Here is a 144179-nt window from a genome sequence, read left to right as displayed (position 1 = left end):
GAAGCGAGGGGGATGAGCTTTCCTAACTAAAGTTTTTGCATGGAACAGCCTGTGGTCAATTTTTGTTAAATTTTTTCAGTATTTTTTCCTGATATATTATAGCTAAAGCAAGAGTGCTGACCCCAGGCGGAGGGGGGGGGGGGATGCTTCAGGGAAGAGACCACACTATTGAAATTTTTATAGCAGGTGTTTCAAAATGATTTTCGTCTCATAATCGAGAAACTACTGGGCATTACTGGGGGGGGGGATGCCGAGTAAAATGGGGGGGGGGGAGTACTTTTACTTTCACTCTTAGGAAACGTCCATAGATTAACTATCAGCGTATTTATTTCTGTTATGTAGAAAATCAGTCTGCCATCTCGGTAAGTAAATATTTCTGCAATTTAATTCTAATTATTTCACTAAAGCGGGACGGGGGGGGGGAGTAATGCTCTGTTTATGCCATTCAAATTTTTACAAAGGGTGCTATAAAAAGATAAAAGTCTCATTTTGGGGGATAGCATTTCTGAAGGGTGGTGTGCTTCGTAAAATTTGGGGATGTGGATGGGTTGCGCGTTCGCTCTTGAGAGGGGGAGGGGCATCCACAAATAAACCATTTGCATTTTTCAAAACCCATCGGCCATCTCGAAAAGTAAATTTTCCAGCAAATAATTTTAATAATTCAAGTAAAGCTAAGACAGGGATGACAGGGGGGGCGTGGTCAGGGTGCAGATTAAACCATCAAAACTTTTAGAGGTGTTTAAAAAATATTAAAATGTCATTGGGGAATTTTTTTGGGTGCGGTGGGGCTTCATAAAATTTGAGGAAGGGGGGAGTGCTCTGTCGTTCTTGGGGGGGGGGAGGACACCCAGAACTAAATCTGCATTTGAAGATCTGCAATAAATGCTATCGGTCATCTCGATAAACCAGCGATTCGGGCAATTTACCCTCAGCTGCGCAGGGATGCCGAAGGGGGGGGGGCATCCCTGCGCAGCTGCACCGGCGCAGTTATGGCGCAGACAGCACCATTGAAATATTTAGAGAAAATCAAAGAGTTCCATTCCTTAGGTCAGTGGCGTCACTAGAGAGAGGGGGCGGTCCTGCTCGGGTGTCACCTGTCTGGGGGGTGACACCCAAAGTGGAATCGCAAGTTTCTGAAAAATATGAAGCAAAAATGCATTTTTAAGAATACAAATTTCAAATTTTTCCGGAGCTAAACCCCCGGAACCACCCTCTTTCACCCGTTTATCATGGGGTGAATACTAATACTCAGGATTAGGTACATATTGTCAGTACTTGGACTGAAAATTGTATGAATTTCATGCTTGCAAAGAATACTAAAACCGAATGCGGAATGCCGAAAAACAACATTAACGCATAACCGAATTATAACTAAATCCCGCATCAACTAATTTGAACTCCGTCAAAAGTAACGTTCTCTCAGGGCCGCGCCGTTCCAACGTGCGAGGTCGTGCGACACACGACGGCGCCACAGTCAAAAAGGCGCATTGTTCTACTCATCAAAAATGCTCTAAATGGGGGAAATCTCTCCAACCAGAAAAAAAAAAAAAAGAACTTAGCATTATATCCAGAGTTCCATAGAGCCAAAGTGATGCACATACCCTGGAAAAATTTGGTTGGGTGACCCTGAAACTGTGGTGTCTCCTCCTCCCTTTTCTTTAATTATTTGTTTGTCAAAAAAAGAGCTTTCTATAATGTATTTGTTTTAGATATCACATGCAGTGCCTTTTATATTTTATAATTATTGTTTTTACCGGAAGGAATTTCAGTTTCAGATTCTAAGGTGGGATATCGTCTATACTTCAATTTATAAATATAATGAGTACCCTGTTGTCATGTTTTAAGAGGCATGAAAGTTTGATTAGTTATTCAACAATTAAAGATTGGAGAGAGATTTAAAGCGGCGTTAACTTTGATATTTAAATATTTTCTTTTTCCAAAACGCAGTAGCGTATCAAAGGAGCTACGTAACTCGAAATAACTACGAGATATGAAGTAAAAACAAACGCACACTGTAATCCTGAGTAAAAGAAACGTTTTTACATTGTTTTTTTTTTTTTTTTTTTTCTTAATTAAATGCCAAACTTATTTGTTCCTGCGTCGTATTTGTCTACAAAACCTAATTCCAGGTGTTAAACACCTTTTCGCTAAACGCCACTGCATAAAGGCGCTCAAAAGGCATTTGCAGGACGGCGCCGATCAAGCTTGAAAGAGTCGGCACACTACTCTTTCAAGGCACTATAGTACAGGATTGGAACAGAGCGATCTATGAATTGTAACTTTAGACCGAAGCGGTTCAGCGGTGCATATCAAGAAAAATATGAGGTGGTCTAGAGTTGTCACCACCATATGCAAACTTTATACCACTATACAAAAAATTCCCCCTCCCTTTGTGTGTAATTTCGACTTTTTTTCGAAGCATCACTCTACAGCTGAAATGTATGGTAGTGTATGGTTAAATTCTCAACCTTTTTTAGCAAAGAATAATGAAAATATGAAGAAAAATACACATATAAGTGGTCTAAAGTTGTAAGTTTCTATGGTATATGTTCTAGATTTGAAGGTATCTTCCCCAATCTCCACCCCTCGAAGCTAGTGCCAGGGGTGTGCACGGGGAGGAGGGCAGAAGTTGCACCTGTTAGCCAGGGCCCGAGCCTAAAGGGGGCCCGAGATTTTAAAAATGAGGGGTGAATTATGTGTCGGGACGTAGGGGTAAACAATATGGAGGGGGCCGGGGGCCCGTAAAAGTCATTTGTGACGGGCCCAGAGCTACCAACTGCTACGAAAAAGTCGTAGCTTCTGCGAACTACAGCATTGAACTACGACGCTACATAAACGTGTCAAAAACCTACGATTTTCTTTTTTTTCTCTTTGTAACACAGGAAATGTTTCAATCATTACAAATAATATAATATTTTAGATAATATTACTTTTAAATGTTCGCTTAGAAACAAGCAAAATAATCTTACTATAAAGTAAGACAAAACAACGTAAGTAGAAGCACAAATTTGTAAATTACAGCAGACACGTGTTTCGGCGTTACAGGGAACGCCTTTTTCAATGCAAAAAATAATGAGCTTATGGATGAAAAGACATCCTCGGCGTTACAGGGAACGCCTTTTTCAATGCAAAAAATAATGAGCTTATGGATGAAAAGACATCCTTTTGTCGGATGTCTTTTCATCCATAAGCTCATTATTTTTTGCATTGAAAAAGGCGTTCCCTGTAACGCCGAAACACGTGTCTGCTGTAATTTACAAATTTGTGCTTCTACTTACGTTGTTTTGTCTTACTTTACTGTTCAGCACAAAGGTATTTATTTATCTTAATCTTACTATAGTTAGAAGTAAGATTATTTTGTGTGTTAAGAAAATAAAAGAAAGAAAACGTAACATCGATTGCTGATATTTTTTCCCCGAGTAAAGTGTTACTTGTCCTATTGTAAATTTTGTACCTCAGAGCCAGAAGGACGTACGTAAAATTATGGTAATTTTACAGGAGAGAAAAAAAAAGAAAATCTGACGCGCATGCAAAGGATGGAAAGCGCGCTCTTTTAACCCTGGTAAAAAATTGAAAAGGATTTCTTTTTTTGCGAATTACGTTCACATGACTTGGTGCGGAATAGACTTCTACATACAATATGCACTAATAAACGGAAAATCGCAGTTTTTGGACGTCACTCCGGCTTTGGGGGACAGAACTTAAACGTAAATTATTCATTTCGTCTGTTGCATTCGTAATTAAATGTGTCGTTTTGTCCCCCCCCCCCACATAAAGCTCTGCTACTAATTTAGTTTTTCAAAAGTCGGCAGCTCTGGACGGGCCCCAAAATTTCTGCGCACGTCCCTGAGCTAGTGAAGAAAACTGGAGAGCTTTCGTAAAGAAAGGCAAGAACAAATTTTTTTTTAAGTGCTCACTTGGAATTTCAATTGCAGCGCGAAGAAAAAGGAGGGTTGTGTCTGATAACGTTTTTCGCGGAATGAGAAATATAATAGTCTGACTAGACCAGAGGAAAGTGCTTATTATATTTATTATTTCCAGACGGTCGGTTTTATGATTCGTTCAAAACGTGATTTTCTCCCCCAACTTCTCAAACTAGTAAAGAGTATTCATAGAAGAAAATAAAAAACAATATTAGAAAGAACTTCCACTTGGAGTTTAACTTATTGTGCGAAAATAATAGGTCGAGTAGGGTAACATTTTTTGTTGTCTGCGAAGCATAAGAGACTGTCTCGAGAGAAAAATTGTGCGCTCATTATATTTATTATTTCTAGTTTGGTTATAAGTTGTGAGAAGGAATCTATCTGAATACGTAAGAAAAATATACAAATGGGATAGATGGACTATTTTGTTATGTCTTCTAAAAGTTATTTCAGACAGTTTTCTCAGAAGACAAAAAAAAAAAAATAATCTTAGAAATCGCTCTTCTGGAACTTTAATTGCGGTGCGAAAAAAAAAAAAAAAGAAAGAAAGAAAACGCATAAAATGGATTACATTTTTGAGAGGAATGAGTAAAATGTAAAATAATAGCCTGGATGGAAAATAGTGCTTTCTAACTGATGGTCTCAATAATCTTTAAGCTGTTTACAAATTCTGTTGAAAAAACAATTATTGTTCTATAAAAAAAAAACATAGAAATCTTATTTTGATCTTCAAATCTTCAAGAAATTCCTTCACCTAGGAGGTGAATGGTACGAAAAGAAAAAAAAAAGAGAAAGTAAAAAAAAACAGCAGATATGTTTTTTCCCCCGATGATTTGTATTACTGGATTGTCATTTATCGGCAAAAAAATTACAATATGTTTAGCAAAATCTTAGGTCTTTATATCTAGGCTTGCCAGAAGTCTCGGTTTGACCGGGAGACTCCCGGTTTTCAGACTAGATCCCGGTGTCCCAACCGGTTTGTTTCACGTTCCGATAAAAGATAAATTTGATTACAGGTGACGAAAAAAAAGTCTAACAAAAATTAACTGTGAAGGATTATTTAAAACAATAACTTTGTCATTTCTGTACCTCACAGCTAGCATGACGTAAGTCCAAAAATTGCGATTTTCTGTTTATTGCTGCATTGTATGTAGAATCCCTAGTCCGCATCGATCCATGCAAGCGTAATTCTGAATTAAAAAAAAAAAAGAAAGAAAGAAAGAAAAATTCTTTGTAATGAAGAACCAGTGTTAAAGCCACCTTTGCATGCGCCAGACAAATGTTTTTCCTATCTCCTGTAGTAGTAGTAAGTAGCGATTATGTCACTTACGTTAGTCTGGCTCTGAGGTACACATTTGTAACACTGACTTGTGAAATTAATATCGGATTAGCTTGTGAGGACTTTTGCTGTGAGGCTTTGTTTTGATATTAAAAACAAAAAAGACTTTCTAAAAAAGCCCTAGCTGAAGAAAGAACACGTAAATATTGTTCAACTTTTTATTCCTCATTCGAAGTTTTTCTTCTTACTAAAGTAACTTTAAAATATTAACATGAAAGAAATAAAATGTTTAGGTGTATCTGCTTGCGTCATGTATTATTTATTACCCCTGGGTTAGGCTTATAACTAGTTACCATTTATTCGCAGCATTGAGAATAAAATACCTTCTAAAAATACTCTAGAAACCAAATAATACAAAAATACCCTTTTGAATACTCGTTACACTTGCGGGAGGGGGGGGGGTTCTGGTTTCCCGGTTGAACATTTCAGAAGTCTAGCAAGCCTGCCTATGTGCGAAAAGTTGAGTAAGATGGTGCTTACGTCTCGATTTTGAAATGAAAGGGGCATAATACCATTTACCTCCCAGGTACCGTTTTACATCTCCAAAATAAAATGATTACCATGGACAAAATTTATCGATATATGGGTGAATGTATGGTAAATGGGTTTTTTGCGTCTCAAAAGAAAAGGTTTTCTGTTGAGTATAATTATTTTACTAGTTGCCGTTATTTTTGTATTTGTAAATATGAAGGCCAGATGATGTTTCAAATTTTTTTGAGTTTTTTAGTCATCAGGGGAAAATGTGCTCTCTGGAGATGAAACTATTGGCACAAAAATTGCCTGCAGTGACTCCACAGAAGTGACCAAATCACATAACCTAAGAAACAACATCAAGCGAAATTTCTATCAGAACTTAAACGTAATCCGTGATGTCTATACACAATAAACACTGCATTGTACACCCCTAAAAAAGGTAACAACAAAATTTAAATTCATATATTTACCAGGGGAAATACTGCAGCAACTGACACAATCACGCTTTGTATGGCACTCAAAGAGAATTGATACAATTATTATTTGAATTTTGTACACGCCGCGGCGCCGTTAGCTTGTATTAAGGGTAGTTCACTTATTGGCTGACCGTCCCGTCCATCGCGTTTTTTGACGTGACGAACTACCGACGAAAACAGAGTAGCACTCACCTTGAAGTCCTCTTCCTGTATGCACCAAATATCCTAAATAAACAAACAAACCACTGACGTAGACCGGAAGTAGCGAGTCTTATTTCCGGTTAAGCGCCAATCTCCATTGCTAGAGATAGGTGTTCATAGCGAAAGCGATTTTGTTGTGCTTCTTTAAAAAGCAGAATAATGTCTTCTGCGTATTTCAATGCATTAAATAAGAAAGACAAACTTAGTTATTGTTAAAAATTATCTTTCAATGGCTGTGACCTTACCGATCCTTTAGTAGATGGATGGCGAATCTATTGCTAACGATTGATGTTTACAGTGTTCAGGCAATTTTGTTTTCTTTCAGTTCTAGGTAGAATCATGTCTTTTGCGTATTTTAATGCATGAAATGAGTATAATAGGCTTTGCTATTCTCAAAAATTGTCGATCAACGGATCTGATTTTCCTGATCCTTTAAATACAGAAATAAGGAAAAAAAAAAAAGTCTTCGTTTGTCGATCATTACCGCGATTTCAATGATAAGCATTTATGAATACCTCCTAAACAGAAATAAAGTTGATACAAAGTCTGCTTTCAAGAATCACAAATCTACTGGATTGCAAGTACGTTGTGAATTGTACTTCCTATTCTTAAGTTGAAGCTATTTTTTCAAAGATGGAAGCTTTTCTGCACTGTGTTCACACAGAATGGCTATGACAGGGAGTTTTGGTGTCATATTCAATCAATTCTCCTGTTGCAGCTTTTCAGTTCACACACACTTATTACAGTTGCTACCTAATTTTCAGGTTTGATATTTAATATATTTTATTACATATTTGTTCATCACTTTTTTTTTTTTTTTGTTTAATCAACTTGCTTCTGTAGCAAGATTGATAGGCATAAAAAAAATTGAAAGATAACAAAATTTAAATTTAATCTCCGAGTGCTTTCTTCTGCGTTAAAATTGCTTTGAATGTAATACCCCAATAGCTGTACTATGATACTCTACTATAACTTTAATTAATGTGTTTGTTTACCGATTGTCGAATATCTAAATTTGTTTACAATTAGAGCGCCTAATATTAAAGTACCGTCAATAACTCGAAGTCCCGAGAGACGGGCTAAATGGTTCGAGTTATTGATAGTTCGAGCTATGGGAAGTTTTTTTCTCATGAGGTAATCAATAGTGGTTCTTTATTTTAATCACACAAATCAAATTGTTTGAAACCCGTCAAAACACTGGAAACTTTCAGCTTTGCAGGAAGCAAATAAAAAATTGTTCAGGTTGAGTTTTTCTAATAAATCAATTTAATATAGATCAATATAGATCTTCACACATTACAGTAAAAATACAAAGCTGATGAAATTAAGGTGAATGTTTCCAGCTCGTAAATACCTCGCACAAAGTGTGTTTACTACATAATATTCATTAAGATTCAATCCTTTCAGGGGCGTAGCTAAGGGGGGGGGGGGGGGTTTGGGGACAAACCCCCCCCCCCCCTCCGAAAAGTTAGTCTCAAAAAAAAAGAGAAAAAGAAGAGAGAAGAGAAAGAAAAAGAAGAGAGAAGAGAAAGAAAAAAAAAAGAAGAAAAGGAAAAAATTCCAAGCGATTATACATATATATATATATATATATATATATATATATATATATATATATATATATATATATATATATATATAAAAGAAGTAACCCCCCCCCCCCGAAAGTCGGGTCTAGCTACGCCACTGAATCCTTTCGCTTTAAAGCATTGGCTTTTATTCGACTATCAGGACCTTTAGAAATTTGAACATCTTTATTTCTGACATCTTATTTGCTCCTGTCCTCATGCTGTACCCGAAAGCAGAACAACATCCCCTCTTTTTACGAAAATTTTGTGCCTTTGAAATTCATGATTAATTTAAAAAATTCAATCAAATTACAGATACGTAAACAGAGCAATTCGTCGTAAGAAGCAATACAAATAAGACTTCCGCCGGAAGTTTTGAGTGACCCCGTGCAGCCCTGCCACCTAGTGTTCAAAAGAGTAAGCGTGGCTTGGAATTCGGTGAATAAAAAGAAACTCCTTCTACGCATCGTTTTGCGCAATCTAAAACAGTTTTAGTCTTTCTCTGTTGTTTAGCAGAGCAGTATTAAACTGTAAGAAAAAACAGTATATTACTATAAAAACAACAATTATTTTTTACAGTGTACTTGGAATTGGAATCGCTTCAGAATCTTAGCAAACTGAAAACTAGTACCAGGACATAAAGGCAAAACCACCAATTCTTAGTGTTAAAAGCTCTATTATTTTGAGATACTTTGCAACGGGAGTGGGGGGGGGGGGTCATGGGGATCATGACAATCCCCCCCCCCCCCCAAACCGTGAGGATATTTTTGAATATTTTCTTGAAAAAATATTAAAAAAATGTCGAAACCATGAGTAAAAATAAATATATTTTTGAATTCAATTTTTTTGGGCGTTTCATGAAGTGGTGGACACAAAGAAGGGGGAGGGGGGTCATGGGAGTAGTGAAATTCCCCCCCCCCCCTAATCTGTGACAACACTTTTTAATCTGTTATAAGGTTCATTGCATTTGAGTAGTGAAAATGACTGCTTGGAAAAGAAAGAAAAGAAAACCTGACCGAAACCGCAAGAGAGAGTGAATAATTTTTGAATTCCTTTTTTTTTTGGGGGGGGGGGGGTTACATATCACTTTTCTATCTATATGTTGGCAGTAAATTAGCTCTGCTTGAGACAGTCTCTTTTCTTCGCGGCAGCTGTCTTCAGGCGCCAATATAATGAAAACAAGTGTCTGCCGCCCGATCACTTTTTATGGAAGAAATTTAATTGCCAACATTTATTGTAATGTATCAATATTTTTTATGTAAAGTCTTTGTATATTATTCTTTTTTGTAGTGATTTTGTAGATAGTTTCGTTTTTGTTCGCGCTGGGTTCATTGTTAAATGAACTGTAAATAGTTAGTTTAAATCAGTGTTTTGGACTTTAGTGTCGGGCACGAAATGTGAAATTTTAGTATCGTGTTTGCCCGAAATTCGTCACACGAGGGTTTCCGTAATTAACCCTCGTAAATTATATTAGACGGAAACTGTGCTGAAAAAAGCATTAGAAAAAAAGACTACCAGTAACCAAAATAATGAAGCTTTCGGGTGACAAAACATTGCTCTCTTTTTTGGAAAGTTAAAAAAAATTGATGAACCCAAAACCGATGGAAACATATACAGAGTTCTTGTATCAGATTCTGAGACTGCGACGTCTTCACTCGCCTCTGATTTTTCGACAATTGAAAAGAATCGGTGAGTATTCATCAATGTCCGAATTATATTCATAAAATACATAATTTTAAAGAAGATTTTCGTCGCATTTTTTACTACAGTCGACGCTCATTATAACGACCACACATTATAAAGACCGTCCCATTATAACGACCAGTGGTAGAAGTCCCAACTTTGTTCCTATAAACCCTATGTTAATTTGCTTTCGTTATAACGACCGTTCTGTATCGTCTAATTCAATACAGCGACCGAATCAGCGGACGCTATTTCTTGTGTTCTTTCCAATAAAACAAATTTGTAGCTTAAAATGACATTGATTATTGTTTACGTACATCTGCCTGAAGTTTTCAATGTCAAATCCAACTTTAAGAGGGGGTGGGGGGAGATTACCATTCACCACAGCTAGCACAGAAAAAATAATGGGAGGAAAAATCGAGAAAATTCCAGATTCCTAAGAAAAGGGAGTTGACAGATGTATTGGTAGTTTGGTGTTTGAGTCTAGTATTTTTAAAGGTTTGGGGTTCTCGAGGGACTTTTAAATGTTTCTTTGGAAAGCAAGAGAAACACAATTTATCACCTATATCTGAAACAGAAAGTAATGTTTTGCAAAAATCACGTCCGCTAAAAAGGCAGACCTCTGTTTCTGGTTTTATGTTCAGAAATTGTTGTGGTAATAGTAGTAGTAGCAGATCTGAAAGTGTGTAACATTTTCCTCCCTATATTTTCTACTTTAAAACTTGTTTAATATTCTGTCATAATATTTTGCACACTACTTTTCTAAAAATTCCTATGATAAAAAGCATTTGGGCATTTACTTGGGCATGCATGATGACGGTGTACATTTTTTAAATTTATACCTCTTATAACGACCACTCGTTATGAAGACCTTTTTCCTTGGGACGGAGATGGTCGTTATATCGAGCGTCGACTGTATTATTTTGTGAAGTTTTTGTATTTTTCTGAATACAAGATGGATGTGTGTCTTGTGCCGAGTATGATGCTAATGTTTAACCAATATCTAAATGTATCATGTTCATAAAGCATTTAATTTTTATTATATTTTCGTATTGTATTGTGTTGACTGGTGTTAATACTGGTCTAAACAGGTTACAATACAACTTAACAAGGTCATTTTAATGTATTGAATTATTATTAATTAAGCTTAATTAGTAATAATTTAAGTACCTTTAATTATAATAATTGAAATTAATTAAGTTTTCAACCAACTAATGGCCGATTTTATGCTTTTGTTGACACCTATAAAGAAACCTAAGTTCTTGAAAATTGCCGTACGTAAGACTACATTCTTGAGCATGACCCCCCCCCCCTAAAATGAAATAATGTATCCGCCCCTGTAGGAGGGTGAGACGACAGACGATAATAGTATGTGGGGGTAAGGGGGATAGCAAAAGGTTAGCGATAAACCGTAGTTTCAAAACCGGATTTTCGAGAAACGAGAACATCCAGAAAGGAAAGGCAATTGTTCTAATAAGACCAAAACAGTCATCAACATAGCGAACATAGAATTGAAACTATAGTTTCTGAAACAACTTGACCTCAAAGTAATGCATGTAAATATCACTTAGGATGGGGCCACATGACATACATATAGTATAAAAATTTACCATTAAAAAAAGAAACATTTCTTTAGACAAGTACGGGTAAGGAAAATCAAATCCTCAATTTCTTTAGAAGTAAAATAAAATTCAGAAAATCTACTCTTGAAGGCATGACAAGGAGCCTCGACCGGATGTTCGTAAATAATGAGTTCACATCAAAAGAAGTCATAAAAGAATTATTTTTAACGAAATTGTGAATTTCTATTGACGAAATCGATAGAATTTTTTACAGTGAATCACGGGACGCGGGAGCGTCCTGGCCGCCAAGGAAACCAAACGTCAGCAGCCAACAAAAGCAAATCCACCGCCAAAGACGAAAGAAATTAAAAGCGACCAAGAACAGATTACACGACAGAACAAGTTGGGGTTTTCTGGGTTTTTCACCACTCTGTATCTCAGCCCTATGAAGACCCCCGGAGTTGATTTTTGGTACACTCAATATCTCTAGTGGCCCTTGACGACGTAAACCAAAACTACAATCCCCTGGACCATCAGGGGGAGGAAGAATTTAAGTTATAAAATCGCTGTTCAAAAACGTTTTCGCTTTCTTTGACAGGGCTACAGCCCAGATGAAAAAAGAAATCAAGCTGAAATTTTGCACACACATTCCTTGTGCCCTACTGATGTGCCTTTTGTGCCATTTGACCCCCTCCCCTCTCGTTTTTACCCCCCAAATTGTACATTCCCGGGGTTCTATCACAGCCCCCCGGGGGGGCCATGGTAATGATTTTTTGTATACTTACTCTTGGGGGTCATTGAGGATATATACGAAAATTCAAACCCCAGGGACATCATGGGCCGGAGTAATTAAAGTTTGAAAATCACTAATTTCCCCTAAATTCTTATGTACTTTCAGCTTATAGGGTTTGTTAATCTCTGACTGCAATTGCAAGATTAGAACAGAACTAAGATCTAACGACTATTCAAAAGTTGTCTTTGGAAATGAAATTTAATCAAGACTAATAAAACAGATCCAACAGTTGCAACTAGACGTTAAATCGCGGATATCACAACTTTGCCACAGCGACTACGCATGCGCTTTGGACTGGGGGGGGGGGGGGGCTCATTGGGCTTTCTGTTTTAAGATTCAACGTAGTTTGTTTATATTTAAGCAGAGAAAAATTAATGAATAAGATTAAAATACAGTCCCCCCCCCCCCCCAGTTTCACCGATACGAAATTTGTTTTCTTCCTGTTTTTCAGTTTTGATATATATTTAAGGGGGAAGAAATTTTAAAGGTCAGTGAAACTGGGGTTAAACCATGAAAATATTTTGCGTGTCATATTATATGTAACTGTACGCATATGTATATGATGACTTCAAACTCAATTAATTTAAGCAAGACTTTTGAAATGAGCTAAGTCCACGCGCATACGCAGTCGCTGTGGCACATTTGTAATATCCGCGATTTGACGTAGGGTACAGTTGCATACATCTTCTGACTCATTCAAATTTAAAATATTTGAAGACTATGTTTTTTTTTTTGCTTGGTCATAACATACGTTATTTTGTCTTTTTAGTAAACTTATAAACAAAACTAGGTATTAAACAAAACAAAGAGTTCCATCAAAAGAAAGATAAAACACCCACCAATTATAATTATCCCATAAAACGTAAAATAATCCGCGATTTCAGAAAAGAAGTCATTAAATAAAAGCTAGATTGATATAGCCTACAAGTTGTAAAACATTAAAAAAAAACTTCATGAAAATGTTGAATAATTAATCCATCAAATAAAGAAACTGTAATAGAATCTATTGCGAACTTGTAAAATACTTGAAAACAATATAATTTAAAACATAGTATTTTATTATCCAAGCAGTTTTCTTTGCAACAGAGAGAATACAAGAATTGCAATAAAATTTAAACGGCCCAATTCTCACCAAACGAACAGAGTCTTACTGGTCAGAAAATAACATGACATAAAATTAAGCTTGCCATTATTGTTCCTTAAAAACACAAAACAACGTTGTATCAATTGAATATTTATAACTTGAAATTCTCAGTTCTAAAAATACAGCCAAAGTAATAATATTGATGCAAAAAGATGTGATATCTTAGCAAAAACAACCCTGTTGAAAAAATTTCTCTGCCAAGAAAACCTTTAACTCTTCCCCACAAAAAAGAAAGCCTTCATCCTAAACCAAAAAACCTCAGCCTTAAAAAGTCATGATATCTAGTTTGCCCGCCAAGTATCTGCCAAACCATCATCCTCCCTGTTCTTCTCTTTTCATCACACCTACTTCCGTTAGATCCTCCTCCCACCTTCAACTCCTCAGAAATATGGATAGATCCTTTAAATTGTTTATCTTGTTTGACGGGGAGTTTTTTGCTCACAGAGCAATCACCTTAACTAGAAAAGCTTCCCGCCAAACAAGATAAACAATTTAAAGGATCTATACATATTTCTGAGGAGTTGAAAGTGGGAGGAGGATCTAACGGAAGTAGGTGTGATGAAAGAGGAGAACAGGGAGGATGATAGTTTGGCAGATACTTGGCTGGCAAACTAGATATCATGATTTTTTAAGGCTGAGGTTTTTTTGGTTTAGGATGAAGGCTTTTTTTTTTTTTTTTTTTTTGTGGGGAAGAGTTAAAGGTTTTCTTGGCGGGGAAATTTTTACAACAGGGTTGTTTTTGCTGAGATGCATTATGACTCATAAGACGAGAAAGCACAGAGACTAAATATTTTGCAAGTTTATAAGGAGCCGTACCAATATTGGAAACATTTGGCCTGAAAGGAATGCCAGCTGTATGTACCTTGGGTAAAGTATAAAATCCAGCACAATTAGCAATAGAAGGAATAACAGAGCGTTTAACCTTTAAAGGAATAGACTGAACAGAAGGGTCTTTCTGCATCAAAAACGTTGGTTAATTGATTCATTTTTATTTTCAAAAACAAAGGTATTTATTTATTTGTTAATTAGAAGACTAATTGCTTTTGCAACGACTCAAAAGAATTGTGAGTTTTTTTTTTTTCTTTAACCGCAGTAGAGCAAAACCATTTTATAATGGGAACTAATAACGCTGTTTTCATTCTTAAGCTAGACATACATTTTTCTTGAAATTTATTTTTCTTTTCCCCTAATTTCAGCACCAATGATTTTATTTTTCAATTTGTGGTTGGATTGAATTGCTCGTATTTCCTCTGTTTAGTCTTCTTTCTGCTTCTGCTGCCGAGATTAGGGTGTGTTATACAACCCTGTTATTACAACTGGGCTATCATTACCGGCGGCGCACAGTGGAGTATTTGACTGAAAATCCTGGCCAAAAGTCCAAAATTAAAAATTTACCCGATTTTTATGAATATTTATTCTATGATAGTTGACTAACTGGTGCATCGATCGGCACCTGTTTTGGAAACTTGAGTCACATACAATTGCTCATAGCCTCGTTGAAAGATGAGATTTCTATAATAATTTTCGCTTTTTTGTTACGTTTCAGCTTAATTATTACGTTTCAATGTAGATTTTTTTGTGGCTTTCTAAATGAATGGAATTGAACCAAACCAATTTTACGATATAAAGAAATGTCAGGGCTTAGTGCTAATTACAAATCAAAGTAAATATTTTTATTTTATTTTTGTGAAAAAAAATAAAGAAAACTTGGTACATGAGGTTTTTAAAGGCTTTTCGCCTTAATTTATAAGTAGAGAAAGCTTTTTAAATGGGTGTCGGGCTCGGTCGGGCTGTTTTGAAAGTTGCATCGTATTTGGCAAAGTCTCTAGTGCTAACTTCAGCAAAAAAATCTTCCGCCTACAACTGCCCTTTTTTTTAATGATTTTTTTTTTTAAAAAGTGCATAATCCGATCTTTTTGTGACAAGTCATGATTTTAAACTGAATTTACCAACAAAGATTTAATAAATTTGTAAAAAAGTTATCATAAGCTCTACTGAATGAAAAGATCGACATATTTGAGCGCACAAACAACAATAAAATTTCAGACACGAGTTTCATGGTTACGAGAAACCGCTTCATCAATGGGTAAAGATGTAAGTTATGGAATGAGAATCCTCCAATTAATTTCGAAACGCTTACCTTTATGCATCGCTAAAGAGATTCATTGCACCCCTAAAACATATGTTTGCGTTCAGTTATGTTAATTTTCTCATGTACGTTAATGAGTTAATAAATTAAATTATTTTGTGATCTCGCTAAGAAAATTTGCTCTTCCTTAAAATTGAGATTTTAGATGAAATAAATAAATATTTATATTTTTTCAGATCATTGCTGCAAATAATGTGCCGGGGGAGGGGGTCTTTTCCCCCTTATACGTAGCAAAAGGGGGGAATCCCCCCCCCCCACTTGCTAGCGTTAGGAGACAATTGTAATTGTCTCCTAACGTTCCTACGCTAGCGAGCTATCCATATTTAAGACATTTTACCTACTCATTGTGAAATTAAAGTTATATAAAATTTAAGTTCCAAGTTTGTTCGTACAATTTTTAGCGGACACATCACGCGATGTCAAACTAAGAATCGACCCAAGGTACGAGTACAATATATACAATTCAAAAACAAAGAGCTTTTGAATATCCATTTTCGAGTGTTTTTACAGTTATAATATCCTAGTTTATTTATTTATTTTTTTTTAAATAGAAAAAAGGTTCTTTGTAACCCCGAAACCCTTGTCTTTAATTCTTTTTGTGCATGATTAACTCAGGGTTTTAATGATTGAAACCAAACGAAAAGAATAAAATTGATTATTTTTTTGGTTTCAAATTAGTGTTTTGTACAGAATACTAGGATTTTTTAACTGCTTTTTGCTTCCCCCCCCCCGAACAGTGCATTTAATTACATATCTTCAAAGGAAAACAGCCATTCGCATCGAACATGTTTACTTATCACTTGTCTAAGCATTTTGGCAAAGAGCCAACAGTGGCATCCATTTCGGATCGAGTGAAAATTATTGAAAATTTTTATTTCAACTCATTGAAAAAAAATTCATTATAAATCAGTGAAAGAACATAACTTCACCGTTTTCGCTGTAAATGAAGGTAAGATGTTTATATTATTTCCTTAAAAAGTTTCAGAGCCATAACATTATTAGAATATTGGATGCAAGAATTTTAGTTTACATTGATTGAATAATTGAAAAAAGTCGAAAAAGTGAGCTCCCTTTGTAAATTCTTAGAAATTCGGTTAATTACGTTAGAACATCAAACAAACCATAATCTTGAAGAAAATTATTTTTCCTATCTAGTGATGCATTGGGTTTTTTTCTACGTTTACTAGGATCGTTTTTACGGTCGTAAACATGCAAAAGTCTAAAACGTGGATAAAATATTAAATATTTCATTTTCTAATTCAAATTTTAAAAATCGAGTTTCAAATTGTAACATCAGACATTTCAGACAACTTGTATACTAAGTTTTGTGTCTATAAGTGGGATAGCTTTGCCGTACAACGCACAAACGCACACAAGGGTGTCGCCTTCAGAAGAGTGAAAATTTCAAACTAGTTTTGGCCAGGATTTTCAGTCAAATACTCCACTGTGCGGCGGCGGGACCTCTCTTCATGGTCATATCTGAATAACCAGAATATCACTAGAGCCTTGACGATGAATCCTGTTGCCATGTATGTGGACAAATACGAAGAAGACAGATTTTTTTTTCTTTTTTTTCTTGTGATCGAAGCAGTATTCTAAATATGGAACAACAAACATATCTGTCCCCAATAGGGTGTATAGGAAAAAAAATATTCTTTCGAAATTCAATTTGTCAAGTTGATAAAAAGTTACCCCTACCGACCCACATCTTGCATAAAAAATTTTATCTGAATCAAAAAATATTTAGGTATCCCGCACAAGGGCTAAAACTTATAATTTTCTTTAAAAAATCAATTTTTTCTGAAAAAAACTTTTTTTAATAGCAGAAAAAAAAAATGTTAAAATTTTTTCAAGTTGAAAATTGTGAGTAATATAGCCGGAAATTATCGTCAAATAAAAGGCTCTCATGTGGCATTAAGGTTCCCGCATAGTACACAAAAATAAGGATCTTTTAAAAGTTCAAGTTAGAATTTTCAATATAAATGTATTAGCTTTTATTTATTTATTTATTTGAGAATGTTGGTTTAAAACGTTTTTTGCTAATAAAGAATTTTGACGCATTTATTTATGCTTTATAAATAAAAATTATTTGAATTTATTTTCTGATTATATTGTAAGATTAGCTTTAGTGAAGTTTAAAAAAAATAAAGGTTATAAAACAATGTTGCAAACATCGTTCTCATTTTATTACATAGAAGTATGTTATTGCAAGATTTGAGTATGAAACCTTAAACACCAAAACCCATATAGAATATTATATGTATTATCATATAATATCAAGCTCTTTCCATACTACTTTTTTTTCAACTGCTCTAAAAGGATACGTGATTTTTGCTGGAGTCTTTTCAGTAACCATTTGTAGAGTACTGCAAAGTCACATAATAATAAGCAACTAATATCGGTTGGTACATAAAAGTGTGCCCTTCGCTTCGTATGGGATGGGAAGGGAATTTTGTCTAAAAAAATAATGCGATTGATGAAAACGCAGGCTATGGCTCTACAGCAGTTACTTTTACAGACTTAAAATACTTGTGGACATTCAGCAAAAGATCTCCACAAACCTCATGACCTTCTCTAATAATATTTCTAATATTTTTCTTTTCTTATGGGAGTCGTGTTTGTCTTTTGCTCAAGAACTGCAAATTTCGGACAAATACGATGTCTTTGATTTGTGAACTGCTGTAACCAATTTAACTACGTTAACGTTGGTCATTGTATCAATGTATTTCATTAATTACAGCAGGGAGTGAACGTTAATTGTTTTCACTAAATCACAGTATCAGCAAAAGTTTTTATATAACTTCGCTAATTGTACCTGTTACTTAAAAGAGACATTCAAAAACTTGAGTCGCTAAACGTCATCCTTTGTTTCATCCAAGTTTCTGTCGCCTCTTTGCCGAATATTGCGGATTAGTCAGCTAATTTATCCAACATGATTTTTTTTTTTTCAAGATACCACCCACATTTATAATATCAACTTCACGGCGACAAAGACAATCGGCAAGCACTTTCTACAGGTTAGAGTGCATAAATAATGATAGGTTTTTCATTGCTCTGTTCTTCGGACAAAAAATATTGGGCACTTTTATTTAAAGGTCTTGAGTGTTTTTCTTACGCTTCCTGAAGCGTTGCAACATTTGTATTCTGGCTACTACAGCGGGTTTTACAATCTGTACTGCACTTCCTCAATTTTTTCTAAAGCGCTGGGTTTAAAATTTTAGTGATGGTTTTTGAAAACGTTTATAATTTTTACGCATTTTCTCAATTGCTGATCGTATGAAACTGAAACCTCTTTTGAGAACACAAATTCATTTTCATCGTTCATCATATGAGACACAAAGTTTTTCTTGCTCTTCTTTCAAAAATACGAGGAAAGTAATTCAAACTTCAAATGACGCTTGAGAAAATATTCGTTTTACGACATAGACTATAAATAAGAGTAGACCGAGCTTTCCCAGACCTGCTGATGAAAAAATTGGTTCATGGATACATCATGTGACTGGTGGGAGGTTTGGCGAAAACTTTGGCAGCATGGTTGCTAGATGGCAACATTATCTATAGTTCTGGCGGGCGTTGATCGTCTGCTACGATAAACACCCGCTGTTGCTAGGATATCTACCAGTCACATGGTTTGGTTTATGAGCAGCAAAAGGGTTGCCATAGCTCGGTCTATTTGACGAGCCGCAAAAGTTGGAAAACGTTTACGTAGGAAATTTTTGCAGGATTGGAAATCTTGCGGAATTTTGCTCTCAATTCCACGGGGTTTATCTCGCAAAATATCATGCGGGATCCCGCAGGATTCGGGATCGGGATCGGAAACTTTATTTCTAACCAAGACCCATAGCTTTGTAAAATACAAGCTTTTTTTTTCTCCTTTCTTTCTTCTTTTTTTTTTTTTTTTGTGAAAATCAGGGAAGTTTAGAATAAATGCGGGATACCTATAAATTGTTTATGATAGTTTTTTTCCCCTCATTTTTTTCTCCAACTTTACTGTGTACTTTTTTGACCGACTTCAAAAAAGGAGGTTTGATTTCGTCTTGCGGCTTTTTATGAATATTTTCGTAGTACTCCAAGAATACGGAACCGATTTGAAAAAATCTTTTTTTGTTGGGAAGGGTATTCGAACGATGGAAAGAGCAGCATGGGTTTTGAACATCTTTATTGGAAAGAAAAAACATCTACACTGAGGGTTACATCAATGTTGCTAGTTACGCGCGCGCAATGTTGCGTAGTTGCGCACTCTGGTGGTGGGTTGAATGAATTTAGGGCTGAACATGCCGCCCACCTTGAAATATTATTTCAACATATGCAAACAATAACAATTGGATATTTGAAACATTGATTACAGCAAATGAATTACTTACATTGAATAAATTGTTTACAGTAAATACTAGATGATGATACATATAACTTGACAACAAACATTGACAAAGATACATAAATAGAACGAATATACATGCATACAATATGGATTAAAAGTATGCTTAAATTAGTGTTTAGATAGGTAAGAGACATAATTTTGTGATGTTTCTCTTGAATACACCATCTGATGTTTTCACAGTGACTACCCTAACCATATTGTCACTGCCAGGGTGTAACTGAGTCACTCGGCACATTTTCCATTTAGTAGGAGGCAAATTGTCTTCTTTCAAAAGACACAGATCATTTATTTGAAGATTTTTTGTTGGTAATAACCATTTTGGCCTCTGTTGTAATCTACATAAATATTCCTTATGCCACCGTTTCCAAAATTGTTGAACCATTTTCTGAATAATTTGCCACCTGGTTAAATGCGAAATGTTGGGATCAATATAACTTGGTTCAGGAATACTTACTAATGGTCTACCAATAATGAAATGACCAGGCGTTAATGCTGATTGCTGACAGGTCATTGGGATCGCTAGACAAAGCTGTTAATGGTCTAGAATTAAGACAAGCTTCAATTTGGGCTAAAAGTGTTTCAAATTCTTCATAAGTTAGTTTTATATCCCCAACAACACGTTTTAAATGAAATTTTGTAGATTTTATGCCTGCCTCCCAGAGACCACCCATGTGTGGAGCCCCTGGAACATTTAAATGCCAATTAATACCCTTTTCAGACAAAAAAATTATTAACATTTTCATTGTAACTCTTAGTCTTAGCGAGCTTTTCAAATTCCATGAGTTTACGTTTTGCACCAACAAAGTTAGAACCACAATCACTATATATGTCACTGCATTTCCCTCTGCGATAAATAAAACGTTTCAGAGCTGCAATGAACGCGTCTGCTGAAAGATCAGTAACTAACTCTAAATGAATAGCTCTAGTGATGAAACAAACAAAAAGAGCAATGTATGTCTTGAATGTTTTAGAGCCTCGTCCTTTAGCTGCTTTGATTTGGAACGGGCCTGTATAATCTACTCCACAACGAGAAAATGTAGGAGCAGGAGATATGCGTGTGGGTGGCAAATCACTCATCATTTGATTGGTTACAGTTGCTCGAATTCTGCAACATTTAACACACTTTCTTATAAAATGCCTAATGATATTCTTAGCACCAATAATCCAGAACTGTTCTTGAATACATGATAGTAAAAGTTGTGTACCAGCATGCAATAGATTTAGATGATAGTGTTTAATAATGAGATTAGTTAAAATATGTTTCTTTGGAAGTAAGATGGGATGTTTTTGGCTGTATGCGACGTCAGGGCCGATCCTAGGGTGTCGGCCGCCCGTGTGCAAAGACCTAATGGGCCGCCCCTCAAGTATAATTTGCATATTTTGACTAATCTTTAACGTCTGTATAAATCTTTCTTTAAATTTCTATGCCAAGTTCGAATTTAAAAAGGGGAGGGGGGAGCAGAAGAATGATCTTATAAAAAAGAAGAAATTTTTTATAATAAGAAACTTCTTAGGTACAATTTATATCTTTGAAGAAAGTAATAGATACTAAAATTTACTAGTCGTAAAAACGCATTTTATGGTCTTTCTTCGGTGACATCAGAGAAGAAACGGAGGAAGGGGAAGCGGGGGGGGGGAGGTGTCCGGGGTTCAGGGGAGGAGGATTGCTCCAAGAAAATTGTCGAAATTGGCGTATGAAAAATATTTTTAGTTAATCTTTAGTTGTGTTTGGTTGCAGGGACAAAAGAGTCAATTATGTTCAAGGTACATGGAGAAATTTTCGAAATTGACGTCAAATATCGCAGTTTTAGGAATTTTTTCGAGACTTTAGGGGAAAGTAATGTTGCAGTTCTTTCCTATAATTCTTTCAAAATTGAAATCAATTTGAAGCTATTTTTTAAGACCGTGGCTTAGGAAGGATTGGCGTTCTTCCCGAAAAATCTCCTAAACAGAAATTTTAAACCCGAAATTTTGGGTTACCTTTGTTGACGTTGCAAGAGGGAGGGAGATTCAATCGTCTCCCATCGAAAGATTTTGAAATATAAGTTTAAAACGCAAATCTAGGCCGTCTTTGGTGACGGCAGGGGATCTGACGGCTATCCTCCGGTAATTTCTCGGCACTATTTTTTCAAGCACCCGTTTTTGACTAGATTTGAAAACAATAGGGGAAACGTGAAAATATTCCGAACCAAGATATTCTTCGGAACTGAAATCCATTATAGGCTATTTTTGGGAAGGAAGGGTTTTGGAGCTCTTAAGCGGATATTTCCAAAATCGCAATTTTATATTATCTTTGGTGACGTTAACAAAACTGGGAAGCTTCTACGGCTCGGATATTTTTCAACATTAATATCTGAAAAATATAACTATAGACTTTTGTCCACCTCACCTCGACGATTGATGGATATGCCCTAGCACCGTAAAAAGTAATTTAAGCCTGGCAGTTCTCCTCCTGAATTCTTTAGAAAAATAAGTCCCAAAATCGGATTTTAAGCATTGTTTGATAACGATGGGACGAAGAGCGGGCGGAGGTTCAGTGTGCCCTCACGAACTGTGTTTTTGAAACTGAAGTCAATTTCAGGTTAGTTTAGGCGGGAAGCTGTAGCTTCACGGAACCGTCTAAAAACGAAATTTTCAGGTATAGTTATTGCGTTGGAGAAAAGGGGGATCCGGGGTCTTTCCCCAAAAGTTTTTGAAACTAATGTTTGAAAAACGCAATTTAGTTTGTTTTTCAATACGTTAAGTGAGAGGGGGTGGAATTAGGGGCTTCTCTAAAGATGCTAATTGAGACTGTCTTTGGTAGTAATGTTTGGGAATGGATTTTGGGGTCCTCCACCGCAAAAATTTCGAAAAAGGCCAAGGCAATTTTATATGACTTTTGATGATAGGAAGGGCTGTCGTCTGAAAACACGTTTTGGATTTCGGAGCCAACATTTTTAGGCTATGTTTGATTAAGTTAAGGTGGAAGAGATCAATCAGAGATTTAATTGGGTTTTTAAGATCGATGGTTCAACCAGCGAAATTTTCTGAAAGTAAAATCCTAGAAACGCCATTTTAAGCCTTCTTTAGTTTCGTCAAGGAGGTCATGGCATTCTTTTGGATCTTCGTTTAGGAGCTACATTTAAATTTGCTTCCCGGGGCAAGGGCCCTGTCCTCTTTCCTGATCTGAAACCGGGCAGTTCATTCAAGATTTTAATCAGAAAAATTGTCGTAAAGGGGGAAAAGTACAACATTTTTGTTCGTCATTCATATATGTTACTCTCATGGGAGTCGCAATTTTCCACTTTCTCTCCACGCACCTCGATTGTTAAACACAGAGTTTGATACATAGTTTGTTGTTTGAAATGCTTGCGAGAGTATCTAATCAGTATAGCTTTTTTTTAAATAATTTAAATAAAATATGTCTTCATTGTTTAGGTCTATAAAAGCTTGGGGGGTAAACATTAGTGACCGCCCTCGGTGCTCCTTTTAGACGGCACCATTTCATGCTTCAGAAGAGGGCCTTTCCTCTCCCCTGTATCCATGCCTGATTACCGGTTCTGTCACAAAATTTGCTACCAAATGAAGCATGTTGTTAAGAGTAGACATTAATGGACAATGAACCAACACAATGTTCCCTAATATTCTATTTTTCTTAAACTATGTTATGCTGTCGGGAAATCGAAACATTCTTTGACAATTGAACATTTAAAAATCAGCATATTTATTCTACTTATTATAAGTTATCTTGTGAGAAATTCTTGAGGAACTTTGCTTGATTATAAAAACTATATGAAGCGGCCTGCGGCCGCCCCTTGTTTTTGCCGCCCTTCTGCGGCGCACACTCTGCACACCTGCTAGGATCGGCCCTGTGCGACGTTTGCATGTCGCAAGCGGCCGCTCACCCTCAAAATTCATGAATCGTCGAAATAAGGGTTGAGAGCTAAAATTTTGCTTCTACAAGATAAAGTTTGATTTTTGTTAACTGCATTGATCTCATTAATAAACTCTGAATTTTGTACAAGTTTAATTAAAACACACATAGCATTATTAATTTCTATTGTCTTTAAAAATCCAGAAATCTTATTACGTGAATTTTTACAGTTGTGGATGAATCTGAAGCAAAGAGCTACAACACGTTTAAGGGTAGGGATGAATAACGGTTAAACAAAGTATTAACTTCTGATGTATTATTGGTTGCTGTTGTTGATTGTATCGTATGCAAACGTTCCTCTGGCACAGGCTCTGGGATTGGAGGTGTTGGTGTACTTACCTGTAGAGGCATAGGTTCATGTAAAAAACTTGGTCCTGTAAACCATGATGAACTCAGTAGCGCTGATGATGACATGCCACGGCTGGCGTGATCAGCTGGGTTTGATTCACTACTTACGCAGAACCACTGGGTCGGTGATGAGAGATTTTGGATTTTAGCCACCCTGTTGGCTACAAAGGTTTTCCACTTGCTTGGATGAGATGCTAACCAAGAAAGAACAATAGTAGAGTCTGTATAGAACTGCGTGTGTGCTATGTTGGTATTCAATGCTTTGCAGGTAAAATCCATTAATTTTGTGAGTAATAGAGCACCGCAAATTACGAGCAGCACATTTGTTTTTTCATTCTCTTCAGTAGAACAGGAGTAAATAACTGCTGCGTACGCTTTTTCCGATGCATCACTGAAGCCAAATAATTTGAGTTCATTGCTATCAGCAGTCGACAGAAATCTTAAAATTTTGATGTCTTTTACAGACATTATGTCTTCTGCAAGTTCTGTCCATTCGCGTGCGATGTCTGGGGGAACGTTTTCATCCCATTGCACTTGATATTTCCACATTTTTTGCATTATGATTTTAGATTTGATTGTGATGGGTGACAACCATCCAAGAGGGTCAAATGTTCTGGCGATGGTTGAAAGAAGTGTTCGTTTTGTCAAAGTACTTTCTAGAGTTGTGGTGTTTACTATGAACCGGAATGTGTCTGATGCTGAATGCCACAGGACACCTAATGTTTTGACAGTCTCATCACTGTCTATGTTCAACGCGGTCTTTGAAGAACGTAAATCTGAATCAATCGAATTTATGAGCTCTTCACTGTTGGATGCCCATTTTCGTAGAATGAAGCCTGCACTTGATAGCACGTGCATCAATAGCTTCTGAGATTGACTTGGCTCCAGACATTAAATCGTCAACGTAGAAGTCCATGATGGCTGCTTTGGAGGCCATTGGAAATTTATCTGCTTCTTCCACTGCCAATTGTTGTAGACATTTAACAGCAAGGTACGTTGCTGAAGCTGTGCCGTATGCTATTCTTGTTAGACGAAAATCTTGAATTGGCTCCGACCCCCCCCCCCCCCCCCCCCCCCCCCCCCCACCCGATGAATTGCGCCAGACTATTCTCTGAAAGTCTGCGTCTTGTAGGATAATTTGTCTGTACATTTTTTCTATGTCTGCAGTCATCGCTATTTTGTAAGTTCGAAAGCGAAGAAGTAATGCAGTGAGATCACTTTGTAGCTGTGGTCCCACCATTAAATTGTCATTAAGAGATACACCGCTGGATGATTTTGCAGAACCATCAAAAACAACACGAAATTTATCTCCGGTTTTATTGGGAACTGCGTGGTGAGGGAGATAAAAGCTGGAAGTTGCCGGAACATCAATTTCGTTGTCTGGAATTAGTTCCATATGCTTTAAGTCCTGATAATCTTGCATGAATTTGTGGTAATGTTTTGAGAGGGGTTGATTTTTAACAAACCTACGTTCTATTTGTTGTAGCCTATGGACGGCTATGTCTCGAGATGATCCGAGTTCATCGATTGTTTCACGGAACGGTAGTTTCACCACAAATCTGCCAGTAGAATCACGGGAGAATGTTTGTTTAAAATGCTTTTCACATGCGGCTTCCTCTTCTGTATAAGGATTTGTTTCTGAAATTTCTTCCAATTTCCAAAACTTGTTTAGCTCATACTCAATGGCATTATACTCGAAACTTGCATGATTGGAAATTACAGTTTGTGATTTGGAATTTGACTTGCTTTCAGTTTTTCCTAGAATCACCCATTCGATAATGAATTCTAAGAGCGACTAATGATTGTCCTGGGACTTTTGTCTGTCCGCTAAGCATTATTTCATTAAATACATCTGCACCCAGCAGTATGTCTATAGGGCCCGGTTGATGGCAATTTTTGTCTGCCAGTTGTAAGTGTTTGAAATTACTTAAGACGGATGCATCCACTTGATACTGGGGAAGGTCACAAGTTATTTTAGGAATAATGAACGCTTCTGCTGTGATAGTAGCATTTTTGTAAAATAGTGATGTGATTTGTACTTGAACTGAACCTGTAACTTTGCCCACTTTCTGTGAACTCAAGCCATCTACGCTTATGTTTATTCGATTTAATCCCAGAAAATTTACACAACTTTCCCGGATAAATGTGCCTTGACTAGCAGAATCGATCAGCAGCCTGAAAGTGTGTGAAATGCCATTAATGTCTTTGACATAAACAACTGCAGTAGGTAATAGCACACATTGTGTGTTTGGAACAACTGTGCTATTGCTACTAATAGTTGAAAGCATTTCATTTTCTGTTTGTGTTTGAGATTTTGTTTCATTTGTGTTTTTCGCGCATAATAATGTGTTATGTGGCTGAGAACAATTTTTGCAATTTCCCGCTCGACATTTTTCAATTCGATGAGTTTTATTTGATTTCAGATAATTAGCGCATAAGTTATTTCTTTTCACTACGTTCCATTTTTCCTTCAAGGGCAGCTCCAAAAAAGTATTGCACTTAAATAATCCGAAATGAGACTCACTTTTACAGAAAACGCATATGTTAGCAACCACTTGAGCTGAATGAACTGATTTATGGGTTTTCTGACTTCGAAAGGATCCCCCGCTCTCAAAGTTTACATTGGATTTCTCCTTTCTGGCCTCCCTTAACGCTAAAGACGCTAAGGGAGAACTCATCGAATGAAGGAAATTTTTCCGCATGTTCTAGCGTCCAAACGCGAAGTGTTTCTGAATCTAGTTTTCCTTTTAATAGGAAAATAATAATTGTATCCCAATGCTCTACAGGCTGTTTTAGGATTTTTAATGTATCTATGCATTGTGATGTAGTGTCAATTAATTTCCGTAACCCTGAGGCTGATTCCTGTTTTAATATTGGTTGAGAAATTAATTTGTTTAAAGCTGCATTTATGATTTCTGATTCGTTTTCATAACGATCAGTAAGCGCCTTCCACGCCCTTTCATAATTTTCATTTGAAATTTGAATCGATTGTAACAAGGTAGCTGCTTCACCCTTAACAGAAAGTTTAAGATACTGTAATTTTTGACAGTTACTTAATGATTGATTGTTTCCTACATTTGCTAAAAATAAATCACGAAATGAAATCCAATCAAGATAATTAGAAGTAAACACTGGTAACTCTACACGCGGAAGTTTTAAGCTATTGACATCTGAATTTACTGTGTTTTGAGATGTATTTAAATTAATGTCGTTAACAATGTTATCGTTTACACATTTCTTTTGTTCATTTTTTAAAGTGACTTTTAACTCATCTAATTTTGAAAGCAATTCATGCATTTCTTGTTCATATTTATCAAATTCTGTGTCTAAACAAGTTAGATAAATAAATACCTTTGTGCTGAACAGTAAAGTAAGACAAAACAACGTTAGATGAAGCACAAATTTGCAAATTACAGCAGACGCGTGTTTCGGCGTTACAGGGAACGCCTTTTTCATTCTTTTCTCTTAAGATCCTATTCACCCTCTTAATTGTTGTGGAATTTAGAATTAATTGTAGTTGTAAACTTGCCTATATTGGACAGACTCGGCGTGCTTTAAAAATTCGCTTGAAAGAGCAGCAAAATTATGTGAAAAAACAACAATTAAATAAGTCTAGTATTAAGATAAATAAATACCTTTGTGCTGAATAGTAAAGTCAGAACAAACAACGTAAGTAGAATTTACAAATTTGTGCTTCTACTTACGTTGTTTGTTCTGACTTTACTAAGTCTAGTATTACTCAACATTGTTGGGATTCGAATCACTCTTTTGATTTTAACTCTTATCAGATTATCCAAAAGTGCCCCAATTCATCAGATCTTGACTTTTGGGAATCCTTTCATATTTTGAGGAACAGTTCTGACTTAGTTAACGAATCTTAGTGCAGTTCCATATTTTTCCAATATTTGGCTCTCATATCTTTAATACTGTCCTTTCCCCATCCCCCCCCTTTTTTCCCATTCATTTTTATCTATCTTCCTTTGTTTATTTTTACCTTTTTGTCTTGATTGACCCCCCCCCCCCAATTTTCTTCTATTTATCTTTATTATTTTTCCTTTTTTCGAATATTTTTTGTTTCTGTTTATTTTATTTCATGGTTTTCCATTCAGCTTTTCCTTTCTTGCGGTTCACGGTTATTGACAATTTCTTTTCTTTTTGTTTAAGCTTCGGCTTAACCTTTATCCAATTGAATTCTTTCTTTCTGGGTTCGTACCTAAGAGAAAGTTCTTGGCCTTTGCTTGCATTCCTATTGGTTCCTGATCGGTTTTATAACTTTGTCATTGGTGTTTGGCTAATCCGCTGTTTTTATCTTTTAAGCTGCATGCTTATCTGCTCTTGGCTTTTGTCGGATGTCTTTTCATCCATAAGCTCATTATTTTTTGCATTGACAAAGGCGTTCCCTGTAACGCCGAAACACGTGTCTGCTGTAATTTGCAAATTTGTGCTTCATCTAACGTTGTTTTGTCTTACTTTACTGTTCAGCACAAAGGTATTTATTTATCTTTTTTATGGCTTAAACGGGCCTTACGTTTACATTTTCCGCCTTTTATGCAATTTGTGTTTTTGTTTTCGGAATTTTTGTTTATTGTTGTATTTTGATCGTGACTTTTCACTTCTTGTTTCTTATTCATTCTGTTATTGTTTGATTTTGTTTATTCTCATCTGGTTTTGTTTTTGCTTTTGATTATGTCACAAATCAATAGGTTTGCCAATCTTCGGATTAAGAAATTTCGTTTTTTGAACCATTTAAAATTTCTTCAAGAGTGTAGGCGCAAGAAAATTATTCCGAAGTTTATCTCTTTGAAATGTAATTTACCACGTTCTGTCAAAATTGACAAAGTAATCTTTCGGTCGAAATTGGCTTTACTCAGAGCTTCGATCCAGGAAACTAGGAAACAATTATCGTTTATTGAACGTGAACTTTATGATTTACATCTTTCGGTTTCTAATTCCATTCCCGACTTTAACATTATTGACAGAAATTCTTGGTCTAGAACCCTTCGTTCCTCTGATAAACATCAAATTGTTTTGAAAAAGAAATTAGCTATATGCTTTGTAAATCATTTCATGTCGTTCCTCTTGATAATTTACCTGTTGTTAATAAGAATGTTGTTGTTAATCTTTCTAGCGTTCCATTAAGTAATTCTCAAATTGAGGCTCTAAAATGTAATGATAATTTTGCTGTGAGTGTTAAACCTTGTTTTTCAAAGCTTATTGCTCCTGTTGAGAAAACTCTTAAATTTAGTGCCTTAACTTCCTCTCAAAAAGATTCGATTCGGCATCTTACGGCTTCTAATATTGACTTTAACCTGAAAATTTCTAAACCTGTATTTGCTAATACTGTTAGCCGTTCTGTTAAAGACTTAGTTTCGAATTCTGATCTGATTGTTACCAAAGCTGACAAGGGTAGCCAAATTGTTGTTCTTGACAAATCATCTTATGTTGATAAAACTAATGATTTGATTTCTTCTGGGCCATATGCTGAAAACTTAGTATGAAGTCCTCGACATAAATACAGTTGCAGTCAGTTATGACTATGAATAGGAATAGGAAGTATTGAAAGCGCGACTGCGGATCATATTTGGTAACGTTAGGGGTTTGACCATTTTTCAAAACTGCAGCTCCATAAAAGCATTTTTAAACGATTTTCGACGTTTTCAGAAGGCAAGGCGTCTCGTGATTGTCCCCCGAAGAGTTTTTCGACATTGAAGCTCTGAAAACGAGGTTTGAGAAGCTCTTCAATAGTTTAAGTGGGTGGAGGGGGCTTGCAAAGTGTAGCTTGAAGACTTTCTTATTTTTAGACCGAGTAAGAAAAAGGAAAAAATAGATTTTTTTTTATTTTAAAGTTTTTTTCAAAAGCAATTCAGATTTTTTCCCCCAACATTAGGCAATCTTTGGAAAGGAAGAGTTCGAGAATCCTCCCCTGAAAGGTAAAATGCAATTTCAGGTTATCTTTGGAGATGTTTAAAGGTAAGGAGTGGTTTTAGGGATCTTCCTCCTCCGAAATTTTTCAAATTGAAAACTTAAAGGTACAGTTTCAGACAATTTTTGGTAGTAACCTTAATGAGAGTACCCAACGAGACTCCCCGTCCTGCTCCACCCGAAGGCTTTTCAGGGACTAGCGAAAGCTAGGGAGCCTCTCGTTGTCTAACCACAAGTATGATGCCAGCCAGCGACCCGGCTGTGTTCCTCTGCTTTATTGAGTGTTACAGAGCTACCATTCAGAACGGTAGTGTAGTATTATAGAAAAAATCTTGGTTAAATATAATATTTACAGAACATTGCCAGTCGCTATGCTGACGGGTGCTGGGAAAACACTGTCTACAAGTAGGAGTTACAGTGCCGATCCCAGCTCCGGGTAACTAGGAACAGTCTTCATCTCTGTGACTATCCTCAGCATCCTCAGTGTTGTCTTCTTCGGTCTTCATCTGTCACGTTCGGGAACTGTCATGGTCGGGAATTGTATTGGTTCGGGGACCCTCCTTCAGAAATATTTCGAAATTGATGTCCGTTAAACGCCTAGATAAATGCGTGTTTAGGACTTCGATTTCCATTATTACTCCATCCGAATAACTAACACTTATTTTAAATTTCTTGCAGAGGACGAGAGTTAACATTTTGAAGACTTCTTTTCAGACTGACCCCCCTTCCATTTTCTCCTTTTCACCCCCTCTATTGTTCGTATTATCCTTAATTGATTCTTCAGTTCCTTGTGAAACTTAATACATATTTATCAGAAAGAAAATTATTTCATTACACTTTGGCAATTATTATAATATTTCATATATGCAGTATTATAATCGATGTATCATGATCTGAATGTTCCAAATACTTTTGAGCTACAGAAAAAGTAACAGCAATAAATGCTTTTCATAAAGGTTCAGCCAAAATTTTGCCCCAAAAAACAACTTAGATTGGAGAAATAGGTTTAGAGTTTTACAATGACTTCCATTGGCACTATAATAAAAGCAAAAATTTTTTAAATTTCTTTTTCAAAATGATGATGACACAGAATATATACAGTACGATTTTTTTTACAAGTATATTTAAAGTATAATTTTATTCTGATGATACTTTCAAATGTACGGTTTAGGGCAAAAATATTCGTTTTATTTTTCTATTCTTCTCTTTTTTAGAGCATTGACTTTCTTGTTTTTGAGCTTCAGAAGTTAGCAGGTTGGTCTAGGAAGATTGGGTATCGTCAGTTGGGCGCCAGGAACATTGGGCATCGAGCATGTTGGGCGCCGAGCACATTGAGCCGCTCAATATGCTCGGCGCCCAATGTTCCCAGCGCCAAAAATGCACGGCACCCAATGTTCATGGCGCCCAAAATGCTCAGCGCCCAATGTTCCCGGCGCCCAATCTTTCCATTTCGTTAGCAGGTATGCTATCGCGGGATCACTAAATCTGTTAACCGAAATAAAATGGAACTTAGTTATTTCGAAACAAACAGGGTCTTTAAGATAAAATTCTGATGCAGATGACGAAAAAGAAAAAAAAGAGAGAATAGTATATATGATGACAGTCTGTTCTTATAGACCATGACATGCAGTTTTTGGCAAATGATGAAAGAAGAAATATGGGGAAAAAAAATGTAAGATTATTAAAATTGTTTTCAAAAAGCAAAAAAAGAAAAAAAAATTATGCTATTTGAGTTCTAAGAAGACAAGTACAAAAATCTAATGTCATTGTACTGGTACCTCTATTACAGATGCTCTGTTGCAGATGCACGTAGCATTGTGTCATTTGATTTAAAAAAAATTTAATTTAATATTTTTACAATACGTCAAATGCGAAAGTATTTATGGGGAGTAGGAGCATGGTTGCCCGATCGGTTAGCACTGGGCTCCTTGATTTGATACTGTTACGTAGAAGGTACCTCCGAGACCGGGGGACTCCGTTTCTGTCTTAGGAACAAACAGGACCGGATTACTAAATGGACAACTTAGACCTATGAACCTCGAGGCTCTGAGGGGCCCCGAGAAATCCTGAAATTCAATTTTCTTATTTCCTTTTCTCTTTTTTTATTGATGCCGAAAGGCTTAAAAAAAAAAAAAAAAAACAGAGTCACCCATGCATCCGGCAGAAGTAGGTAGTCTTTCTGATCCAGATAGCCAAGTTTATTTGCATTGAAACGATTAGAATAGCTGGGCTTCAGTATCATTCACTTTCGCCATCCCATTCACTTCCTTCCCGCTTCCCCAACCTTAGAGTCCCTATATGAAAACGTAGCTTTAAGGACTCTACCCAACTCCACCTGTGCTATCGATTAACGTTAATGCCATTAATCAATATTATAAACCTTCGTTTAAACGGACAATTTTTATATATTAGTAGCTTTTACTTTGTTGATTAGTTACTTTAAAAAGTGGCGACTAGGAGGAAAAAAAAAAAAAAGGAGTCAGGACCAAAAATTTGCATCTATTCACCACTGGCGACCAGAAAACTTTGTTAACCTTTAGTTTAGTTCTACTGTAATGAGTTTAATTTTGATTTGAAAAGGAAATTGAAAATTGAATTTCAGCGAAAACGCATTAAGGAAACTAATTTATTGCTCCATTAAATTTAATTATAATATCTTCATGAAGAAGAAGTACTATGTAAAAACTGGATTTCATTGTTTCATTTCATTTCGTTTCAAGAAACGGCGCCGGCGACTGGGCGACATTCATCGTTCATCCACCAGGCCTGATTGGCGGTTTGTTCAAAGCTTTGGGTACTTAATTGCTTCATTTGGCAGTGTTGATTAATTTTTTAGCATCAATCTCTGTTGCCTTTTCTTTGATCGAAAGGTATGTTTTTTGATTTTGCGATAGAATTGTTTGATCAACTTTTTGTAATCGTTTTTCGCTTCTGCAACGTTGGTTTAACATAGATCTGATGCAGATTCGTAACAATGTCAAATATTATATCGAAATGAAGGCATAAGACATAATCAATTACAAACAGTAGATTATAAAAATTAACAGAATGAATGTAAAGCAATTAATAGTATTACTATGATGGATTTTAAAATTGATTATTATAACTTTCGTTAACTACTGATTCCGACAATATTGACGCATAAGACTGTTTAAAGAATTAAATAATGTACTGTATTTAAATTTACAGTATTGTTTTTTCGCAGGAATAGTGTAAAAATAGTGATCTTCAAGAAAATAACAATGAAACACCATTTTAATGTTTTGTTTCTGTTTCTTCCAACTAATCATTTTAAATAGAATCATAAGTTTTATGATAAATTTATTCTTATCACAGAAAAAAAATCTATGATAAATTAAAAATAAAGCATCATAAATTTATTTTTGTTTCGATTTTTTTTCTAACAGCCATTTTCAATTGGATGATAAGTTTTACAACTTCTCAAATAAGTACATGTTAAAAAAACATGTTCTTAGTGTCTTAGTCAGGGTTGCCAGACGTCCCAGATTTCAAGGGACAGTCCCGTATTTTGAAAAATTGTCCCGCGTCCCAGGGAACATCCAAACGGGACGGCTAAAATCCCGTATTCTAGCTGATAACAATGTTTTACAGAACGAGACATTTTGAAGAGAAAAAATAAAAGATGCGAACAAAAAAGTGAAATAATGAGCAATAAAAAGATCATGTGTGGCAGTGAACGCAAAAGTTATTCTCCTCTTGATTTGGTTTGTATGTTTTTGTTTTGGCGGCAGACCATGAGGACCGAATGGTTGCTTGTTCTTTGCTCATTGATTAACGTTGGAAATATATCTCTACGCATGCGTCGTCAATCGCAATAAAAACGATTTTTTTTTCACATTTATCATGAATAGACGTCTCAAAAATACCCCCCACCCTTTTCACTCCAAGGAGCCTGTCCCGTATTTACTGTTCTTAGTTCTGGCAACCCTGGTCTTAGTGCCTAGTAAGAGTAGATGTGTCACCTATTCCAAATATTTCCCTTCATATATAAAAGTGCTAAATCTAAATCAGTTCATATTGTATTGATTGGGAGGGAGATTTATGTATTTGCATACTGTTTAATTTTTTTCTATATGTTTTGTAGCAAGTGCAATTTTCATTACCTCGAAAAATATTTGTGAGGGACAAACTGAAAATCTGCAACGTTGGTTTAATATAGATCTGATGTAGATTCGTTACGATGTCAAAATTATATCGAAATGAAGGCATAAGATACAATCAAAAACAGTAGATTATATAACTTAACAGAATGAATGTAAAGTAATTATTAATAGTATTATTATGATGGATTAAAAAAATTTTTTTTGGTAAAAATAGTGTAAGAATAGTGATTATTAAGAGAATAACAATGAAACATCATTTTAATGTTTTGTTTCCGTTTCTTCTAACTACTCATTTTAAATAGAATCATAAGTTTTATGATAAATTTAGTTCTATCATAAAAAAAGCGAAAAATATATGTCAGAAATTAACAATGAAGCATCATCATAAATTCAATTTTGTTTAAATTTTTTTTTTCAAATAATATCATATTTAAAAAAAAATATGTGCATGTGTTTGTTTAAAGAGAGTTTGATTGATTTATAATGTTTCTTTGGTCTTTGTGTTTCATCAAAGATGTCCGACTTCTTTTTTTTCTGGCAGTCTTCAGAGCTTATTTACTTGCTTTAGATTATTGATGTAGGTAATACGTATACGATCTGCATATAGGTTGTTCTCAAAAAAAAAGTTCTAATTTTGCTGCTGGTTTTTAAAAAAATAAATTTCTCCTAATATGTTAAATACTTAAGATTAAGTTAGATCTATCTTAAAGTAGAAATGCTCTTATAGTGATTCAGATCAAGCAAGCAGATATTTTAAGTTTTTAAAAATTACTTTGTTAGTGCCATATCCATGTACAAACTGTGTTCACAGATGTGATAAAAACAACCATTTTCTATATTTAAGAACATATGCTTTTGAAGTTTTGACTTGAAAGTTGAAAAACAAATATTTTACATTTACTATTATCAATTGATTGAATTATTCTATTATCTAACCTGGTTATTTTAAATCTGTATGAGCCACAGATGTGGTGAGTTGATAGTTACTTTTTATAAATCAAGGGACAGAAACCTTAAGTCACAGAAATCTCAAAGCACAAAACTAGAAAGCTCTCTTTTAGCAGTCAACCGTAGCATTTGAGGACTTAAATTAAGAAATTTTCCGTTTTAAGGAATGTGGAGAAAAAGAATTAGTAATACGAACACCTACATTGTAAACAGTGTAACATTCGTGCTAATAATGGGGGGGGGGGGGGTCCAAGGGCACACCCTGGGAACATTTTCGAAATTATTGCTCCCAAAAATGCTTTGTTAGACAATTTTTAGATAATGGACGATGTTTGTGGGAGGAGCTTTTGAGAGAATTCCCCGAGAAATTTTTTGAAATTAGAGCCATAAAAACATATGTAAGCTATCTTTGGATACTGTAGGAGAAAGGGTGAGTTTCTGGAATTCTTATGCAAAATTTCTCAATTGAAGTTCCCAAAGCGCAAATTTAGATGAATTAATGCTCTTTGGCGAGGGGGGGGGGGATTTTTTTGAAATTGAAGTTCTTTAACAAGTTTATTACCGGTAAATTAACCCCCTCCCTCAAGTTGGTCTCTGGTGGCACACCTTACATACAATAACAAATGCAGAGGGGGAACTTTTCGCGAAACGTCACACAAAAACAGACTGTATAATTGTAATGAAAGTGCAAAGCGAAAATTCAGACAATCCTTTATGATGTTAAGAAAAGGATTAGGAAGTGATCCTCCAGAAATTTGTTGAAATGTAAGTTCTAAGAACACCAATCATGGGCTACCCTTGATGGCGGGGGGAAACAGATAAGGTAAGCAATCTTCTGCGGAGCAGATGCGACATTCGCCAGAAAAGAAGGTACATATACAATTTCAAAGGACTTCAGATGGACAACATGTGTCAAGCCATCATGGAAACATTAGTGCAGAGTCCAGTGTTAACATCAGGAGATGTCTCCTAGACTTAGGCACGTCGCGAGGCCAAAAAAAGTACCTTTTACGTTTCTTACACTTTCCATGTACAAAATGGGTTGTCGCTTAATTATTTGAGACGTATCTTAAATACAGAGGTAGAAAATAGGTTCAGCATCTGACTTAAGAGCAAGTAATTAGCAGATCTAACTGTTGACAATCTGAACCTAATTGTAAGTAAAATATTCTACTCGGAAATGGTTATGAGTTTGTAGTGTTGAAAATGCATTTGAGGCAATCTTTCGTAATGTTAATGGGAGAAAAGGTTTGGGGGCTCTCGGAGAATTTTTGCCCCTATGAAACTGTCATGATTATTTATCTATTCATTTTTTCTATTAAGCTGAAACTTGTCATGTTTTTGTACTTCTTTTTTGTTAAAATAGAAGTTTGAAACATACATTTCAGCGGCCTCCAATAAAGAACCCTGAATGTTCCGAAATAATATTCAAAGGTTGCATTTTCTTTTAAAATTTTGCTGAAAAAATAATTTTGTCACTGGAATTTTTTGTTGTTATTATATTATTATTATTTCAATTTTAAATACTGAGAAAATTTTTTTTCTTTTCTGTTCATCACTAAATTAAAATTGGCTGCCTCAGTTCGGTAGCCTCCCCTGGCGACAACCCAGCCCACATATGAAGTCTTCATATTTGTCCCCTACGAACTACAGGCAGCTTTTAGGGCTTTAGAAGGTTCTGAGCAGTCATGAAACTAAATTATCTTACAAAACGATGAATTTAACCACACACAGAAAAACATTTTATTACTCACAGTATGAGTTTGCAGTTTTTAAAAAAAAAAATTTTCAATTTTTGTAACTATTACATTTCATGCAGCGATTTTCTTATAAGCCATTGGGAAATGTTCCAGATTATGCCAGAGATATTTAAATGTTTTCTTTAAAAAAAGGAAGAAAGAAGGAAAAGAAAAGAGAAATATCATGGATTAAAAAAAAAAAAAAATGTACTATTCAATTGTAAAATTCTATGTGGCCTAAACCAAACTTCAAAAACCTAAGTCTTAGTTTTTAGCGCAGTCGCCATATTTGGTCACTTCCAAGATGGAGGTAGACAAGATTCCTAAATTTCCAAAAATAGAATTGGATATACAAAATACAAATACAAAAGTGACGACCAGCAACAGGCTCTGGGCCCAGCTAGACTGGTCCTAGTCAATTTACAATCCCCAGTGAAGATCAATGGCCCTCTTAAAACTATCTACTCCCTTGCTCATTACCACCTCTTCCGGTAAGCTGTTCCAAGGTTCCTTGTCCTGTTTTCAGTGCTAAACTTCAGCCCCCTAACATCTTTCATTTTAATGAATTTAAACAACTGAATCATGTCCCCTCGGTTTCTTCTTTGCTCAAGACTGTACATTTTTAGCCTTCTAAGCCTGGAATCATAGTCTAAGTGAGAAAGTCCATTTATTAGCCTTGTAGCTCGCCTTTGAATTCTTTCCAATACATTAATGTCTTTCTTAAGATAAGGAGACCAAAACTGAACAGCATACTCCAAGTGAGGTCTTACCAAACTTCTATATAAGGGCAGGAGAACTTCTTTAGATTTGTTTGAAATAGATCTATTGATAAACCCAAGCATCTTATTGGCCTTGTTACTAGCAATGCTGCACTGTTGGCTAAACTTCAAATCTTGACTTATTAAGACTCCCAGATCAGTAACTTTGCCTGACTAATGACTGAACCTTGCAAATAATAACTTGTACACTTATTTCCATGCCCTAAATGTAGCACTTGACATTTCCCAACATTAACATCCATACCCCATTTATCAGCCCACTCCGTAATATGATCTAGATCCTCTTGCAGCTGTTTTACTTGTTCTTCATTTTCTACAGTCCCCATAACTTAGACATCATCGGCAAAACAGTTCATGTTCCCAGAAATATTTTTGTAAATATCGTTCATAAAAATAATGAACAAAACAGGCCCTAACACTGATCCTTGAGGAACCCCGCTTAAAACCTCACTCCAATTAGAATAATTTCCCCTTACAACTACCCTTTGTTTCCTTCCGGTCAGCCAGTTTTTTACCCAAATGAAAGTTTTCCCTCCTATTCCTATATCAGCTAATTTGCTAAGTAGAGCAACATGCGGTACCTTATCGAAAGCTTTTTGAAAATCAAAGTAAACAACGTCTACAGGCTTCTTATTGTCCAAAGCCATGGTAACTTTGTCATAGAAATGTAATAAATTAGTTGCACAAGATTTACCTTTCCTGAAACCATACTGAAAACTAGTCAATAGATTATTAGTCTCTAGAAAATTTACTATCTTAATTTTTATCAATGTTTCAAAAATTTTGCAAACCACCGAAGTTAGACTCACAGGTCTATAATTTCCCGCACTCCCTTTAGACCCTTTCTTGAAGAGCGGTTTAATGTTAGCCAGCTTCCAGTCCTCTGGCACTGTCCCCGAGTTATAAGAAGCATTGAAAATATTTACGATTACATCTGCTAATTCCTCCGCACATTCAACTAAAATTTTTGGATAAATATTATCAGGTCCCATAGCTTTAGTCTCTTTAATTTTTTTCAAATGAAGTAAAACGCCATCCCTAGCAATCCAATCGCGTTTACATTTACTCCACACATCAATAAACCTGATACTACGCTTAACGCAAATTTCCCTGAGTTCCAGGTTCATACACCTAGCCCGTTGGTTTAACCAACTCCTATGCATTCCATATCTGGGAAGCAAACCAACCACTTGGACATTTGCCGAACAGTTGGTTGCTTTGTCCAACAGGGAATCCCATTCCTTAGTAAACTCATTGTTGTTACTATGGACTACATCGTTAGTTCCCACCCACAAAGTAACTACATCCTCTTTATTAAATACCCTCTTCTTTTCAGCAACCCTATTTACATCTCTCACCCGAGCCCCTGGCAAACAACATCTAGCCACCTTATGTCTAACTCTGCCTATTGAGTTTCCCACCTCACGCACCATTGAATCTCCCAAAATTATACCCTTTGTTTCCCAGTCTGTTGCCTCAGCAATAACTTTCCCCTTTACCTCTGGAATATTCCCACTATCTAACACACAGCTAATGCCCACCTCCTTTTTACTAACTTCCTCCTTTACTTCTGGAATATTCCCACTATCTAACACACAGCTGATGCCCACCTCCTTTTTACTAACTTCCCCCTTTCCCTCTGGAGTGTTTAATCTACACTCCTACAGCCTAATGCTAACTCACCCTCCAAAAAATTAAAAACACTTGTAAGCGCTTTTTGACGTTTTCGCCCCTCTGCGTGCGGCGTGAAGGATTGTATGGGTCGGGACTTGAACCACGGACCTTTCTTATGCTAACCCAGTGCTTTAATCACAGAGCTAAAAGGCCCCTCTATTGCAAAACAATGCAAACAATTTAACATTCCACAAAATGTGCCGTATTTCCCCCCCTGGATAATTATTTTCTTGAAAAATGCAAAAATATTTCCTTCAAATTTCATCTTCAGAATGTTATTTTATCTATATTGCTAGATGCTTATGCATTAGAAACTGACTCTTCATCTAAATTATTGTTTTTTGAGGGGATTTAAATATTAAAATTAATTTCAGATCTTAAATTTTTCGCGTACTCGCCATGTTTGGTCACTCGCAAGATTGAAGCAGACAAGACTATTTAATTGCCTAAGTTTCCAAAAAGAGTTGGATGCCTATCTCAGTGCAAACTACTGAAAATAACATAAAAAGGGCCAGAATTTTTTTTTTTTTTAAATTAGTTTTTTTTCGGGAAAGGTGAAATTTTATCAGAAATTGTGAATTGTATTGGTGAAATTGTACATTTCATCTAAAATGCAGTTTCCTGCCAACTTTTCATTGATTTATTCAGGCCTGGATCTATAAACTTTGGACCCCCTTGCAACAAAATTTGTAGGGCCCCCTCCCCAGAGGCCAGCAGTGTATATTTGTAACATTAATAAGTCTTAGTGCTAGTTTGTTTCCATCTTTTCTTCAATTTCTTGAGCCGTTGGGTACCAGAAAGGACGTGGGCCTTCCAGCATTGCGGTGTCTGCGGTATGCAGATCCAGGCCTGGATTTATTTATCTATTTATTTTGGAAAAAAAATGCATGTTTATGCCTTTTAAAATGCAATTTTGATCAGTTCTATTTATATGTTTTTTTATGAAAGTAGTTTAAACTCCTCTCCCATTTTGATCTTCACCACTCGGCGACAGTGGTGGGCCCAAGATTTTTGGGTCTAGTGGCCACTGCCCACTTAGAAATTTTCTGAATCTTGACCTTTATGTAGGAGCTATGAAGATGCATTAGTCATTGTTTTTGGTAATGTAATTTGCATCTGCAACAAGCTGTTGGTTAGTTTATTAAGCATTTTTTCAGAATATAAAACCTAATATACATGCTGCATTATAAAAGAATCTGTAGACAGTTTTTAATACTGATTGCAATGTACCCCATAGTAAGCAGATTTGATTGAAAAGAAACGAATAAGGTTTTCTTAAGAAACAAATAATGGTTTGAAGCTGTAATATGAAGGTATACTGCTGTCATTAATGCAGCCTGAATTATACTTGGGAGGTAGGGTGGGGGTACAGGAAAAGAATAGCCATACTGGGATCGGAAATTTAACGTAACACTGAAGATTGTGATGGATTGCACTCCGCCCTTCCCTTGGATAAAGAATTAGAATTTTTAAAACCCCTCTCTTTATAAAAATCTGGACACGGGCCTGTTCAGAACCCCAACTAATTTCATCATACATGATGTTCTCTTATTCATAAGGATTTATTATTACATCTAGATAAAGTTGTATTCATTTTATTTTGTTTTAGAGCACTTTAAAGAAAATAGCATAAAATAATCATAGTGTTAGGGTTAGCTATTTATGTTCTAAAGCAGTGATTACCATTTAGATTTTTTTCCTCTTTTGGATTATTTTTGTCATTCAAAAATTATCCAGAAAGCAGTTTTAAACAAATTATATCTGGGGGGGGGGAGACAGCGGGGGATTTCAGAATCTTAATGATCTCAAACAGCTGGTTCATTAACTTTCCTTTCATACTCAAGGTTCGTACGCCCTTGAAAAACCTTGAAAAGTGCTTGGAAAAAAAAAGTTCATTTTCAAGTGCTTGAAAACCTTGAAAAAGTTTTAAAACCTTGAAAAAGTTTCTTAGTGCTTAAACTCTTTCAAAAATAATCGGATTGTGCTTAAAACTTTTAAAAAAGTATTTCACTAATGCAATTTTCTGAACATGCGTTCGATTTGCAACGTCGCGAAAAATCGCTTCCGTGTTTGGGATTTCAATCCTTTTGCATCTTGTAAATATTTTGAAGTTTTTTACAATCGGAAGCTATTTTGACCTATGGTACCCCAGATTAGTTTATTTTTTGTTTAATTTCGATGTCTAAAAAAGGAATAATTTTGGAAACCATGACAACATTGAACTTACTCGGATTTCGCGGAAAATTTCTCTGGTTTTTGAAATTTCAATCTTTTTGCATCCTGCAAATATTTAAATATTTTGGCTAATCGAATGTTATTTTCGCATATGCTACCTCAGATTAGCATATTTTATGTTTAATTTTAGTAAAAAATTAATAAATGTATTTCATGGAAAAAAAAGCCAACATTGAACTTACTCAGACTTAGCGGAAAATTAATTCTCATGTTTGAAATTTCAATCTTTTTGCATCTTGCAAATATTTAAATATTTCGGCAAATCAGATGTTATTTTCAAATATGCTACCTTAGATTATCATATTTTATGTCTAATTTTAGTATAAAATAAATGAATTTATGGGAAACATGCCAACATTGAACTTAATTTGCGAAAATTTGCTTCCATTGTTTGAGGTTTCAACCCTTTTGCATCTTGTAAATATTTTTATATTTTTGTCAATTAGAAATTATTTTGACACGTGGTACATCAGTTTAGCTTGTTTTACATTATTTTTTTAATACCTAAAAAACTAATTACTTTTGTTTTGTTTAATTACATACATACTTTTTTAATTTATTGTTAGCTAATTCTTGGTTATTAGAGATTTTTTTGAAAAAAATTTAAACAATTGAGCACCTAACATTTTAACTTAAAAGTTTGTATTTTAAAGATAAAGTTGAATTATACAATTTTATAAAGTTGAATTTATAAGTTTGTCATTTTCTTTATATCTGCTGAAATAATTAAGGTATGTAACAGGAGTGATTGTGTTTTGGTTATTCACTGGAAATCCGGTAGTGTTTGTTATGCTTTCACCTCCCTACTTCCAATTTTCCCCCTGTAACTTAAAATTACCCCAATGTTCAAAATTACTTCTTTTGTTGGATTGTGGGCATTTCGAACAGCTTACCATAAGAGGTTGTAATCAGCAAAGGGGTAGATAACTTAAGGAGGGTCCTTAATCTTCATTGTGGTCTAATAAATTGACCAGGACCAGCCTAGCTAGGCCCATTACCTGTTACTGGTTATCAACATGGCACTGGGCCTGGTATTTATCTGTACAATATTTTGACTTCATAAGTTATTTTAACATAAGAAATGAATTGTATGTATATCAAAAATAATTGTTGTACACATGTATATTTAAGGAATAGAGGTCTTAGTTTTAAAAATCATCTCCCCTCCTCTCCCCCCGATTAGCTCTTTAAAACTTACGGGTGATTTTTTATGAAATCACAATCAAACCTGAATAATATCACTTCTCTAAATTTAAATTCTAATTTCAATAATAACCCATTTGTTCCCAAAATAAAACTACTTTTGTCATAATGTATGTCAACTTCTTATGAATCTTTTCAATTTGGAAATATGACTCTGTGAATCAGAACTTGTGTATTTATTGACTATTACAAATTATTCAGTAAAAGCAGGCTCAAGTTTACATTCAGAGTATTTATCACTTCTAAAGCAACTTTTGCGAATTTTGGGGTTCGGAGACTGGACAGGGTACTTTCATAAAATGTTTTCTTTCTTACTTATTTTTAAATTTACTTAACAGTTGAAATGCCTTATATTGCCTGAATAACTAATACATACATACGAATAATTGATTAAAAATTTGAATACTTATAAATAATTATCGAATGTCTAAAACTTTTGAACTTAATAGTGCTACCGGAAATTTCCTTCTGGGTGTTGTTTTTAATCCTAACCGCCCTTATATATGTGTATAAACCAGGGTTGGCAAGGTTTTGGACACTACGGTAAAAACCTCAGTAAAAACCCTGGTTTTTACCGTCCTGTCCAAAACCCTGGTGTCCAAAACTCTCCGAAAGTGTCCAAAACTATATTTTTAGAGAAATTGTGTTTTATGAGAAAACATCAAAAACAGAATAAAATGTATCGAAGTAATGTTTTATATTGAACATTTATTCAATGTGAACATTCAATTTATGTTGCAGCTGATTTTAATCTAGTTACATAGAAGTTGAATTCTTGATTCAAATTTCAATTTGTATGCATGAGTTTTTTTTTTTAATAATAGTAACCAAATTTCCTTATGTTTATGCATGTGTGCAAATGAAAGCAGAGTTGTGGAGGTTTTCACCGTCCTGTTCAAAACTCATGTGTCCAAAACTGTCCGAAAGTGTCCAAAACTATTTTTGAGAAAATATCAAAAACAGAACAAAATGTGTTAAATTATGCTTTTTTTGACTATTTAATACATTTATTCAATGTGAATATTCAAGAATATAAATATATACGTAACTTATTTATACAGCAGATTTTAATCTAGTTAGGTAGAAATTAAATTCTTCATTAAAAATTTCAATTTGTATGCATGAGTTTTTTTTTTTTTTTCGTTCTATAAATCAAATTTTTTGACATTTATGCATGTGTGTTCAGAAGAAAGTGTCTAAAATGTAGTGCAATAAATGTAATATATTAAAAATATGAACTAAATAAGAATAGCACAGCTTAAAATATAGGTGTTCAGTTATCAATTTCTTGTTCTTTAATCTATGATTTAAAAAATAGTTTTTTTTAATGATCATTTTGGAGAAAAATGTTATCAAATACTCATTAATTAAACCTCACTGATATCTATATTTATGCATTACAAATATTGTAGTAAATATGAATTGATTAGATTTCACCCCTTTAGCTTTAGCATAGTTTTGGGCAGTTTAAGACAGTTTCGGACACTTTTGAACAGTTTTAGACAGTTTTGGACGGTAAAAACCACCTGTCCTGTCCAAAACCAGTTTTGGACAGTCCAAAACCCAACCGTGGTATAAACCACTATCAATATAAGAATTAAATGTTGAAACCTGGGGTGGGGGAGAGGGGGGGTTGACTTCAAAACCTCCTCTCTGACTATTCCATTGAATTTAGGTATTTTGGTTGCTTCCGTTAAAAGTTAAAATCGTTTATGAAAGTTTTTTTTTTATTATTTATTTATTTCTTATTAATTTTTTATAAATATTAACTTGCATAATCTATAAAATATGCTTCTTTGAATGTGAAGATTGCAAAGTTAAACCTCATTGAACCTGCTCCTCTTTGTGATCGAGCTTTTCAGACATTTGCAGAAAAAACTTTTGACACTGATCTTTTTTTTTTTATCAAAGTCTCTTGTTGTAGAATTGGCAATTTTGTTTTCCATAACTTTTTTATGCTATTACCTATTATTTATATGTTTGCATTAAATAAAATCTGCATACGATATTTTTAGTACAAATTTATGATATTGCCTTGAAAAAAAATTTTTTTGCCTTGAAAAGTACTTGAAAAGTGCTTGAATTTTTTTCTCCCTAAAGGGTATGAACCCTGATACTGAATGTGCTGTAACCAGTATTTGACAAATTATAACCCCCAAGGATTGCAGCTTGTCAAATATTGGTTACTATTGTGCATTCAGGGAGACTTGATTGTAGAAGTAAATAAATTACTTTTAAATAAAAAAAAAAACCGCCTTCAAAAAATACCCAGGAACTAAAAAGCAAAAAATAACTGATTACACTTAGATATTATTTTCCAACCAAACATAGAAATGAAATTTATTTTACAATTCCAGTACAAAAATCAACTAAACTAAACACCGAATTATAAAATAAACACTGATTTAAATTACTATACGATGAATTATTTTAAACACTTAACTAATTATATATGATCTCTTAATTTTTAATAACCTTTCGAAGTCGGGGCCTCCTATAAACAGCTACATAACGTAACTGACAACCCACCGAATCCTGAATTAAACACTAATTTAACTATACGCGAAATGATACTTTAAAACTAAACCTACTCAGTTACGTTAGGTAGTAGTTTATAGGAGACCCCGACTTCAAAGGTTATTAAAAATTAAGAGATCGTATATAATTAGTTAGGTATTTAAAAGAATTTATCGTATAATAATTTAAATCAGTGTTTGTTTTATAATTCTGTGTTTAGTTGAATTTATTTTTGTACTGGAATTGTAAAATAAATTTCATTTCTATGTTTGGGTAGGAAATAGAATGTAAGTGTAGTCAGTTATTTTTTGCTTTTTAGTTCCTGGGTATTTGTTGAAGGCGTTTTTTTTTAATTTAAAAGTAATTTTTTTTTTTGCCTTTTAATGGTGTAAATACACGGTGAGCATCTCGGAAACTTCCGACGACTGTGAAGAAAAGCTTTTTCAAATGCGTAACTATGTACAAAAAAAATTGTCTTCATCATTTGTTCAACTTTATCCAAGTTTGCTTTCCGAAAGCAAATGCACTAGTCAAAAAAAAAAATCACTTTAAGTTTAAATTTGTAAAATTGTAAATTTTAGAATTGTAATATTGTAAATTGTAATTTATGTTTCGCAATTAGTGTCATGTAACTTGCGATAAAAGTCGCATGTTTCTTCACATGGCCCCACTATAGATGAAGATTAAAAATTCCACTAGAATGAATTTTATGTTTGCTTCTGAGAATCCTTAATTCAAAATTTTCATTATCATTACTCTTAATAATATATATTTTTAGTACTTTCTTTAACTACAGGTAAAGAAAGTATAAACTTTTGTTTTATGGCCTTTGTTTATCAATGGGTTTTATATTTAATCGTTTGTGAGAAATTGCATGAAATTTATTGTTTTATCCTTAACTTTTCCCTAAAGAACAAATAGGGTAAATCAAAGATTTGGAACCTAAGTTAGACGACCCCTAAACAAAACCACCACTAAACAAAAAAAAAAGCATAAAAACCGGTTCACTAAGTGAGACGATATACAAAGTTAATAAAATACAAATCGATTTAAATGTGAGTTTGATGTTTGAAGAGTTCCCTCAATTTCATCAAACCTGAACTTGATTAACCGCCGAGTAACTATGCTGTTTCAAACAAAAACAGACTTTTCCTTATCGGTACAGGCAGGGGCGTGCACAGAAATTTTGGAGCCCATCACAAATGACTTTTCCGGGCCCCTCTCCATATTGTTTGCCCCTATATTTCACCGTTAGTTACAAAAATATTGGGCCCCCTCCAGGCTCGGACCCGGGCCAACAGGTGTCCCTCCCCCCCTCCCTGTGCACGCCCCTGGGTACAGGTGTCTTCGAGTATTTATTGAACATTGTACAAAGGAAAAACAAATTCGACGAGCTTAGAACCTCCTCCTTTTCCCTTGAGCCTGCTAGTTAATATAACCCTGATTTCAAATTGAACTGGCGGCATCATGAAATAGTAAATCCAGAATATTGGTCAAACTTCAGAAATCATACACAGTTATAATGTATATTGAAAGAATATAAATTAAATCATGGTAGAGGGATGTTCTGTATTCAATTCCCCCTCAATTGAACACTAAATATATTTAAAAATTGGAATATTAAATAAAGAACTTTATATTTTAGTGCCTAAATAAAGTTATTTATTAGTAAATAAAATATTAAGGTAATGGATTCAACTATTTAAGTAGCAAAATATATTTAGTTTACTGCTTTGCTACGCAGTAATAAATACATTAGTAAAAACTATAATAAAAAAATACCATGTGGCGCAGCATTGAGAAAATTAATCATCCATGTGCCACGAGAATTAAATAACATTCAAGAGAAAGCCAAAAGCTTAGGTTTGAAAATACACTGATCACAGCAACACCACGTGACTATGACATATGAAATTTCAAGTTTCTTGGATTTATCCGGGACCCCTTATCAGATCCAGACCAAATTACAATGGGACCATCTGGGAAGCATACCCTTCCAAACAAAAAAAATTTTTTTTTTTTCAAATCGGTACAGTAGTGTTGGAATAATTCAAAAACACACATAAAAAGCCGCAATACGAACCTCCTTTTTTGAAGTCGGTTAACAAAGAAGGTTGCTGTTTGGCGCCAACATTTTCCAGAAGGCAGTTTAAACAAGTTATTTCGGAGGAGACGATGGGGGATTGCAGCTTGTCAAATATTGGTTACTGTACTGTCTGTCCTTCACAAGAAAAGCTCCTGCCGTCAAGTCAGAGCCTGTGTAGTGCCATAGAAATGGACTTCGTTTATTTTACTGCAAGGGTTAGCTGGAAGGCCATTTAGCCACTTGTTTTCTTGCCTTTGTGCAGTTGTACAGGTTTTCCCAACATTAAGCTTACCTTTGAAAAACGAGAAGTGCCTCGTTGCTATAGTAGTAGACAAGCACAAACATTTTGGCAAGGGCTTTCCTCGTAATGGACAGACAGTAGTACATTCACGGAGACTTGATAGCAGAAGTAAACAAAGAAGGTTGCTGTTTGGAGATAACATTTAGCCACTTGTTTTCTTGCCTTTGTGCAGTTGTACAGGTTTTCCCAACATTAAGCTTACCTTTGAAAAACGAGAAGTGCCTCGTTGCTATAGTAGTAGACAAGCACAAACATTTTGGCAAGGGCTTTCCTCGTAATGGACAGACAGTAGTACATTCACGGAGACTTGATAGCAGAAGTAAACAAAGAAGGTTGCTGTTTGGAGATAACATTTACCACTTTAATGTATTACTTATTGCATTGGCAATTCTTCTAAGGAACATTTCGCTTATCTAATTGGCGCTGTTTCCTCCATGCTAACCCGAATGAGACAACACTATCGCCAAGTGTCATGTTGCTTTGTTTACTTCCCCTATCAGTAATTTCTGAATTCACTATATAGCTATTTAAGTTGGTAGCTAAAGGAGCAGAAGCCCTTCCCAAAATAAACTACTCATTGCGAATAAGTATTTTAATATTTTTCAAAGTTATATATATATATATATATATATATATAATGAAACAAAATAAAGTAAAATAAAATGGAGTAAACCACAATCCCAATGTTGCGCAAAACAGCCAAACAAACAGCCAGGTAAATATTACAAAATGCAAACAATAAACACACAAGGGATTTACAAAATTAAACAAATAAGAATACTAAAACTATTAATAAGACTAAGTTGATAAAACCAGAACTCCTCAGCAGTGGAACCTTCATCGTAAGGTCAACAGGCCCAAAATTTTAAACTAAAATCCAAAGCGAGGATGTCCAGTTCCGAAAGCTGGGCAATTCCATGAACAGTGAAACCAGTAGGTCAAAATTTCATATTGTAGTTATATTGCTATATTATATATCATTGTAAAGCTTAAAATGTGTATTTTCAGAATATTGCATTGATTTTAAAAAATAAGTTAAATAATAAATTTTTTTCCTAGTTGGAAGTATGATATTCGGATCTTCATAACAATCAGAAAAAAATACCACATTTTCAAACGCTTATTTCTAATAGCAAAATGAAAATAAACAAAATGAATTGCAGTACAGTTTAAACTGTTAACATGATACTGTAATAACATGCATTTATTTTAATTTTTTTGCAAAATGAAATCAGGCAATTTAAATTTAAAAAAAAAATGAAGTTGAATGTTACGTCCGTAACAAAAATTTAGCAAAAGTTGTCACTGCTTTCTAAAAAATCAAAATTAAAAATCCTTTTTTGTCCTTTTAGCAATTTAATAGAGTAATTGTTTACCATAGTTTACAACATTACAATTTCTTTAGTTTTTTAAAAAATGGTGTTACAAACGTAACATTTTTTGTTTCAGACGTTAACAAAAAGCAGTACGTTACGTCCGTAACACACGTATATTTCTAATCAAATAGAAAAAAGTACATGATGGGCAGTGAAAATATAGTGCATGTGATATGTAATATGATATATAACAAAACTTCTGATACTATGATTTTCAAATTTTGATAAATGTTAGTGGATATTTAATTATATATTTTTTTAATTATTGAAATACACATGTGTTTTTCTCAAGGTAAGATTTTTTTGTCCTCTAAATCATGCAGTAAATTCAGTTAGTATTAATAATAATTTTACACTAGCAATAAATGCTTAATAAAAATGTTCTAGAGGGAAAGTTCCTTAATTTTTCAAATTTTGCTTCATCAATTCACTTTATTTTCGAGTAAAAAAAATATATGTATATATATTTGGGCAATTCCATGAAAAGTGAAACCAGTAGGTCAAAATTTCATATTGCAGTTATTTTGCTATATTATACATCATTGTAAAGCTTGCAATGTGTATTTTCAGAATATTGCATTGCTTTTTTAATAATTATTAAGTAATAAATTTTTTTCCTAATTGGAAGTATGATAGTCGGGTCTTCAAAACAATCAGAAAAAAAGACCCCATTTTCAAACGCTTATTTCTAATAGCAAAATAAAAATAAACAAAATTAATTGCAGTACAGCTTAAATTATTAACATAATACTATAATAACATGCATTTATTTTTATTTTTTTACAAAATGAAATTAGACAATTAAAATTTTTAAAAAATGAAGTTCAATGTTACGTTCGTAACAAAAATTTAGCAAAAGTTGTTGTTGCTTCCTAAAAAATCAAAATTAAAAGAAATCCTTTTTTGTCCTTTTAGCAATTCATCAGAGTAATTGTTTACCATAGTTTAAAACATTAAAATTTCTTTAGTTTTTAAAAAAATGGCGTTACAGACGTAACATTTTTTGTTACGGACGTAACAAAAAGCAGTACGTTACGTCCGTAACACATGTATATTTTCAATTAAAAAGAAAAAAAATATAGGATAGGCAATGAAAATATAGGGTATGACATGTAATATGATATAACAAAACTTCTGATACTGTGATTTTCAAAATTTTATAAATATTAGTGGATATTTAATTTCATTTTTTAAAATTATTGAAATACACATCGTCGCCTCAGAGCAACATTAAGACATCTAATCCTAGGAATAAGACAAGATATCCTACTGTTGCTCTGAGGTGTTCCTCTCAATGTAAGATTTTTTTTGTCCTCCAAATCCTAATTCAATTGGTGTTAATAATTCTAGATTAGCAATTAATGCTTAATAACATGCATTAAAATATTCTAGAGGGTTCCTTAATTTCTTAAACTTTGCTTCATCAATGCACTATGACACAAAAAAAAAATAGTGTTCTCCCAGTAGATTTTTGTGAAAATTCCTTGATCATTTAACACAATGAAATCCAAAGCATTTTGTGCGTAATTTTTTACTGAGTTACTTTTTATTGTTATTTACTCTCCACAAAAAAATAATATTTAGATTACTGTTTCATTGATGCGTTGAATATTTTATAGTTTTAAAACTTAAATTAAAAAGCATAATTAGATTAGAGTTAAAAATACTAAATATTGAACTAGCTGCATCTGATCCTCAGATAAGGCAAATTTAGTTTTGAAGCAAGATTTAGATTACTTAGGCAAATGTTGGCCAGAATGCATTTTTCCGATGTCAGTTTCGACAGTTTTTTTCCCACCTTTGGCAAAAACATGCCAATTCTATTAAAAAGCGATCGAAATCAAAGGCAACCGTTAAACTTTAAAAGAAATTTGGCAGTTAATATATTTGTTGAGAGATAGAGAAAATCATCGAAAATTCTTAAACTGTAAAAGTTCTTCCTTGTAGAAGACCCCCCCCCCCCCCGCTCTCTTTCCATGTTCATGTTAAAAATTTGAAAAATTTATTTGTAACTGAATAATTCCACTTTTGTTTTGCTTAATTTCCCCTTGGATAATTTCACTTTTTATGACGCACCAATTTATATTTTATATTTATTTACATGGTGGTATATGGACGGGGGCTGCTCCCTACCTCCCCAAATCTTTAAAAACTATTAAAGTGTAACTTAAATGGTCAAAATAATGTCTTAATCTAGACCAATGCACTCTCTTAACAAAAATTATTAGTATACATAAGCTTTTATTTGCTTTGTGCAATTAGTATATCAGACATGTTACGTCCGTAACAGTTTTTTGTTACGTCCGTAACAAATATATAAATTTCTATCATAAATTTTACAAACAGTATCCATAAAAACTTTATGGTTTTAGAAAGCTTAAAATCTCTGGAACAAGTATTTCAAAGAAAATTTTAGAAATCTATGAATAATTCACAGGAATATTGGCAATTGTATGACAATGTATACAGTTTGCTGTTTTCTGAGTTACGTCCGTAACAGGGAGTTTTTAATTTTTGTTACTTTTTCTAATAAAGCAATCTGCACCCAAATTTTTGATAGCATTAATAACACCCAACTATACAACAGAAAAAAAAAATTGTAGCTTTTTATGAAACCAAATTGAAATTATGAGTGTTTAAAGTCTGTGATTGTTACGTCCGTAACGGTGGAATTGCCCATTTGTATGACACAAAAAATTGTGTTCTCCAAGTAAATTTTAGAGAAAATTACTGTAGAATGATTAATTAATTGATTTTACTTCTTTATTAAAAATCAACTTAGAGATAAGAATGTGTCATATTGTTTAATAGTTTATACTAAAGTTTCTTTGAGTTACTTTATTGTCATTTACTCTCCACATAAAATATCTAGATTACTATTTCATTGATAAATTGAATATTTTATAGGTTTAAAACTTAAATTTAAAAACATATATTAGAGTTAACAGGGGTCTGTTCAGGATTTTTCACAGGGTCCGTTTTTTGTGAAAAATCAAATAATTTTGTGAAAAATCAAAAAATTTCGCAAAAAAAAAAAAAAAATTTGTTAAAACGAAATTTTAGAATTTAGAGATGGCACAAACTGCATCAATTAAACTTAAAGTTGAGTGTTTTCCTCTTCTACGTCGAGAAAATCATTCTGGATTTTTTTTCTGATATTTGGCGGGGGGGGGGGGGCATCGCTCTTTCAAGTATCAATATTTATCTACCATTCTACATTATGTTAAATTATACTAGATATATTTCTGTACAGTACTTAAAATAATTGTAGCAAAAATATAAATAAATAAAATAAAATTCAGAATAGGGTTCAGCATTCAACTTTTTGACCCAAGATTCTCTTAAAAAGCACAGAATTTCGTTTAAAACTTTTTATTTTAAGAAAAATAAAAAGATATTTCAATTGTTTACCTCTTACCAAAGCGTAATAATCATCAAAAATTCGAAAAATCGGATTCCCATAGCGGATGCAAAGAGATCGCAATTCTCAAAGTGAAGGCATCAAAAGTATAAAAAGGGCTTGTAAAAGAAATATTTTTGATAAAATTATTTTAAAATTGCATTTTAGAGTCCTATGATAAACATATCATTAATATCTGTGGACACAGTTGACCCAAAAAATAAAATAAAATAAACCATCTATTCAGTATTTTACTTTTTGACTCATAACAGAAAATGGAATTTTGCTTTAAAAACTTGAAATGAGAGTTCTAACAGAAATTAAGAGACTTTTCATTTATTTGCATCCTAATAAAGCGAAGTTAGTTGGAAAAAAGAACAAAATATGATTCTCATATCGGATGTTAAAAGATTGCATTTTTCAAAATGTAGACATCTAAAGAAAAAAAACGGTAATTAAAAGAGTTTATTTAAAGGTAATCATCCTTGTTAGCATCGAAAAATCAAAACCCATATAATTTTCTCCCAAAATAACAATTAAACATCGCACCAGCATCGTAAAAACAAACGCAAATATTGACAAGCTAGCAAAATGATGAGAATATTTTCTAATCAAGTCATAAAGGTTCAACGCCAGACGCTAAGTGGTGATAATTTTGAAGTTGGTAACCCTATCTGAAGCGATCATATTTTTTCCTCACCCTTACTATCCCTTTGCAGTTCGAAGTTCATTTCGCAGATATATATTATTATTGTTTATTAAATTATGAGCGGAGAAAAGTGCTTACCAATACCTCTTCAGAAAAGTTTACAACAACACCGCTGCTAATTAGCTGTGATAAAACAAACAACCATTATATTTATTTGGCAGTAGCAATTATTTATCGCTTGCAGGAGCATCCCAAGAGTGCCGATTTTTTTTTTTTTTTCAAAATTAGCCGATTTTGTATAAGCAGATCCCTCTAATTTGACTTGAAAAAAGGTTTCAAAAATTATCGGTTTATACACAGAAATATGCGGTATTTTGCTTTCAGATTTGCTCTTTCAATAAACAATTTGTGACAGATCCGATCTTGTTTATCAGAATTTTGTGAAGGGTCCGTTTTGTTTGATCGAGATTTTGTGAAAGGTCCGTTTTGTTTGATCGGGATTTTGTGAAAGATCCGTTTTGGTTGATCGGATTTTTGTGAAGGGTCCTACGCATTGTTATTTTTATAGTTTTTTTTCCTTCAGTTCTCATTAGGAAAATTGAATTGGTTGAAATAATTTGACATCGTTTATGTATGGGTATTTACCATACATGTCTTGCTAGATCTCTGTTAGATCTTGAAGAATGGTATTTGCAGAGGTAGCAGTACTCTTAAATCTGAAGCTTCTGTCTCAAAAAGTCCAGGACATTTGCATTTAACTGTCACATGTTTCTTCATTGCTTTTTTGGAAGCTGTATACCATTGTCACCAAGCAGGGGAGCAGCCAGTCGTTGCAACCCTCTCTCCTCATGCACTCTCAGAGCACGGTGTCTGCACAAGTTTTTATGAGGCCCCGGACAATTCCTTTGGCACATCTAAAGATATCCTCACCGAGCAGATGCTAAATGAAGATTTAGATACTTTTTGTGAAGATACTAACATGTTAGAGAGGTAAAAATGACAAAGGAATTTTGAAAATTTGCATATAGGGCGCACAAGTTATTTGAAAATTACCTGGAAGAACAGCGAAAGTGAAAAGTAAACTTTGAAGGAAAAAAAGGAATGTGAAAAGATGATTGAAAAAGAGAAGCAGAGAGAGGAAATCAAGTGTAAAAGAACATTGACTATGGACTAAAACATAAAGCAAAGATGGTTGTGCAAGAAAAAAATCCAGTCAAAAACTTTCAGATTTTCTCTTAAAATTGTTAGCAAAGCAATGACTAATATTGGTTATCGGGGAAAATAATTTGTGCGAAATTAGAGTAGCAAAAGGGATAGTAGAAGATGAGAAAAAAAACTTTGGATAGGTTGTTTGCTTTGAGAGACAGATTAGTATCAAGAACACAATTTTAGGCTGGTTTTTAGGAATGTCAGAGAAAGGATGGAGGTGTGTGGGGGGGGGGGGGGGTTAGGAGATTTGCTCCAAATTTTTTTCTAACCTTTTTCAGTTGGCTGCGGCAAAGAGTGCTGGGGGACATGACCCCTAGGGTGGTTCAAAAAAATTTTTTCCAGCTAGAATCCAGGACACCCCCTATTTTTTTTAGACTTGCTAATAGTATTATGCTGTAAAAGTTTTAGCTTTTTACTAAAATTTTAAAACAGTGCTCAATGACCCCTCAATTTAACATTGGCCGTAGTATAGAAAATCACAAATTTAGAAACGTTTTATTTCCCCAGCTGTTTTTTTGTAAATAATTATTTTATTGCAATGTATATGCATATGACTAGTGTATGTTATAAAATGTAACTGTAGTGTCCCACATCCCCAACAGAGATATTTCTCGACCCCTCTCTCCTGGTCGCACGGTTACTTCAGCCGGGTGCTCTGGTGCGGAGGAGCGAAGGGATGTTTGGAAGAGAGATGACTGAGGTCTGATAGAGAGCAGCGATGTTGTGCGCTGGCTCTGACGGATAGTCTGATCTGTTTGATGTTGTGGGTCATGCTTTTACGCTTAGTCTTGTATAGTGATGTAAAATACCCGGGTATTTATTTTTAGGGGTAAATACCCAGGGTATATACCCGGGTAAATACCAAAAATGGGTAAATACCCGGGTATTTATTTCAAAAATTTATATTCAACTAAAATAGTTTTCTTTATGTATTCCATTATGTATATATACAACCAATCATATACAAAACAATAAATTTTTGCCCAAAAATTGTATTTTGATCACATATTTAAAGAATTATTGTGTGAAACAGCTTAGCAATCTAATATGATATTCACATTAAATGTGTTGGATATGCCTAATCAACGTTGATAGCCAAATTTCAGATATAAAAAGCCATTCTGCAAAAAGAAAAAAAGCTTAACTGGTTACAAAAAAAAAGCAAACATCAATTTTTTAAGGTCCTAGTCTTTTATAGCCCAGTAATATCTCCCTGCATGACATCAAAATGTAACGAAGTGTCGCTCAATTTATTATTACAATTTATTTACCTATATCTTAGGCAGAAATTTCCTCCAAACTTAGTTCAATTGTTCAGGTGTATTCTGTATCACACACACATATATATATATATATATACACACACACGCATAATATACATAAACATTTAAAATTCATTTAAAATTTTTAATCTTTTATTTTAGGGTTTAGGTTTAAAAAAGAAAATAGTCACCTTTTAATACTACCTAAAATTTTTTTGCAAAATGCACATTTACTAGGGGATTTACCCTGCCTTCGGATAAATACCCAAAAAAAATTTACCTTCCCACCCTACAGGGGAACAAATGCAAATGAGCAAGGCAACAGAAAAGAAAATTTTGCTTTTTTTTTTGCTTATTAATGTGAAAACTGTTTCTATATTTTCCATGTTATCACTTAAATATCAATAAAAAAATAACACCATAGTGTCTTAATAACTTCTCAGTTTATTCTTCCAAACATCCCTCATGCTTCCTTTTTTTTCATTTTGGATATAACTAACCTAGATTGTAATTTTGAAATCCTGAAGTTCATAATGAATTGCTTATACTTCTCCAATTATGACATTGAAAAGAAAGATTCTTTGGTTCACGATATGTTTCTTTCATGATTTCATCAAGTCTTTCAATAAAAAATATTATAAACTGTGTAATACATATGTATATATCAGTTTTACCAATTATTTCATATTTAGATTTAAAAAAAAAAATTCTCATTCATTTTTTTATAAAATACCCAGTTTTTGGGTATTTACCCAGGCCTTAGGTAAATACCCGGGTAAATACCCAAAAAATATTTACCTACCCGCTGGGTATTTACCCGATCCACATCACTAGTCACATATATATTGTACAGTAGATTAGAGGATGTGTGTAAATAAAGGTTCCTAAAGTTAAAGCAGATGAGTTCACTGAATTTTTAAACGAACCAAAGCGGATAAAGGGAATCTTAGCCCTGCACTCGCTACAGTAACATTGTTTTTTCAGTTCAGTGTATTTTTTAACTCCCCTCCCCATACTGATGAAGATTGACGGAGGGGGATGTGCACCCTCTTTCATTTGAAATAGGAAGCTAAAATTCTTCCAGTATATTACTATCGACTAGTCTCAAGATATTGAGAAGTGTCCTGGTATCTAGGAGAAACTTTTTTTTGCATGTATTTTTGAACCATCGTAATGACCCCATGTACCTTACGGGCCAACACCAGCTTATCACAAGGCTGATGTAAAAAGTATGTTGGTTGTATGGTATCAGAATTTACTTTTTTTCTTATCTTTGAATTTTATCTTTTAAAATAAATTATATATATTAATATCATATGCAATCTTTAGAAAATTTAAAAAATGTTTTCCCTTATTAAAATTTTTTCCTGTTTTAGTGGCTTCAAAATGGCATCTTGTAGGCGGAAGAAAAGGCCAGATTCTTCACGGCTTTTTAGTCGGGAAGGTAATGTGTTTTCTCCTCAACTTTTTCTAATGTACTTTGAGGAAATAGCTCACCTCAATGTTGCTTTGTGTTGTGTATATATTCAATATTGGTTTTATGGTGGAAAGTGTATTTGGTTTACGCTCTGAGAAAACCGGGAATTGTCAGGGAAAATGACACTCAAAAATGTCAGGGAAAAGTCAGGGAGTTTTCAAATTTTGTAATCCAAAAAATTTTTTTTCCCAAGGAATTAAGTACCATGAGATCTAGTCTTTGTTTTTATTGTGATTTCACGAAAAAAATTATAAATTTTTATGTAAACCGACGCTGGCACTTAAAAACTGCAATCGAAAAATGAATGTTTTTTTTTCACAACGAAAAATGCGCCAAAAGAGTGAAGATTTTCTTGCATGGAGTCAGTGAGGGGAACGCATTTCTTTCTACTGCCTAAAGTTTTAGATGGGTTGCCACAACATTCTGTTCGTTATGAAAAGTTTTCACCCACCAACAAATTGCGCCAAATAGGAATCGAAAGTGTTTTAAGACAATTTGGATGCTGGATGCCAGAAATTTCTACAGCTTCGTGGTTTCGGGTAAGTTTATATTATTTTTATTATTCATGTATATAAACTTCAAATAGGAATTTATAACTTTCAAAAAGATTTTTTTTTAAATCTCGTCAGGATTAACGATATAAATTTTCAATCTTACTGTAAAACGCTATAGAAAAATGGAGATCTTGTTCATTATCCCGCCCCCCCCCCCATATTTAAATGCATATAGAATCATTAACTAAGAGCAATTGTAATCATGTTCTTGAATGGAAAAACAGATTACTGACAGATTACAGATTTCATTTCCTTCATATTATCCTCGGTGGCGTATTATAATCCGCTAGTCCTAAAATCGCTCTGAAAAAAGAAAAAAAAAATAGTATAAATCCGCGTATAATGCAAGAAACGTAGTTAATATTGAGTCATCATAAAATTTTAGCTGCTAAATTAAATCCGTGAAGAAGTAATAATTTTACGCTACATCACATAAAAGGGAAATTCAGGCTTCGTAAAATAAAAAACTAAGAGGCGAAGTAGCTGAATTTTTACTGCTATTATGATGGGGGAGATCGAATAGTTTCGTTTTCCTGATTTCGTGTTTTTCGTCAAAGGTTCCTTTTACAATAACGATTTTTATTTTTCTCTTTTTCTGAATTAATCTTGCCACCGAACTTTTGCTCAAAAATACGGAATACTATACATTTTATTGAAAATCTAAAATGTAGTAGGTTTGCTTTTTGCATACTTTAATATAACTTTAAATACATAGGTTTTTTGAAAACTTAATGAAGTATTTTTAATTAATTGTCCTAATTGCAGAAAAATACTAAATTTGTTTTAAAAAATGCTTGGAATCTTTGTTTTATGCAATTTCTTTGCACAGAATAAAATTCTGTGTCCCAACTCGGTTTTAAAAATGAAATAAATGAATGTTGTTTTATAAATAATGTACTACCTAATGATTTATTTTTAACGTTATTACCGTTAATTTATGGGATATTGTATTTCTTGTGCAATATTTGGAACGTTGTTCGAAATTTCGCTATCGTTTGCGCCGAATTTCTTATTTTCCCATTTAATCTTAATGAAATAATCTATGCTAGAGAGAAAAAGTAGATATTTGGCATCCGCTTATGATCGGCGGAAGTTGATTTTTAATAGTATGCCAAACCTGCCAACACAGGAGACTCCCGTTTTTTGCCCGTTTTTCCTGTTGTTAAGTTTAAATATCAATTTTTCTCGTTTTTCTTCAGATTTTTGTATTTTATCATCATTCTATCTTAATTTAACGAGATTTTCGTTTGTAAAAGGAAAATCGTCTAATCCCGATTAAAGGACACTACCATAGCTTCTCGACCAAATCGAAGATCCGATGCCACCATTGTTCTGTGCAGTATATTGTATGCACGTGTGAGAAAAAACTTAAGCAATTTCAGTGCGTTTCGTGTGATTGATCTTAATTTTAAATGAACCTGCAATTTTATTAAAAACAACCTGGAAAAGTCAGGGAATTTTTTTTTGACCACAAGTGTATGAACCCTGGTAGACTCTAATGCAAAGTTAGACTATGCCAAGAGGTGGAGAAAAATACCTAACAGTTTTTTTGTTGGTTATTAATAGCTAATGCAATTTGTGGTTATCTGTGCCGAGAGCTGTTTATTTCTTTTATTTAAATTTTCTTTGTCTTTGTCTATGTGAAGCTAATAGTCTTTTTTTTAATTGTGAGTTATGTAGGCGATGTTAATTGGGAATTAATAGGATCGAGAAAGCATCAACTTGTGTAAGAATGTTCAGCAGCTGATGTATAAATACTGTCATTCCAAAATCCTAAGAACTTCTTCATATGCCTGGCACTGAAAGACGTGGCAAGTGCAAATTAGCTTATTTCACAGATAATTAGCAAAAAAAGGGGGGGGGGGAACTTGAAATACACAAAAATCAGCTCAGAAATACATTTAAACTATTTAATCGAATCATAATACAGTGAAATCCAGACTTGCGCCAGGGATGGGTTCAAAGACCAATCACATAAGTCGAAATTTTGCGGTGTGAAAAAGGGCATTTATGCGACTTTTTGATGAACTTATACTAATATTTTTGGCTTTGATATTTGTCAACATCCCTCAAACTGTCTTAAACCATTTCTTGACTATAAATTACTATTTCCTACATAGCAAACTAAATTTATACTTTATTTTGGTTTTTAAAAGCTGTTTTATTCAACATAAAATACTGTTCCTATGTACAAAGAAACTTTATCTGTTTCCATCTTCACTAGCTTTGAATGAAATAACGCACAAAGGTGCGATATTTTTAAATTTTCACATTTAGAATGAGAAAGGTAAAAAAGAAAAGATTCTAAGTGTTTATTGATTGTGTTGATCATTTAAACAAATTTTTTTATTGTTTTAATTGAACACATGCACAGGGATCAAAGTCGTCCTATATTTCCTATAAATCCTATATTTTTCAAAAAAGGTCAAAAACCATCCTATATTTCCTATAAATCCTATATTTCCAAAAACAATCCTATATTTTTGGTACCCCAGAGGAGCTCTACACCTTATGCATAACAAGTTTTGTGACCTTTCATTGAAAGTTCTGCCATGCTTCATGAAAAAACAAGCTCTTAAAGAAAAACTAGTGAAAATTTACTAAGAGGAAAAATATAAGAGGGTGTGTAAGTTGAGAAAACATTTTTTTTTTTTTTGTGGATACACCCTAATGTACATTAATGACGAAGATATTCCTAAGAATGTAGCAGATAACCCCGTCAATAAGTATTGGAATTTTATCTTTAACTTGAAGGATGAAAAGCTGCACTAATCTAATTTGACCAAACTTGTTAAGGCTGTCCTGAATTTCTCTTCTGGCCAAAAGGAGAGAGGCTTAATAAAAGAATTGTGGCTAGTGACAAAGCAAACATGAGTTTAGACACAATTGTTGCTCTCATAGTAGTAAAAAACTTGGTAAAACACTGGAAAAGGTTGATGTAAATTTTAAAATATTACACAGTTGTGCAAAGCAGCACACTTGAAATATAAGGAACAGAAAGAAAAAAAAAATTCTGGAAGAAATAAGAAGGAAAAAAGGGGAATACGAAATTAAACATTAGGACTCAAATGTAAATGCATAATTGACATCAAGGCTGGACAAGCCATAATAGACGCTGTTAATAAAAAAAAATTAACAGCTGCTTTAAAAAGGTCACGCAGTTCTATGTAATTTGTTGCTAAACCATTTTGGTTTTTTACTGAAATAAATTGTTATTTTCCATAATATTATCATTGTTTTTATTTATTTTTGATGTGTGAGAAATTTAAATTTTCATATTCGGACAGTTAAGAATCAATATGGCAACAATTTTTATATACATACTTTTTTATCAGGTGGCACTAAAAGGTAACTTTTTTATGAAGTGTATGCGAAATTTAATCATTTTTTTTTTGGCTTCCTATAAATTCTATATTTTTAAAAAATATGTCCTATATTTTTTTCCAAAAAATGTCCTATATTTTGTCAGTTGGTCACTTTGATCCCTGCATGCATCTTGAATTTCATGATAATTTAATTTAGAGTGTATGAAATTAGTCGTCAATATTCATTTACACTTATAGGGCCAAGTAATGAATGATTAACCCGTAACATGGAGGTGAAAAAATGGGACATAACAGGGAATGTGAAGTCTCAGAGACCGCTCTATTGGCAAATTTTTAAAAAATTGTGTACCGTAATTTCGGGTAGATAAGCTGTATCGTATACGCTGTACACACAAGAATTTACTAACTAAAAACAAAAGTTCATCGAATGACCCCCCCCCTCATCATATATGCCGCAGAAGAGTGTATCAAAACTTGGCGCCCCACCCCCTCTATATATACATATGTATGGATGTGATTATTTATTATAGTTAGAACAAAACTGTACAAGCAACTGCATTTGTTGACAGATAGAAATGGAATATACTTCGTGTAAAAAAAGATTAGAAAATGCTACGGTTGCACAAAAAACTAGTGTTGCCAGATGATATCTACATTTGGTTGGATGAAAAGTTTTCAAATCATTGTGTTATACTTAGCAGTTCATCAAAAAATTGTTTACCCTTTATCAATTGATTCTTTTTTTTTTTTAAATTTATCATCATTGAGACATTTTAAAACATTACTCAGACTATAGTGACTCTAACTCAGACTAGCTAGCTATTCCTCCATTTTTCAGCCTTGTGAAACGTATGTTACCATCACGAATCTGGCAACACTAGAAAGAACAACAACAGCGAACAGCGGTAAAATCGGTGCAAACTAACACAGGTTTAAGGGTGTGAGAAATTAAATTTAATGAAAAACCTGTTTCATGGTGCAATTTGAGAGCTCTACTAGCGTTTTTTAATGAATTTTAACATTGCCGCTTGATGATTGGGCGGACATGAAAAGCACTAAGAAAGAAGGGGGGGGGGGATTTCTTCAGATACGCTGCAGATGTTAAATTTCAACTTTAAAACATGTGTAAGCCACGGCTTTTCTACCCGAAATTACGGTAATTATAATATATTCCTCTAATTTCCCACAGATGTTCTTTGAACTTTTATTAGCAAGGGAAAAAAATGTTTTTGAATTTTTAATCGAAATATACCTTTTCTGAGGAAATTTTGTTACAGATTTTTCGAGAAAATCATATGCTCTAGTAAATAACTATCTACTCGAAATAAAAAGAAGTCTATTATTTATTAATGATTTCATTTTAGTTCTTTTATATATACAGAACATTTTAGTACCAGAAAATTGGTCATATCACATTACGGGAAATTTTTGACAGCCCTTTAACGGTTAGTATTTCATGTAGTATTTCGAGGAATAATTCAGCCTTCATTTTCCCTAGAACATCATTCCATGACATTTGTGAACATTTCAAACAACTCTCAACTTCATATAAAATACTTTGAATCTCTTCCACATAACGGGAATAAGATTAAATGAACCTACATCCGCGGTTTCTAATGTTGTTAAGAGCCATGTCTACTACTGCCAAAAATTGTAACACTGAAGGGCAGGTGCAGTCTCACAGATTGCTTTTAAGAATGCAATGAAATTTAAACCAGGCACTTGCCTAAAGATGCTGATAAGCAAGGGGGGTATTCAAGGTCACAAAACAAAAAGCTATTGGGAAAAACCATTCCATTGGACTGAAAATGAAATAGGGGTGATCAGATGAACTTTTGAGTGGTCTGTGAGACCGCACCTCTGTTAAGGGTTAAGAGAAGGTTTTTTTTTTTTTAACTTGCATAAAAAGTGAAATATATTCAATCACCATGCTATGATTTCAGTTAGTATGAATTTTTATTTAATTCCCCTTAATTATTTGTTAATTTTTTGTTTCGATTTTATTCCCTGTGGTGAACTTATCAAGATATTAATGCTCTTTTTCAAACATCAATATTCGGTCGTTTGAGATGTTTCATTTTCATACAGGGAAAACACAGGGAATTTTTTTCCCAAAATTGTGTTCCAGAGTGAGTTCACGCCTACATAAGTCATCGCTTAATTAATTGTGTCATTAAATTGAATAAAATTAGGCTTACTGACCATATGATGACTTAAAAGCATATTCTTTTACTTAGGCGTTGATTTATTTTCTTGCATTCTGTTAATTATCATTACATAAAGGGACTGCAGATGATCAACAGTTTACTTGCAGTAAAGATTTTGTGGTGTTGCCTGCCTAAAAACTAGAAGAATCATTCTATGTAGAAGCTGTATCGATTAGCAATTTAAATTTGTTTGCTATACAACCCAGTAAATGTCATTGTAGCCTGAGCATAATGCTTTGCACTACATATTGATTAAATAGTTTTTGGCTTTTCGGCTATGTGTTCTTCATTTATGAGAAATTTAGTGTGAGTTTTTTTTTTTAAATAAAAAAACAGTTAGAGGTTCTAGCAGGAAGTGTATCGTGTTAATTTGCTAAAAGCTGTTCTAACAAGGTGGTTACATCAGAGGTTTAAAATCAAGGTAATCACACACACACACACATTTATATATGAGACTCCAGTTTCGGAATCCGGACATCTAAAAGACTTGAAATACATAATTTCTTCCTTAAAAATAAATATTTTTTAACTTTAAATGTTGAAGATTGATTTTTGTGAATTGAATATTGATGACACTATGTACAGAGAGAGAGCTAATTTAAGTTTCCTCAATGCTATGTCATATGTAAATAACATGTGTTTTTCTGTAATTGTGCAGCAATCTTTTATCATCTGCTTTCAATTTAAGATACTTATTATTATTTTCTCATTAGTATATAATACAAAGCGTATTGAAAAAAAAACAAGGCTTGTTTTTAGTACAAATATGATGATTTTATTGTATTGATTTTTTTTAGCATTCCAAAGTAAGCTATCGATGAATTGTACAACCCAAATTCAAAAAAATAAAATATTTTTATTTTTTGTGGAAAAAGATTAATCTAACAAAATATAAGAGCAAAGTTGGTATTTATTTAAATGAACATGCCACCTTTCTTCGACTTTAATGTGCATATAACATTTCACATAAACTTAATTAAAAATTATCTAAGGCAGAATCATCCAAAAGTATAGTGATGATACTTTCTTTTGACCCAAAAAAATAAAATATTAAAATTACCAAACAATATCAATATTTTGTCACTTCATTTTTTTTTTTTGCAAGAATACCATCTTTAATCTTTTCAGATATAAATTCCATCAGCTGTTAACATCCGCGCCTACTGATCCTGTTTCTATACCCTCTTCAATTCGGCAAGGAGCTCATTTTTGTTAATGGGCCCTAGGTCTTGAACCTGTTTCTTTAGATTTGAGAATGCCACAAACTTTAGATGGTGTTAAGATGGGTAGAATTGCTTGGCCAGTTTAATATTGAAATACCTCTTTCTGTTCAAATTCTACAAGTTGATTTAGAGATGTGACACGAAGCGTAATCTTACTGATAAATAAATGTGTCAATTGATTAACCCTGCTGTGCTTCAGCAAAGAGAATCTTTCAGTAATTTAGTATATCTTGATAAACAGCAGAATTCACACATTGTTTTAAGATACATACAATTGCTCAGTCCCAGCAACTCCCCCTTACCATAAAGGTTGTCTTTCGATTTGAGAGAACCTTTTACACAAGATTGCTGAAGTGCTTTGCTTTTCTAATGCCAAACCCAAACACCTCTTTCTTCAACAGATATTTCAAATAAAGATTCATCAGTGAATAAAATGCTTTTTCAGTCTTATTGCACCTAGCTGAGATTCTCTTTCCAGGAAAGTTAAGCACTTCTCTGCTTCATGTACATTTTTATGTTTGGTTTTATGTCATTGACCTGCAATTGCAACTGAAGTTGATGCAATCATCCAAGTGTTGGCTTGGATATGATAACTGCAGATTCTTTTTAACACTTACAGATGTAGGAGACATTTTTAAAAGAGGTTATTTTTGAATTGGTCAATCCTTCTACATTCTTTTAAAATCTTCAAGAACGTAGATAGTAAATCATTCTTTTAATCCAAGATTAACTTTTTTTTCTAACTTTAAACTATGATACGATCAGGGGTGATTGTGACTCCATGAAAAAATACCTGAACTTTTTTCCAAGAAGAAAAAGTGTTTTGATGGGCATACATATACATATTACGTGTATGCACACATTATTTATATACATAGTTATTTGTTGGGGCTAAAGCTCGAAGTTTTAATTGGACTTAATACGTATGTCTATGTGCATGGAGAGAATTAAATTCTTTTAATTTTTCTCATTTCTAAAAATTTTTCAAAGAATGTTTTATTTTCCTCCATTGTATCTGAATCCTTAACCATTTATTACATTCATTTTCTAAAAGTGCATAAAGATTTCAGAATTAAATAAGTTTGGGGCAAAAGGGGCAGAATGTATTATGATCACTGCGCAATAGGGCTAGGCGATATCCGAATTTTAATGCCACGATATATCGCTCTCCAAATATCGATATTTTCGATATATATAAGTCGTTAAATTCAACATTTAATGGGGGGGGGGGGGGACTGTAAAGCCTATTACATAAGCATCTACAACAGAGAAAAGCCATAGGCCATCTTGGTGAATAAATATTTTAGCAATTTAATCTAATAATATAGTTACAGCAAGGATTTTCATGTGTTTGTGTCGGGAGGAGAGAGGTCATGAAGCAGATTATACCACAGAAACTTTTGGAGAAATTACTTTAGAAGAATTTAAGTCTTTTTATTAGCGGGTGACAATTCTTGACGGAAAAGGGGGCTTGGTAAAATTGAGGGGTGCCATCACAGTCGGGGGGAATAGGCAACCCTAGTTACATCATCTGCATATTAAGATATGCAACAGAGAAACGATATTAGACATCTTGAAAAGAAAATATTAAGGGGGAAAATATGAAGTAACGCTCCTTTCTCTTCTTATCTAGCCTTTATTCCATCTCTCACCCCAGCTGTTCTTCAATAATTACCATAGAGATTGCAAAACATGACGGTAGCTTACGCTTTATACCAAACGGAACGTCTTCAATTTGGACTTTCGGCGTTTCATTAAACATTGACCTAAATTTTACAAAAGTGGGTTTTTCTGAAAATATAGGATGGTTCCGGTATTTTCGAAGATGAAGATACCGGAAATCAAGATGTAAATACCAGAAATCCGGTAAAATACCGGAACACAATCACCCCTGGATACGATTACCAATTTCCTTGCTTCAGATTTTATCACATTGACAACCTATTTTCAGTAAAAGAATAACTGAGAGTTTTCCGAGCGTCAAGCTTGATACCTGTCCCAACCTATGCAGTTAACAGTTATGCAAATATTTTCACTACATTTCATATTCACATTAAATGAATTGATTATTCTAATTTTTTGACCCATATAAAAATTCAGCATAAATTTCAAATGTTTTAAGAATCAGATGTGTTAACATTAATGTGTGTTGAAATTGTTCTACCCATTCATTAATAACAAAGTTTTACTTTGTTTAATTAGCACACATTCATTTAACCTGACTCACTGACAAGATTTGTTTAAACAGTACTGATATTCTACTTTTCTGAATTTGGATCGTATTATGGAATATATGACACAAATCTATATTCAGCTAAATCTTTTAAAACAAAATCAATTCTAAAAGACCCTCTTGGCAGTGAAAGCCTTTCATTGATTTCATTAAGATTTATAAAGAAAAAGCAATTCTCTTGGAGGATATTGATCATAGAAAACCATACCAATTTTTTGAATCAGGATCTACGATCCAGAAAGTTTGCTGCTTTGAGTGTTCCGGATTTCTGATCCTATATTGTGATAATGATAATAATTGTAAAATTTGAAGGAGATTTGTGTCTCATTCAAATGAAGAAGGAAATTTATTTTCAGCGCTTTACTTATTTTTGACTGGTAAAAATATTTACTTAGAGAAAAGGTTGTATCTTAAAAGGAATTTAAAACTTTATGTGAAGTACATTTCGGAAATATTTCCCTTTCATACTTTGTAATTTATCATTTCATCTATTCATTTAAACCATTAAGAATGGAAGGGAATATGTTTCATGAAAATACAGAATTCAGATTATAACTTTCATGAGCACATAGTGTAGCTTTTTCAGGCTGTAGAAAAAATAATTTTTGTGCCATTATGTTGTTTTAAAATTGAAGTTCATATTTTAAATAGCCATCCTTTTAAGCTTCAGTTTATCTAAATTAAATTTCATAATTATAATTTACTATTATCATTGTTTTTCTTTTCTTTTTTAGTTTGCGCATTTTGTGGTACGAAAGAAACAAACGAAGTTTTATATGGAGCCTTTTATTCTACACTTGCTATTTCAGTGCATCATAACTGCATGGTGAGATTTATTTTATGTAGTTAGTATATTTGTTATGAGTGCTCATACAAGCATGCATAAGCACCCACAATTTCCTTTTACCAGCATCCAAATTCTTACGCATTTGTTGAATGGTCTTCCGCCTCAGCCAACTTCTTTGGCATTAAAATGGGCTCCTTTGTAATCCTAAACCCCATGCATACCGAACTTTTAAAATTTTCATGCCTTAATATTGTTGTTTTTATTTCTCTAGGTAAGTATTTGTGTAAAACAGAAAAATTCTACATTCATTAAATATTGTAATTTAATTTTCTGCTGCTTTAGATTACACCTTAATAAAAAAACTGATAAAAGTTGAAAGTAAATAATGTGAAAAAAACATCCCATTTCTCATTTAAAATAGATAATATCAATACTGATATTATCATTTCATATAATGATATTATGCTTAAAAGAAACTTTCAATAAAGAGGTACAGTTTAAGAATTGCTTTTAAATATACGTTACACCTGACCTATAATTTTCCATTAGATACATATTATACTACTTACTCTTAAGTATGGGGTTGAAAAACAAAAATATTTCTATTTTTGTACTTCACACTGTTACCTACTCAGGGACCATTACAGGTTGATTTTATACCGCTTTTCAGTACTTTCACATTTTTTTTTAATCGGTAGTTTCCCAAAAATCAAGTTTTAAAATCAGCAGCTTCACAAAACTAACTTTGAAAATCGACACATTCTAGAAACAGTATTAAAAAAAACGAAAGTTTCACTAAAACCTGTGTTTTAAAATAGAAAACATGTTTTTCTATTTAAAATATAGTTTACTCATAAAATAAAATGCTAAAATGATTTATATGAACAATCGCTTAGGTAACAACTTTTTCATAGTATTAAACTCAAGTTTCACTGTTTTTCGCCAAATTGCTTTTAAGCAGTCTTCTAGCATCAGTTTTAGGGGGTGGTGATTTCCTAAATTGTACATAGTACAAAGCTTATTGAGCTGAGATACAATGATATTTTCCCTACCTCTTAGGTCCCCCCCCCAAAAAAAAAAAATTGAAACATTAGTTAATGACATTTGCACTTTTCAAACTAACGTTTAAATTGCTCTAGATTTCTGAGACAAAAATTAGAATGTGCCTTTAAAAGATCATAAAATCAATGCTGATTAAAAAAAAAAACTTTCACAAACATAGAATATTGATACAATACTTTCACAAAAATAGGTAGTGGGAAAAAAAAGTAAAGTTCCACTTTCGAAGCTCACTGAAAGAAAAGCTTTCAGACGTTAAAGAAGGATGAAACCAACAAAGATGCGAATGCAACCAAAAACTTCCATATTGAAAATTTTGCGACAAAGAAATGGTAGGGAGTAGCCTGTGTCATCACCCTTAAAGGTAGAACACAAATACAGTCGAACCTGTCTATTTCAAAACCTGTCTCTCCCAAAAAAATGCATATCTCGATTTTTTAAAAATTTCCCTGCAATCTCAATTCTCATGCTTTTTTTCCCTGCTTTTCTCGAATACTTCATGCGTAAAACCTCTATATCTCAAAGTTCAAAATTCACTGCTACGGAAATTTAAAGTACAACCTTGTTTTCTTTTTACTTTAAAAAATAAATAAAGTAGGGTGGTTATTAGCCCTAAAATAAGAAATAATGTAGTAGAATACCCAGCCTCGGTCGTGGAGAAGGAGAGGAGAGCAACAGAGTGAATGCAAGGTGCACACACTGACTGGCCCACAATACTATGAGGGGAGGGAGAGATGAAACCTGTCATTTCGAGTTGACAAACTAGTCACGTGGTGCTATTATATCTCCTGCAAAGCCGTAAAGGGTAAGTGAAAGAGTAGGGGGCGGGTAGTAAAAGGAAGAACCAAAGGCAGAATTTACAGCTGTTGCAAAAGAATTGTAGATGAAACAAAAGCTGTCAATAATCAAACTTAATTAACAGATTTTTTCCATTGAGGTATGTATCATGGTATTGCATTTAATCATTATAAATTGTTTATTTAATTAATTTGTTAAATTTACTTTTTGTATATTATATTTTGTTTGAGTTCACTGACAGTGTATGCATTGCTCTAGCAACTTATAGTCGCTAAATTTAAATGCAAAAATAAAACCTCCATATCTTGAAACTTGTCTTTCTCGATTTTTTTTTCTGAACCTTCAACATTCCAGATAGACAGGTTCAACTGTATTAGATTCCTACTCGAGCTTGAAAAATATCTTGGCTAAATTTTAATTAGATTTGAGCCATAATTACAGATGGTGCTCTTTCTGTGTCTGGATAGAAGACAATAGCAGCAACATTTCTCCAATCACATGCAAAGGCATGTATAAATATCATTATAATGGTTTTCTCCTACATTGCATCATCAATAAAGAACATGTTGTATCCATTCCAAAGGCCTTAATCACTAGCAATTTCAAGTTTTTGAGTAATATAAAAATTGAAAATTCTGATGTTGTATATTATGGGGTGGAAGTACGTTGGTTGAGCCAAGGAAAAATGAGGCGTTGACATTGAAAAGGAGGTAAGTGCCAAAATTGCCGAACCTTTTTTTTTCCACTGAAATGATTCTATGTTCCAAGGCCAATAGCATTGAGGTAAGTTTCGGTCACCTCTTGATTAGTTTTGAGCAATGTCACAAGACAGTGCTCGTGGCATCAGAATGGCTGTTTGCTTTGGAAAAATGACAAGTGCCGCAAATAACCTTTCCCATTACCTTCATTTTTCGCTTCCAGTGTTTATTTATCCATGGTTTATCAATATACAATATACATTCATTGCTTCAAGTGAAAATGTCAAAAGTCCATTGATTTGAAATTTCCGGTATCTGGGCACTTGTACATTGAGATCTGATCGAGATTTTAGTGCCATAGAAAAAAGGAAAGTCTGTAAGTGTATAGTGGCAGATGAGGTGCTGGACATGGTAAGAACAGCGAGACTCAAAAATCCATTTGATGTAGTGCCAATGAAAAAGTAATTTTTTTAATTTTGCAAGAACATGTGACTTTTACATGAATACCAGTTCATTGCAGACATCCATTATATCCTGGATACAAATTTCACAGACTGATCTACCACAAATTAAAACACAACTGAAATTCAATGAAATGGAAGAATAGGTCAGGAAAGAAGTTTTCAAGAAAGGAAAGATAAAGATTTAATGAAATATGAATGGATTTGAAGTTGATCAAAAAGTTCCGGTTATTAATGAAACAAAAAAAAAAAAAATCTGCTTCAAAAGTTTGATTTCATGGATGCAAAATAACTTACATTTTATAAAGATGTTTGTTAATAACCTTTGAATTTATTTTCTTAATTATAATCTAACAATGTTTACATGTAACCGTATAATAAATACATTTTATACTTCAAAAAGTGGATTCCTGTTATTTATTCATGTATCAATTTTGTTTTTTGCTTCTCCTGGAAAATTTCAGTTTTGCCACTTACCTCCTTTTCAATGTCAATGCCTCAATTGTTCCAACTGGTTTTCACTGAAAAACAAAGTTCGGCAATTCAGGGAATTCTAAAGGAAATCTGTCTCAGTTCCTTGGCAAGAACTAGTTAAGATGTTTAGATTTCTTGTCAATATTACTGATGATATGGCCGGTAGCAGAAGCATTGCGACACTGTGGCGCCTGTCTTAAATTATTGAGATCTGCAGACTATTGCTGAATTGAAAAGATTCCCGCCCTCCCCCATTTTCGGTACGTAATTCTCAAATTTTAAAGAAGAAAAATACAGTTCAAAGTGAAAAAAATCTGTGCTTCAGTTTTCTATTTTATTTCAAAACTTTTTAGCCTTTGTTTTTAAAAGAAAATAATTATGTCAAACCACCTGCTTTTTTAACTTTATCTGCAATAATTTTAATGCATTCTTGTAGACAATGGTTTTTCCAGTACTTTCCTAGATTCTAAGCACTTCTCCTGTTCTCTGTATTTTTATTACATATTTTCTGGATTTCGTAAACCTTTGGGAAAATCCCTTTATTTAGGGAATTTTGTGAAAAAAACCCTGTGAAATTGTGTTTGTAAAGATTGTCCAGAATATATGGTTGAATATCAGGAAAAGTGCTAATTTAAGTCCCAGATGAATTTCTCAAGCACTTCCAATTAAAAACCACCATCATCATATAGTAAATTTCGTTGCACATGCAATCCATAAAAAAATTTTTGAGGTTTTACTTTAATATATGACACTGGAACTCTTTTAGTTGCTCCAAAGTCATGTCGGCAACTGTCCCAGTTCCAATCGTAAGTTTAAAAAAAAAAATCTTGTGCATTATAAAACATCGCAGCAGGAACAAATACAAAATGATCTAACGTGTTTTGTGTTTGTTTATGAGAATTGATTCTTGTGTTTTAGAAAAAAAATGAATTTACGTCGACCAAAAAAGCAATTTATGCTTGTCCCAAGTTTTCATATCATGTCTGGAGCGCAAACTTCGGGGATGGTTATTTCTAGTAAAAAACATTTATTTGGCTCCAATGAGTTGTGAGGGTTGCAGCCTTTTATATGATGTATAAGTTCCATTTGAAAGTTTTCACTTCAGTTGTATAGAATTATTGGTAGAATTTTCCAATTTTTACTTTTCTGTTTCTACTAAATGAAGTGTCATGTCGGTAGTGCAAATTAAAATGGAAAATAAATTAATTTCTCAAACTATTTTTGCATAATTGAAAATAATTTTTCTGCGATGAAAATAATAATGCTTTTTAATTTTCAAATCTTTAATTAGCTATGTTGAGCGATCAAAAATTCGGCAATTCCTCATGTCGGTAGCACACAGGTAGACACCATTTGTTACTGAACAAATGCTTGCTTTACCGATGTTTTTCTCAATGCTTCCTTTGTGCAATGAGTTTGTTGACCATCTCATGATTGAAAGGTAGTTTAATTTCTTAAAATATGCTTCTGAACCATTATTTTCTCCTAATAATTTGAGTTCTGTAATGAAATTTTATCTTCGTCTTTTCACCCTCTTTTCTTTTACATGAATATTCAGACCTTCGTTTGTAACTACTGCCCCAAAAGCTATAATTTTGTTTTAAAAAAGTAAATCTCTTAACTTGTGCAAATCTACTCCCCCCCCCCCTTCAAACTCTGATTGTCTTGAATTAGTTTAGTTTTTTAAGCTTGTTTTAATATTTTTCAAAATTTTATTTTAAAAACTATTGACTAATGTGTTATTTTTTCCTCAATCTATTATTAATAATTTCTGTTTCTAAAAATATTTTTGAATTGAAATTTTCAACGTGAGATGTTATGACAGTATAATTAAATTATAATCGATATAAATTTAAAAATTCTGTAAAAATTACATATATTTACGTCACATTCATGTTGCATTAGTCATCGAAATTATACAGGCAATGTATCATGCTCATTAAGTATAAAAACTTGTAATATTTTACAGATCTGTAACATTCACATCAGATCTGTAACAGTCAAATTCAAATCCCCCTAAAATGGGGTTAAATGTTTACTTTAACCTTGCCCCTAATTTATAAAAAATTCTGTAACAGATGTGTAGTTAAACTATCCTATTAACTTTAATTTCTGAGTTTCTTTAAAAATCAAAATTTTCCATGATCAAATTGGCACTTTTCCTGATATTCACCCATGTACTCCATGGCTGGAGAGCTTCCTGCTGAAATTCCAACTTTAGTTCATCAAAATCTAGCAATATTATTGATGCTTATTAAGTCTGATCAAAAATAAGTTTTAACTGTATATTAAGCATTAATGTAACTTTTATTCTTCCATTTCATGTTTTAATTATTTTATGCATATAAAAAGTAAAGAACTTCCATATAAGTGTACTTAAAGAGAATCAAAAATCTGAGGTACCCCTAAATATTGGGTAATTGGGATATTTGAGGGTACAATATCTTCTTTTTATTTAAAATTTTAATTACAAAAATTCAAATAATGATTAAAAATTTGAAAAAAACTAAACAAGCTAAAGTTGACATTTCAGGATTTTCACTGGAAATACTTTTATAACCCATGCTTTGCCATAACCATCTTACTCGCAAATTTTACTCCATCGCACAGCTGGTTGCCAAAGAGCAATTCCATGTGAGATAAATCACCTTCTTGACCTCAACATTTCCAATTTCAATAACATTTCGCATGAAGGGCACACCTGACAAAATAAGTAATCTTGCCAATTTTTAATTTCTATTCTGAAAACTGTTCAAAATACAAGCCTGTGAAAAACTCAAAATGTGCGAAAAAAATGAAAAGTGTTTTTGCAAATGACTTACTTCTCTCCTAATTATAATAGAAAGAAAATTCAAAAAGTATTGTAAACTAAAACATAAAGTTTTGTATTGATATATAACATGACTTTCTTATGAGATATATTTAATATTTGGGATCATTCACTGTGACATGATAATTTGAAAGATGGTTTGCCCCATTAAACGGCATTTTCAGAACAATCCTGAAACACGTCAACTTAAGTTTATTTCATTTTTAAAAAATTTCTTTAATTATTTGAATAAAGTTTAAAATGAAGGGATATATTGTACCCTCTAATATCCCTACTATCCAATATTTAGGAGTAAATTTCACTCTGTTAAAAGTAGTTGCCAATAAAAAGTGTTCACTATTTTTAAGTGCTCTAACGATGTGCAAAGTTTAATTCAAATACATGATTAACACTAGGGTAGGGTTACTTGTAAGAGAATTTGATGTATTCGTGTAAGCAAGACTTCCAATAGTTAACGTGAAAATCAAAAATGATTTAGTTCAAGAAGAAAATATTTTGGGTGATTTGACATGAAATGACACCAAAATCACCTGTGAAACAGAGATGGAAGATATTTTTTGTTGATTCCAAAACTTAACACATGTAACATACCTACCGGTACACAACTAAGTCCTCACTAGGGCAAAAACAAAATTGAAAAAAAAAAAAAAAAAAAAAGAAGAAAAATTGTCATCATCCAAATGCTGTCCTTGGTTCTCATGGCTGTTTCTGCAATTTTCCCGAATCTGCCTACCTAAGCATTGTGCTTGTGCAAAATGTTCTACAAATATTCATGCATGCTTATACAAGCATGTTTGACTGTATGTAGGCAATTTGATGCTGTTGTGATGATGTTAAAAGATAAATCTCATCAACTTTTCCCTCTTCTTCCTGTTGGGGACAAACTACCCTCTAATTTTGGGCACTGGTTGCTGTGGCACAGTAGCACCAGCTATGTGGAAGACCTGTCTAGCAGTTTACTCTTTCAAAAATATTCAGTCTGGCTTCTGCTGTCTTTGAGACAAATCAAAACATTTGTGAGTATTGAGTTATTCATACTGGGTAGACTTGAGGCAGAAATAATTTTTAGGGACACTCAATCTACTGTTTAGTTAAAGAAATTCGTAATGTTGTGTGATACCAAATGAGTTCAAGATGATACGTCAAATTAGTCACCTTTTGTGAAGAATAAAACATGGTGTGAACTTTCTTTTTCTCTATTGTTCTTTTTAATGTAGAATTGCTTCTAAACCTTTAGCCTTATTTCTGACAGTTGTATTTGCAGTTAGATTTTTTTTTTATCTTTTGACAAATTAAGTTTATAAGTGTAGGAAAATCATGGTTATTGGAAAGATAAATTTGAACAACCTTAGTAACTTCCTGCTAAAAACCTTTAAATAATCTCATGAAGTAAATTTTCACTAAATGTTGAGTTGTAATTTTTAACAGAAACATCAAGTTTGTTCTGTGGTAATAGTAACATGCGACTGGGGAAGTTGTCTATCACATCCGCTGCTAAGCTTTTGTGTATGGTTACACTGCTTTCAATTGTTTTTTTCTGCCTGAATATACCTGTGAGCTAAGTGGTAGGTACAGGGGATCCTGAAATATAGTGTAGTGCTCAGTGGTCATCCTCTAATTTGAGTTATTTTACCCATTACCTGCTGTGGCCTCCCGACTGGTTTCTATTTTCTACTTAGATCCCTTTTGTCTCTTTTTCATATGGGCCAACCAAGCAGTTTATTTCAATCATCAATTGCAGAAATATTTTGACTTCTTTTTTAATTATTTGTTTCAACTGCACTAAATTATGACAATAGGATGTTGAAATTGGAAAAGCATTGGCTATTGGAAAGAAATTACAACTAACTTTAAATTGTTTAAAAAATAATAATAATACACACCATACAAAAGAAACACACACACACATACAAAAGGATTAATCCAAAAATATCACCCAAGAGACTGAAGTATTTGAAGATGAAGGACTACTAGACAATTAGGGGAGGTGTATTGGGCATTGTTAACAGGTACCACTGACCTGTGTGAATTCAAAAAGAGAATTTTCAACTGCAAGAAAGTTAAGCACTAAAATGAGTTTCAGGCTTAGAGACAGTTTAATTATTTCATTACGTTTTTTTATTATTAGTTTTTTATTATGACATTTGTTCCTTCACTTGATATTTGTTCACAATACGTTTTCACAAATAATGCAATTTTTATAAAAAAATATGAAATGTGGCAACAAAACAATACATTTTCGAGCATTTTTTACGAAATTTCAAATACCCGTACTAATACCGGTATTCCGGTATCATGTTTTAAAAATACCAAATACCGGTATTGCATTCCCTAGCACTGACTATTATTTTCAATACTTCTTATTTTTATTTTCTGTAAAGGATTGAATGCTCATTATTTTGCCACATTCCATTGAAAATTTCAGTTCAGTTGCATCTGAATTGGATCAATTTCAAAACATGTGCAAAACTTATTATTTTTCATTTTTACCAAGATTTATCTTCAATTTAGAAATATTTTTTAAAAATTGAATTTTTCTGAAAGCATTAAGGACATTTTGGATTGTTATAATTACTAGAAACGGCACAAATCAATTCAGGAGAAAATTGAGTAGAAGGTCTAACTGCACATATGTGTAAAGGAAATCAGTGTTCTAAGTTTGATGTTCAAGTCAATTGCTTTATCATGAATATAGGATTCTTTGGCCCTGGGGTCATTCTTTGGTCTTAACTGAGAAGAAAACATTCTGTGCTAACCTTCAGGAAGCAGTTTTTAATAAATTTAATAGTCTCCACTAGGGATTAGCATCAAGCATGCAGTGATGTATACCAAGTATTTTGATAGCTCTTCACAGGGTAGTTTTATTCACTTTGCTGACTTTTGTCTTGTAACCTTTTAAACTTTTGCATGTAGAAACAGTTATACATATGCTAAGAGTTTGTTAAGTACCTATTTATATGTAATTATTTAATATTTTGTGCAGAAGTATAGTTGTACTTCTCATTTCCATTAAAGTTTTCATTTTTGAAATTTCACAGTAACAACAACCTAACCTCAAAATTACAACCTACTTTGGCCCAGTAGCTTAAAATAATCCATCAGAAAGATTTGGAAAAGAAAAGCTTAGAGTAAAACTCTATAAAGAGGAAAATTAAGAAAAACAGGGAACTCTCTTTAATAAATACAGCGAGTGATTACAGCTTCAATTCATCTGCCACAGACATGGTTTTTACTGCGGAAGATAAAGATAAGCTGGAAGTTTTGTTGATGGTCCTAAAGATGTCAATACAGTTGCATCTACTCCTTACAAGTTTTTTTGGAAATTTGTTGAAAGTTAAGGAAATTTTTTAGTAGAATAGAATGAGTTCAGGTGTCCAGGGATAACATACCAGCAATCTTTGGAAGTGGTTAACAATTAAGGATCCTGTTTTCTATAAATGGTGTTCTGTTAATAAAATTATTCAACCTCCAAAACTAATGAAGTATGACTGTCTTCCATGAGCAAATTGTTCACATTTATAATCATGGGCGCCATGGGTGCAAGACCTTTCGTCTCAAGATGGATTTTCGTCTTGAACAAAATTTCCGATATGTAGGTCAGGACGGAAAGAAATTACATGACTGTCCTTCAGTTTTTACTAAAAAAAAAAGATTGTTTGAAAGATATGCTGTAATATAACTGGACCTTTCTATAACCACGAATTTACATCAACATTCTATCGATTTTCTACCATGGGCTTGTTTTGTTTACAACGAGCTTTTGGAGGAGTGGCTTTTAGACTCGCGCCGTTTGACTTTTTTTTGATTGCTTTGTTATTTCTAAACTGCATTGCATACCACGGAGTTGCTCGCTATTCTCGCTAATTTTTCGACTTGATCGCCTTTTGTGTCTATTTTTCACTTGCTATTTTCGATCATCCTTTCGTTTTTTTTCTTCATTTGCGGTTTTTTTTTTTTCAAATTTTACACGCATAAATGAAAATTATGTGCGCTCTTAAATTGTCTTAGAGTTGAATCTGAATCACCGATTGAGAGTGATTGCTGATGGGATGAAATGTTTACACCACATCAAAGGGCATCCACCATACCAGATAAAAAGCGAACTGTCAAGGATTTTGAAGATTTCAATGAGCATGCAAATTCTATATAGAAAGAATTGGAGGTAAATTTCAAGCTGGTTTGACAAACCAATGGGCAACTGTTCCTGCAGTTTTGACATGTCTTAAAAGGAGTCATAGAAGCGCAACTTTAGATCATCTTCAATGAACATAGCGGCACAGGATGGGGTTCGGGGTCCCCCTCCCCCTTCAAAGCTGAAGTATTCAGAACTCTGCTTTTGGTAATCTTTGGGAGACTTAAAAAGGAGGAATTCGAAGGTTTTCTCTCAATAAATGTTAGAAATTAAATTCTTCAAGCTTCAGTGATGAAAAGGGGGAACCGTAAATTTAAGTCAAATTTAGTGAACTTAGGCAAAAGAGTTTGGGGGGTGGGGTCTCTCTTCTTCGAAAATTTCTCCATGCTGAAGTATTGATGAAATACTATTTTGGCTATTTTTGAGTGAGTTAAGAGTTGGGGAACTGGGGGTTCTTTCTCGAAACATTTTCGTAATTGAAGTCTTAAAACTTTGGGTTGTCTTTGGTGATGCGGGAAGGGGAGTTGCTCTTTCAATAGAAAAATAAATCTTAAACAAACTTACACTGCCTTCAGTGTGCCTGCTTCACACAAGGATAAGGGGCTATTCCGCCACTCAGTCCGAAACAATTTTCGTTTTTGAAGTTTTAAGTCTGTTTTACGCTATCATTGGATGACTTAAGTGGGAAGGGAGTTGGAAGATTCTGTCAAAAGTTTCCGAAATTAAAGTATTAAAAAATTTAGGCGGTCATACATCATGTATCAGTAAGGGGACTCTCAGATTTAGATTATGATACCAGACTTAATAGGCTTAACATGTATAGCCTGGAGCAAAGGAGAGTCAGAGGGGACATGATTCAGTTATTTAAATTTATCAAAATGAAAGATGTAAATGGATTAAATTTTTGCGGGGAAAGCAGGACAAGGGGTCATTGTTTTAAGCTATTTAAATCTCAGGCTAACTTGGAAATCAGGAAAAACTACTACTTTAGCAGGGTCGTGGGCACTTGGAATAGCTTACCAGAAGAGGCGATAATGAGCAAGGGAGTGGATAGCTTTAAGAGGGCCATTGATCTTCATTGGGGACTAATTAATTTACTAGGACCAGCCTAGCTGGGCCCAGAGCCTGTTGCTGGTCGTCACATTTGTATTAGTATTTGTATGTAGGTAAAGGGGGTACTGTGTGTGTTCCTTGAAAAAAAATTCAGGAACTGAAGCCTTAAAACTCAAATTAAGGGCGTTGGTGGTGATCTTAGAGGAATGGGTTTGGGAGTTCTCTTTCGAAAATATTTTGATGCTGAAATATTTAAAACGCTTCTTTAGGCTGTATTTGACTGGCTTTTGAGGGATGTAATTTGGGGGCCCTCCCTGAGGTGAGGAATCACTTCCCCTATTGTTTTTCTTTAATTTAATGAATATTGGATAGTGTTCCTCGTTTAAAAAATATATCTACTTCACTGGGGGTCTCGGTAGTGCAGCGCGTCAGTCTCATCCACTTCACTGGAGCTGTTTTTTTATTGCTAACTTTACCATCTGCTATCTAAAAAAGAATTCTTTCACAAATGAAGACTGTGTGGGGGAATGGTGCTAGTTACCATAATCGCCCATACCTTCCCCCACCTTTCCTTCTTTTCTGGTTTGTTCGTGCTATCTTGGGTAGACTTTCTGATCAGAACTGATTTTTGTTGCAAAAGTGAAAATCTTATGTCCCAAGCTTACTGCAATAAAAATGTTTACGATCGGCAAAAAATAATGGCGGTGAGCCCCAAGCACTTTTACCCCTAACATCATCCAACGTCATCTAAAATTGCGTTTTTGGAACTTCAATTTCGAAATATTACCGAAGTAGAGTTCTTGAACTCCATCCCTTCAAATGCATTAAAAAAGTATGTATATGTTATGAAAGATGGAGTAAAATTTCGTTTTTAAAGCTTCAATTTCAAAATCTTCAACGCTGCAATTTCGGAAGAGCCAGCCCCCCCCCCCCTACTCTTTCTCCAATAGTTTTGAAGAATGCCCAATATTGTAATTTTGAGACTATCAGTTTGAAAAATTTCATGTAAGAGAGTCTGTGAACCCCTCCTTTCCCTGGACTTTACTAAAATGGCCTATCATTGTATTTTTTGAACTTCAATTTAAAAAAAATCTGGGGGAGAACCCCTAGATCCCCCCCCCCGTTATTGGCGGTTTTTGCATTTTTTGGAATGACGATATCAAAATGCATAACTATTACAATTTAACTGAGTCCATTTTGTTAGGAAAGACAAGCTTAAAATTCAGATTTAAACAGAGATTCTAAAACTGCCAAGGTTAAAATCTACAACATTTATACTCATAAATTTTTCCTTAAGCACGCATGTTGGGGGGGGGGGGGTCAAAATATTTTCTGTCTTGAACACATCACCTAACTTGCACCCATGATGGGCGCCCATATGCAAAATGTTAAGCGTGGAGAGGGCTCAGATATTTTCCCCATGGAAACCGATTTCAATAAAGATTAGAGTTATTAAAGTTTGACATTTTTAATAACTTATTCATTAATGGCTGGGGAAGAAATATTTTTATATTTTTGCAAAGAAAAAAGTACTAAAAGCAAGGAAGTTTTAATTTCTAAAAGGGGGGGGGGGTTCTTGAGCCCCCACTTGCCCCCTTATATGGGTGCTTATGATGTTTATAATGTTGTTTAATTTTTCTTGGGGGTAAATATGTGTGACACAAACTTATGAACACAACCAAGGTTGGATACAAGGAAGGGGTGATCGCCCCTCTCTTTAGGGACTGTACCTTGGATAAATTTTTTGGAATTGAGGTTCTAAAACGAAAGTGTAGGCCATCTTTGATCAACGTTAAGGAAATAAATCAGGTTTGAATTTCCCTCCTGGAAACCTTTTGGAAAACTGAAGTTCCAAAAAGTGTGATCATGGACTTACAATGATGTAGGGAGGAGGGGTTTTGAAGTATTCCACCAGAAATATTATGTAATTGAATTTCTAAAACGCAATTTTAGAATACCTCTACCAACGGAAAATGAAAGAACGTTTTAAATGTAAATAATGCGGCACCCCTCCCCCCCCCTTCCATGGGCTCTTTTATGCAAAATTTTAAGGGAGGGGTCAGATATTTTCCCCGTGATTTAGCAGGATATTTTCCTCATAGAAACTGATTTCAGTACAGATTAGAGTTATTAAAATTTGAATTTTTTAATAACTCATTCTGGAGAAGAAATGTTTTTACATTTTTGCTAAGAAAAAAGAACTAAAAGCAATATAGTTCTAATTTCTAAGGAGGGGGCTTGAGCCCCCACTTGCCCCCTTATATGGGCGTCCTTGCCCCCTTCCCAGCAGGTGTAAATCAGATACGTAATACAAGGTCAGTTAAAATATCAATCGCCCCCTCCTTGAAGAATTTCTGGATCCGCCTTTGAACACAACTTTTTCTTTATCTCTAATTAGTTATACAATGATTTTAAATAGGAAAATCCACCTTGAGCTAAAGTAACCCAAACACAAGGGTAACAATGGCCCAAATAAAAGACAATTCTAGAGGGTGGTTACACTTTGAAAAAAAGAAGATAACTCTACGAAAGTTAAATTAAGATGCGTTAAAAAGGTTACTACTGCTTAGAAATGGGTATAGTAATAAAAATATTGGGAAAAGAAGAATAAAAGTTCCAAAATGTGGGATTCTAATAATGATTTAAATCAAAAGTATTTTTTTTTTTAAATCATTGGTTTAAATCCTTTTTCAACTTTAGCCCTAAAAAGCTTCTTGAAAATTCTAAATTTCTCTAGTTCTGCCTTTTACTTTGTCAAGGAACTTATGCTAAAAGTTCCTCGACAAGCTCTCAAGACACTATGTTAAAAGAGAGTGAAGAAAAGTCATGTCAAGTGAGGTCTGTGGTGTTCTTAGATCACTGAGAGATAGATGAGGCATTCTATTGAGCAGCTATTGTGTGCGCTGAAGCAGGAGTAAAGGCAACAACTTGTGTGGCCAAGGGGAAAGATCAAATAATTTCGCCGCCATGTACCGTGTGACTAAGACCTTTAGGATTTTGGTATTTTCTTCCTATATGTCTCTATTCTACAGCTAGGATTAAGGATTTGGAGACCCATAGGTGTTGAAAGTGGTGGGGCCCCCTGACATATGCCTTTCATAATAACAAGTTGAAATAACAAAAATAAGGGGATCACATGGGAAATATGAGCCCACAAATTAACCGAATAACTTTTTATCCTTAAACAGAGACTTTGCAATGCAAACTTGGAAGTCCATGCAAGATTCATTCTCAAACAGGGAGTACAAGTGTCCTTCCCCGAAAAAATTTCAAAATTGTAGTTCTAAAATAGTAATTTTAGATGGTCCTCACTGATGTTTCGGCCTTCTTTTGTAACGTTAGGGTTTTGAGGAGAGGACCTATACCTTAGCAAATTTTTGAAACTGAAATATTTAAAAAAAAAAAAACCTGCAACTTTGATTTTTTTTTTTTAATGTGTTGGCGAAGGCTGAGTTCAAAGGGAAGGTTTTAGAGAACTCCTCCAATTGGAAAAAATAAAGTAAATAAATAGCTTTTCTTTTAATTTAAATAAAAATTTGTTGGCAGTCGACTCCCACTACAACGCGATTCAACTGACGCGAAATGGCTATAACGCAAACCTTTCACGAGTAATGAATTTATAACTAACACGAATTCGTCGTTCACAACATGAATTGTTTTTGAAGGAAGTATCGGCTTCGTTATTGGCTACTAAATACTGAATTCACAGATATTATTACAGCTCCTTAACATCACTGACAATGCAAGTTCTCACACCAAATTAGTGTACATAACGCGCTGTTAGTGCGTCAAATAACCACTCAGTATCTTTCATTTATCTTTTTTTCATTCTAAATATTAAAGTTGATGAAATATCATGGCATTTATATCTTAGTGCACTATTTCATCTAAAGTTTGTGAAGATGGAGGAAAAAAAAAGGGTTAAGATTCTCGATATGTTTGAACAACTATCAAACGTCGATGGTAGCACGACACAAGTATGAGTGAATCTACCATACCTAAAATTAAAAAATCAAAACCAAAAGATCTCTAAAAGTTCAGATCTTTAGTTTCAATATTGAAGCTTGCAGAGTAAGGTCTAAGCAAAGTAAATACTAAGAAAATGGAAGTTGCCCTTGTATTGCGAATTAAAGAGATGAGAAAGAGAGGCTGTTACCGTTAATAGAAACGTTATAAAAGAAAAGGCAAAGCAACCTTATTTAAAAATGTATTAGTTAACGATTTGAGGTCATGCCACATAAATCATCATCGTCTTCATTTTTTAACTCATAAATATTATTACTGTATCTACTGTGCAGTACTGTTATAGTGCAGCATTTTATTATTACTACATACTGTGCGTACCGTGCTGTTTTATTTAAGTCTTTGATCATTCATTGTGTGCATCTTAAAATTTTTCATGTTGAATAAAACACTTTTTTTAAATTTTTCAAATACATTAACAGTTCAGTTCTTTTTGTAAGAAACTGTTTAGGAATACTTTAAAACAGTTTGAGGGGTGTTTATAAGTGTCTAAAAGAATTTGTGGCTTGTTTCTAAAAAAAATATATACCTACATTTTTCTACAACGCAAAATTTTGACTTGCGGAGGAGTCTTGGACTGCATCCCTTGCATAAGTCGGGACTTGACTGTAGTTCTGAAATATATCTCGCCCTTTGTAGCTTAATATGTAAAACTACGCTTGATAAATTTAATGACAGAAGAACAGTTGAATCAATCTGACAAAGCTAAGCATGTAAGGTAACTTCTTGAGTAAGGAGATTTTTGATGAAATTTACCTTGTCGCTTCACTATAGTTGTAGAATATTGCTGGAATATAGAATAGTTTTCCTTTAATATATAATCCAAATATGTATTTCTTTGGTACATTTTGAAAAGTCTGCTTATTCACTGAATGTGATTTTGTTGAACAAACTTTTTAAATTAAAACATGAAAAGATTTTCCACTTTTTTCCACATTTTATGAAATTTAAAAATTGTCAGATAATAAAGGTCATTGTTAAAAAGAGAAAATCCGTAAAATAGATAATACTTTCCTCATTAACTATTTATTTTACTCATTTATATGCATTTTGCCCCACCCCCTTTTATTGGCTCATCAGGGATGGATAATTTTTTAGAACCCCTCCCTTCTCCGTATCTAAGGTAAATGTAAATAAATAGTATCTTGCTGGGTTCTTCCATTTTAAATTTTTACTGCTGACTAACGGATGATGTTCAGACACTTTTTTTTTAACAGCCGAAGGGAGAAAAATGCATAATTTTTATTAACATAACTGTGGACAATTGTTAAGCACGAACAAAACACATAAGGTAGATTTTAAACACTAAGTAATCAAGCAAGATGATTTTGTTCAAAGTATGATTGCATGTTTTAACTTTTCTTTTTTGAGCAATCACGAATTGCTTATTATCCTCACTTTACCAAAACTGATGTTGCTCTGATTGTTCAGATTGCCATGATGACGAGAAAAAGCTGTCGAGAGTAATATTTACTAAGAGGACAAGTTTTCGTCGCCATGGCTGAAAATCGTTTGCGTTCATTCAGTAAAAAAGCCAACATAGATAAGTTTAAAAAAAAAAAAATCACCTAAATACAAAATATCCGGATTACTGATTCACTTTATTTATGATTGATAAGAAATAAAAATACATAACGTTATACGCTGTAAATAATCTTTATGATAAGTGTAATGGTGATATTGGCCATAAAATATTTTATCTTTATTACTGCATCCTAACCATCATTTTTTTATGGATATGCCTCGTGTTACCTATTCTAGAAAATCACCCGTTATAATATGACTGGTGTAAAATTTCTTGACCATTTGCATGCCACTTGTAGAAGCAAGAAACCCCTACATGTAGGATCCTATTGCAATTCACCCATTGCAAAATAAATAATTTGAATTTAGTTGCAGAAAATTCAAATAAATGCCCAATTACTTCTACCTTTTTTTTAATTTTACCTACACGAAGCGACATTTAAAAAAGAAAAAAGTAATTCTCAGCTTGTAAGAGAAAAGAAAATGTTATGGTTGGTTGGTTAGTTTGATTTTTATGGCGCAAGAGCCCTTAAGGGCTATACTGCGCCATGAAAACGTTATGACTGAAATTTCAAAAAAAGAAAAAGCCGAGGGGGAGGGGATGAATAAATAAAAAAATTACTTTGCAATATTACAAATTATTATACCTTTTTTGCTTTTTTTTTTTAGTATTTTTTCCCAATGTATATTTCTTTTACTGGCCATAATAAAAATTACAGTTTGCACACGTGCAAGCAAAGTACAGAGCTTCAACTATTTTACTATAATGCAGTTTAAATTGCAGAATAAAAACCCCCCAACATCCAGGGAATAAGACCACATCGGAAGTGTCTCCATGTGCATTCAATTTTCCCACTTATTTACCGATTCAAGCAAAAGAGAATGGGATACTAAAGCAATCTATATGATGAATCCATCGAGTCTTGAACAAGTCATAAATTTTGATTACTACTCCTATTTTTACACCTGCGTTTTGCTTTTGTTCGAATTTTTTTCACACGGCCATTCACTCCCAAATTCTGGTTCTTATTTCATCTCTTCTCATTGATTCTAGGAAGCCGGCTCAGGCGGCCTGGATCAAAAGACTGACCACTTGGGTAGTACTTTTGGGGATCCTGGGGTGTTAAGTCATTTGGCAGCAATAGCAATGGAGAAAGATGGGAAAAAAAGAAAACAGTTGGGGCCTAATTTTTTTTTTTTTTTTTTTTTTTTTTTCGAATTTGAAAAAAAGAACTTTTTTCAACTTTGCTAGGGGCTTTCATTAAAATCTTGGCCCCCATAGGCACCCACCTAAGTTGCCTATTTGGTAATCCGGTCTGGTTCTACAGGAGATTTCAACTCTTCAACATGCCTTATTACAGTGAGTATAACTGCAATCTAAATCACATTTTTAAAAACCCAGAAAGCCACATGTTAGAATACAAAGCGGAAGAAAATCATGTATATAAATCAACTAAATTAATTACCGAAAAATATTTAAATATACAAATGTATCACTTAGTAAAAAATATCAATGAATCCCAGAGTACACCAAAAGTACACTACACAGCAAATGTGCACTGAATTAATTTTGTTTAAAAATAAGTAACTGGAAAATAAAATAATAATTTTTTTTCTCGTGTGTTACAATCAATTTTATTAGCAAAACATTTTTTCTCTAAGCAATTACAAACGTGGAAGATAGCATATTTGGATAATGGTATTCGAAAGTTGAAAGACTTATATTGTAAAGTGAAGATTAATTTAGATATAGAATAATTTCAAATATATTAGAATTTCAATATTCACATTTTCAGTAACTCTTAATAGCATTTTGGGTGTAATTCCCCCCAGAAGAGTGTCAACTGAGGGGGGGGGGAGGGTTTGTTAAAACAATCGTTATTATTTGAAAATAATAATAATTTTTTTTAAATAAAAACCTGTTTTTCCCCCTGTCCTGCAAAACAATATTAATACTTTTTTCATTTCACCAATGTGCTATGAATGCACTTCTCTAAAATCAGCCAATCTCTAACTTGTGAAATCTAATGAAAATTGCATTTCATATTTCTTTTTGGAACTATTTTCGAATTCTGAGTACAAAGCATTAAAAATGGGTCTGGATCGAAATCCCAACAGACGATATCCCGACATGGTCAAAATTTTGACAAGCCAGAATCCTGACATGGTCAAAATCCGGACAAGCCAGAATCCCGACATGATCAAAATCCCTGCAAGCCAGAATCCCATCAGGGTCGATATTTAAATAAATACTAGCAGCCTTCGATAGGCGCCTCATCCTCGCCACAAATAGATATGCTCAGTTTTTATCCTACTTTCCCAGTAAAATTTAGAGAAAAAAGAAAAAAGCATGATAGAAGGCTTGATGCATCTTAAAATTATCAGGGGAAAAAAAGAGTTAAAAATAAATAAAATGAATAGATATAATAGATTTAAAATTGGAAAGAAGGGTATTGAGATGGGGGAAAATGTCTGTCAGTCTGTCACCCTTCCCTCTCCTCCCCCGTATTAACTTTTAAGGGAATAGTCCCGATTCGAACAGTTTTGTTTGAAAGATCTCCGCGAGGACACCACATTCCCCTATTTCGTTTTTTGATTTAAATAATTTTTTGTTCAATTTTGAACAGTTCAAAAACACTTACCATTAACCCCCTACTGGGAAACTCAAGAGAAATATAAATCCCGAACTTATATATATAAAGGTAATTTTGCTTCAAACTAACTTTGTCTTTGTAGGAAAATTTTTTTAAAGAAGATCATGTATCTAAAAAATGTCTTTTTGATTGGAACTATTTTCTGTTTGATTTCAAACATTTCAAATCCCTTAACATTTGTGCTTACCACGAAACTGAAACTCAGTATATATAGAGAGAGATCCCGAACTTAAACTTTGCTTCAAACAAATTTTGTTGGAAATCGCTCTTGATGACCAACTCCTGACTCCGATTCTTAGAACTTTAGGGCAATTGATGCCGAATCCAACTCTTGTACCCAAAAATTAGTCAGAGTCTGACTCTGACTCCGTAGCTTTGGCAAAAATTCAGGCACGGAGGGGAAATGACTGACTTCGATTCTTGGCAATTTAAAGTCGTCGATGCGGACTACGACTTCCTTATCCCAAAATAAATCTGACTCCGCAAACATTGGCAGGATTGCAGACTTTAAGGGAAAATGACAGAGATCCAACTCCGAGTCTTTGAATTCAAAATATTCGACTCCTGAATCTGACTCTTATACTCCAAAATGTGATTGACTCCGCCTCCACAGCCATGTTTTTTACTTTGAAACATTTTTCCCTTTTTTTTAATAACAAAAATTATTTCTTTTTTTTGACATGTAATGTATTTACTTTAATGAGCTTATTATTTTTCATTATTTTTTCTTTTTGAAAGTTATTAAAGATTTTTTAATGGAAAAATATGTATTAATTGCTTTCTTGAAAAGATTGTACTACTTTATTTGTTCGTTTATTTATTTTTACACATCTATTTCTTTAGATGAGTGAGGTATACTTGATATTTTTAGAAATCAAGCTGAAATGTTAAACAGTTATGTTTGAAATAATGCGATTTTAGCTAATTTTGAGAATATTGATCTGATACTAGAAAGACAATATTGGTATATGGGAAAGTAGGCTCATTTAGTTCTAGAAGGAACTTCTATTCAAAAAAAAAGGTTTACATATTACTACACTGATGTCCAAAATGTTGGTCACAAACTTAAAATCTGCAAAAACTTAAAAACTATTCACTCTCTTTCCACGAAATTTGGGGCAGAGGTATATTACAATGGGAGAAAGAAACGTAAACATATCAATGTAAAAAAATTTTTAAATTGGGATTTAAGAAGCAGAGTACATCAAAAAGTGCAAAATTATGAATCAGAAATGGAGTGGGACCAACGTGCACTGCTATACAAGCTTTACAAGTAGCTTTCATACTGTTTTGGGATTGCACCCGTGTCAAGGTTTTGACCTTGTTGGGATATTGGCAGGGCTGCCGAGTAGGAAGAAAAATGACCGACTACAGCTCCTACAGGAATTTTAGAGCCATTGACTCTGACTCTTTTACCCCAAAATCAGTCTGACTCAGACTCCCCCACTACTGGCAGAGTTGCGGACTTGGTGGGAAAATGACTTACTAAAACTTTTGAAATTTCAAATTTTCCACTCCCGACTCCGCAGCTCTGAATATTAGACAATCGGGATTTCGACCCTGTCGGGATTTTGGTTTCTTGTATTTTGGCCTTGTCCGGATTCTGACTTGTCAGGATTTTGACCCCGTTGGGATTTTGGCTTGGTGGTATATCGGATGTCAGGATTACATTCGGATACCATTAAAAATATGTTTAGTATTTCTAAAATCTTCTCGATTATTCAACGATCGAATTTAAAAAAAAGAAATCTTCGCTGAAATGCAAAACTATAAACAAGGTTCAACACCCAAATTTGGGGGGGGGGGGGGAGGAATGCAGTGCGTTTTTTTTCCCACCAACATTTAATTTATTTATTTTTGAAAATTTACTTTGTGTTTTGGAGTTTTTTTGCAATAGATAAAATATATAAAGGAAGATAGACTGAAAAATACTTTGAAATACATTACCGTTAAAAACTTTTAACATCATTTTTTAAATTTAATATTTTATCCATTTCCAGTAGGCATGAAAATGAATTAGTAAAAAAAAAACTATCTTGTACTATAAAAAGAAAAAGAATAAAGAAATTTCCATTCACTGTAAAGAACGCTACTTAGTTTCCAAAATGTGTGTGAAATACTAACTCTATTTCTCAATGAGCATAACTTTTAGAGCCATTTTTAAATCGGCATAACTCAAACAACTTACTGTAGAAATTGAAAAAAAAAAAAAAACTTATCCATGAATCAGTAAACTATGTGCTTGTGGGTGACAGGAAAAAAATGTGCCAAAACATTTCACGCATAAGGTAAAAAATTAAAATCGACTACTATTAAAATCCCTACAAGAGTTAGTGTAGCTCTGGCGAAAAGTCTTCGGTGGAAGAACGAGGTCGTGTGATCTCCCCTCCTTTCCCCTGCAAAGATTCCTGCGACACGCCCACTTCCCGTATCTATGTCTCAATGATCTAAAGTTGCTTTAGTGTGGAGGTGCATAACCTGCATTCCAAATGTGACCCAGGGTGTAGCTATGTGCAGCCTGCAAATGCATTTCAAGTTTATTTATTTATTTATTTATTTGAAAACAAAAATGTTTAAGAAAATATTTATTTCCTTTTTTTTAAATTTTCAGCAAAGTAAAAGTTTTTATTGTATTCTAGATACCCGAAGTATTAAGAAAAATCTACCAAAGGTTAACAAATGACACTCACTGAAATGACTTCGTATTCAAGTTTGACTGTATAGATTTCAGACACATTTTTAAAATTTTTCCCTTGTTCTTAAAATGTAATGAAACAAAATAAAAATGTATTAAATTAAAAGAACTTTAAAAATACTTTTTCTTATAGTTCCTTGCCAGTGGATTGAGTCAGAGAGGTAATCCCAACATAGGAATTGTAGGATTTATGCTACCTGACTTAGAGAAAGAAATATCAAGGGGACAGAAGCTTGTAAGTTTGTGTGTGAAAATTCGAGTTGATTTTAAAATCAAAATTTTGTGACTGTCAATTTAATTTTTGAGAAGTCTTTAATTTTAATAAATTTAGATGTATTTGTTACATATGTCATGCAATGTATCCCTTTCAAAATTTGTACAATAACTTCATAGGGATTTTAACATTGGTCCAGCATTGATATCAGTGGACTATTAACATTCTTAGCATTTACAAAAAGGTCTAAATGCACTTTTGAATTACTGTATATACTTTCTGACAATTACCATGTTGTAGCTTTCATTCTGCACAATGTGTTCTCAGGAATTGCAAATATTTTGTTTCATAAATTGAATTATTTATTTTGTTTAATAGATTTTCCATGACTATTTTGTCCATACAAACTTGACTAAATTGCTCATCTGATTTTTTATTGCTTAAAATTGCATTATTTGTTCAAATGATTCCAGTTTTTAAATTTCACTACATTTACTTGAAATGTCAGTCTTATGTGAACTTGAAATATTTAAGTAATTATTGTAATTTTATTTTCTTGGTTCTTTGCTATCCTCTGAGTAATTTAATAAAATTATTCTTATGACTCACTTGTATTATGATTACTTAATCCATTATTTATTTAATTATGTTTTCATTTTGTTATTTTTAGCACTGTTGTTACTGTAAGAAAAGGGGAGCTACAATTGGCTGTGTAGAAGCTAAGTGTAAAAAAAGCTTTCACCTACCCTGTGGAATAAAAAATGGCACCTTGCACCAATTCTTCAGTTCATTTAAGTAAGTCTATTTCCTGAATTCTAAAAATATAATAACATTTCATAATGTTTGGAAGCAAATTTTATAAGATATTAGTACAGTGGAATTAGTTCGAGTGAGTACCATTGTGTGTAGGGATGATTCAGATAAAATCAAATAACATTGTTTATTTTCCACTTCCTATTTTCGTTTGGTGATGATGAAATAAGTGAAATGTGATGAAGGTATGCATGATAACGACCTGTTCTGACAAGAGCCAGCAAAGTCCTTGCCCTCCGCAATAGGAAAATAACATCCCGTGACTACTGGGACCTAGAGATGTACACCTTCTCTCGTGCTCTTCCAGGGGTCCGCTCCCCCTTTCTTGGCACAGTGCAGAAATTGAAAGAGCAGAGAGAAACATAGGCGGATTTATGGGGGGGCGGAGGGGGGCAATGCCCCCCCCAGTCTTGGGAGGACTTTATACATAGTAACAATACACCTTCCAAAATCTTAAAAGAAAAAATTATGATTTTTTTCTTTTTTCAATAGTTCAGAAGCGAAAATGAAGAAAAATAGCGGCTGTCCATTTCTAAATGGTGGGGGGGGGGGGGGGAGAAACCATACAATGTATTACAAGTAGTAAAGTGGTCAGTGGGATGCTGAAATGTAATAAAAACAACTACTTCGAACTGAAAACCATTAGGGCAAGTATATAAGGGTCATTCTCCAGAAAAGGTAACTTTTTAATTCAAATATTTTTCAATTTCAAAGCCTTTTCTTTTCTTATTTTTTATTCTTACATGAAAGTGTTACCTACTAGAAGTAACGACAAACAATGGCCTAGCAAGGTTCCAATAATTTTACTCATAAATAAAAAAAATTAAAAAATGCTTTGTTCACGGAAAAAAAAAGAAGAAAAAACTTTTAATGTTTAAAAATTGTGGCTAATTTAGTATCAAAGTAGTAATTTTGTTAATTGTGCAAACAATGAGCTACTTTAATGATTAGTGGGACTCTAATGCTCTCTTAATTAAAGTACAGCTTAATTAGTAGGTTTCCTTTTAATTAAAATGTGTGTTAAAAGTAGTATTTAGTAAATTTGAGACTGGCAATTTAAAATTTTGGTAGAATACCTAAGATTGATGTATTTCCCCTCCATCATTTATTTTCACTTCAGAAATAATGACATTGATGAGGCCTGTCATAGAGGTGAGGAATTTTCCATTATTATTGGCCTAATATGGATACATTTTTCAAGGAAATATTTTTTTTTCTTCGTTGCTACAATCTGTACGTGTAAAGCATATGAAAACATGTTCACTTATTTTTTTTTACATTAATTTACATCCCTGAAATTCAAGTTCACGGAGGTGAGAAGTCACAGTAACCATACTTAGTTTTTAAAGCAAAATCTGTCTTCTAGTTTTTCGACAAAAATCTCACAACTTCTTTATGGCTGAAAGTAAACAAGGGGGCCCCCTTGTATCATGGAAAATAAAATTTGATGTCAAGACTGCCACGTGTTAATGAGAAATGGCATTTTGTGCTTCAGTAACGGAGGTGAGAATTTATTGTGTGACACAACTCCTTATCCTATAAAACGAACTAAAACACAATATTAAAAATTAAATATACTTAAACAATTGGTATTTAAGTCACTTGTGAAAGGAATAATAAATAAATAAGTATATACTTTTAATTAAACAAGTTATAAAGCAACATAAACAGTCACACAAGGTGTGTAACATGCCACGGAGGTGAGAATTCACATGTTGTGAACCAAAAAAAAAACAAAAAATACTAAAATAAAAATTATTATTAAAAAATTGTTGGCAGGTTTAAATAGATATATTTTTGATGAAATTAAAAAGCATTGTTATTGTTAGATGAATTGTTCCTTAAAATTTTTACTGTGAAAGGCGTGCGACTCAAAAGTTACACTTTTTAAAAAATGACTCATAAGTGAAAATATCGACTGAACGACCTATGTATTCAGCAGCAATACATGAAATAATCAACGACTATTTCAACAAATTAGAATCTCAAATAAAGATGAAAAAAAAGAAAAGAATGTACTTGAAAAAATACATTTCATTTTAAAGTGCTTGAAAACTTTGGAAAAGTGTGGATACAAACCATAAATTTAAACATTTATAACAAATGGTAGGGGTTAGAGGGATAGATGCCGAAGTACAGTGGCTCCCAAAAGTCTTCGTACACCTACGACTTTCAACGAAATAGGCCCTAATCCATTGGTTAGAATTAATATTTCGGAATAGGTATTTAATTATAAGATATATGAACAATTTTTAACAAAACTACATAAAAAGTTTTTAAAAAATATTAAAACTTCATTTTTTTAAAATAAAAAACCAAAAAGTGCCGGAAATTTTATCTCACAAAAGTCTTCGTACACTTTATAAAATGTCTATATATTATTGAATAATCTAACTTTTGATTAAGTTATTAATTAGTAGAATATCATGCAGTATTCATAAAACCTTTTAAACGTCTGGGAATAAATTTCATTCTTTTTCTTTCTTTTTTTTTTTGCGTAATTTCTGAGTAAGTGTTCAACCACACTTCGAGTCGTACTGTTTCTAGCTCTATTCTCGTTTTAAAGCCCCATTTTCGTAATCTAGCCAGCCTCCTCTAAATACGTTACATTCAGTTCAAATCAGGAGATTGAGGGGGAATTTTCTAAACTTTAGGAAAATTTTCGAGGCACTATACGCAAACGTTGAAAACTGTATGCTTCTTGTCGTTATCTTGATAAAAAACAAAGTTGTTTCCAATAACAAAATTTTTGGTTAAGAGTTCGAAATTGGTTTTTAGAATATTTAAAGGAACAGCATGATTCATTATTTCATCAAAAAAATCCAAACTGAAAAGTCCTAATGCTGATATGCACCCTCACACTAGAACATCTCCACCGTCCTGATTAACCGATCCAACTAAGTTCTTAAGATTAAGTTCCTAATTTTTCTTCTACTTACAATTAACCAAAAATGTTAAATTAATTTTTTTTCTGTAAGTAAGACATAATTATAAAACGTTTTGAGCTTATTTATCATTGATTTTGCAACGAAAAGCGTAAGCTTTCTGCGTTTCGCTGGGCCAAGAAAATTTCTGCAGGAAGAGGTCCCATGTAATCCAGCTAATCAGAGAACTTGGCGAACAATTTTAGGTGAAAATTAAATGTAAAAATTTTCATTCAACTCTGCGGAAACTTTTACAGCACTCAAATGTATATTTTTCATAATTGTTTTAACTGTAAATCTCCAATCACGCTTTGTTAACTTTGCCGGTTGACCTTTTCTTGCCTCGTTTTCGATCCGATTCCTTTCTTTAAATCATTTTATCAAGCACTTTACTATAGAATGAAATAAAATAACTAGTTTAGAGACATTTCAAACCAATTTACCGCTACTCTGAGGAAAAAATTCAACTTTCGAATGGCATTTTCGGTTTTTTACGAATACCAGCCATTTTACAGTAATAAGCAATATATTAAGGAATAAATAAACAAAAAATTAAAGCCAAATGACTTATAAGGGTCAATACAATGCAAAAATATTAATAAAACGGCATATGATAATTTTAATCATGAATTTATTTGAAAATATTTGAGTGTACGATGACTTTGTGGCGTGTCATTTCTCTGTCTCTTAGTTTTCAGACCCATTTCAAAAAGAAGATCCTTCAATATTTTGAAAAAAAAAACGAATGGGTTATATTTAGAATGACATAGGAATGATGTGAAAAAATATTGGACTTTATATTCGAATTCAGTTTTGAGTTATTTTGGTTTTACTAAAAAGCTTCAAAGTGTACGAACACTTTTGGGAGCCACTGTATGTTAAATTTTGTTCCTTGCCTCATTCTGCATCAAAAATGCAAAAATCATGGTTCTCACGTTTCTGTAACATATTAATTGAGATAAATTGTTTTGACTCAAATGTTTCATATCTTGCTGTTTATTTAATCCCAAATGCAATGCATTATTTTGGAAATTCTAATATACTGCTTGCTTTTATCTTGCTTCGAATGCATATTGTTAATCTGTTCAGCACGAGAAAAAAAAAAACACTCGTTTTCTGCACTGCTTGTAATTGAAGAAAAAAGTTGTTGAAATTTAAAATCAATATATTTTTTTTTCTTTTAAACTTAAAGTAATTGTATCTTACGAAGTTAGAACAATACTGTAAAACTGTAAAATCTATTACTAAATTTCAGAGACTGAAAAGGGCAAATGAAGCCCAGAATAGTTTTAATTGTTCTGGAGTCCTTGAAATGGATTAGACGAGTTTTTGAAATTCCGAAGCAAAGAGTGCTTCAAATTTATTTCTTATCAAGTGTATAAATTATGAATTATTCAAATGAGCAGCATGTTACTCTCTTGTTACCTATTTTCCAAATCTGTACACCGTTTCTTTTAAAGCACTTTTTACTATTGATCATTTTGTATTTAATTCATTGTTGTATTTGCGGGTGGATTGAAGACGTGATCAAAAACTAATTGAATTGAACCGACAGCCGATGTAAGCAAATAACAATGCATAACCTTCTATTCTACCTTGCTTTTTCTCTCTGAGGACTGCTGTCACTCATTTGCCAACACGAAAACAATTTTTACTTTGTATTGTCATAATTCGCATAAGATTATTTTGCTATTTTTTTCTGAGATTTTTGTGGTTCCAATTACCCCTTATAAGGCTTAAAAATGCAGAATTTCATATCTATTTTACAAAAATTCCTCCGGGAGGGAAACCCCCTGACCCTTTAAATTGGGGATATTCTATACACTACTTAAAAGGGACACTATTTGCCAGCATATACCAAATGTATAATGCATAATGGGGGGGGGGGGGTTCGGGGCTTTAAAATATGGCCTTTTTTGCCACCGACAGAAAAGCTGTTTGAACTACAAAATAGACTCAAAACCTGAAATAGCTTAGGGTCACATGAAGTCTAAATCTAGCCTTGATTACAACTAATATTGCTCAAAAAAAAAAAAAAAAAAAAAAAAATCCTGCCCCCCCAGGAACTCAGTCCTAAATCCGCCTATGGAGAGAAACATGTTTTTTTGATGCATTAACTATTAGTCCTTGTCTCCCCCTGTCATCAAAACATAAGATCATAAAGTATGCTTAAATTTTCAAAAAAAAAAAAGAACAGTCACCAAATTTAATGAATTTCAATAAGAAATGGAAAATATCTTTCAAACACATTGCAAATTGATACCCAAGAATGGTAATGAGATATCTTGCTAGTTTATCTTTTTTTTCTCGCTAAGTCTTTAAATTTGGCAACTTCTCTTACAGTTTTGATTGACTTAAGGCCTTATAACTCTAAAATGGGGACCTGAGGGCAAATAATAACAAGTTTAAAAACACAGGCCTACATGTTTTTTGGTGTTTTGAATTTGATAAGTGTCGTTAGCTAATATGAGTATGCTGATTCTGAATATGAATTTGGTTTGTGCCCATCACGTCAAGATTTTTCACAAAATTAAAAAACCATATGAGATATTTTGTATTAAAGAAAAAAGTACCTTGTTGATATTTCCTAAATTGCATTGCAATTATTTCTTTGAAATCTCCTACTACTGAGAAAATCAAATGTCGGTCACCAGCAAAACCAAACATCCACTGCCAAGAAAGGCGAAAGGAAATAAACACGCGACTGAGGACAGTTTGCATGACAGAAAAAGTCACCCCTCTGTATCTCCCAGAGTTGATTTTTGGTATACGTAATCTGTAGTGACTGTTGAAGAAGCCTTGATACATCGATATAATATACAGTGAAACCTCTGAGCGACCACCCCTCCATTCCCCAAAATTTCGGCTTTTGAGAGGGGGGTGGCGGCTTTAAAGGGTTTTCATTATAGTTGCAATGTAATTCTATAATACACAATATATGCAAGTCCAAAACATAAATGAAGTTTGAGACCGTTCTAAAATGAAAATAGTATATTATTTAATTATTGTTTACATTTTTCAAAGAAAGGATACAATTTGTGACTTAAGTTTTCAATCTTCTCTAACAATTGTTTTCAAAATCAAATTAAAAATGTTTCTTGTTGCAATTCAAATGTTTTTCAATTCAAAATGACAAATAAATTGCTCTAACGAATTTATTTGTCATTGCATCTGAATTTTCAATGACTTTATTATCTCCAAAATCACTTCAGTTGAAAGTTTAGTTTGCTCATGATTACAAAACGTATTAGTAAGTTGATTGTCAGAGGCTGAATTATTGCCTGAAAGGCATTAAAATGTATTTGCTCAAAAGCCGTTAATAAAACACACTGTGAACTGATTAGTTAATTTAAACCAATCTTAAACTAATATTAGATTTCATTGAAAAATGCTTATTTTCGCTGACGCGTTAACCAGAAAATATTTGTCTCAGTCGGCAGTGTAATTATCAAAGCTCTCAATTGCTGTTTCAAGCTGGAAAGAATTTGAAATCGTTCTCTATTAATTCTCTCTTCAATATTTTCCATATTCATATTGCTCAGAAATTCATTACGTAGTTTGAGATTCATAAAATGATCTCCGATAGTGTTGTTTGCAACCCAGATTACACATACACACTGACCAACTATTAAAATAAACATGAGTGACATTTTTACTCCAAAATGATCAAGATCCGATTAAAAACCAATAAGAATTTTAAACTTTGAACTAAAAAGCTGCAGATTAGAAACAGAAAGTGAATAGATTTTCCTGAAAAATGGAATGGGCGCATCCACTCGCCAGCTGTTCAGAAGGATTGAGTGGCTGTTGCTAGGGGTGTTTTTAACATAAAGTCTATGGGCTAAAAAATCCATGCCGCAAAAAACTGACCGTTGAGAGGGGTGGCCACTTACGACTGGTGGCCGCTCAGAGAGGTTTCACTGTATATGTTTATTTCATTTCAGTGCCATGCCAACACTTTTTCATTTTCGCATCTGTCGACACCAACTTGATGGCATCGGTAATTGTTTACGAAATAGTTAGCGTCTCAGTGGCAGAAACTCCGTGACATGGCGACGACGTAGCGGACAACGAAACCCTATCGCAGGCAGCTCTATCCGAGCTAAAAAAAGAGAAAAGGTTGTCCGCAGTGGAAGAAAAAGAAAAAGCTATCCCCAACTGTCGGACATAATGAACTGCTGACGCAGGGAGAGAATGATCGCACACGTGATTGTTCTTATTCGCCTGCCAGCCTGCCTGCTGCACTTATAAACCAAAACAAAAAAAAAATTCAATTTTTATTTTTCACAAAATGAATTGGTTTTTCATTAATAAAATGGACCCTGTAAAAAATCCTGTACAGACCCTTGTTACATAGCCAACGCATGGTTGGAAATGTCAGGTGCCCACCAAGGACAGGGGTGGGGGGTCATCAGATTGTACCATTGAAACTTTTAGGGGGAGGTAATTTGAGAAAGATTTTGGTCTCAGTTTGGGGAGGGGGAGATCTCGTTCTTGAGAGGGGAGTGTTTCAAAGAATTTAGGGAAGCACGCCATCATCTTTGGGGGGGGGGGGCATCTCCTGCCTTATTTTTAAAATAATTATTTAAAAAAACTCGTTTATCATTTTTTTAATTGAAACCACGCCCGAAATTTTGCAGACAGATTATGAAGTTCTAAAAGCTTGTCGCAGACAGCTGCAAAACTTTCTGCCACTGGGCTTAGCGTCAGTTATTCGTAGCATCAAACTGTTTTTTGTTTTCTGAGTGTTTAGTTCATCATAATGCCATCAAGAAAGTAAAAATAGTCCTGATACATTTTGTTACTTGTATGGTGCTTTAAGGATAACAAAGCATCAACGAAACATAACAGTATTTATTAAGAAAGCTTATCATGCTTACTTCGGTGTAAAGCTTGGTGATCAGGACAAACCTTGGGCTCCACACATAGTGTGCTTTCTGTTTGTCGAGCTACTGAGGAAATGGACTAAAGGCACACATAGTTCTTTACCCTTTGGTATTTCTATGGTATATAGGAACCAAAAAACCATAGAGAAATCTGTTACTTTTGCATCTATAATGTCAAGGTTTTCAATTCGAAAAATAAACATACAATTCAGTATCCTGATTTACTATCTGCTACACGACCTGTACCTTCATGGACCAGAAATTCCCATTCCTCCACCTTTTCACATCATCCAACAGCAACCATCAGATTAAAGTTTAAACAAAAAAATTAATTTGAATTCTGAAATTTTGAATTTAAATTATGTTTTTCGCAATCACTACAGGACCCTACTCATTGGTTATTGTTTCTAGATATGGTTTCCTGTCCCCCTAAGCCTGCCCCTCCTCCTGTGTGCTTACGTGTGTCTAATTGTGTGTGTGTGCAGAAGAGCGCGTGCGTGCATGTGTAGGCTTGTGTGTGTGCGTAGACCTGTGCATATGCATTTAGGCGCATGTGTATGTCTGTAACGGCAAGTGTATGTGAGTGTGTGTGTAGCGGCGTGTGTGTGAGTGTGTATGTGTGTAGCGGCACGTGTGTGTGTATATGTATAGCGGCGCATGTGAGTGTATGTGTAGCGGTGCGTGTGTGTCAGTGTGTATGTGTGGCAGCGTGCGTGTGTGTAAGACGTGGATGCCCCTGGTCCAAGCTGAAAAAGGAACCACAACGCCAAGGACCATCAAATGAGAGTAATAAGCAATCGTGATTGCTCAACGAAACCGATGAAAAAAAGCGAAAAAAACCGATTTTATTCAAAAAAACCCAAAGATTGTCTAACATAGAATAGAACTGCATTTTTTTTAAATTTGAACAACTCAATTTTGTTGAAATTTTCTGTTAAATACAGTTTCAAAAAATATTCTCTCAGTATTTTTGACCATTTTTATGAAATATTTCAAGCACACTTTTCTCGAAAACTTGACGTGCTGGAAGGAAAAAAACTAAGCTCAAATTCGTGATCAGCACACCCCATTTACTATAGGGCGCCCATTGAGCTTGAAACACTTTTTCGCAAAGAAAAAATGTAGGCCTGTGTAATGTTTCATTAATCTCTTTGCATTACTAACTTAAGTTTTTCTCTTATTACTACACCATTCGTGTTGTTTCCTGGTGAAAATAACAATTAAAGAATCATTTTTAGGAAAATCAGTGAACATTTATTGAGACAAACAAGTTCTTCAAAAAAAGGTTAATTAAAATCTCAGAAATTACTATATGTATATTCGTTTACTGGAGAATTATAGCAGTAACAATAACTAAAATGGAAAAGATTATGCTTGACAACTTGAAAAAATGCCTGATCAGGTTTGGTCAATTCATGTGCTTGTTGGAAATGTAGTCCAAACTTACAATGAGCTGGAACTAACTTTCTTAGCTGAAACCTTCTTTAGAAAAGAGTAGTTGTAGTGCTGGCCGACCAACCATTCCATGGATTAAAATCATAACAGAGCTTTGCCATCTCCCCAAAAGTTAGAGAGTTGCCAAACAGGAACTAAATGAACAGACAAGGAAAGAAAGAGATCTACAACAGTTGATACTGTCTTTTATTTGCACTTTGCTCATTTGTATGCATCAATCTAAACACTCTGTAAAACATTAAAAGAAAACCACCAGTTTCCAGCCAAGGTAACTTCTTACAATTGGTTTTCTCCTGTTTCCCTCGGCTTTGCCATTTTTGATGTGCCCTTCGATTATTACAGCATGTATTTTGAATGGTAAAACTGTAAATATTTCGAAAGAATGCTTCATGAGGGAATTTAGTACTGTAAAAGCACTTATTTTTGCAAGACAATTTTTGCAAAATGGTAGATAAAGGTGATTTGCGAATTTTATAATGACAGCTTTTTTACATGTATTACGTTAAAAGTTAAAATAGACTGCAAGGCTTAATTTTTTGTCATCAGGACTACCTTACAAAAGTTAAAGCCTGACAAAAATAAGTGGTTTTGCAGTATGATATCTATTCATACTTGAAATAAATCATGATTTTCTAAAAATTTAAATTGAGTTTTTATTATTTGATGGTTTTCTTGGCATGTGTGAAAAGAATGCCTTTTTTTTAAATAATTTGATTGTGAGTTTATGTGAAACAAACAAGTAAAAATGAATGAATAAATAAATACCTTCCCTTCTAAAATGTATGAACTTTTACTTTCAGAAAGTAAAGTTTTGAAAAATGTATACCTCATTGAACTAATTCATTTTTAAGTAGTTATTTGCAAGAAATGAAATTCTTTACTCACATTGCTTTTTAAATTCTAATTTTCAAAATAATAGATCTTGAAAATCAATTACTGTACATAATAAACTTTCAGTTATTTACTTTAGATGAAAATGTTCCAACTAAAAGCTCCTCATAAATCCATTGAACAAACCATAATATAATAAGCTCTGCTATTAATTTTCAGTATTATGTAACTATATTACCGGATGAAAACCTAGAAACAAAAGAATCATTTTACATTTATACATTATGTAGGATAATTTTAATGCCTTTCACCAGAAGTTAAAAGTGTGATCATTACTGAAATTTAATTGACAACAAGGTCAACAGTTCTTCACCACAATTTGTGACTAACCTGTTATTTCATAATTAAATGTTAACAACGTCAAAAGTTTCAATATGAAACCAATTTTTTGTTTAAAAAAATTGGAAAAAGAAGATATTGCATAACCGATGCTATCTAAACAGGTAAGGTATCCATAATAAAAACCTGTAATTACAATGCAACATGTAACTTTCAATGTTGCTATAAAATGCAACGGAATTCTCAAAAGAGATCAGGTGTCACTGTCCAGTAAATTTAGGATTTTTTGCACCACAAATTTATAATAAAGAACTATTTTCAGAATCAGTTCCTCGTAGCGTGTAGATTAAATCCTAAAAAGTCCCTTAGATTTATAAGTGATCTTCCATCCAAAATGGCAGATCAAAGCTAGTCACCTAGTACTTTTTGCCTTCCTCATATCTTAGTCTAAAATAAAAAAATTTTAGTTCTGAAAAACCGGTATGCTCTAGAAGTAATCTTGTTTTTCCAAAATAAAGATTTTTCAGTTCTGAAAAACCGGTATGCTCTAGAAGTAATATTGCTTTGATACATACTCTAAAAAAAAAAAACAATAAAAAATTTCAAACTATTATTTCAACATCAAACAGGGTTCGTACGCTCCTTCAAAACTCCTGCAATACTCCTTCATTCAGGAATTTTTTGTGAAGGGCCCTTCAAACTCCTTCATTTTGGTTTTAACTCCTTCAAAACTCCTTTTTTAGTTCAAGACTACATAATTTTCCTCTATGACAGTAACGTAAAATACTTCGATCGATAGCTTAACATCATCACAAGGACAAAGGTATAAGGATTATTTTGATGTAGTAATTTCATATATTTATTTTTTTCATAAAGATGTAATTTACAAATTGATCATAGCAGTCGTAAAAGTTGAAAATGAAAATACTATGACAAAGACAATTTATATGTGAAGTAAAACAAGCTTAAATGGTGCTTGACTATGTTTTGAAGTTTTATAATTATTGCTTTTTCCTTCATCACACTCTCAGTAACAAAAGTCAGTTTGTCCAGTTATTATTAAAAAATAGTTTAGTAGATGTACTATATTAAGTGATGGTTTTAAAAAATTTTTTTTAGTAAATCGCAGTTTTGATAGTGTAAAAAGGGTCATCCACATCCACAAGTGATGTCATGCCTTGAGGGGGAGATGGGTTCATGAAATTGTGACAAGGGGAAGAGGGAGGGTGACAAAAAGTGACATCACACAGTTATTATAACAATGTTTATGAAAAATATGACATGTGACAATAGGAGTAGTAAGGTAAAGTGTGACACTTTGTGACAAAGGGGAAGGGGTCAAATGCGTTGGGAAAAAAAATTGCGACATCATTTAAGGTCGGCTCGTTAGACTCCTTCAAAACCTCATTTTACTCCTTCAAAACTCCTCCAAAACTCCTTCATTTTATTTCTGAAATTGAGTACGAACCCTGTCAAAGGCTAAAATTTCTATGTTTTACATAATATGCAGCAGAACACATTAGCTATTTATATTTGAAAAAATTATGGCATTGTTTTAAAAAATTGACTGTAAAATAATTGATATAGTTCATTTATTGAGTAACCTAGTAACTTTTATTCCATATCTGAAAGAAATGATGCTGTTTCTAGCTCTGGAGTGAGAATATGATAAGGGGAAAAATATTCTCATAATAGAATTTTTTAAAAACTGTTGCACATTATTACTTTTATTGCTGCAAAAACTAACATATAATATGTAATTGAAAAAGAAAACATACATTGAAGAGAAGATCATAGTGCCCATAAAAATAAAGGCTAAAGCAGCATCATAATTTAACAACACCATCATCATCTTCGAAACTGTACACAAAATTGAATTTTTACATGTTTCACCTAATTAATGTATGCAAAACTTGAGCGTTGAAGGTCAGCATTTTCATTGGTATCTGAGATCACAGTCTTGCATAATTACTGTTATTTAAGAGTCACTAAACATTAATTGCAGAATTTCTTCGGAAAGTGACAGAAGCACTGTGCTCTGTCCACCTTCTTTCATAATGCATCCAAATTTAGTTAGATTCATGGTTTTCTTCAGCCTCTGTCAGGCATTAAATTTTAATGAACAAGTTTTGGTTACTTAATTATTATACAGGGCGACAGATCAGGGAAATCAGGGAGATCAGGGAAAAGTCAGGGAACTTTATTAATCAGGGAAAAGTCAGGGAAATATCAGGGAAATTTGGAAAAATAACAAAAAATCAGGGAAAATTGATTTTTTGAAGAAAAATTTTTTTTTTTTTTTTTTTTTGCTTTACAAAATTAAGTACTCTTAATTCCCTACGCATTTTCCGCCAATTATCTGTTCAAAAAAAAAAAAAAAAGTTAAATTAATGAGGTGTGATTATACACTGCCGCATATTTGTGCATCTTTTTTCCTCAACATCAAAGTATTGAATCTTACTTATTAACCACAGGATGAACTTCCTAAGATTGCTTTGTGTCTGTTAGGTTGTTTATTTTACCTAGCTTGAAATTTCCTTTTGCGCTTTCAATGCTACGTAAAATAAACAACCATACAGGCAAAGAGGAAGCCTTCAATTATGCCTTAGCTCCTTTGCCTTTATTCCATTTTCTCGAAGTAATTAGCGTACTATAATCATGATTTCAAGAAGAAATCTTTGGTTTTTGAATTAATACTATAAAAGCTTAAAAGTTATAACTTCTTCGCGTTTTCAATTTAATTGCTAAAATTGAACTTTCAATTAAAAAAACCTTGTTTTTGCCGTTATACTATTTGTTGTCACCGCAGATTATAAAGGTTTTCTTTTCTTCAGACTTTAGTGATTCTTTAATTTTATAACCAAGTTGTATTCTTCTTTTATGTATTTAAAATTAACTAATTGCTTATTTTTTCCTTTTTTTTCCCTTGCATTTCAAAGTTTTTGTTACAAAAGCAATCTAAGATTTTTTCTCGTTACATACTGAAATCATTTGAAATAGAGTTAACTTGTGCACTTAAGAAAATATCTTTATTTTTTTATTGCTAAAATGCTGTATTCATTCATTAAAACCTATGTTCTTGATTAGAGAAAAGCTCCCTATGAATTTATGTCAAATGGTTTCACCTGTTTTGCATAAGTATGTCAATTAGTTATATAAGAATAACTACATTACTTCTATTCTTCCACTATTACTTGTTATTCTTGCAACAATTATTATACTGCTTGAAAACTTAGAACTAAAAAGTAATTGAAATTATTTTGAACTATCATAAATACACATGTTTTTAAAAGTAATTTTAATAGTTTCTTAAATTCTTATGCTAAGTGGTATCTGGAAGTAAAGTTTTTTTTTTTTTTTTTAATTTTCTATAATCTTTCCATTGTATAAAAATTTAATATACTGTGTTGTAGGTCATTCCCCCCACCCCCCAAAACAAATTGTCTTGTTTTTTTTAAACTAATTTATTAAAAAAAGTAGCATCTTTTTAAAATATATCGTTAGTTCAACAACTTTACATAAGATAAAAAGATAAATAAATACCTTTGTGCTGAAAACTTAAAACGTTTAAAATACTGCATTTTATACAAACATACAATGGATTTCAAGTAAAGCAAAGAAAGAAAACCATTATCATTGGTAACGTAAATCAGGGAAATTTGGTGAACTTAATCAGGGAGATCAGGGAAAAGTCAGGGAACTTTTTTTCACAGTTCCTGTCGCCACCCTGTTATAGTTGATGTATTACGAGGTGTCTAGAGAATAAAGTGTTCCTCCACCGAAGAGATGTTTCTGAAACAGTTCTGCAATTCTGTGACCTTTTCTGGATCAAGCTGAGTACTACTGAATTGTGAGATCAGAGAAAACAGCTCGAGATTTTCTTGCAGCAACTAGCAACTTTAAAACTCTAAATTTCCTCTTTCTGAATATTGTTGATATGGCCCCACATCCTATGGCTGCGTGGAGAAGTAGAAGAGGATCTTTCAAAGACTCAAGGCTTCTTGTACTTGCTATATATTGTAATACAATCACGCCTGCTTATTAGAATATCAATTAAAGGAATATCCTGCCTATTGTAATACAGTTTCCAAGTACCAAACCGTTGTAATTTGTTACTTTGATTCCGGATAATAGAATATCCCGCTTATTGAAATCATTTTTCTTGATAAATTGACTTCCATTAAGCAAGTTTGACTGTATTTTTCTTTATACTGAATTGATTTGGATGTAAACGTACAATAATGTCCCAGACTTACCTCTTTCGTTTAGAATTGAGGGCAGATCTGTAGTATTACCAGGGCATGGATCTATAAGTTTTGGGCCCTCCTGCAAAAAATCATCAGGGCTTCTTACTGTTTATTGAATTTCTATGCTACTAAGGTCCGCAAGCCCTTTAGTTAGGTGCCCCCTCCCTCTCGACCTGTACTCAGGGTCTGCGGGTACATAGATCCAGGCCTTTCATTACTTACTACTGTGACTGGTCTTGAGCTGTAATGGCATGATTTTGTTACAATTGAGCAAATTAATACATTAGCATGCTTATCCGATGCCTATCCGTTTGTACAACAGGGATTCCTTCTGATCGAAGTATTCCATCATCATAATTTAAAGTAATTTTGATTTGTTCTAATAATTTCGCAAAAAGTTAGTCTATTTAGTCATTGCTACTAAATTTTCTTCAAAAGTAAGTCTCAGACATTTTCGACATAACCTTCACCCTTTGTTTTTCTGCAATGCTGGTTGGTAATTCACCCGTTATCCAATAAAAACCACTGCCTCACTCAAAGTGAAGTTTTTTCAGAAGAAACCTGACATATGAGGCACATGTCTTTTTCTATGTCTGACTTATTCCATTCCAATGCATGCATAAGAATTGCTCCATCTGTAATGGACAAGTAAATTAATAGCTTCTTAACACTAGGCTCTATTGATTCAATGATAGCTGCTACATTTGATTTTTTAATATTTCTCAGAGAAATCCGATGAAAAAGAAAGGATTGTTGAGAGCTTATTCATATTTGAAATGATCTTGTACATTATCGTTTAATTTGAGAATAGCAGCAATCCTGGTGAAAAACTGTAAAAGACTGAACATGACACTCAGTTCTTAAAACCAACCCTTTTTTGCCCTCTGAAGTTTAGCTTCTCCAAAATAATTTCCTAAAATTCAAGGAAGCAACTTTTCAGCCATCTTTTTTCCCTGTCACATAATTGAATGTAAACATCCATGGGTCTGTCCAGGATTTTTCATAAGGTCCGTTCTTTGAAAAATCAAATAATTTTGTGAAACGTCAATTTTGTAAAAAATCAATTAATTTTGTGAAAAATCAAATAATTATGTAAAAAATCAAATAATTTTGACATTTTTTTTTCTTTTTGGTAAAAACGAAATTTCAGAATCTTGAGATGGCACAAACTGCATCATTGGCATTTAAAGTTGAGTGTTTTCCCTCTTTTCTATTGAGTGTTTTTTTAGTATTCGGGTGGGGCGGGAGGCATTGCTCTCTGGGAGATGGGCACCCATCAAGTATCAATATTTATCTACCATTCTACATTATGTTAAATTGTACTAGAAATGTTACACATATTATACGAGGGTTGTTTTTTTTTTTTCAAGCTCCGTTTGGCTATATAAAAAAAAGGGGGAATATACAAAAAAGATTTTACTATTAAAAGTAAGGTACAATGCATATTATTTTTCTACATAATCATCTTGAAGATTTAGGCATTTGTTGTACCTGTGCACAAGCTTTTCTATACCCTCCTCATAAAATTGCTGCCGCCAATGATTGAAAGTGATTTTTGACTGTGTTTTTGGGACCCAGCGAGCACAAAGTTTTATGTGGCACAACCGTTCTATAACTATAGAATGTAGGGACGATCTTGAAACTTCTGGAAATTGCATCGATAGTTCACTTATCGTGAATCTTCCATTTTCCTTAACTGCTTTGTCGACTCGTTGAACAAGGTCGTCTGTAGCCACAGACTTGCGTCCCAGACCCCTATCATCATGCACATTAGTTCTGCCCTCTTTAAATTTTCGGCACCACTTACGAACAACACCAGCACTCATTAAGTTATCTCCACATACAGGACTTATTCTTCAATGAATTTCTGCTGCCCTGTTACCTTCTGCTTGTAAGAATCAAATAACACTTCTCAATTCACTCTTCTTCTCAATTTGATGGGAGACTCGATAGAGACAGCCATGTTTTTGTGTCTGTAGCTCAACAAGAAACTATAGATTAGACTCGTCAGTAACTGAGTGTTTAGACAGAGGCATGTGCAGTATCCTAGTTAGCAAACCACTCACCTGCCGCCCATCTGGCTTTCCTACTGTAAAAGGAGCTTGAAAAAAAAAAACAACCTACGTAGTATTTAAAATAATTGTAAGAAAAAATCAGGCTGGGGTTCAGTATTTAACTTTTTGACACAAGACACTGCTAAAGAGCAAAAAATTTTGTTTAAAACTTATGAGCTCAGTGATTTTTACAAAAAATATATATATATTTGTTTACCTCTTTACAAAGCGTACTAAACATCAAAAATCCGGATTCTCACAGCGGATACAAAAAGATCACAATCCTCAATGTGAAGGTATCAAAAGTATAAAAACGGTTTGTAAAAGAAATATTTTTGATAAAATTATTTTAGAATTGCATTTTACAGTCCTATGATAAACATATCAATAATATCTGGAGACAGTTGATGCAAAAAAAAAAAAAAAAACATTTGATTCAGCGTTTTAATTTTTTACTCATAAAAGAAAATGCAATTTCACTTTAAAAACTTGAAATAAGTGTTGTTACAAAAATAAAGAAATTTTTCATTTATTTGCATCCTAATAAAGCAAAGTTAGTTTGAAAAAAGAATAAAATATGATTCTCATATCATATGTAAAAATATTGCATTTTTCAAAATTTAGGTATCTAAAGAAAAAAAGGAAAAAAAAGAGTTTATTTTTAGTTGATTATCATTTTAGCATTGAAAAATCGAACCCATAAAACTTTCTCCCAAAATAACTGTTAAACATCGCACCATCAGACACCCTATCTGAAGCTATTACATTTCCCTCCCCCACCCCTTCTATCCTTTGCAGTTCTAATTCATTTTGTTGTATATTATTGTTTATTAGTGCTTATGACGCCTTTATCAGAAAGGGTTCTCGCTTTTTCATAGAAGTTTACAGCAACTTTTCTGTATAAAGCAAAATTATAAACCAAACAGACTTTCAGCTGTTAATTTCTTTCAAAGAAACAAACAACAAGCATTATATTTATTTGACTGTAGTACTTTATCACTTGCAAAAACATCACAAGAGTGCCGATTTTTTTTTTTTTTTTTGCAAAATTAGCAGATTTTGTATAAGCTGATCCCTCACATTTAACTTTAGATAAGGTCAACTTGAGAGTTACTCTTTCAATAAACAATTTGTGAAAGATCTGTTTTTGTTTATCAGAATTTTGTGAAAGGTCCGTTTTGGTTGATCAGGATTTTGTGAAAGGTCCGTTTTGAATGATCGGATTTTTGTGAAGTGTCCATTAACGACTCCAAATTTCCTCTGGCCAGACCCCTGACATTGTTCTTGAGTAACCATTTGCTACCTAAAATGCACGAAAACATGATTTTGAGATTACAATGGTCTTTTTATAAAAAATAACTTTGATCCATTTTTGACGAATTTTTATCATTACTGTGAGTGTTTTTTTTAAAAATACTTTACTTAATATCACAAAAAAAAAGAGGAACGATTTTACAATTTATGGTAGTTTTAAAAAGCTAAATAAATTAACATTCAATTTTCAAAAGGAAAATTTTACATTTTCGACACAAAACACAATTTGCAGATCATATATGTCTATAGCTTTTTAAAGGAAAAGAAGCATCAACTTAACACAATATTCAGAATCCAAAAATAACAAATATTGATTGAGATATGAGGGAAAAAAAAATTTCTAAAAAATACCACAATATTCTTTTTATTAGCTTATGTGTTCTGTTGCATTTTACGTAGAATAAAAAAGTTTTAGCTTTTGGTGTCAAAACAAACATTTTTGGTGAAAATTTTTATTGGTTGGTTATATATCGAAACAATATTACTTCTAGAACATACAGGCTTTTTTCAGCACTGAAAAATCTTCATTTTTGTCTCATATATTAGGGCGGCAAAACGTACTCGCCGGCCATCTTGATCTGTCATTTTGGGTAGAAGCTCATGTAGGAACTTGAGGGACTTTTCAGGATTCCTTCTACACATGTTCAGGAACTTGTCCTGAAAAAGTCTGCTAATTTTTAATTTATAGTGCATTGACCCTATTTTTGGCCTAAATTTACTGGGCTATAAAATAATGTTAAAATTTCCATTAAAAAAAAAGGGAAAATAAATCTAAAAAAAAATACTCATGTCATATGTAGGCGTTCAACAAAAAGTGTAACTGAATGCAAAAATAGGATTAATCATCACCAAATTCAGTAAAGTAATCACGCTGACTTGCATATGGCTGTTATTCTACAGCTTATCTGTACGAAAACATCCGAAGTTATCCCTTTTTGCAATGTTCTTGACTTTATTGAAAACAGGAAATGGACAGCAATGAAAAACATGACTTTCAGCTTTGCCGATGTAACCAAAATAAAACAATTATTGCCTGAAATGTAGCCAGCAGGCCATAATCTCAATATTAAACATTAATGCACAAGCTGAAGTAAAAATTGTCGGATGCCATCTTGGTAATGAAGCAGAGGTAGAATTTGTTTATGATGGTTTTTGGCAACCTGAGGAAACATAGGCAAAATTAAGGTTACAATGGTGATAACAGTGAGTTTTCAAAAATCATGGACCATAGTCATTCTAGAAAATCCATTAAATTGCAAAAACGCCTTTATATAAATAATTTAAACTCAAAAGTCCATTAAATGTTCCAGTAAAATTGAAACTATTCCACCAAACCAATCTAAAAATAGCCATGAAATAACATTAAAAGTTTAATCGGAAAGTAAAATATTCCTCCAACTCCATTGTTTACACTCGTTCTTGCCAAACCACCACCTTACCATTCTCATACTGGAACCAAATCAAGGTGCGGATTATAAGGAAGAAATCATTATTCTTTATATTAATTTTGATTATACCTTAAAAATTATTACTTCCTCAGGTTTTTAATATAGTTGCTGAAATTGTATGTTAAATCAAAACTTCATTTTTTTACATTGTACTATTCGCGGATTATACGCTGACGCGGATTATATGAAGATTTTTCCTTCAGGTCCGATTTAGGACCAGCCGATTATACGCTGCCGCAGATAATATGCAAGCAAATACAGTATATCTATTTTTTTCACAAACAAATAGATGAGATGTTCTATGCAGGTTTGGCTAGTTTTCATTAATGATACCAGTTAAGTTATTCTTTTTTCCCCTGCCATATTCAAGGTTGTAAAGAAAATTAAATGCTGTACATATTTTATTTTTACTTTCTTTATTAGATCGTTCTGCAGACATCATATGCCGAAACAAGCACCTTTAGAAATCAATGAAGATGAATTGTACTGCCATATTTGCTATACAGCACTTACTCGAGAAGAATTACAAAATTGCTTGTATTCTCCTTGCTGTCGCAAAAATTGGTTTCATAAATATTGTTTACAGGTAAGAAATAATGTTTTTCATTTATTTATATGCATTTTTCAGTGTTTAAGAGATATTACTCTGGTACTTAGCTATGCCATTTTTTCTGCATTATTGGTTTAGTTTATATTTGCAAGGGGGGTAAACTCAATTATCTTGCCATAAGTAGTTGAGCTTATCTGAACCAAAAGCTGTAATATCATTCAGTAACACAAACAATTTATACTTCCAAAGTAGTCTTGAAGCTTTGTTGTTCCCTGCTTCGAGAGTACTTCAGAAATATAAATTGGGTAAATATTTTAAGCTGTGTTTAGAATATTTATCAATATCTTAGGATATTTGACTAAACTGTTTGTTATTATGAACTTATTCCTGAATCTATCTTGGCAACTTCTTACATGAGAAAGAAAATGAGTGAGCAAATCATCCCCATGGTGAATACAAATATAAATACAGATACAGAGTGTCCAGCCATAGGCACTGGGTCCAGCTAGGCTGGTCCATGCCAATTTATTAGTCCCTAATGAAGATCACTGACCCCTTACTCATTACATTCCCTTTCGGTAAGCTGTTCCAAGTGCCCACAACTAACTAAAGAGTAATGTTTCCTAATTCCCAGATTAGCCTGAGACTTGAATAGCTTAAACAATGACCCCTTATTCTGCTTTCTGTGCAAAATTTAACCCATTAACAAATTAATGGTTGATAAATTTAAATAACTGAATCATGTCCCCTCTGACTCTTTCTTGCTCCAGGCTACACAAATTAAGCCTTTTAAGTTTGCTACCATAATCCAAATCTGAAGCCTTGTAGCCCTTTCTTCTTAGAACCCTCTCTAATACAGAAATATCTTTCTTGAGAAAAGAGATCAAAACTTGAAAGCATATTCCAAATGAGGTCTCACCAAACTTCTATATAAATTCAGATGAACCTTCTTAGAACTGCTTGAAATAGATCTATTGATGAAACAGAAGCATTCTATTGGCTTTGTTTGTTACTTGCTATTAGGTTTGCGACATGGATGGCAAAACATTGATGTAAGAAATTAAAACATCAGTAGTGATGATATATAAATTAAAAAACATTGATGTTTTCCAACATCGATCTTTTTATCAATATATAACATATACAGTCTGAGTGAAAACTTTAAGTCCCGTGCACTTTTTTGAGAAATTGGACCCACATTAATCGTAGGATCAAAAAATCATATGAGTGATAATTATTAACCTTAAATATAAGTAAAAAAGGCAAAAAAATTTAATTGTAAGTGTTTCATTATCAGAAAATATTACAGATCAATATTTGAACCTGAGTAAAATCTTTAAGACCAACATAGAAAAAAGCATATGAGGACAAAAATTTAAATATTTATTAGCTTGTGTGGGAGCCAGTCATTCAAATTCTTCAAATATTCTGAATTTCATGAATGAAACTAGTTTTTGACAAAATTCAGGATGTTTTTTTTTCCATTCATCTTCGATGGTAGATTTCAGCGGTTTCAGCTCTATAGATGAAGTAAAATGTCTCTCCTTTGCATAAACTCTTCTTGCTAAGTCACCCAATAAGTTCTCTATTGGGTTAAGATCTGGAGACTTAGTTGGTCATTTCAAAGTTTAAACATTGTTTATTTGGAGCCTATTTTTTGCACTAATACTTGGATGGATAGATGCATTGTTTTGCTGATATTTTCAATTTTTCAAGCAATAAATTCAGCATTTGGTAAAAGATGACTTGAGAGGACATTTTGATATGCTTGTGAGTTCATTTTACCTGAAACAAATGCAACTGGGCACATACCATTGTAAGCAAAGCACTCTCAAGTTCTGACAGAGCCTCCATCTAATTGGCACTTGTAGAATATTTCTTTTTCTTTTCATAAATCATGCCGATACTTCCGTCCGTTCAGACTGTATTTTTGTATAAACTACACTTCAGACGTACATATATGATAATCTCCACCAAATGTTTCTTAATGGATCATTGAATTGTTTTGGCATTGCATTGATTCGTTAAAGTATAGCTATTATTTCTGAAATTTCTTAGTAAAGCCAATTATAAATTATATATATATATATATATATATGCTGTAAAATCCCAAAAGTACCCCCCCCCCCCTATTTTCAAAACAAAACTTGTTGATATTAGTAAGGGGTGTTATAATCGAGATTGTTCTGAAAAATTAGCCAAAATAATTGTTTTTAGTAGTATTAACTTTAGAGTACAGAAAAGAAATAATAAGTAAATAAGGGCTAATATTAATGAAGAGAGAGAAATTAATAAAAACCTGTCATAATTTTCTAGAGTAATAAATTGCATGAGGGCGCCATTTTTTTTCGAAAGAAAGGTTTTTGCTCCTCAAGTTGGCAAAACCCCTATAATTTATAGCTTCAAAATTCATTATGTACTGAATGTAATAAGGTTATAGTAAAAGAAGTGAAATCTTAATGTTCTTGTTTCAGAATAAAAGCAAAAATTGCAATCACGGCTGCAAATTCGTTATGAAGATCCTAATCTCGAAAACTGAGCTTTACAAAGTTCGCGAACGTAAACGCAGACAAATCTCTTACTCGATTTAGTAAAATTTACATTTCTGATTATCCTAAACTCGTTCAATTACATTATTTCTCCTTTTAAAAAGGTTATTTCAAGTTTTGCACTACTTTTTAAGCAACACATTTCCAAATTGGCGTCACGTTTTCAAAATGGTGTTGTGTTGAAGATCGCTCAGTTTCACAAGTCAGAACAAAAATCCTCCTTCCAAAATGAATAAAAAGCATTACAATCGTATAAATTTCTTTTGTAATACATATGAACAAAAGAAAAAAAAGGCGCCCTTACATCAAAAGGAGTCTAGACATTTTGGAAGGAATAAACAGTGGAAACCATTTTTTGTCTTTTTTGTTTAAATCATTGTGTTTTCTTTCTTTCTTTATCTTTTTTTTAGAAAAGCAAAACTGCACATGGAGGGGGAAATCCCCAGTGCTTAGTTTTAGGTCTTAGTTCCAAAATCTGCATTCATTTTTCACATGTGGTGCTCAATGTAATCCTGAATGTTGACTTTTTCGGCATTGGGACATCCTATTCTTAGTTTTAGTATAAAATTTGTGGTCTTTCGAACTAAGTAGATGAAACCAGAACTCCTCAGGAGTGGAAGATTCATTGTAAGGTAAAAAGACCGACAAATTATATTAAAAACTATATGAAGAATACACCGCCAGCTCAGTCAATTCCAGCCGAGGACTGCAGTTTCGTGCTTATTAGCACTCATCAGCCCGGCATAGGACTAACTGAGCTGGAGGTGAAAAACCTCTTAAGGAAGCCAAGTGTGCCAAACAAACTGGTAGCTAATATAGAATTAGCACTGACCAGACGAGTGACCGAAACAATGGTTCGGTTCAACTCGAATATTGCAGGCAAGGCAGGTATATTCAGTAAGTTACCGCCCTATAGCCAGGGCTAAGGCAGAAATACATGAAATACACCGCCAGCTCAGTCAATTCCAGCCGAGGACTGCAGTTTCGTGCTTATTAGCACTCATCAGCCCGGCATAGGACTAACTGAGCTGGAGGTGAAAAACTTCTTAAGGAAGCCAAGTGTGCCAAACAAACTGGTAGCTAATATAGAATTAGCACTGACCAGACGAGTGACCGAAACAATGGTTCGGTTCAACTCGAATATTGCAGGCAAGGCAGGTATATTCAGTAAGTTACCGCCCTATAGCCAGGGCTAAGGCAGAAATACATGAAATACACCGCCAGCTCAGTCAATTCCAGCCGAGGACTGCAGTTTCATGCTTATTAGCACTCATCAGCCCGGCATAGGACTAACTGAGCTGGAGGTGAAAAACCTCTTAAGGAAGTCAAGAGTGCCAAACAAACTGGTAACTAATATAGAATTAGCACTGACCAGAAGAGTGACCGAAACAATAGTTCGGTTCAACTCGAATATTGCAGGCAAGGCAGGTATATTCAGTAAGTTATTTCAGTAAGTGCACTAGTTTGAGGTTAAATTATTTAAAATGTTACAGTTTCCATTTTACGTCAGGTATGTTGATGATATTTTTGTTCTTTTGGACTCGTCTTTCCGTGACTATGATAGTCTTTTGTCGGTTTTAAACTGTATTGATCCACATATTCCATTCGCCGTTGAAATGGAATCTAAAAATCATCTCTCTTTCTTGGATGTTTCCATCACTCGTTCTGATAATAATTTTATCACTACTGTTTTCCGTAAACCCTTTGCAGTCACTCTTCCCCCACATAAATTATCTGTTCATCCCCCTCAACAAAAATTAGCGGCATTCAGAACTTTTGTTTTCCGGGCTTTAACGATTTGTTCTAGTTCCAATTTACTCGCTGCAGAACTGAATTATTTAAAAAGTGTTGCATTAGATCGGGGGTTTACAATTGACATCATTGACACCATACACAAGAAACTTATCAATTCAACTAATAAAAATTAAGCACTGTCTAAGATGAATTATTCTAATTTGGTTGTTTTACCCTTTTTTTCCAAGAATCAGTCTTCAAATTGCAAGAATTTAAAAAAAGTTTAATTTTTCAGTTGCATTTTCCCCTGTCAACAAACTTAAATTTTCGCAACTAAAACACCCGGTTCCGGAACTTGACCGATGGGGCATTTATAGCATTTCTTGTCAGTGTCAAATGACATACATAGGACAGACCCGACGTTCTCTTAAATTACGTATTTAAGAACATGAAAATTATGTCAAGAAGCAAGATTTAAAACGTTCCTCTATTGCACAACAGTTTGTCTTTCAATCATTTTTTCGATTTTTCTTCTGCCAAGGTTATTCATGGGTGTTCCTCGATTAATGATTTAGATTTTTGGGAATCCTATTACATTTGGAAAAATTCTGCTTTAATAGTTAATGATTTGTCGAGTACTCCCCTTTCCCCAGTGTTTGGAAATCTTATCTTTAAAAAACTTTTTCTGTTTGTGACGTTTTTCCGCACAATAAGTGTCGTTGTTGTTTTGTGAGTATGTGTTTCCGGTTTCCATGCCTATTTACTTTGCTGCCTTCCATTTTCTGCTCATTTATCGTCCGGTTTACATTGTGTGGACTTTTAGTTCGTTTTAGCACTGATGAAGGGGCTTGCATGTGACAGCCCCGAAACAGCTCTTTGCTGAGTTTTTAACTCTTTTATACTACTTTATTTGTACTTTATACACGTTGTTGTCATTTTTACTCATTCCATGGTACAAAGTTTTCGACTGCTTTTTTACAATTTACCAGATTATTTAGGAAATTATTTTTAAGTAGCTTATTTTCAAGTACATTCATTTCTTGGTTAAATGCTATGATTGTGTTACAAATTCTTTTGATACTGATTGCTTGCAAAACAATAATGCCAGTAAAAACTTTTTTATTGAAACAAGAAGAAAAATTTTGAAGACAGTTATTTTTGAATTGAAATTCACGTCTTTTATCGTAAATTGTGGTTTCACAGTTGGAGTCAATTTTAATTTTTACTAGACAACAAGAACTAGTCTTTTTTTTTAATGTAAGGGAGTTATGATTTTTTTTTTTTTTTTGCTGAGTTCAGGAAAGTTGGAGTAGTTGATACATAATTAATCATCGATATCTCTGTAACAAAAAGGTGTAGTACCCGGATTATCAGTAGAAAGTTTTCTTTCATAAAATAGTAAGAAAAAGGTTTGCTAGATTAAAACTAAAATCAGTACCCATTGCAATACCATTAGTTTGTTGAAAGAATGAATTGCCATTTTTGAAAAAGTTGTTGAAGATACAAAATTAAAAAAGTTGGAGAACAAATTCCTCATTAATATTGAGTAAAGCATTGACTGTTTTGAAAAGTTCAGCAACTGTGAAAAGAAGTTCATTGAGTGGAATGTTGGTAAACAGATTTTCAAAAGGAAATGTTTCTAGATGAAAGATGTCGAGTATATTAAGTTATTTAATCACTTAGTTGCTTTTAGCGATTATCAAAAGCCATTTCTCTTGGCAGAGTTTTAAGTTGGTATAAAATTTTCTTAAGGTACAATCCAAGTTTAACACTGAGATTTTTCCCATTTGTGTTGGTGGCAGAACATATAAAACAAAAAGAAACAGGTGTTTTGTGGAATTTCAGAATAACATAAAGGTAAGGTAAATAGATAGAATTAGATCGGGGCGAGCTCATGAGTTCATAAGCAGCTATGATGGAAGTTTCATTTAGTTGTGAAATTATGTAAGTAGTCGTTTTTCCAATTCTGATTTCATAATATTAGCATGAAGTTTTTTACAGCGAATAGAAAAATTGGAGTTGGCTTTGTCAACACCAGTGAAAATATATGCTTCTTTAAGTTCCTTTAGGGAATTAAAATCATCTGCTAAAAATTAAGAAAAAAGAAGAGTCCCCCCCCTCTCTCTCTATTGATAATTTCAAAGTTTCAATTTCAAACTAAGCAGAAAGTGTTTTTTTTTTCTAGAAAAGCAGCAAGAGGAATATTGTAACAATGGGAGAGTTTCCTAATAAAATCATTAAGTTCACTAGAAAGTTTATTATAGGCCTTCAAAAAAAATTAACCTTGAAGTTAGGACGTAGTTTGGTACAGAAATGTTTTTTAGGTTACTGTTTTGCAAAAAATTCAGGTCACCAGTTAAAACATGACCAAAAGTAGATTTGAAAAACGTAGTGTCAGAAAAATTAGTTCAATTACCATTGAAGTCTAAGTATTTTTCTTAATTTTTTGCTGCATCATGATAGTTAAGAATTTGTTTGGGAAAAGGGGGATTGAATTTGTGAAACTAAAAACAATTTTAAGATCTCAAACTGGAAAAAAATCCAAGAGATTATTGAGTATTTTAGATAGATGTAGATTGTCAAAAGATTTTCGTAAGAAGCTGAAGTCAAAAAGTGAAATATAGGAATGAGGTGTTCTCGCCGAGATCAAACATTTTTTGTTTGAATCAGACTATTTACTCAAAAGTTATGGGGGGGGGGGGGGGGGCAGACCGACAGACATTTTCTCCCATCTCAATACCCTACTTTCCAATTTTTAATTTTTCGATATTTATTTATTTATTTATTTATTTTTGACTTTTTTTTTGTTTTTGGCCATATTTTCAAGATGCATTAAGCCTTCTTTCATGCTTGTTTCTTCTTTCTCTGAGTTTTACTAGGAAAGTAGGGTAAAAAGTAACGCAGGGACAGGGCTTGTTTTTTGTGAAAAAAAAAGCATGAAATATAATGAATGTAATTAAGAGAGCTTCAATTAGTAGTTGGTATTATGGTGTTTTTGCATCTTTTTTCTCCTTTTTTATTATTTAATCACATCACACATGTTTCTGTGTTTGAAATATACATAGTTGCTCTGAATTGATGCAAAATTAAAATTTTTGATGCTGCTAGCTGCTCCAAATTTCCAATTTTACTGATCCAGGCTGCTCCAAATTTTCAATTTTACTGTTCCAGGCTGCTCCAAATTCACCATTTTTCTGCTCCAAACTCACCATTTTCCTGCTCCCAAGATTCCTACAAAAGCGAGTTTCAGTCGGCACTAGTGATGTTCCGGATATCCGAGGGAATGTAAAGATCTGTATCCGTATCCGCTACTTTTTTGACGGATCTTTTCTATTCTAAAAATTCTTAAATATTTGAATAAAAGACTCTTAAATTCCGTTTAAATTAGGTTTCATTCCCTTTTTAAAGTATAAGGTATCATTTCAGAAGCCAATTTGTACCACCCGTTGCAAAAAGAAACGAGTACTAAGTTTTAAAGGTGTATCTGTGTGTCTATTTGTGGCATTGTAGCTCCTAAACAGATGAACCGATTTTGACAGTTCTTTTTTCATTCAAAAGGTGACTCAATCGAAAGTGTTCTTAGCTTGGCCTCGTTTTCACAGAACTTTACTTACCGGAGATATCAATAAAAACCGACCTAACGTTTTTCAGAATTATGGTAGTAAAAACTTACCCGTACGTTAAAAATATTGGCCTCAAATTGAAAGAACTGAGTTTTTCTGTGTTTGATATTTGTTTGGAACTTCCAAGTTATATACAGTAAAAGCTGTAATCTTGTTAAGGAAATTTTAAATTCTATTCAATTCTTTATACGCGTGATCAGTAGCTATTTCATAGTCGGATACGGATAAAAAGTTCAATGATTTGAAATTTCTATACGCTGTTAGTTCATATTTGTTAACAATGTGTGTTCTGACCCGCAAAATCCATCTCAATATCAGGTCGGCCCTCTGAGACATGTTTTTTTATTATTATTTTTTTATTTTTAGTTTAATATTAATTTCTGTTATTGATTTGGGGTTTCTGTTATTCTTCATTTTGGTTTTTCTCGGCATTCTTCAAAAAAAGTGAGACTAAATTCTCTATTAACTGTTTGGAAAGGTGTTCCCGGCTCTGTTATTCTGTCGGTTGGAGTAAGTTGGGTGGAATGAGTCGACGCTGCATTTATGCTGAAATAAAATACGAAAAATTATTTCTATCCTGTCCAGCAGCTGCTTTGCACTCTTGCTCCTGTATCCTACATCTACCGAGTGAGCTAGAAATAATTTTTCACATTCTATTTAAGCATTAATGCAGCGTTGACCCGTTCCTTCCAACTCTCCCTCAATTTTAATGGAGGTTTCTTTAAAGAGTAAATCATAGTCTTGATTATATTTTCACTGTAGATGACATTTTTTGAAGAAACAGTGTTATTATTCTGACTGGAATACCTTCCGTAACAAATTAAACACTTGGATTGTTGAATTGGGTAAAACAAATTGAGATCCGTATCCGTGGATCTTGACACTAATGATCCAGATCCGTATCCACAGATCTACTTTTTTGACGATCCGGCACATCACTAGTCGGCACATCCCTGTTACTTATATATTTGCCTATTTTTGTGTTTAATGGTTAAACTCTTTCTATGATGAAAAATTTCTTGCTGCGCCACTGCCGTGAAGTGGCACAAACTTGAAAAAGCCATATAAAGGCCCATTTTTTTTAATATGCTGGGAGAGTGTGAACCTCGTTGTAGGATGATGTGGTTTCAATTACAACCAAACCTCTTGAGCACTGGTGTGACTTGTGGAAAAAACAATAACTTCAAAGTTATGATTCAAGGTGGTCCCCCCCCCCTTTTTTTTACAGTACAATCACACTATCTTGAATCTCTCGGAAAGAGGAAAAAAAATCAAGATTTTGACTTTTCAAGTCAAAAAGGTTTTTGAAAAAAATTACCCTAGTGACTCTCACGATTGCACTCACATCGATATATATATATATATATATATATATATATATATGTATGTATTTGTACTGTACAAAACAATTAACAAGTTATTTTGAAATAAGTAGCTGTTTTGACTATCTTCTTTTGTCTGCAGACTTCGAAGTTCTAATTATATCTTCATCCACATTTGATTTCAGCTTTTCATTAGCTATTTATCATAAATGCATAATGATGAGTAACACATTTTTGCTTGAGCTACGAAAAATTCACCCTCTGTCCTCAAAGTGATCATGTGTTCCAAAAAAAGTGCACATGGCCTAACCTTTGGAGGAAATCACCGAGATTAAAAAGATTTTTGGGTTCTGAAACTAAGCACACAGGTAGGAAATGCCTCCCCCCCCCCTCTTAATTTTGATTGAATATATTTTTTTCTTTTGAGGTAAGTATGATTTTAATTCATTTCTGATGCTCTGAAAGAATGCATCTTTAGTTTGTAATGGATAAGAGTTGAAGTTTTAAGTTAATGCACTGATGTACTGTTGTTTAAATTAAATAGTTATTTATTGTGTCTTTTATTTATCAGCAATATGCATTTAATGCTGGAATGTACTTCATCAAGTGTCCTTTGTGCAATAATACAACTGAATTCATTAATGAAATGAAAATACATGGGATACATATTCCTGAAAAGTAAGTTTATACTTATGTATAGTAGGGTGGGTCGATTTTAACTTTTTTGAAATTGAAAACGCCTGTGGTGGGAAAAGTTGTGTATTGGCATCAAATGCTCGCATAAAAAATTTTTTGGTAATCAAAATATATTTAGATCCCCCGCCAGCCCCTTTGAGTTTGGCCAAATATGCAAAAATTGACATTTTTTAATTTATTTTAAAAAAATCTTATGTATAATATTTTTAACCGCTTGTGGTAGGAAAAGTTGTGTATTGACATCTAATGCCCATATAAATTTTTTTTGGTAATCAAAATATATTTAGATCCCTCACCAGTCCCTTGAAATTTCACCAAATATGGAAAAATTGACATTTATTTGTTATTTTTTAATTTTCTCATGTTTGATTTTTCTTAATCACCCGTAGTGAAAATGATTGCCTTGTAAGATTCTTCACTCATAAATAATAATAGTAATAATATTCTTGCTCTGCTCAACCGGTGAAATTTGGAATATTTTCATAATTTTTAAAATCTTGACGTTATAAAGCAAAAATTTTATCCAACACTTGTTTTTTTAAAATTTAAGCATTTTTTATACTTTATTTTTCTATAATAACACTATAGAATTCTTTAGTATTAACACATAGGTATAAAAGATTAAAGTACCAGAAGTCCGTCATCACAGTTTTACAGCTACTCTTCGCTCATTTTCTCGAAGTATTTTGGGGAAATGACTAAGAATTCACCTCAGAGTTTTTTGTAATAAAGAAGTTTTACACCTTCTACATTGCTTTGTTGTTCTCAAATTTTGGCATTAATTTTTGGGAAGCCAATGTTGTACGTATAAAGCCATCATGGCGTGTTGCTCCACAAACACATAAAGATGCTTCTGTAACCAACCAAACAGCTCTTTCTACCGCTTGTGTATGACATGGTAAATTCCACAACTCATTTTCAATAACGTCACCCGTTTCAGCTACTTTCTCAAGTTCCGCATTGGGTATATGTTTGGTGAGTGGAGGGTCTGTAAGGACACAATTTTGCCAATTTATCAATTCTGTATAGTCTTTTGCTTGAAAATTTAGAGGTGGAATGACAAAATCACGAACAGTTTCATTAGTAAGAGTTCGGGCCTTCAGGATTGTTCTGTAGCCTAATTTCCTTACTGAGGATCGCATGCCGTTGATCATGACTATCAGCAGGTTTTCTGGATGACCAAAAAAACCATTTCTTTATATAACAGGGTCAACTACTGATTTCAGATCATCGCTAAAATATCTTGAGTAGTGGATAACTTTCCAAAGATGCTGTGCACCGGCTGTGCATGAAGGCTCAGTTTTAATTAAAAACCAAACTTTTGCATACACTTTTATAATGTATTCTACAATAGTCCCTATTTCCAGTGATGACTCTTTTGTACCAAGATACAAACGAAGTATTCTGTTTGCTGTTGTAAGCCACCTAGCATGAGATAGCTTTCCTGGTGATTTGGTGGACAGTGATGTTGAACAATTTCCTGAACATATTGCTTGAAATATTTGATACAAGTATTTTTGGTCAGTGCCAAGTCCGTCTGTATCAACTGTTGACAAATCAAAAGCGATTTTTTTAAAGTTGACAATTGGTAGCTGCTTACATGTGCCAAGAAGCTTCCCTATAGGACCATATGTAAAAGGACCTGTAGTTCTTCCATCAAGATGCTGTAACAGATAGCGTAAAGGTAGCTCATTGGCGTGCAATTGACATATGAGCCACTGCAACGGCCTTTTTAAATGCGGCACAAACAGTCTTATTACACCACCTTTCGCACCAGTATTGACTGCTGTTCCATCTGATCCTACTGCAATTAAATCCACAGTAGATACTTGGGTTGTTTTTAAATAGTCTAATATGCTTGATAACACTTCATTCGCTGTACCAATTCTTCTGCTCTGAGTTTTTCGTTGCGATTTCTATTTGGTACATATATGCTTGGCTAAGTGCCAAGAACAGGCCAATTTGTCAGACTGGGAGAGGGAGTGATTTAAATAGTTTCATTATATCACAGAAAAGAAGAAAAATAAACATTTGGAGGAATCACACCATCTGTCTCTCTGACAGTTAAAACTAAGCAGAAAGAGTAAAGAAAAAGGGCAAAACGCGCAATTTTCAGATTCCTGGCAGGGGTAGTATATGTAATATAATATGATAATTATTTTGTTCACAAACAATGGGTCTAACTATTTACTATTTACACCACAGGTGAGTTTAAAAAAATACATAAGAAATGAAAAAAAAGTTTTAAAAAAAGTCAATTTTTACATATTTAGCGAAACTTCAGGAACCTGGCAGAAGGTATAAATATATTTTAATTACCAAAACATTTTTTTAATGAACATTAGGTGTCAATACACAACTTTTCCCACCACAGGCGATTAAAAATATTATACATAAGATTTTTTAAAAAATTTTTTAAAAAAGGTCAATTTTTACATATTTGGCCAAACTTTAAGGGGCTGGCGGGGGATCTAAATATATTTTTATTTTCCAAAAAAATTTTATGCAAGCATTTCATGCCAATACGCAACTTTTCCCACCACAGGCGTTTTCGATTTCAAAAAAGGTCCAAATCGACCCACCCTAATGTATAGGTTTATCATAACAATACATAATTAAACATATCATATAGGTTTTGCCAAAATTATTGCTTAAATTTTTAATTTGGCTTTAATTTTTTCACTATTTCAGAGATGCTTCATGGGAACAAGAGGAAAATGCTTTTCAAGACCTTCTTGTACGACCAGAATGTGGTGCTGTAGTGTGCAAGTGTGCTAAAGGAAGAAACCATTGTAGTGAAAGGTAAATAAATAATCTGGTAAAAGGTAGCTTGTCCGCTTTGGGTATAAAAACTGAAAAACTTCTGGACAAAATGTTTTAAATTAAAAACACTCATCTTAACAATAATAAATTAACGTGTTAATCATTTTCATTTGAAGAACATTTTATCATCAAAAAAGTAAAATTTGAAAAGGCTTTTTTGTGGTAACAAATGTAACACAAAATTAATTTTTGGTATTGCGCTCTTGTTTTCACTATTTTTTTTTAATTTAATATATGCAGGGTTCGTACACTTCTGGGAAAACCTAGAATTGTCAGGGAATATCATATAGTTAAAAATGTCAGGGAATTTGCTGATTTTGCCCCAAAAAATTTTTTCCCTAATTTTTCACCAGTAACTTTGTAACCTGATATCTAATCTTCGTTTTTATCGATGTTTCATGAAAAAGATTGTAAAATTTTTAAGGCAAAATGACGCTGGTTATAAAAAAGTGGCGACCTTAGAAAGCTTCCGCAGTTGCCATTTTTGACCCTCAATACTTCCCAAGGAAAAATATTCCTCGAGTGAACAGAAATTATGCACAAACTCAACAAGGGAAAAGACAATTTACTGCTTCGGAAGCACAAGCCTGAGGATGGGAGGGTTGATCGTGGAAAATCATTTTTTTGATCAGAAAGTCTTTTTATCTACCCATGAAATGTAGTTACCATTTTTGGTCATTCACAAGATGGAAGTAGACACGATGCTTAAACGCCTAAGTTTCAAAAACCAAAGCAGAATTGGATCTATTCTTAAACTGCCAACGAATGAAAATGATGCAAAATGTGCTGCTAATTTTTTTTTTTTTAAACACGCTTTTATTAGCTTCTCTTGTATGTTTGTGAGTAACTCTCCTTTAGACTAAGAGCTAGTGGCTTATTACTGTTAGTTCATTCCACCACTTTATGAGCGTTGGTGGCTGAGCGGTCTAAGGCACGGGTCTTCGCTGACGTCCACCTCCGGGAATCATTGGGTGTGCGTTCTAATCCCGTCTACACCGAAATTAAATTTATAATCTTGCAACTCAATTTCGTCCACTTTTTGTGATCGGATTCTTTTAAAATTTGGAATGCAACCTCAGACCTGATGACAATGCAATGTTCTATAATCAAATTAATTTATTAACGATAAGTTATTAGTTTATTCTAATTAACATGCTTTTATTAGCTTAACTTGTATGTTTGTGGGTCCAACTTTCCTTTGGACAAATAGCCAGTGGCTTATTAGAATTACTTACAACATACAAATTAGAGCTGCAGAGTGTAACAATGTTTGCACATGAATTTACCAGAAAGTGTTCAAAATGTCTGATGCAAATAAAATAATAGTTTAAAAAACTAAAAAAACACTCTTTTGTAGTAAAATGAACTAAAAAGTAAAAAATAAAATAATAGTTTAAAAAAAACTAAAAAAAACACGTTTTAGTAGCAAAATGAACTAAAAAGTTAAAAATAATCTTTGGATGACAAGTATATAAAGTAATTGACCAAACACTTAATTTTACTGTAATAGAAAAAAAGCGTGGGGGCTTCTTGTCAGTTGTCTTAAATTTCTTCCACTTGTTATCCATGCAAAAATATAAAACGGCAGCCCCCCATGCTTTTTTTTTGTTGCAGTAAAATTATATGTTTGGTCAATTACTTTATATACTTGTCATCCGTAGATTATTTTTAACTTTTTAGTTCATTTTGCTACTAAAGCGTGTTTTTTTAGTTTTTTAAACTATTATTTTATTTTGATTATTTAAAATAATTTTCTTAAGAAGTGAAAAATTTTGTTCTTAAAACTTAATCTTTTCCTCATTGCCTTGGACGCAAATTTTCTAAAAACTTTTCAACTGAATCGTAGTTTCATTAGGATTTACTGTATTTTTCATGCTACAAATTCAAAAAGTTATTTCTTAATTTTTGGCGCAGCCGACATATTTGGTCATTCCCAAGATGGAAGTACAGAAGACTTCTTAAGCTCCTCAATTTCCGAAAACGGCATTGGATGCTTATTGAAATAAAAAACTATTAAAAACAATGCAAAATGTTCCCCCTTTTTTTGGATAATTTGTAATTATTTTCTGGAAAAATGCAAAATTTTATCTCCAGAACATTTTTTTATTCTCATTGATTTATGCGCTTATGTACTAAACACTGACTATTTTGTCCTAATTGTAGATTTTTAAAGATTATTAAGTATTGATAACTATACATTTATGCTACATGTTTGCAAGTAGGCATAAATTTCCAAAAAAGAATCGGATGTTTATCTTAATTTAATTAATCTGTTGAAGTATTGTAAACCAAAAGCGTATGCTAAAAGATTGCTGCACGGTTACTGCAAAATGCTAACATTACGCATTACACGTGACATTAAAAAAACGCTAAAATAAGTTGAAAGTACTTTATTTTCAACAAGTAAACTAATAAAAATAATTTTGAACAAAACGTTTAAAAAAAAGAGGGAGACAAAAAAAGGATAATAATTCCAATTTTTTTTTTTTTTTTTTTCAAATCTAAGAGTAAAAGATTTAGTTCTTCTGCATTGTGCTACTTGAAGCAATTTTAATTTTTTTGATTTTTTTTTTTATTTTAACTTAATTTTGAATGAAGCGAGTAACCTGGAGGTTTCTAAAAAACGACCCTGAAAAGTCGGGGAAATTTTTTTTAACCACAAGTGTATGAACCCTGTATGTATGTTCACACTTTTGGTTTAGTAACTGAAGCAAATTTAACCAAAGCTTCCTGAAATATCCTAGTTTTTGTTTTTTAAATTCCACCAGATATTTTTGTTCATTAAAAAATACAATGATATGAGCATTTACAATTTTTACAAAGTATATTAAGGTGACGGCACCAGTAACAGACAAGGGTCCAGTAACATACAGTCATAAGTTTGAATTTAAATAATAAGAATTTTAGGCGGGTTAAACTAATGTTGCTTTGGCCAATGAATACAGTGCAACCATCTAGTGCTTTCAGAGTGAATTTCATGAGTCAGTTGGTATTTACGAGGCAGTAGTGAAAGGTTATGTAGAGCTACTACAAGATTTGCTGGTGTTTCATGCTTAAGCTAGCTGTTAAGGTTAAGAAGGGGAGTTTTAGCAACCATCATTTTCCATTGTGAAATGTTGATATGGGTGCATGCTGGAGGTATTTTTAATGTTTGAACTATGCTCTTTTTGGTTTTCCTGTCATTTTCCATGCACAATCGCTCCTACTGTGAGTTTTATCCATGTCTGTTACTCATCCCCAGAAAACTCTTTTTTCTAGTAATAGACACCCATGTCTGTTATTAGTCCTTGAAGCTTTTTGATTCTTTCCCTATTTTTTTTTTTTTTTTTGCTCCAGAAGAGGTTATTCATTGATTTGATTATGCCTACAGGTTTAATATTGAAAATCGAACAACGTGACCAGTCTCAGATAGGGTGTCTGTTACTGGTTTAAAAGAATGTTTGTTACTCATGCCATATTTTTTTGGAACCTCAGAATAGGGAATAAACCTTTTTTTTTTCCATTCTGGATGCCCCCACCCTGCCAGTAAATTCTGTTAGGGTAAAGAACAGATGCAAACAGCCTTACTGGATGTAATTTGTAATGGTATAAGTGTTGCCTCTTCAGCAAGGAAAGATAGTCCCATGAGTTACACTTTTGAACAAAGTGAAAGGTGTTTATCCTAGCATAAGAAGGATGGGTCCAGACCTAGTGCTTTCAAAGGAGGAGGAGAAAATACTGGTACTCTGGATAGCCTCATCATCTAAAACAGGGTTTCTGATATTAAAAGAAGAATTTTTAAACAGTGTGCAGCTGCTCTTAAAAAAATTTGGGAGAAATAATTCTTTTACTAATGGGACACCTGGGGAAATCTTGGTATGATGGTTTTCTTAAACAGAACTCTTCAGTTGCTCATAGACTCAGAAAAAACCTCACATTGTCCCGTTCAAAAGTAACCACAGAAAGCCTAGGCAACAATAACCTGGACATTTTAGAAAATCCAAATAGATTTTTAATTGTGACGAAACTGCATTTTTTCTCAACCTGAAGGGATCCCGAGTGCTTGTAATTAAAAGTGACAAAAATATATACCAAGTTGTAAGCAATGATGAAAAAGAATGTGTCACAGTTTTATTCACTGTAAACGCTGCTGGGCATCTTCTACTACAAACAGTGATCCATAAATACGTAAGAATCCCAGATAGCATTTAGTTCAGTATGCCCCATGGTTGGGGGTTAGGATTCAGGGTGGATGATAGAGACATACCGAGTTGCACTTTGGCCGAGAACCGAGTTTCAATTATGGTTTAAGAAGAACCACTAACACATACGTGATGAATTTTGAACTCGTTGGAATAGTAGTATAGACCTCCATGTCCAAATAATAGTTTTTTAAACAAAATTTCAGCTGAAATTTAATCATGCATTATTTAAAAAATTTTGTTTGTCAATAATTTCACAAATAAGTTACTTTTTAAATTAAGAATTAACAAATAAATAAAAGGTAGGATTAATCAAGCTATATCAATCTATATACTTCTAGTCTGCCAAAGATAAATAATTTTTAATGGAGCAAGAGAAGCAACATTAAAAGCAAAAATGTGCAGGAGCACTGCAGAAACATGTTTCTGCATTACAAGGAATGCTTTTTTCAATGCACAAAATGTGAGCTTATATATTTAAATAATTCGACAAAAGTGGGATTTTTTTACATTCATTAGCTTACATTTTATGCACTGAAAAAGCACACCAAACACGTGTCTGCAGTGTTCCCTTATTTGTTTAGAAAAGGTATTTTTATGCTTCTTATAAATAATTTTGTTTGTGACAAGAATCCATTTAATAATATAAAAATTTCATATTTTCTATACTTACCTTTTTTGCCCCATTTTAAATAAATAACTTTCATTAACTTTGGAGCATTAAAATAAAAGATTTACTCCATTGAAGCATAGCAAACTGCATTATTCTCAAAATTTAAATTTGACTTGTAAATTCAAATTGTAAGTGATTGCAGTATATTATATGCTTTCACTTTTTTATTAATTGTAAAATTTGCTTTGAACAATATTCAATTTTTTACAACTACTCCATATTGGGCGAGTACCTGATCAAAATTTGGCCGAGTACCAAGTACTCGGTGCGTCTCTAGTGGATGACAAGCAAGAAGCTTTTTGAATTTCTGGCCAATATATTTCAGCCATGGCTTAAAACTCAAAGGCTGAATTCAGAACCAATAATTCTATTTGTAGATGATCATGTAACCTTTAGGAGCTCACTTCACGAAAGTATTATTGCAATGACGGAAATTTAACATGCTTTCTATTTGAGACGAAGTCTGAAGTTCAAGTGTTTTTTATTCAGGGTTAAAGTCATCAAAGATCACTAAAAGAGAACAAATTATAATAGTGCGTCTTTGTATTGGTCATGCCAGATTCCCTTATTTAAGTTTGTTTTAGACATATCTTGTGCCAAAAAAAGTCTTTTTTAATTTTATTACCCTTTTGGCATTGTTTCCATGAGAAAAAGAATAAATAGATGCAAATTAAATGCTGAACTTAATGTAAGAATAAAAACTGGCAGATATATGAGTCAAACTTTGAACTTATTTCATCCACGACTGTCCCTTTATGAGTTTTTTCAGAGTTGGCTGAATCTCGGTAATGAATAATCACTTTCTTTGTTCTTTGTAGAGTTTGTTTTGAATTAATTTTCCAGCTATTAATTTAGTTTGTAGAAATTTCTGTGGTAAATAAAATGTTTTCATTCTTGTTATGAGCTATTGAGCAATATTACTATAAAAAATTATCCTGAAATTTATTGAGTGTACAATTCCTTTTTTGTTTGTTTGTTGCTTATTACTTATAGCACAAGGGGTTCGCCAACTTCTTTCGCACTTTGAAAGAGGTTCGTAAGAGAAAAAAGGCTGGGAATCCATGTTTTTCAATAAAATATGCTGATTAAAAGTATTAAGTATAGTTTAAATATAATGTTTTTGTATCTTTAAAGATGATGTGATTTAAATATTGAAAATTGAATGAAACAGTCATACTTGCCTCACAAAAATCTGTTGTACTACAAAAACATACAGCGTGTCTCTGTTTAACCTGCAAGGCCTCTATTTTTACAACTGTGAGTCTTTGATAAATATTTCCAAGTGCAAAATGGTCAAAATATGATGCAGAATAAAGATATAAAACGTTTAAAGTAAAACAAAAAAAATTGAAAAAATGTGAAACCTAGGTCCCCTACGTTGCATTCCGGGAAATCACAACCGTGAACAAACACAGCTTAAACAGAAAACATTTAGCATTAGTCCGTCCAATATTAACAGCGATATGAAGCATAGCATTTTGTGACTTTTACCACTTCACACTCATGCTCGTTTACATTTTTGAGGGGAAACATAGCAGCTAACAAGAGTACGAAATTACATGTGTACATTTAGTGTTTTGCATGAGATTTTGAAGTATGTTTTTACAAACCATAGCATTCCAATCAAATCTTCTACACAATCCCTACTCTTCCAACCTGAATTTTGAGATCAAATACATCCAAGAGTATTTACTCCTCTCTATCTTATTTTGACCATTTTTACGAATGGAAGTTAGTAGCTAGGTCTAACAATTACGAAAATAGAGGTCTTGCAGTTTAAAAGGGGAGCATTTTGTTTTCATTTATCTTTACTGAAACTTATTCTGACAATTTTTTTCACTAGTGAGGAATTAAATTCATGAAAATTCAGTTATTGTAAAATTAAATTCTTCTCTGTCATTGAAGCACTTTCTTTCACAAAGTATTTAATAATTTTCAAAGTATTTAACCATTTAATAAGTTTTCTTCAGAAAGATTTATTAAATTAAGCTCAGGTATATAAGCTTTTGAACTCACCAAGAAAAGCCAGATTGGAATTAGCATTTATTAAAGGCTACTGTAAAAAATGGTATAAATAAGCTATGCTTCTGGGTTTCATTTTAAAAAAATAGACAATTAATGAAAATGATTCCCGAGTGCATTGCTGGGATCAATGCTCTTTCAGAGTTGGCACAAAAACTTTGCTCTTTCCCAGTTTCATTCTGATTTTTCTATTAAATTACATTGAAAAAACACAAAAATAGTGTGAACTTGCTGCCCTCTAGAACTATCCAGAGCAAGGGCACTGGCTTGCTCCCCGTAGATCCAGCAATGAATAATTGTTAATAAGTTTATTATTGAATTTTATGCATTCTGTATTATCTTTGTTATGTTATCAGTATAGTTATTTAAATTGTGGTCAATCCGAATGGCATTGCACACTAGTACATTTTTTCTAATTGAATCAAAATTTATAGGAATGATGAATGGAAATTATTGTCTTGTTCAGTTTGCGGCTCTCATGCTCGACATATCAAGTGTGAAAAATTAAGTCTAAATCAGCTGTCTTGGAAATGCATGGACTGTTCGGTCCTGGAGACAAAAAGTATGCATCAAGTTTAATTGTTTTTTTTTTTTTTTTCATTGATTTAATGAGAGATGCTTTTATTGATGTATTATATGCATCATGTTATTATTTGTATTGATGTCATTACTGCAAGGTTTTTGAATGACATTTTTATGGTGTTCAGAATACATTATTTCTCTGTGGGTCCTTATTAAACTGCTGCTGGTGTTTTTATAGGTTAGGGAGCAATATGGAAATTGCTATATTTTGGTCTTTCAGTAATATAAAGGTGCCAGGTGGACATGAAAATAGTAACTTGCCATTTTGTCACTAAATAAACTGCTCAACCAGCCTAAAAGTCCTGCAGCCCATGTACAGGGTGATTTTTAAAAAATTTTGGCAAAAAGACATAGCACATCAGTCATACCATAAGAATAAAAAATCGCATGGGGAACAGAGTCGCAAAGGCGATGCCAGAAACTGATGGATGCAAAACAGGTCAAATTAATTACACAAAGGCAATTTTATGCAACATTTTAGTTTTTGAGATAGGTTTAGAGCAGCTGTCAAAAGTTATGGCCCATAGTAACACGTAGTAACACATGTGTCACAATAAAGGTAAAACAATCGATGAAAAATTTTCAAACTGGTTCGTTTTTGTGCCAGTGAGTGCTTTGTTATTGTGACGCAAGGCCACAAATTTCAACAACCGATTTAAACCTTTCTTAAAAACTAGGGATGCACTGGATATCCGGTTGGTATCCAGCTGACTTTTTTACTATCCGGTATCCAGTGATATCCGATCCGACCGTTCTTCTCCAGACAGGATATCCAGTGCTGTTGGGGTGGTTATCTGGTGTTGATGTGGGGGTTATCCGGTGTATATGAGGGGGGGGGTATAATTAAAAATTTTAATTTTTGTTAAACCTTAGAATGATGTAATAACTTTTCATGTTTCCTTCATTAATTTCTGTTTCTAAAGCAAAATTAGTTTATACCATCAACTTTGTACTGGACACGGAAGCTTTCCGCATATTTTGATTTTTTCAGGTTTAAAAGTAAGATTTTTTTCTGCTTAAAAAAAATTTAATTAAAATATTGTATAGAAAAAGAGCTACAAATCTTCATGAATCACGTGTGGCCAAAAAAGATTAAAAAGAACTTGTACTTGCTTCTTACGATAAATAGTGTGAGCTGTTTTATACACACGTTACAACTCGTTATAAAAAGAGCAGTAGTCGGCATTCTTGATCGGATTAAAACCTCTTGTTTTGAGGTATTCAAATACTCCTCCAAGTTCGGTTAACCTCAGAACGATTGTTAGTAGAGCTAAACGAGTGTATACACAGATAACAAACAGATTGGCACTAAACAAGGCAGAAAAACTTATGTTTCTAATGAAAAATCTGAAATTCGTGGACCAAAAGAAGTCCTGTGTTGATTAATAAGCTTATTGAGCATGAATTGCAGGAAATTCTAACTGCCATATTCAGTTTTGATCCTAACTTAAGCTCATTGACTATTCGCTAATTCTGAATATCATTAGCAATACATGCAATATACTGACAGACCGGTTATCACATCCCGTGATTGAAGTTTTGTCCTCGTTATGGATTCATCAGTTTGGAATAGTGAATAACCGAGCTGGAAACTGGTAGCTACCAGTTTGTTGGCACTCTCAGATTCAATGAGATGGCATATGTCTCCAGCTCTATTATTCACTAATCCAGATTGAGGAGTTCATAACAAAGACGAAACTGCAATCACTGGGCGTGATAACCAGTCTGTCAGCACATTGCATGTATTTCTGGCTTATATCTGGCTTTAGGGTGATAACTTACTGTTTAACATGAGTAATGTTTGCTTTTCACAGAATAATTGTTGTTGTACCAAACACCAAGTCCTTGATGGTCATGGACAGGGTTCAAAAATATCATATTTTCGAAAATATCGAAAATATCCAATGTTTTCAATTAGTACAAACTAAAGTGTTCAAAATAGTAAATGCATCCTCAAATCACTCTTTATTTTCTTATATTATTAATACAATACAGTAGACTCCCGATTATCCGCGAGCGGTTTATCCGCGAATCAATCAACAATCACGAACGTGTATTTTTGCAGTAAAAAGTGAATACCAGTGGCTGTTTTTTTTTTTTTTTTGGAAAAATTGTAAATTTACACTCAGTTGTTTTTGCTTGATTGATTGATTTAATTTAATTTTATTATTATTATTATTATTGTGCGTTTTTCATCGTACATACATTTGTTTGTTATTGATGTTAAGTTCGGTTGTGCAAAAATACAAAACATTTGTACTGTACTCTATATATATTTTCACTGTTTGCAGAAAGTGTTATGCATCAATACAGTTAAGAATTTGAGATAGGAAAATTTTTACCTGATTTGTCCCCATTTTAGTCTTTTTGCGATTATCGGCGATTTTTATTATCCGCGGCACTTGTGCCACCCAATTCCGCGGATAATCGGGAGTTTACTGTATGTAGACTTAAAATTGAGATTTCTTTCATTATATATACCTAATATTTCGTATCACATTTTTATTAATTTTAATGAAGTTAATTTAGCATTAGCTATTTTTCTCGTCTTTCTTCTATTAGCTACTTTTACACAATTGTATGTTTCCGAAATAAAAATATGCATTAGTTGGTGCACGTAACATATTTTCTTTTCTTCTGACCAACGTTTAATAATTAATTAGGCACTTTTAATATGAATTAAAATTGTTACATTACTAATAATAAAAATGAATATAAAAAATGAATATTATGTTACTTCGCTGTATTTATGATATATTAATACATCATAGAAATATGGTACATTACTTTTCGGTTATTTTTAATAATAAGTGAACAGTATTGCTATGATTAATATAATTTTTATATTGAAAATACTGTAGTTGAAAAATAAATATTGAAAATATCAAAATATCATGATATTTTCAAAATAAATATCAGATATATATCATGATATATATCAGCGAACCCTGGTCATGGATCTGCACAAAATTCTAGATTTTAGTGAACTTATGAGCACACAAATGTTAACTATTTTAAAATGTATGCAGTCTATATTTTCAATTTATGTGCATCTTGACAGAGTTATGCATTCAACATTTGCTGTTAAAAAAGGATCATCTTCGCTTCATAAATCTCAATATTTGAAACTTTCCGCTTTTTTTTATTTTTTCCAGGTTTTTCAGTTAAAGTATGATTTTTTCAGCTTTTTTTAAAAAATTGAGTTAAAACATTGTATAGAATAAATTACTTTTAAATAAAAAAAAAACCGCCTTCAAAAAATACCCAGGAACTAAAAAGCAAAAAGTAACTGATTACACTTACATTCTATTTCCTACCCAAACATAGAAATGAAATTTATTTTACAATTCCAGTTAAAAAATCAACTAAACTAAACACCGAATTATAAAATAAACGCTGATTTAAATTACTATACGATGAATTATTTTAAATACCGAAATAATTATATACGATCTCTTAATTTTTAATAACCTTTTGAAGTCGGGGCCTCCTTAAACAACTACATAACGTAACTGGGTAGGTTTAGTTTTAAGGACTAATTTGAAATTAAAGCATTGTTTTGCCTCAAAGGACGAACAAACAATTATTTTGGAATATCCAATTGCAATTTAAAAGGGGAGTGTAAAACTTGACGCTGTACGAAGCATGTATAGGAAATTTTATCCTTCTATGACTAACATTTTTGTATATGTAAGGTGCATATGTTCACTCACACAGAGACAAATGTCATGACAAAAGTCATCAAAACTTATTTGAGGACGATCAAAGGGCAGTTTTTGGTTGCCTGCAGATTTACACACAAGTATGTTGATACATCAAGAAAAAACTTATCAAAACTCATTTAGAGTTAATTAAACAGGATTCGTACGCTCCTTACAAACTCCTTATAAACTCCTGCTTTTTAAGAAAAGAAAATAAGGGCCCTTAAAACTCCTGAACTTTCCTATTATCTCCTTACAAACTCCTTATTTTTTATTCTACATGACCTTAAAAGATTTTCTTCTATCGCCAATCTGATATGAGTGCTTACGTTGTACCGAATTTTACCAGAAATCTGCTACTTTTCCTTCTGTTAATAATGGATATCCGATTTTTTCGTTAGACTATTTTCTTCCCTGCATCTGAATTTTTTTCCAAATTTCTGACGATTATTTCGATAATTAATAATAATATAACATCGTGTAGACTTGTTAAAGTACCTTTCTGAAGTTTTTTTGCTTTAATAAATTTTTTTACTTGCCGTTTTTAGACTTTTGATGCTTTCGTTTTCATTGAAGCAATCTGTTTGCATCCGATATGAGAATTGAATTTTTCTTATTTTTGATGCTTATTATGCTTTTTTAGAGGGCAAATACATGAAATTTCTTTTTATTCCTATAAAAATCACAAAGTTAAAATTTTCAAACCAAATTCTGTGTCCTTTACGAGAGTCAAAAAGTTAAAATCTAAATCGCTGGTTTAATTTGATTTTTGCTTCAACTACTTCGATTGTTATTAGTAATACTTTTATTGCAAAGCTCTAAAATGCAATTCAAAAATGATTTATTTAAATTAAATCTTTTATGTGCCGTTTTTTATACTTTTAACGCACTCACTTTGAAAACCGCAATATCTTTCCTTCCACCATGGGTATAAAAATTTTTGCATCTATGATGCTTACTGTGCCTTGTGTAGAAGAAAAGAAATTAAGTTCATTTGTGTTTTATTAAAATCATTAAATTGAAAAGTTTTTAACAAATTTCATGCTCTTTAAGAGTGTCTGGTGTCAGAGAGTTAAGTACGGAATCGGCTGGCTGAAAAGTATATTTGTTTCAACTTCTTTAAGTGTTTTATTCCAGACGTAACATCTGTATTTGGTAAAATTGGTAATTTTTTTAATTTAAAAAAAAAATTGAACTTTTTTTTAAATCTAAATCATGTTTTTTTCTTTCCAATTTTAAATTTTTGTAGATATTAATTACAAAACATGAATAAACATAACAGATGAGAGAGCAACTTAATAGCTAAACAGTTCTACCACTATTTCCTAGAATTAATATTTTCATACTTTTTGGAAGAAAAATTCTTAAAATTAGTCAGCTTTCTATGTTTATCAGTGTAGAGTCACGCAGAAATTGTGAAATGGTCTACAAAACTTTGATCAATTTTGAAAATTAAAATAATTTGTACAATTTTTCAAAGGGTTCCCTAATGTTTAAATGGAATTTTCTGTATTTCAATCTCGTATGAGCAACCTTATGTTTCTATGCCAAAATCAAACACAAGCTTTGCCGAGAATGGTTTGTTTGAAATTTGTCCTTTTGTATACTGTAAATCTTTCAATTATTTTGATAGTTGGAAGTTATTTTGGCCACTACTGCTTTCAGTTGGCTTATTATATAGTTCTTATTTTAGCAATTATTTTATTTTTTAGTCTTTTTCTGGTTAGGAAATTGTTAGTACGTGTTTTGTTTTTGAAAAAATACTAATTTTCAATCAATATCACTTATTTTTTATCAATTCTCAAAATAAAACATATTTAAATGGTTACCCCCTCCCCGTATTTGAATTTGATTCTGTGACGGCTCAAGTCTAAGAAGCAGTAATTGTATATTTTTGCTATGCTATAAATTTAGTATGTTACATATTTTTTCTGAAATACGTTTTAAAATATGCATCTTTAAACAAGAAACTTGTCCTTAAAAAGTAAAATGAACCCCTGAAAACTCCTTAAAAAATCCTTACTTTTAGTTTTCGAAGTTGAGTATGAACCTTGTTAAAGCATAAATTAATGTTGATATTGAGTGATAAATTTTTAGAGGGAATAATATTTTCTTTTCATAACTTAAGGAAGTAAAGAGCACATGTCCTTATGTAGTCCGAAGAATTTTTTGGATAATCCGAGTTGTCAGTGTCCGAGGTGGGGCGAGCGTCAATCGTATTTTCGACACTACTCTACATGCTTTGATGCAATTGTGAGTACATGTATGGATGTACAGGTTGAATGGACTATATTAAACTAAATAATTTCCTATAATTGACATTATTGATATGAGTGTGTCCTGCATATTTCAAGTTTGTTCAGTTTTAGTGAAAAGATAACTGAAACTGAATTTACAGAGACATTAAACTCTCACATCTCCATGCATTTAACAAAGTTAGTGATTTCATGTAGGAAACTGACAGAAAAAAAATCTGAAGAAAAAAAGCAATAGAATGAAAATAGTAAAACTTTCTAAAAGTACAATATTTTGTGCATGAAAATTTCCAATTTTTCTGGGTAAAAAAAAAAAAAAACCAGGGGGAAAAATAAAAAAAAGAATGTTTTACACCCTAATTTTCATATATTTTTAGACTATTTCTAGTTTAACATAATTCTTAATAATATATTTTAAGATATTAATTTGTAATCTTTCAAGAATGTGTACCTGTATTTATTGGAATTAAAGTAAAAGTTTAAGATGATTATTTAAGTATACGTTTATTAGTTTGTTTAAAAAGTAAACATGGTTAAAATAACTCTTAAGATAGTTTGCATGTTAATTTGCATACTTAAAGGCTTTACATATTTTTTTTTTTGAATTGAAGTAAAATTTTTAATTGATTTTTTAAGTTTCAGTTCATTAATGTTTTTAAAAAATAACAAATTAACATAACTATGAATAATATATTTAAAATGTGTTAATTTGCATTTTTTAAGTCTATGTACCTGTATCTTTTGGAATTTATGTTTAAGGTGTTAATTTTCTTCTTTTGAGAATGTATATCTTTATTTTTGAAACTAAAATAAAGTTTTAAGATGGTTATTAAGGTATAAAATGAATAATTTTTTTTTTAAAAAAGGTGAACTTATTTTGCATAACTCTTAATGATATATTTAAGGTGTCAATTTTAAGAATGTGTGCCTTTATTTTTTTATATAATTTAAGCTGAAGTAATATTTTAAGCTGAATATTTAAGTATAAATTTAAATTTGTTAATTTGTTTTTTTTGTAAAGAGAATGAGCTTTAGGGATGGAACGTTTAGTTCGGACCCGGTCAGAGTGAATGGGTCTTTCAATCGAACGAGTTCAGCTTTTAGTTCAGTAGAAAACAATCTAGTTTGTTTAGTTCTTAGTTCGATTTCGTGTAGTTCTTTTTCTCTCGTTCGATTTGACAACTAGTTTAGCAGTTCATTTAGTTCTTTAGTTCAATTTGGCATCTAGTTCATTAGCAGATCTATTCCTCATCTAGTTCACTGAACTATAAATCTAGTTCCCTAAACTAAAGCTGACTGTTTAGTTCAGTATTGCATCTAGTTCGATTTCAAATCTTGTTCGACCAGTTTTCCTGCATGTCTCTCGCATTGTATTTGCTTTTCGTTCAGTCATTTAAGATTCATTGCAGCTATTGTTTAGCAGAGGCAGGTGGGGGAATGTTCAGCAAGATTCTTGAAAAGGCTTTCCTTTCAGTTCAATCACAATGCCCGATAGATGTGGCGTGATTAGTGAAATATGCTGAGTTTGTGCACCTCGTCACATGCATAGTGGGCGTGCTTTTTTCAGAGTTAAAATGAAAAAAAATTTTTTTTAAATTTACACTTCAAAATATTTCCATTGCGCAAATAGAATTTAAAATGATTAGAAAAAAAAGAAAGTCTTTGTAAAGATTTTTTTTCTACTTTTGATAGTGCAAAAGAAATTAGGAAAATACTTTTTTGTGCTCATTAATAAAAATGTTCTGCCTTTCTTAAAACTCATGTTTTGATCAATCCATTTGCACGGGTATGAGATTTTTGTGCATATATTTGCAGTTTTCCCCCAGAATTTTAGGCATTTTATTGTGGTATATTCGAATAAAAGGAACCCTTATGTATCAAACGAAGCATCAACTTTCTAAAAATAATTTGTGTACTTGAAAAACAATGTTTTGTACGTGTTACACCTGCAGCAACATACAAAATACAATAAAAATACAATGTTTTATAAAATGAGTTTATCATTTGCTCAATGTGTTTTGAAAACTTCACAACTACTCAAGATTGTTGACCCCTTAAGGTTTTTTTTTTTTTTTCAGTTTTTAAATAAATGCTGGCTGTACAATCTTTCCTAGTCGGTGTATATCTTTTGAAAGTGCCGCCCTTATGAAATTTTTTTTTCGAGTTTTTATAAGGAGTTTCAACGAGAAAAACAGAAATGAGGGCACCCCTAAAAAGTCGCCGCCTGAGGTAAGGGCCTCAGTTTGTTCCCCCGTTCCCCGAATTCCTGCACTGTCGCTTTCAGGGCAAAATATTTCAACAAAATATTCAATGATTTAAAATATTCAAAAGAAAATGAAATAGCATCTCAACCCTATCACAAAATACATTGAATTGAAAACCAATTCAGTAAAACCATTTCAGTTAATACAACTCTGTTTCCATAAATTGTTTGCAGAGCGGAACCAGAAAGTATTCTTAGCAAATTATTGGCGAAATGAAGGGAGGGAGGGAGGGAGGGGGGAATACCTGTCCCATGAAGGAATTAAATGTATAACAGTAATAGTGATAATCAAAAAAAAATTTTTTTTTTTTTTTTTTTTTGCCCCCTTTCCATAGAAAACTGCTTTAACTAACCCTCTGTTTTAAACATTTCATCCTTCAATGTTTAGTTTTCCTGGCTATGCTATTGAGTGGTTTATTTTGATAGTAATTTAGTGAACAAAGAAATTATTGAAAACCTTGGCTGCGAAGCGGGGGGGGGGGGGGGTGCAAGAGGTAGGAGGCTGCACGCTCTGAAATAATACTATGTTAAAATTAATTATTATTATTATTTAATATTAACTTTTGCGTACTTTCTAAAAGGTCTCTTCTATAAGGGGTGGGGGTGCACTGAAGTCTATGTATGCTATCGATTGAGAGTATTAAAAAATGCTCTTGACAGTAGATGGGAAGATGATACCAAAAATGAATAACTGAGAAACTAATTTTGATAACGAAACCAACCAATCTCTAAAATGATGAAACTTTGACACAGAACACGAAATGTGATGCAAAAAATTAAAAATCGGCATAAATACTTAATGGGAGAAGAAAATGACAGTTGAAAACAATTGTAAAGATGCATATATAATTATGCATTGCTCCAGGGATGCCCCTCTCCTTCGAACAAGGGCGCAACCCCCTAAAAAAAAATACCCCTCAAAACACCCCCTTAAAATTTCAATGGCACAGTCTGCACCATGACCCCCCCCCCCCCCCCCCCTTAGGTTGGCATCCCTGATTGCTCAAAAATATTAGTTTTGATAATTAAACCGAAAAATATGAATAAATAAGCGGAAATTAGTCAAAAAAAATAAATAAATATGCGGAAATTCAATGAACCCAAATCTTCACAGCCGGGCAAATCGCAAAATTCACCCCCCCCCCCCTCCAACCTTTAAGGGAGAACTGCCTATCTGACAACACTACACCTGTGAAACGAGTATGTAACTATATTTTCCTGCCAAAAAACTCTGAATAGTTCATTTGAACTAGTTCACAAGGTTGAGATGAAGTAAACAAACAAGTTCCTCAAATGGAACTAAAACTTCCATCTCTAAATTGTGCTTAGCTTGAGTTTTAACATATTTAGAGGCAGGGCCTAATACAGTCTGATTTTACTACCGTTTTTTTGGTACCTTCACAAAAATCTTATTTTAAAATTGGTACTTTCGCAAAAATCAAGTTATAAAATCAACAGCTTCACAAAACTAACTTTGAAAATTGGCACATTCTAGAAACAATATTAAAAAATCGAAAATTTTACAAAAATCTGTATTCTAAAATAGAAAACTTGTTTTTTTCTGTTTAAAACACAGTTTACTCATAAAATGAAATGCTAAGCTGATTTATATGAACAATTGCTTGGGTAACAACTTTTTCATAGTATTAAACTCATTTTTCGCTGTTTTTCGCCGAATTGCATTTACACAACGTAGCATTAGTTTTGGGGGATGATAATTTCCTGAATTGTACACAGTACAAAGCCTATTGAGCTGAAATACAATGGTAATTTCCCTACCTCTTAGACCCCCCCCCCAAAGAAAAAGTTAGAAATGATAATAAACGACATTTGAACCTTTCTAACTACCATTTAAATTGCTCTAATTTTCTTAACAAAAAGTAAAATGTGCCTTTGAAAGATCCCAAACACAATGTAGTAAATGTTCTATGGGAGCTTCAGAGTTGCATAATAGCTGATTTTAAAGAAAACTGCATGTGCCTTACTTTGATATGTAACAACACAAATATTTCAGGTAAAAAAAAATTTTCACAATTTTAAATTTTTACATTGTGTCTCAAAAATTCAGGGTTTTTTTTTTTTTGTAATGTATTATAATGAATGCATCACTAATGTTCAGAGTGGGCTCAGAACAGTTGCAGCAAATATTGTAGGATAATTTTGGCAAAAAATTGGCTTTAAAAAATCCTGAATAGTGATATGCCGGATATCTGAGGGAAGATAAAGATTTGTATCCTCATCTGTTTTTTACGGATCTTAAACAAATCTTTTATATTCTTAAATTTCAACACATATTTGAATTCTAAATATAGATAGGTATGAAGCACTCTTAAATTTTATGTAAGTTAGGTGTTTTCATTTAGTTAAGTAAGGTATCATTTCAGATATTAAAAAAGTTAATTTTTAAAACCCGACTCTATTAGGAAAGAGATAATAAGTTTGACATGTATATTTGTGTGTGTTTGTGGAATCGTAGCTTTCAAACAGATGAAACGATTTTGTTCATTCGTTTTTACGCTCAAAAGGTGACTTGATCAAAAGTGTTCTTAGCTTCGTCTCGTCTTAGTAACACTAATTACCCAGGGGTGTCCACCTCTTCCCCAAATACAACAGAGAAAAATACCCCTGAAAACAACCCTCCTAAAATTTTCAATGCCGTAGTCTGAGCTTCCCTTGGTGGACACCTATGAATTAATGAAGATATTAATTGAAAACCAACTTAGTATTTTTCGCAGTTTTAACAGTGAGATCTTATATCTGTGCATTTAAATATTGGCACTAGTTGAAAGAATGAAATTTTCTGCATTTAATATTTGTTAGGAATTTCCAAGTAGGAGTTATACAAACACAAATACAAAAGTGATGACCAGCAACAGGCTCTAGGCCCAGCTAGACTGGTCCTAGTCAATTTACAATCCCCAGTGAAGATCAATGGCCCTCTTAAAACTATCTACTCCCTTGCTCATTACCACCTCTTCCGGTAAACTGTTCCAAGGTTGCACTACCCTGCTAAAATAATAATTTTTCCTAACATCCATGTTAGCCATGAGATTTAAATAGCTTAAAACAATGGCCCCTTGTCCTGTTTTCAGTGCTAAACTTCAGCCCCATAACATCTTTCATTTTAATAAATTTAAACAACTGAATCATGTCCCCTCGGTCTCTTCTTTGCTCAAGACTACATTTTTAGCCTTCTAAGCCTGGAATCATAGTCTAAGTGAGAAAGTCCATTTATTAGCCTTGTAGCTCGCCTTTGAACCCTTTCCAATACATTAATGTCTTTCTTAAGATAAGGAGACCAAAACTGAACAGCATACTCCAAATGAGGTCTTACCAAACTTCTATATAAAGGCAGAAGAACTTCTTTAGATTTGTTTGAAATAGATCTATTGATAAACCCAAGCATCTTATTGGCCTTATTACTAGCAATGCTGCACTGTTGGCTAAACTTTAAATCCTGACTTATTAAGACCCCCAGATCAGTAACTTTGTCTGCCTGACTAATGACTGAACCTTGCAAATAATAACTTGTACACTTATTTCCATGCCCTAAATGTAGCACTTGACATTTCCCAACATTAACAGCCATACCCCATTTATCAGCCCACTCTGTAATATAATCTAGATCCTCTTGCAGCTGTTTTGCTTGTTCTTCATTTTCTACAGTCCCCATAACTTTGATATCATCAGCAAAACAATTCATGTTCCCAGAAATATTTTTGTGAATATCGTTCATAAAAACAATGAACAAAACAGGCCCTAACACTGATGCTTGAGGAACCCCGCTTAAAACCTTACTCCAATTAGAATAATTTCCCCTTACAACTACCCTTTGTTTCCTTCCGGTCAGCCAGTTTTTTACCCAAATGAAAGTTTTCCCTCCTATTCCTATATCAGCTAATTTGCTAAGTAGAGCAACATGCGGTACCTTGTCGAAAGCTTTTTGAAAATCAATGTAAACAACATCTACAGGCTTCTTATTATCCAAAGCCATGGTAACTTTGTCATAGAAATGTAATAAATTAGTTGCACAAGATTTACCTTTCCTGAAACCGTACTGAACACTAGTCAATAGATTATTAGTTTCTAGAAAATTTACTATCTTAATTTTTATCAATGTTTCAAAAATTTTGCAAACCACCGAAGTTAGACTCACAGGTCTATAATTTCCCGCACTCCCTTTAGACCCTTTCTTGAAGAGCGGTGTAATGTTAGCCAGCTTCCAGTCCTCTGGCACTGTCCCCGAGTTATAAGAAGCATTGAAAATATTTAAGATTACATCTGCTAATTCCTCCGCACATTCAACTAAAATATTTGGATAAATATTATCAGGTTCCGGAGCCTTAGTCTTTTTAATTTTTTTCAAATGAAGTAAAACGTCATCCCTGGAAAATACAAAGTCCTCGAGCTGTACTATAGCTTGTGTCTTGTTGGAGTCAACTGTTAAGATACAGTTATCGTTAAAAACACTCAAAAAAAAGTTATTAAGAACATTAGCAATATCAATATCGTCCTGAATTAAAATTCCGTGCTCATCAACCAGTGGCCCAATATGACTATTTCGAACTTTCCCCGAATTAGCGTATGCAAAAAACCTCTTGGGATTCCTGTTTATGTTATCTACCAGTCTTTGCTCCAACTCTCTTTTCTGAATCCGTACCAAATACTTAAATTTACGCCTTGCCTTACAATATTGGAGCCTATCTGCACTGTGACCAGTTTCTCTAAACCTATGAAAAGCAGCTTGCTTATAATTTAGAGCGTCTTTAGTTTCCCTGGAGAACCACATTGGCCAAATTTTAGTGTTGACACCCTTTCTCCTAAAAGAAACATGATCCCCAACCGTTTTCGCTAGTTTTTCCTTAAAACTCTGCCCACTGAAGATTCACATTGCTATTGTCCAATCCAGAAGAAAAAACTGCTTTCAAACTCTGCCTAAGTGCCACAAAATCAGTATTTCTAAATTGGGCACAAACCTAAAATTCTCTACTTTGTGTGTATCAAATTTAATCTCAAACCTAATACTATTGTGGTCACTTTCTCCAATGTGTTCCCCTACACATAACCCCTGAACAGAACCTTCCATATCACAGA

General features: G+C 33.2%; 1 protein-coding gene across 1 annotated transcript; it reads left to right on the top strand.

The window, feature by feature from the left end:
* The first annotated feature begins 24423 nt into the window (after nt 1–24423).
* Nucleotides 24424–129400, top strand: LOC129219109 (G2/M phase-specific E3 ubiquitin-protein ligase-like). The gene is made up of 9 exons (XM_054853429.1): nt 24424–24436; nt 24524–24724; nt 67133–67224; nt 89720–89821; nt 90471–90595; nt 110535–110697; nt 120461–120567; nt 123277–123387; nt 129397–129400. The coding sequence occupies exons 1-9, from the start codon at nt 24424–24426 to the stop codon at nt 129398–129400; spliced, it is 918 nt and encodes a 305-aa protein (XP_054709404.1).
* Nucleotides 129401–144179: the final 14779 nt, after the last annotated feature.

This window comes from Uloborus diversus, chromosome 3 (assembly GCF_026930045.1).
Source record: "Uloborus diversus isolate 005 chromosome 3, Udiv.v.3.1, whole genome shotgun sequence".
NCBI lineage: Eukaryota > Metazoa > Arthropoda > Arachnida > Araneae > Uloboridae > Uloborus > Uloborus diversus.
Note: the sequence above shows the minus strand (reverse complement) of the source record. Positions and strands in the feature narration are given on the sequence as shown.

What these genes read in the sequence shown, in the direction of transcription:
- LOC129219109 (XM_054853429.1), top strand. An exon ending in TATCAAGGGGACAGAAGCTT is followed by an intron (nt 89,822 to 90,470) that starts GTAAGTTTGTGT and finishes TGTTATTTTTAG; the next exon opens with CACTGTTGTTACTGTAAGAA. An exon ending in CAATTCTTCAGTTCATTTAA is followed by an intron (nt 90,596 to 110,534) that starts GTAAGTCTATTT and finishes TTTCTTTATTAG; the next exon opens with ATCGTTCTGCAGACATCATA.